The 144179-nt window shown below is 36.9% G+C and overlaps 5 protein-coding genes across 5 annotated transcripts in view; 1 reads left to right on the top strand and 4 right to left on the bottom strand.

Moving 5' to 3' along the window:
• Positions 1 to 3876, bottom strand: part of LOC100982553 (olfactory receptor 6P1) — a 10148-nt gene extending 6272 nt beyond the window's left edge. Inside the window, exon 1 of the mRNA XM_057300835.2 lies at positions 3558 to 3876. The gene's annotated coding sequence lies outside the window, so the exon portion shown is untranslated. The remainder of the gene's footprint in view (positions 1 to 3557) is intronic.
• An 8143-nt stretch (positions 3877 to 12019) lies between these two features.
• Positions 12020 to 13000, bottom strand: LOC100982221 (olfactory receptor 10X1). The gene has a single exon (XM_003820993.4). It carries the CDS (start codon positions 12998 to 13000, stop codon positions 12020 to 12022), a length of 981 nt encoding a protein of 326 aa, XP_003821041.4.
• Positions 13001 to 38378: 25378 nt separating this feature from the next.
• Positions 38379 to 45592, top strand: LOC100981887 (olfactory receptor 10Z1). The gene is made up of 2 exons (XM_057302373.2): positions 38379 to 38512; positions 39433 to 45592. Exon 2 carries the CDS (start codon positions 39546 to 39548, stop codon positions 40485 to 40487), a length of 942 nt encoding a protein of 313 aa, XP_057158356.1. The 5' UTR covers positions 38379 to 38512; positions 39433 to 39545; the 3' UTR covers positions 40488 to 45592.
• Positions 44135 to 119579, bottom strand: SPTA1 (spectrin alpha, erythrocytic 1). The gene is made up of 53 exons (XM_063598937.1): positions 119526 to 119579; positions 119361 to 119404; positions 117974 to 118213; positions 116237 to 116362; positions 114391 to 114531; positions 113449 to 113595; positions 111274 to 111407; positions 110566 to 110710; positions 109021 to 109175; positions 107429 to 107564; positions 107218 to 107319; positions 104946 to 105083; positions 104230 to 104340; positions 102591 to 102668; positions 102290 to 102445; positions 100744 to 100948; positions 99203 to 99384; positions 95281 to 95524; positions 93849 to 93971; positions 90366 to 90583; positions 89453 to 89545; positions 87513 to 87650; positions 86175 to 86326; positions 85368 to 85554; positions 84259 to 84360; positions 82749 to 82840; positions 81399 to 81543; positions 80429 to 80610; positions 78391 to 78490; positions 78085 to 78282; positions 77150 to 77293; positions 76220 to 76323; positions 75712 to 75874; positions 75309 to 75440; positions 72749 to 72886; positions 72461 to 72565; positions 70916 to 71124; positions 69648 to 69768; positions 68919 to 69040; positions 67554 to 67686; positions 60671 to 60769; positions 59891 to 60059; positions 59200 to 59276; positions 56035 to 56244; positions 53229 to 53525; positions 52280 to 52392; positions 51097 to 51114; positions 50595 to 50646; positions 48274 to 48461; positions 47313 to 47366; positions 46781 to 46927; positions 45873 to 46017; positions 44135 to 44480 (listed from the first exon to the last, which is right to left on the bottom strand). Exons 2-53 carry the CDS (start codon positions 119382 to 119384, stop codon positions 44355 to 44357), a joined length of 7260 nt encoding a protein of 2419 aa, XP_063455007.1. The 5' UTR covers positions 119385 to 119404; positions 119526 to 119579; the 3' UTR covers positions 44135 to 44354.
• A 13022-nt stretch (positions 119580 to 132601) lies between these two features.
• On the bottom strand, positions 132602 to 133579 carry LOC100981216 (olfactory receptor 6K2). The gene has a single exon (XM_008974469.4). It carries the CDS (start codon positions 133577 to 133579, stop codon positions 132602 to 132604), a length of 978 nt encoding a protein of 325 aa, XP_008972717.2.
• Positions 133580 to 144179: the final 10600 nt, after the last annotated feature.

Here is a 144179-nt window from a genome sequence, read left to right as displayed (position 1 = left end):
TATCCAGAATCTACAAAGAACTCAAACAAATTTACAAGAAAAAAACAAACAACCCCATCAACAAGTGGGCGAAGGATATGAACAGACACTTCTCAAAAGAAGACATTTATGCAGCCAAAAAACACATGAGGAAATGCTCACCATCACTGGCCATCAGAGAAATGCAAATCAAAACCACAATGAGATACCATCTCACACCAGTTAGAATGGCAATCATTAAAAAGTCAGGAAACAACAGGTGCTGGAGAGGATGTGGAGAAAGAGGAACACTTTTACACTGTTGGTGGGACTGTAAACTAGTTCAACCATTGTGGAAGACATTGTGGCGATTCCTCAGGGATCTAGAACTAGAAATACCGTTTGACCCAGCCATCCCATTACTGGGTATATACCCAAAGGACTATAAATCATGCTGCTATAAAGACACATGCACACGTATGTTTATTGCGGCATTATTCACAATAGCAAAGACTTGGAACCAACCCAAATGTCCAACAATGATAAACTGGATTAAGAAAATGTGGCACATATACACCATGGAATACTATGCAGCCACAAAAAAATGATGAGTTCATGTCCTTTGCAGGGACATGGATGAAGCTGGAAACCATCATTCGCAGGAAACTATCGCAAGGACAAAAAACCAAACACCGCATGTTCTCACTCATAGGTGGGAATTGAACAATGAGAACACATGGACACAGGAAGGGGAACATCACACTCTGGGGACTGTTGTGGGTTGGGGGGAGGGGGGAGGGATAGCATTGGGAGATATACCTAATGCTAGATGACGAGTTAGTGGGTGCAGCGCACCAGCATGGCACATGTATACATATGTAACTAACCTGCACATTGTGCACATGTACCCTAAAACTTAAAGTATAATAATAAATAAATAAATAAATAAATAAATAAAACCACACACACAAAAAAGAAATTTACTGACTGTTCACAAGTTTGTTGGAAGCCAATCCTGCTCTGTAGCCTACAGTGGCTTATATTGTCTGCTGATTCAAAGACAAGACTGCAAGTTGGTCCCCTTGTGCCCAGAGGTGCCCATACCCCACCTCCTGCCCACCCCTCAGACATATTATGTCATCATCTTCACGCGTTTCAAGCTCAATTGCTGAAAACTGAACCCTTTTTGCTATTTAACCTGGCCTGCTATTGCAGAGAACTTTCTTCTCCAACCAAGGCAACTTCAGCCCTTATTGTCCACCAGAAATGGTCTGTTCTTTTATTCTTTTCCTGCTCCCAGTCTGCCCTCCCTTTTTGAAGAGGCCCTCCTCGATAGACTACTTCTGAATCATAGTACTCAGATCCCCTCTGTAGCTCTGAGTATATCACGGCACTGTGCCCACTGAACTCTTCTTGTATTTGTTCTTTCTTTTTGTTTCTTACTTGCTTTAACTTCTAGGTGTGTCTTCTCCATCATCAGTCTGGGAGCCCTTCCTCCTCTATTAGTGCTACAAAATTTTTATATCAAGGGAGGATTCTACCATCAGGGCAGCAGAGTACAACTTAGCCTGCAATGTTAGCAGTCACACAGTGATGATCTCTTTAAACATACCCTTCTCATTTGGCAACTTAGATTCCAAGTAATAATTAATGGGGAACACCTTGAAGAATTCTCCTGTTGCATTTTCCCCCAGAACCAAGAACAGCTCTTTATGGGTTGGTCTTCTCAGGACTAGATGATATTGATGCTATTGTACAATTTATCTTTTATTTGCCTTTGAATGCTCCCCTTCAACATTACCCTCCCCTTTACTCCTGTTTTCCATTCCTCTCATTTATTCCTCCAGTCACAGCAGAGTTCTTCAAGACACCACTCTGTTATTTTACCTCTGGTCTTTTGCACATGAATGAACATAATAAACAACAGAGCCTCTGTGAGGACTTTGTCCAAAAGGCCCTTCACACTCACAGCTGCTATTATGACCATGACTCTATTAATAGATCTATGGGGTAGCTATGTACCTTCCTGGATTTGTCCTCCTTGGTAGCAGAGATCTCACTCATTGCTCTATTCTAGTGAAGTTCATTGCTTTGGCCATAATACATAACCAACGTATATTTATCAAATTAGTTAAGAAATAAATAAGGTCATACTTTAAGAACTTGGAAATTTAAAAGGTAGAATGTCATTTCAGGGGTGGAATGTCGAACCTGTTTTATTATTTGTGAAATAGTTCTGCTGCTGCCACTGCTGGTAATATTTGTCATTCCTACTTCACTAGATTATATCACATTAACAGAGACGATTACCTGAGAATTATTTGCCCATAATATGAAACAACTTATTATTGTAAAGCGCATTGGTGATGCCATAGCTCTGTGGGCCTGAAACCATGTAGATATCACTTGGATCTTCCAAATTAGCTATTCACACCAGCACATTTGCCTGGATTCCTGTTTAACCTCTACCTTTTAGATGTTACATAAGTGAAGGTTAGTAGTAGATTGCCTGGTGTTCAGTGGTGCTCTATGGGAAGCAACACAAGCCTTCATCTGGAGACACATTGGGCAGAGCCCTGTGCATAGGTATATCCCACTCCCAGAGAAAACTGCCTGTTTTGTTTTTCTTTGTTTCCCTTGACTTCCTCATTTATCATCACAAATTGAAGAATCTTAATGCACCTACCAAAAAACTGGTGAATTAACAACTGAGGACTGTCTGAAATTATTATAATTACTGTCTTCGTCTCTATCTATAAGGCATATAAAGAAGATATAATAATTATTCATTACTCTGTGCAGGGTAGTGAGTATTTTTCATATGCTAACTTAATTCTCACAACAGCCCAGTGAGTTTAAGCACCATTATTTCTATTTGTAAATGACACAGAAAGATGAGTGATTTTTTTCCTCAAGTTCATACATCTAGAAAATTGCAGAAGTGGAATAAACTTTGATAATCTCGCTATGTAGATATGGTGGGAAATTTAACCTCTATCCTGTACATCTTCCATGGAAATAAGTAAATGTCCATGGGTATAGCCAAGTGGACTCATTTACATAACAATAAAGGGTTTTTGTTTGTTTGTTTGTCTTCTCTGTGTATGGCAGTCAAATTCATTCAATAGTTGTGTTTTTTTTTTTTAATCTCATTCGAATTCGTAGATACAGACTTAATATGATAGGTATTTCTTTGGGTCTTGCCTTAGGGCAAGGGAAGTGCTACAGCCTAAACACACAAAGATTGGCTTCTGCCTCTCTTATCATGGCTTTCTGCTTTCTGGGTTCCCCTTTCCCACACATATTTTCCTGCCCTGACCAATGCCTTCACAAATCTCTAACATTTTACCTCATTGTCACTTAAAAAAAATCCCTCACCCTTGTGAACATTTCAGATGCATTTTTCAGGTGCTATCTCTAGAATCATAAACACATGAACAAAAGATTAAAATGACAGGGTACTCACTCTGAGATGTTCGAATGATTAAGCTTTTTCAAATTTTAAGCACATTGTATAGCTCGAGAAATTCAAGCAATTTTCAGGATTATAAGGAATTGAAAATCATAGGGAATGGATGAAGGATTTGAGGGTGTCTAACCTGAATAAGGACAAAATTTGTCACAGAAGTTCACCTACTTCTTTGCTTGCCTGTCTTCCACGTTCACACACATACCCTGCCTTTTGATATTTGTCAATAGGCTGATTAACTTTTGCCTCTGGGCAGGTATGGTTTGCCCTAGAAACTCTTCAATAAAGTTGATACTTCATGCTGGTCTCTAAGTTGTTTGTGGCATGGTAGGGCTGAGGTTTTGCAGATGGGGCCCTGAAGCAAACAGAGGCAGCAGTAGCAAGCCCTTATTACATTTCCCTTATTATATTCTCATCAGGGACATAGCCCCTTAGTATGCATTGTCATGGTGACCTACCTCTCCCCAAGAAGACTGTGTCCAAGTCGCCTCAGGGACCCTTTGTTCTAGGGCATAGGTGATACAATGAAAAAGCATTGTCCAGAGGGACACGGGTGTGCACTGAAGCGGAGTAACGTCCTCAGGTTCATTGCCTGAGTGTCATCCATGTAGTGCTTCCACAAACCCTATTTTCAGAAGTGCCTAAGAGGTGCCTAGATATAATGATAATTCAAAACTAAAATTCTGTTGAGGAAATAACACAATAAAGTAAGAGTTATGGACAAGTTAATTCTGATAGGTTATTTAGACTGTTACATTTTTTGAGAAGATGTTTATTTGTTAAACTCTGTTCACTGTTGCTTCTTATTACTTGTTTGTGCTTATGTATGAGGGAGAAATGCTTTATCTCTCTTCCGTAAGTCTACAAGCTCCGTGAGGAAAGCCTGTTTGCTGCTTGCCCTTCTTTACAACCCTTTGTAAATAAAACTTGGTGCATGGGGAAGATCTCAGGATAATTGGTGGGAAGATGTGTAGAGGAGTGCTTGTGAATTCCTGAGTCCTGCCTCAGATCTGAGTCTGTTTCTGAAAATAATGGGGTTTTCTTTCTCTTGCCACTCTGGTTTTCCTGACTGTCATTCATACCCAGGTTACTTCTTTGCTTCTTTTTCTTCTGAACTGTAGCAAATGGAGTAGGGTTCCTCGTGGGGTATGTGCTAAGCAGCCTGTCACCGAAAGTGTTCAAGCAGAGCCCAGACGACCTGTTTAGGATGCAATATTGGAGAGGAAGTGCCTCCAGTAAAAATGATGGCTCTCTTCTCTTGGCAATAATGATAATTTGTTGTTACGCAGAACAATAGAGTTGTAAGTAAACACTTTGCAAAAGATTAAATGATGCTATAAGGAGTTGGAGAAATGCAGTTATTGCGGAGATTTTAGCTCAAATGGTAAGGAGATGGTGACTTTCAGAAAACACAGAAGGCAGAACAACATGAGAAAGACAGGGATGAGTTCAGTCTTGACATATTAAGCTCAAGGGAAAGGCAGATATATGCAGCAATAAATCAGAAATATTGGCTTGGATCTTAAGTCTGTCTTCAGTTTATAAACTTGGGAGTCAGCATTAATAAATATGTAAAATCACACTTGATAAATGTAACCAGAGGAACAGAGTTGAGAACAAAAAGAAAGAGAAAGATGGAAAGGAAATGCTTGAGAAATGCAGACCAAAGAAGGAAAAAGACCAAAAATTGTCCAAGAAAGGAATTGTAAGAGTACAGTGTTTTCTGGAAGTTAAGGGGCTAGACAATTTCAGGAAGGTGAGGGTGGTGATAAAACAAGAAAAAAGTATTAAAATAAAAAAGAGGAAGCTGTTTTTACACTTTTTCCTATTGGTGCAAAAAAACACAATTGCCATTTACTGAACAATCACTGTATACTGGACATTTTGCTGAAAACTTTATACATATTTTATTTAATTATCTTAGCAATACAATGTAGCTATAATCTAAACTGCCAAGTTTAGAATGGTACAAAAATACAACTGCTTAAATAAGACAGAATTTATTTCTCTTTCATATAGCCCTACAGTGATGAGTGGTCCATAATTGTCCGGGCCTGTGGAACAGCTTGATTTCACAAGATTGTAAAAAGCACAGGCAGATGGTTGGTCCTCCCAGACTCAATAGAAGGCTTCTACTGGAAGTCCAAGGCACTGTTCTGTTTTTCCATGTCCTCGTCATCAGGAAAGCAGAAAGAGAGAAACTGATCTTCAGAGAGAGAGATACAGAAGTTTCACCCATCATTTCCACTTATATCTCATTGATTAAAAACTTGGTCACTTAATAGTCAAACCCGGCCACAAAGAAAGCTAATAAATGTAGTAACTAACTGGCCATCTGTGTACTCAGCTAAAATTCCAGAGAGTTCTATTACTAAGCTTGTAGCGAAAATATATATTATCACTGGCAGTTTCAGACACAAGAAATTATGATCCTGTTAAAGAGGTAAAAATGATGCTTAAAAAAAGTAAGTGATTATCATAGAATCACACACTTAGTATATGGCAAAGACAGAAATTAAACTCAAATCATATTGATTCTGAGTTTATTTTTAGATGACTGTGGATTCATATGCAATTATAAGAAATAATACAGAAAGATCTCACGTATCCTTTACCCAATTATCCTCGAGTAATATCTTACAAAACTATACTATGCTGTGACAGCTAGGATGTTGACATTATTACAGTGAAGGTACAGAACATGTCAATCACCACATGATTCCATTCTGTTGCTCTTTTATAGGCACATTAACTTTTCTCTCACTCACATTCTTAACCGTTAGCAGCTTGGCAACCACTAATCTACTTTCAATTTTGATAATTGCTTCATTTGAAGGATGCTATACACACACACACACACACACACACACACACACACATATCTCTGTGTATATATATATATGACAGAATCACAAACCTAGTACGTGACAGAGACAGAAATTAAACTGAAATGTAAATATTTATATATTTATAAATATAGTATGTGTTTACAAATATATATGTATATACATAGCTGTATGGATTTATAAATTTACATGTATACATTTATAAAGGTACATACATATATGTTTTAGTGCTCTTGTGAATTCTTCTCTTCAGTGATTATACTTTCAACTCTAGAGTTTTCATTTGGTTCTTATTTATATGTGTTTATAGTATGTACCTTTAATGATATTTTTCATTTGGTATAATTGTCTAGAGATTGATTTAGATTGTGTGTTTCTATCAACAGCTTGTCCCTTTTCATTGTTGAGTAATTTAAGTAGTTTCTTCTTGAAGAAAATTTTGGTGGTTTCCAGTTTGTGTGTGTGTGTGTGTGCGCGTGTATGTGTGTGTGACACAGTTTCACTCTTGTTGCCCAGGCTGGTGTGCAATGTTGTGATTCTGGATCACTGCAACCTCTGCCTCCTGGGTTCAAGTGATTCTCCTGCCTCAGCCTCCTGAGTAGCTGGGATTATAGGTGTGTGCCACCATGCCTGGCTAATTTTGTATTTTTAGTAGAGACAGTGTTTCACCATGCTGGTCAGGCTGGTCTCGAACGCCAGACCTCAGGTGATCCGCCTCCCTGGGCCCCCCAAAGTGCTGGGATTACAGGCTTGAGCCACCACGTCTGGCCTCCAGTTTTTGATTATTTTAAATGAAGACAATTTTAAAATCCCTGAGATTGAATTCTTAGTTAACAAGTTTTGTTTTGTTTTTTTGAACACTGAGTATGTTATCCCACTTTTTAGTCTTCATTGTTTCTGCTAAAAAGTCATCTGTTAAATTTATTGGGGCTGACTAGTAAATAATCAGCCATTTTTCATTTGATGCTTTCAAAATTTGCTCATTGTCTTTGACTTTCAGCATTTTTACTATGATGTGTCTTTTTGTGTACCTCTTTGCATTTATCCTATGTGAAATTTGTTGAGCTTCCTAGATGTGTAGCTTTATGTTTTTCAATAAATTTAGAAAGTATTCTGCCAGTATTTCCTCAAATATTTTTTTCTTCTCCTTTCTCTTTGCTCTTTCTTCCTGGTACTCTCATTACACCAGTTTTGATGTGTTTAATTGCATCCCAGACTTTTCTAACGCTCTATTTTTTTCACGTTTTTTTTTCTCGTTTTCCTTTGAGCTGCATAATCTTTATCATTCTAAATTCAAGTTCATTATTTTCTTTTCCTGTTAGTTCTAATTTATTGTTGAGTGCTCCTGTAAACTTTTCTCTTCAGTGGTTATACTTTCAATTCCAGAGCTTTAATTTGTTTTTTATTTATAATTTCTATCTCTCTGTTGGTATTCTGTATTCGATGTGATATTGTCATATATCTTCCTTTACTTCTTTAATCATGATTTTCTTTACATCTGTAAATATATTTACAATGGTTACTTTGAAGTCCATCTTTTAGATACGGCATCTAGTCACACTCTCACCAGCAGTTTTTGTTGTCTGATTTTCTTTTTTTTTCGTATGGGTCATATTTTTCTCTTTCTTTGCATAGTTTATAGTTTATATTGGAAACTGGAATTTTGCATAATATATTGTAGAAACTCTGGTTACTGGTCTTTCTCCCTTCTCTCCCCACTAGGTCTTTTTTCATTATTTGCTTGTTTACTTGTTCAGTTGCTGGCTGGATTATTTTAGTCTATCCTCCCCTATACTTCTGCTGTGTTAAGTCTTTGATGTTGCTTTTCAGAGGATACACATATGCCTAGTCACCCTAGGGTGACAATAATTTTGGCAGAGCTTATGTTGTCCCTTTTCCTGACTACATCCAGCTTTTAATCTAATAATTACCTGCTGATTGCTCCATTGTTTCCAAAATGCCCTAGAACATAAGTTTCTCTACTGAGTAATGCAATAAAATTCGGACTTCTTGGAAGGAATGATTACTGAGGTCAGTGTTTGCGATTTGTTATTACCCAAAGAGGGTTCCTCCTGGCTCTTTCTTTTTCCTGTTTAGAGGATGTATTACATGATATTCAGGTGGAACAGTCTGTTCTGGGGATGTTGGCCAACAATATAGGTAAATTCTATAGTGATCTTATGTGGGTACTGTATCTCCTGAGTGCTCCCATAAATCTGTATGAACCTTAACTCATATTGCATCATAATTTCTAAGCCTCCCCACTAGTAGAATGTAAGTTTTTTGAGAGAAAAAAATATATCTTGTATGTTCTTGTTTTCCTCATGGTTAGTGTAGCGTCTTGAACAGAATGAGTTATTCATATATATGGAAGAGACAAATGGACATTTTTTTCACAAAAAGCAATCTACATGTAGGTGCAGAACAGAAGTAATTTATCTCCTATTTTGATTCTTCATTAATGTCTTACTATATTGCTTATTGACAGGAGAGAATATTTTCATTTCTTCCCATTAAAGAAATTTCTTGGGTATAAAAATTTAGAAAACCATAATGAGAAATTGGGTCAGAGACAAAGTCTTGAATTATAATAATATCTTAGATTATAGAAGAAAGACATGATATAAAAAGGAGAAAAAGAGTTTCACATGTGTGCTGAAGTATGTAGCTATAGTTTATTCATTTTTATTACTGCATGCTGATACATACATGAATATGCCATAATTTTTCTATCTATTCTGTAGTATATTAGCTGAGTAATTTTTGGCTCTTGCCATTTTGCAAATATTGTGTCTAAGGACATCTATGTATGTCTTATGACACACACGTGCAGACTATTCTTTAGGGCATACGCATAGGAGTAGAAAAGTTTAACCACAGGGTATGAGAATCTCCAAAATAAATTTATAATATTAGACTGTTTTCTAAAATGACTAAACAAGTATACACTCTTATTAAGAGCACTGAAGGCTGGGTGTGGTGGCTCACGCCTGTAATCCCAGCACTTTGGGAGGCCAAGGTGGGTGGATCACCTGAGGTCAGGAGTTCGAGACCAGCCTGGCCAACACGGTGAAACCCCGTCTCTACTAAAAATACAAAAATTAGCCAGGCATGGTGGCAGATGCCTGTAATCCCAGTTACTTGGGAGGCTGAGGCAGGAGAATCGCTTGAACCTGGCAGGTGGAGGTTGCAGTGAGCCAAGATCGCACCATTGCACTCCAGCCTGGGTGACAGAGCAAGACTCATCTCAAAAAAAAAAAAAAAAAAAAAAAGGAACACTGAAGAGTTCTTGTTGCTTCATGTTTCTTTTTTGACACTCGTTAATGTAGCCTTTTAATTTTAGCCATTCAAGTGAGTATGTGGTAGTACCTCATTGGGGTTTTAATGTTCATTTTCATGCTTACTAATGAGACCAAGCACCTTTTAAGGTATTTATTGAACATTTGGATATTCTCCTTTATAAAGGATCTATTTGCATCTCTTAGAAATTTTTCTATTGTCTTTTAATTTATTTTTTGAGAATTTTATTTCTTTTAGAAATTATTTATACAGCCATATACCACATAATAATGTTTTGGTCAATGACAGACCACAAAGACAATGATGGTTTCACAAGAGTATAAAATGGTATTTCTACTGTACCTTTTCTATGCTTAGATACGTTTAGATACATAAACACTACTGTGTTAGGACTGCCTACAGTATTCAGTACAGTAACATACTGTACACATTTGTAGCCTAGGAACATTAGGCTATATCGTACAGTCTATGTGCATTGTAGGTTTTTGTAAGTACATTCTGTGATGTTTACACATTGACAAAATCACAAAGTGACACATTTCTCAGAATACATCCTTATTGTTAAGTGACGCATGACTGCATATACCAAATGAGGGCCTTTGCCAGTTACATGTTAGAGACTTTTTTATCTTTCTGTGCATTGCTTTGTTTAATCCTTACATTAGAAAATAAAATGTAAACACAGAAAATTATCTAAACAAATACATAGCTTAGTGAATCTTTCACGGGCAAAAACCTTTGCAGTTACTACCTAACCAAGGAAAAGAACTTTGCCCATCAGGAGTTTTTCATGTACCCCTCATCCTACCCAATCACAGACCCTCCTTCTAAAAGTAATTATGATCCTAAATTTCGTACTTATCAGTCTCTGAAATTTCTTTATAGCTATATGATTTGGCTTTCTTTTCCACTCTCTCAATAGCGTCTTTTTGATGAATAAAATGTCTCAATTTTGATTTAATCAGCCTTTTTCATTTTAGTTAAAAATTTTACATACAGTTTAAACAGTATTTTCTATCTCAAGTTGGTGAAGATATCTTTTCATTACCTTTTAAAAGTTTTATTGCTTCACTTTTCAAATTTAGTTTTCGATTTCCAGAAATTGATTTTTTTTTTCAGATTTTGTTTTTCCCATATGGATATGCTATTTCCTAGCACTAGTTATATTGAAAGTCTATCATTTTCTCACTGTACTGAAATGCTTTACTTGTCATAAAGCAAGTGCCCATATGGGCATGAGTCTTTGGGTATTTTCAGCTTCCATTTACTTACTTATTTCTGGCAACTAGCAATCCCCGCCACAGTCACTAAATCAGGCACAAGCAGGCTAATTGGTCCAAATTTAGGTTCAGGATCTTGAGTCTAGACTTGACATAACATCCTCTGCATCCATAATAAGGGAGTAAATAGTATTTATTTTTGAGACTTTTAGCTTCCCTAGATTGAATAACCAATTGTCGGGAGTGGAACCAAAGCAAAAGAAAATGCTTGCCACTAAGTAATGGCTGCAGATTGAAGGTAGCAGAGATTTTTGTCTGCACCTGTATCATGAAAATAATCCCAAAGAAAGAGTGTCATGGTCAGGGGTAAACTTAATCAGTTAATGTGCATAATAAATTTATCCATTATTTCATTTATTTCATAACATTCCCATAAGTAACAGAACTCAAAATTACATCAATACTCTTACATCTCTTATCAGAAATGATTTGTCTCATGGGAGGTGCATTTCAGTGCTTCATAACATTTGCCTAAAAAAACCTTAACTTTTACATCTATTATTATTATTATTATTATTATTATTATTATTGTTTGAGATGGAGTTTTGCTCTTGTCACCTGGGCTGGAGTGCAATGGCATGGTTTCTGCTCACTCTGCCTCCTGGGTTCAAGCTATTCTCCTGCCTCAGCCTCCCGAGTAGCTGGGATTACAGGCACCCACCACCATGCCCAGCTAATTTTTGTATTTTTAGTAGAGACGGGGTTTTACCATGTTGGCCAGGCCGGTCTCAAACCCCTGGCCTCAAGTGATCTGCCTACCTCGGCCTCCCAAAGTGCTGGGATTACAAGCCTGAGCCATGGTTGACATCTTTAGATATTTAAAACATCTCTCAGTGCAGTGGATTTATATGCTGTTTTTTCCTTCCACACTTTTTACTCAATTCATGAATACTGCAGGACACCCGGAAGTTGATTATCAGAATCTTTTATCTGCAGGGACATTCTTCTTCTGATACTGGATAGTAGAAGTGTTGGACAGCTTCTCTAACAAGCTAAGTGGATGCCTGTGGCTACTTAGTTCCCAGTCTGTGTCACTTGCTTCTTACATCCCAACCTCTGGAACAAGGCAAATGGTATAGGTTTCTCCAGGGGGTCACAGGATAAATGCCCCTATTGAATTCTGGGGACATTGAGCCCTTCTTCAAACAAGCAGCAACAACCCAAGATTATTTTTTCAAGGCAACTGTGTTTCCCATCATTCTTCTGAAAGCATTTTTCATGTCCTTATTCCTCAGGCTGAATATGATGGGGCTGAGGAAGGGGGTAATGACAGTATAAGGGACTGCTATGAGTGTGTCATCTCCTGAGGCTTCTGGCTTCAAATAAACAATAGATGCAAAACCAAAGTGGATTATAACCACTGTGAGGTGGGAGGCACAGGTGGAGAAGGCTTTCTGCTTGCCCTCAGCTGAAGGGATCCTGAGGACAGTAAAAATAATGAAGACATAAGTCAGGATGATGAGCAGAAGGGTACCCAGCAAACCAGACACTGAGATCAGTGTTACAATGAATTCTGTGTGGTTACTGTCTATACAAGACAGCCTAATAACTGCCCGCATATGGCAGAAGAAGTGTTTGACAAGGTTGGGTCTGCAGAAAGAGTCCCTGAATATCAGTGCAGTCTCTGTAAGAGAGATAAAGAAGCCTGCAGCGCAAGCAGAGGCCACAAGTTGTCCACATACAATGTTGGTCATAAGCAGTGGATATCTTAGAGGGTTACAGATGGCCAGGAAGCGGTCATATCCCATCAAAGTGAGAATGATACAGTTTGTGCCACCAAGTCCCAAGAAGAAGCACATCTGTAAGCTACAACCTATGACTGAAATGCTTCTGTCCTTGGCCAGTAGATCTTCCAGCATCTTGGGGACGATGGTCAGTGTATAGCAGGTCTCAGAGAAGGAGAGTGCAGTAAGGAAGAGATACATAGGGGTGTGGAGGGACCTGTCCACCCAAGTTAGACCCATGATGGTCAGATTACCTGCAAGGGTGAGAAGGTAGAGACAAAAGAAGACCACAAAAAGAAATGTCTGTACATGTGGGTACACAGAAAAGCCAACAAGAATGAATTCCTTCAGGATTGTCTGGTTGATCTTCATCGTTTGAATGCCTGAAATTTGAAAGAAACAACAATAAACATTCAACTCCATTATCTTTTGATACCATCAAAGGAAAATTGTGATGACTAAGATAAATCATCAGAATTACAATTACCAACCGCTTTTTCTTGTAGTTTAGCAAAACTATGTATATGTAGGTAATGTGTTTTTCTCATTTTTCATCCATTCATTTTTTTCTTTATTCAGCAGCTAATTAGTGATGACTTAGTATATGACATCACTATGTATATGACAAGAAGTCTTGCTCTGGCCTATTTTTAAAAGGATTTTATGAGCATGTGGTATAATATGGGAGGAAACACTCCAGTTGATGCTCAGATAAAGGAGGTTCAGATGCATTAGGTGAGCTTTATTTGGATGAGCTTCTGAACACAGAGAGAACTTTTAAGTGGCGAATAGAGTCAGGGTCCAACACAGAAACTTCCACACAATGTATGGTCTATAAATATTTACTGCGTAAATATTGAGAATTGATTTCCAAGTAATTTTAGGACAAAACTTGGACAATCACTTGCAATTGTTGGAGAAGCCCAAAGTCATTAACCCTTCTTGGAGAATATATTTAGGTCCTAGAATTTTAAAAGAAAGTTAAAAAAAATGTGTCATTATTTCTGCTCTGAGAAGAGGGAAAGAAGAAAGATAGGGTAGCCTAGGACTCTTAGGATTAATAGTAATTAATTAAATCTATGGATGGTTTTGATAAGCAGACTATACAAGCATAGTGCAGGTGGCAATTGAGATTGTGCCTATTTTGTTAATTCCCAGCTCAGCACTCAAAGAAAATAAGTGGCATTTAATAATTGTATAAATTTTTCAATAATGCTACATCTGATTTAATCTCATAGTCCTCTGATTTCTATAGCATGTTGTTAGTCCCTATATTTAACACATTGTTTCAGCCCTGTAGTATATTGAGCTACTGTTTTCCCTGCCCCATATGTCAACATATTTAATAACTAGCATTTGTGGGGTTTATATTTTTCCAAATTATTTCAAATGTTTATTGATTTTACTCTTCACAGCATAAATATAAAGTGAATGGGACGGTTGTGAAATGGGTAGGACAAGTGTGATTACTTATTTTAGAAATAAAATTATGTCTCGGAAGTGGCATATTTGTGACTAGAAGCAAAGAGTTTTGACTTGAATTGTATACTCTTTTCATTTATCAATGCTTAGTGCTTCAAGAAAGAGACCATAAGTCTTATATTTTTGTATTTTTCAGAGTAATAATATGGAGCACTTTAAGAAGGTAATAATTCCTGTTGAATGTTAGATGGATGGGTTAATCATCAAAAAGTACTTAGTATATAAATGATTTTTGTTTTCCTTTGTTATTCAGCACTGTATAGCATTTGATTTTTGAGCATGGAGGTTAACAGACTTTCCACTCTAATTAGGTTTTGTTTAGGCTAAGATTAAGCATTCTCATGGCAGAGTCTAACTTATCACTGAGAGTCAGAAGACACAGTAGAAAAATGGCCTGAATTATAAGTGGTTCCTAAAATAATCCACAACCCTTTGGACTCTACTTTAAAGGTCCCTTTGGTTCTTTGTCTTCTTAGACCTTACAAGATTCTTACTCTCTGACAGTCATACATGAATCACATGACTTAATCTTTTCTTATCTCCTATCAACTCTTCCTCCATTCTGTTTCCCTTTCACTCACTGTATCTACTCTTCTTAGTGAGCAGTCATTTCCCAATAAGAAGACCATTTTTCTGTTCTCTTACCTAAGGGAATATTATAGAGGACCATGTCTATTATAACCCGGGGCTTCCTCTTGAGGCCTTTTGGTGTGAGCCTCTTTAGTAACCACATTCAGTACGAGTATCTTTGGTTTCCAAATCTACTTGCAGATGATTGTTCCACTTTTCTCTATGATCAGCATTCTGCTACATTTTCAACTATTTCAGAGGCATCTTTTTCCTTCCAAAAGTATTAGGTTTCAATAGGTTCCTTCTGCTTATTCCTAAGCCACTGTAAAAAATTCCTCCTATCAGTAGAGCACTTCATACACCAATGCTCCCAAGCACTCTTGACCCTTCACAGTAACTCTGTAAGAAAGGAAATTATGTGAATTCTACAACTAAAGGACTAAATATAGCAAAGGGTAAATATGAAATAGATTAGCAAAACAATAAGTTATTTTAGTACTTGATGGCCTTGGTACAAAACCCAAGCTTTTTCTAACATACTACCAGAAAAAAAACAGTTTGATTTTACACGTGTTCTACCTCTTCCAACACAGCCCTGGGATTTGAAACAGGGACTAGGGGGCAGCGAGGGGGTTGGAGGAGGTGCTGTTTTTAAAGTCACCATTAAATTCATAAGCTTTTTGAAAATGCAAATAATCACCAATACAAATTCCAAGATAGGTCTTTTCTTATCTAGTCCTTACTTGACTGTGTGCTAAATATTTCCTTGGTGAATCATCAGCAGTAGAGTATAAATGTCAGAATCTCTACTTCTGGTATATTCTAAATGTGTGCGTGATTTTGTGTGTGTGTGTGTGTGTGTGTGTTGTGAGGATATTATGTCCCACCCTACCTCATCTATCTCTGAAGTTGTCCCTAAATCCACCTGTGTCAAATTTAATTTGGGTTATGAATCCACTGACATATATATATGTCAAATATGACATATATGTGACATATATATATACACACACACACACACACACACACACTCACACATACACACACACACTTTCCAAAGAGAAATGGTGATATGGAAAAGATATGTAATTTTATCCCAATGACCGTTTCTTTTTGTAGTGACAATTAGTTATGAGGAGAAGAGAGTAAAACCGTCTAAAATAGTTTCCTACCTTGTTTATTTTATCAGGCTCCAAAGCCAATTCACTGTCACGATTATATTCTTCCAAAAGATAATCTTCACAATATTGCTGGAAGCATACTTTTTTTCACCACTCAAAAGAGACTGAGATTGATTTAATATGAAAAACACTGGTGCTAGCTTAGTGACATTGGGAAAGCTGCTGTATCTTCTGGATTTGAGTTTCTCCAGATGGGAAGTAAGAAAAAAGGTCCTGAGTTTATGCAAGCTTCAATATTCTATGTCTTTAGAGTTCTGTGACATGAGTTGTGAGGTTAGGCCATACGTGATGTGATCAACCCCCACTGCCCACTAAATTACAATGGTTTAGAACCTTCCTTTCTACTGATTTAGAGATATAGTTTGATTATTATAAGTGCTTGAGATTCCTGAGCTCTAGAGGTTTGGTTTTGGTTAGGAGATCCTAAGGGATTCCTCTCTCTTTCATCAGAGAAAGCAGATAACTTCCTCACCCAACTTTGTAATTTGCTCTCATTAGTTACAGTGCTTTGTGTAACATGTGACTTGTAAAGCTCTTCTGGGAGTCTCTGGAGATTTTAAACTTGCAGAGTTTATATCCTGTCCATAAACAATGCTTTCTGCTACTTTATAAGTTTTGTTTTGGCAGGGAGGGTGAATAAAATTTGCAACCCTAATGCTTATTCGATTCATTCTTTCGCTGTCAAAAATGCTCACCTAGACCAGACTTTAGTCACACTCCTTTAAGCTCTCTTCTCAACTGGGCTTCAAATTATCCATCCTTGTTGAGTCTGTACCACCTAGTTGTAGCAAGAACCTTGCTAAGTCATTTTGGAGAGAATCCCTTACCCTCGATATTCAGTCACCTCAACATCTAATAAAATTCCTCATCCTCCACCATCCTCTGGGTAATATCTAATCATCCTGGCCTGTCTTCAGCAAGTGTCCTGTTACATCAGTTCAGTGAGAATTCCTCCTTACTCCTTATGTGGAGTCCTATTCACTGACTCCACTACCCATCCTTTGGCTATGGATCCCCAGTTTTCCACAGTGTATTCAAAATTGAGCCCAGTATTAAATGGACGTCTGTTTTTCTCTATTGCGATAGCTCCTGAATAAAATATATTTTGCTATCTTAACTACTGCGTAGTTCTGGATTTCATTGACACCACTCACCACAAATATACTCACTATTTCCCTTTCATCACTGACTCCCTTTCTGGGTACTTAAGAAAGATCTACAGTGTGTAAAAGACTGCTCCAAGCATTGCAGGAGAACTCAGAAAAATACAAGAAATGATATCTTCTTTCAAGAGGTTTATACTTCTTTGGAGGAAAGAAGGTTGTGCCCATGAAAAGTGTATTGGAGTAAGCAGCACTGTAGTAAGCTGAGAACTACAACAATGATTAGATGAGGTAAGATAAAAGCAACTGGACCAGGTTGTCAGAAAGACATATAGAGTAGGGGTGTTAGGAAAGACTTCTAAAAATAAGCAGCAAGTCAGTGGTGTTTGCTCATGCCTGTAATCCCAGTGACTCAGGAGGCTAAGACGGGGAGGATTGCCTTAGACCAGGAGTTTGATACAAGCCTGGATAACATAGTGAGATCCCGTCTCTAAAAATAAATAAAATAATAAATAAAATAGAGTTGAAATTCCGGTTTCCGTTGTACTATAGGTTGTACTATCTTGTAGCAGTTCAGTACAAAGATATAATTAGATGGGAAATAAGTACTTGAAAAGATACTCAGCCTTATCATTTATTAGACAATACAAATTAAAAACACAATATGATTCTACTACATAAGTGTTCAAATACTTAAAATTAAGAAAAAAAGATTGACCATACCAGTATTGGTGAGGATTTGAAAGAACTGTAACTCATACACTATTCTTAGAGATGTGTAAGTGATAAAATAGTCCGGAATTTTGAAAAATAATTTGTCAATCTCTTGAAAAGTTTAATCTATTCAGGTTCCCAGACAAGATGATGTATATTCACTATTTTTCTGTCCTTCTGTAAATACAACCAAATAACCTGGAAAGAATTCAATAAACCATCATAAGATGACTCTAAAAGGTGAAAAAGAAAGGAAGGTGGACTGACCACATACATCAGGACTTGAAGAACACCACAGTAAGCTCCCTAGGATTTATTTTATCTCTCATTTATTTTATGTTTCATCCCAGACTGGGATGTGGAAAGCCCTACAGCTCAAAACCTTGAACTGGCAACAGGCATAGACAAAAACAAAGAGAGGAAAGGTAAAATCCATTGTCTTTGGTCAAAGGAAAAGAAAAAGGAAGCCCAACAGAGGCTTCATAGGGAGACTCATAACCAATGGCAATGAGAACTCTAATCTGTTCATAGCTGCAATACCAAGAAAGCTTGAATCCTAATTCAATCTCCATCTTGCACCAGCTATTTAGACCTCATCTTCCCATAGCTGCATGGCCAGCAGTGCCTAGAAGAGCAATCTATCCTCTGCCTCGCACAAGCTGACAGTAGCAGGATGATCATTGCCAGAAAAACCTGGGAAGCTCAACTTGTCTCTTGGCCCAGTGTTGATAGGTGGTGAGCTCTTTGGCTCCAGAGTCTATGTCAACAAGGCCTGGGATGGTTTCCAGAACCTATGCGCTAAACCTAAATATGGAGACCTTACCATAATATTAAATATGCCAAGATTCAACTGAAAATCATCCCTGATACCAAGAACCAATAAAATCTCAATTAAGTGAGAAAAGACAACCATTTGATGCCAGTACCAAGTGAACCAGATAGTAGAATTGAAAATGATTTTAAAGTAGCCTCCATAAGATTGATTCAATAAGTAATTACAAATTGCCTTGAAACATTAAAAAAATAAAAATTATAAAAGCAATAACAAAATGGGATTACAGAAATGAAAAATATAATAAGTAATATCTCAAGTTATTTCAGATCTGCTTGGGAAGTTCCCTTTATATTGGGGACTGCTAAATATTTATTTACATATGGAGATAAATACCTATCTATCATATATTATATATATATTACTGTTTTAACTTAGCTCATTTAAAAAAATGTATTCAACACAATTTAAATGCAACAGTAATTTGTTGTTTTACATCTTCTGCTAAAATATATCTTATTTTTCTTTTTGAACATTTCTAATACACACACACACACACGTATATATATAATGTGTATATATCTTTGGTTGACTGCCTTATACTTTTACTTATACTTTTCAACATTTACTTATAGTTTTGAACATTTCTAATGCACACACACACATATATATATATATGTATATATATATGTATGTGTATACCTCTTTGGTTGACTGCCTTATACTTCTCTATAACAAAATGTTCATTGGTTGATTGTAAAATAAGTTTTTATTATACATTATATAAAAGAGAAAATGTTATTAAATGTGATAGTTAAAATTTTAAAGTACAATTATCCTTGAATAAAAACACTGCTTTAAAATTACTTCATATATCCATGACTAGCATTTATTTTTATAAAAACAAAACAGATCAGAATCAATTTCATTGCAAAATGTTTTATTTTTACAAATAGAAACACTGGAAATTCTCATTTACGGTAACATGAAGAAAGTCATTAAAGGAGCTTTAATGAATTTATTTTTTAATAGTAATGCTACTTGATTCTTTGAATTCCATCCAAGTTATATACTATTCATAGATTAATGATCTATCACTTAAAGTTCAATTCAATGATTTAATTAGAGGATAATTTTATCAGTTCCTTTTTCTATGTTCCCAAAATAATAAGGACTCTACTTGACCTGTACAAAAAGGTATTCACTGTTTTTCATTAACATTCAATTTTCTTTCAGTTTCTGAGTAATTCATCATAAGTTTTCCAGTTATTATCAAATGATTGTTAGGTATGATTGTTCAGCTCTTTCTTCTGAACACTTTGTTTAGTGTTTTATGTCCCAAAGTTTGGGAGAAATGAAAATACTATTGATTTCAGTCACCTTGGTTCATAGATATTTTGGTAAAATCCTTTTAGCCTACAATATGCTTTAGCTATTTTATACTCTTCTATTCACCCCATCTCCCACAGAGGTGTTTGTGGAGACCATGTAGGAACCTGGGATTTCCACCATCACTTGGAAGAAGCAAGGCACTCTGTGGTGTCAAAGACACTTACTGCAGAGCCAGGACTTTCACCACTTCCCAGAGGTAATAAAAATGAAGTAGAGGTTCCTCTTCAAAGGGACTTTTTTTCCCAGTCAAATTAAGAATAAATAGTAACCTCTCTGATAAGCAAAATTTACTCAAATACCTGTGCTAATATTCTTAAATATCTGCTAGCCATAATAAAGAAATCAATATACTTTGTGTTTTTAGATCCTACATTTTAGCCTAAGATATCTGCTCTGGCATGCCTAAACAGGTCCAAGTAAGCATTAGGTCATAGCCTGCTCCTCTTCCTTATTTGGAGGTGTTTTTGCCTTTCTCAGCATTCCATAAGTTACTTCCTCTATTCCTTTGTTCTCCTCTGCTTTCACCTCTTTTGGAAAGTTCTAAGTTGCTAGTCAGTCGGGACAAGGATAGAATGTGAGGTCTTGTTCCAGCTGATGGAAACTGGACACAACCGTAGGGTGGATGCATCAGGTTATAAATGACCCTGTCTCCTTTTTTCATGTGTGCTCTTGTGGAAAGGCTGCTAGCAAGTGGCACCCTTTCTGCAGAAAGTAAATTAGCCTTGCTGAGAGATCCTTTGTCTCAGTGTCAATTCTTGTGACACCGAATGCCCATTCCCAACATAATCCTCAGTGATGTCAGTGGAGGCTAAGGGAGCCCTAAAGGGGCACCCCTTCAGAATGGTCAAGGTAGGGTAAGCAAAAGAGAGTGGGGAGCTGGAAATCCTACCCAGCCCAGCAGTAAGGAGGATTCTCTTGCTGTCCCTGAAGTCGACAGAGGCTGAATGGAGAATCTGGACTTCCAGCCTAACTAGTAGTAAACGTCAGCACTCCCACTTTCCCCTGTTGGAGCAGTGTTAGAAGAAGCCAGGTAAAACAGAAGGTTTAGGCCAGGCGTGGTAGCTCACACCTGTAATCCCAGCACTTTGGCAGGCTGAGACAGGCGGATCATGAGGTCAGGAGATCGAGACCATCCTGGCTAACACGGTGAAACCTTGTCTCTACTAAAAATACAAAAAAAAAAAAAAAAAAATTAGCGAGGAATAGTGGCAGGCGCCTGTAGACCCAACTACTTGGGAAGCTGAGGCAGGAGAATGGCATGAACCCGGGAGGCAGAGGTTTCAGTGAGCTCAGATCTTGCCATTGCACTCCAGCCTGGGAGACTGAGTGAGACTGTCTCCAAAAAATACTAAAAACAACAACAACAAAAACCAGAAGGTTTAAATGAGATCCAAAGTGTCATAACAAGATAACTCAAATACCCAGGTTCCAACAGAAAATAACTCATCATGCTAAAAACCAAGAAAATTTCCATTTACTTTTTCTTTTGTTGTTGTTGAGCAAATACCAAACAGGATAAAACCAAATAATTCTATACGAAGATACATCATAGTCGAAATTCCAAAAGACTAAAGACAAAAGTATCTTGCAATTAGCAGAAAAAGTGACATTTTACCTACAGGGAAAAACATGTTTAGCAAAGAAGTGAACTTTTTTGGCAGTTGATGAGTGATATGTGTTTTCAGTATTCCATTAAAGCATGAGCCCTTAATGGAAAATTAAATTATCAGTTTAGCCAACAGCTCCAGCTTAATATCATTTAGTTGTATCAATATCAGATACAAACGGTCTAACTCTGACAATCATCTCATTTCAAGCTTTTAGCATCAAAAAGAATACAAACTCATAAATAAGACACATTGAGGTATAGTTATAATGCAGTTTACTTGCCTCAAAGAACTTATGTCTTTTTTAGGAACTAACATATATAGTATTTTATTTAACTTAAACACCAATTCACATGTTTACTTTTAATGGAAATAAGAGTTAGGTTTATGACAGTCATAAAAACAGAGTTGACTCATCCAAAAGTGAATATCACATTTCATTTTAAAAAGCATCATAAACCAAGGTAATTTTACAATGTATATTTTCTCTAAACTGCAAATATTTATTGATTCTCTCTTCAATGGAAAATTGTTTTCCTGGCTATTAAAAAGTCAAAAAATAACAGATGTTTGCAAAGTTGTGGAGAAAAGGGAATGCTTATACACTGTTGGTGGGAATGTAAATTGCTTCAGGCACTGTGAGAAGTAGCCTGGAGATTTCTCAAAGACCTAGAGGCAGAAATTTGACCCAGCAATATCATTCCTGGGCATATACCCAAAGAAATATAAATAATTCTACCATAAAGACACAAGCATATGTATGTTCATCACAGTACTATTCACACTAGGAAAGACATGGAGTCAATCCAGATGTTCATCAATGGTAGAGTGGATAAGGAAAATGTGGTACAGGTACACCATGGAATACTACACAGCCTTAAAAAAGAATGAGATCATGTCCTTTGCAGCAACATGGATGAAGCTGTAGGCCATTATACTGAGCAAATTAACATAGTAACAGAAAACCAAATACTGAATGTTCTCATTTGTAAGTGGGAGCTAAACATTGAATACACATAGACACAAAGAAGGAAAAAATAGACACCAGGGCCTACTTGAGGGTGAAAGGTGGCAGGAGGGTGAGGATTGGAAAATTATCAGGTATTATGTTGATTACCTAGGTTACAAAATTATCTGTACATCAAACCCCTGTGAAACGCAATTTACTCATGTAAAAAACTTGCACATATACCCCTTGAACCTAAAATAAAAGTTGGACTGTGAACAAACAACAGCAAAAAACCTAAAAAAATTAGCGACAAAACCACATGCTGACAAGGCTGTGAATACATAGAATCTCTCGTAAACTGCTGGTGAGAATGCAAAATAGTGCAGCTACTTTGGAAAAATAGTTTGTCAGTTCCTTTTTAAATGAAACATATACTTACCATACCACCTTATAATTACTTTGGGCTTTTCTCTCAGGGAGATAAAAATTTACATCTATACAAAGCCCTGTATTCAAATGTTAATAACAGCTTTATTTGTAATAGCCCAAAACTGGAAATTAAACGACGTCCCTCAATAGATGAATGGTAAAACAAACTGTAGTATATCTATATCATGGCATATTTCTCAGCATTAAAAGTGAATGAACTATTGATATTGATTTAGATGAGTCTCAAGTGTATTATGTTGAGGGAAAAAATTGTAAAAGGTCACATACTTTATGACTCTATTTATATACAATTCTGAAAATAGCAATTATAAAGAATGAAAACAAATTAGTGTTTGTCAGGCGTCATTAATGGTGAGGGTAGGTGGTGAATGTGGCTATAAAGAAGTAGCACAGGAGAGATGGAATACATCTTGATTTTGGTGAAGGTTAAATAAACCTACACATGCCATAAAATAACATAAAAATATACACATATTCCAACATCAATTTCCTGGTTTTGTTATTGTCTTATAATTATGAAAAATGTAACAATTGAAGTAAACTAAATTAAGATTTTAAAAAAAGAATCATTTTCCAAGAAGACCTTGTCAAGTTTTGTATCTGCAATTCACATCAAGAAGACAACATATTTTAAAACTGAGATATTATTTAATACAGTAGGATGCACAGATCATGAGTGTAGAGTGAGTGTTGACAAACACATGTGCATAGGAAATCAAATCTGAATGCAATATCCAGAACATTTTTATTACTCCAGAGAGGTCCCTCATGTTCCTTTCCAATCAAAATGCCAGGCAATCACTGAGCTGATTTCTGTAACCATTATAATATTTTCTTGTTCTGTAAACTCATACATGGAATCATACTGTGTATGTACTCTGTTGCTTCTCTCTTCTTTCACTCAACATGTTTTTCAGATTTATCCATGCCGTTGCATATTGATTCATTTTAATTGCTAGGTATTATTTCATTGTATGAATATTCCACAACCTATTTATTTACTTGCTTATGAACTTCGGGCTATTTCTAGTTTTTCATTATTATGAATTAAACACTAAAACTTATTTCTACAACCCGGTGGAAATATATATACTCATCTATGTTTAGCTAAATAGAAATGGGTATTTCTTATAAAGTAGTTATATAATTTCCTCTGCCTTTCTGCTCCTTGATGAGCAGTTTTTAATTTTCATAGTTTCATTTGTTAATTTTCTAAGTCTATGTGTTTTATGTTCTGGCTAAAAAATATTTTCCTACCCTACAATAATGAAAATATTCCCTTATGTTGTAGTGTAGCCACTCTATATTTTTGTTTCTTCATTTAGGCCTGTGCTCCATTTTGTATAACTTGTATATATAAAACAAATAGGAATTAGGGGATTGGTTTTGTTTTTCTTATACCAAAATGCAGTTATTTTAGTACCATCTGTTGGAAAGATTTTCCTTTCTTCATTTCATTGCACAGGCACATTTGTGGAAGTTAAATTGGGATATATGTATGAGTTTAGAATTAGCCTATGAATTTCTATAGCAAAGTTTGTTGGAATTTTGATTAAGACGGCATCAAATATATGGATAAGTTTGAGGGATTCATATGTTTACAATATCGAGTTTTAAAATAAATTAATATTGCATGTATCTCCATTTATTTGGGTTTAACTTAATTTTTACCCATTAATTTTATAGTTTTAATTATAGGATACTTTACCACTTTTGTTAAATTTAATTCTAATTGTCTTATATTTTTGATGCTACTAAAATTGACATTTTAAAATTTCATTTCTTATTTCTGTTACTAATATAGAAAATTGATTTGATCTGTCATCTATTTACCTATCAAGCTATCATAACCTGAGATCTTGCTAAATGAACTGATTAGTTCTAATAGCTATTTTTGTAGATGTAGTGATATTTTCTAGGTACTCAGTCACATCATCTGCAAATGAAGAAAGTTTAATTATTCCCTCCAAATAATTGTACCTTTTATATCTTTTTCTTGCATTAGTGCACTGGTTTGGGCTTTTAATAAGATATTGTACATAGTTGGCAAGAGTGGACATCTTAGGAGAAGGAGTTCAATATTTTGCAATGAAGTGTGATGTTAGCTTTATGTTTTTCATAGAAACAAAATATTTACCAAGAATAAATATTGATTTTTACAAATACATTTTTTCTCAAATATTGAAGTGAATGGATTAATGTTTCACTGTTTGTTCTGTTAGTGTAGTGAATTATATTAATGTATTTTCAAAAAGTAAATCAGTCCTGCACTCTTATAATAAATCCCCTTTGACATGGAATATTATCCTTTATATACATTGATGTAATATGTTTTCTATTATTTTGTTAGAAACATTTTTGAAGGTATTTTAATATATTATAGTGGTCTCTAATTTTGTTTTCTGATAATGTGCTTCTTGGGTTTCAGTTTTAGTGCTATTCTGGTTTCATAAAATGAGATATTAATGATTCTCTAACATTTTATTTCCTGAAAGAATTTGTGTAAGCTTGTTTTATCTTTTTTCTTAAATAATAAAACAACCTTGGAGTAGAGTTTTCATCCTGGGAAGTTTTATAGTTTAAAATCAATTGTTTAAACATATTTTTTATTTTTGGTAGGCTATGGTTTTAAGGGAATTTGTTAGAATCTAAGTTTTCTCATTTATTGACAGTAACTTGTTCCCAACATTTGTAGGACCGGAATTAATATTCTCTCCTTCATCACTGCTTTTGTAATTTCTTTCTTTTTATTCCTGATCAGTCTTCTTAGGGATTTATCAATTTCTCTAAGAACTGCAAAGAATCAAACTGTGATATTGCTGATTTTCTTTTTGCTCTTTTTTAATTGTTTACTTTTCATATACTTATTATTTTCTTCCTTCTCCTTATTTTTGGGTTAAATTTACTTTTTCTTTTACATTCTTAATTTTAAGCTTAGACTGTTATTTTATTACTATCTTCTTTACTAATATCAGAATTTAAAACCATCTCAGTATGATTCTATATCTAGAAAACACTAAAGACTCCACCAAAAGGCTACTAGAACAGATAAACAATTTTAGTGCTATTCCTACCAAACTACCACATCATTCTTCACAGAATTGGAAAAAAAGTATTCCAAAATTCATGTGGAACCAAAAAAAGATCACAAATAGTCAAAGCAATTTGAAGTAAAAAGATAAAGCTGGAGGCATTACAACACCAAACCTCAAACTATACTATAAAACTATAAGATTATAAGAATCTAGTAACCAAAGAATCATGGTGCTGGTATAAAAACAGACACACAGATGAATGGAACAGAAAAAAAACTCAGAAATAAAGCCTCACACCTACAACCATATGATCTTTGACAACACTAACAAAAACAAGCAACGGGGAAAGGACTCCCTGTTAAACAAATGGTGCTGGGATAACTAGCTAGCCATATGCAGAACATTGAAACTGGACTCTTACTTTTCACCACATATAAAAATCAACTAAAGATGAATTAAGGATTTAAAGGTGAGACCCAAACTATAAAAATCCTAGTAAAAAATCTAGGAAATAACCCTTGTGATATTGGCCTTGGCAAATAATTTTTGGCTAAGTCACCAAAAGCAATTTCAACGAAAACAAAAATGGACAAATGGGCCTAATTAAACTAGAGTTTCTGCACAGCCAAAAAATAAAATAAAATAAAAAACACTATAAATAGAGTACACAGATAACCTACTGAGACCTACTGCATGGGAGAAAATATTCACAAAGTATGCATCAGACAAAGGCCTACTATCTAAAAATCTATAAGGAACTTAAACAAGTCAATAAGCAGAAAACATATAATTGTATTAAAAATGAGCAAAGAACATGAACAGATACTTCTCAAAAGAAGACATACGATTTGCCAATTAACATATGAAAAAATGCTCAGCATCACTAATTATCCAAGAAATGCAAATCAAAACCATAATGAGATACCATCTCCCAAAAGTCAGAGTGGCTAGTATTAAAAATTCAAAAACCAGCAGATGCTGGTGAGGCTCAGAAGAATAGGTAATGTTTATATACTGTTGGTTGGAATGTAAATTAGTTCAGTCACTATGGAAAGCAGTTTAGAGATTTTTCAAAGAACCTAAAACAGAGCTACCATTCAATTCAGCAATCTTATTACTGGATATATACCCAAAGGAAAACAGATCATTATACCAAAAAGACACATGCACTCATATGTTCATCACTATGCTATTCACAATAGCAAAGACATGGAATTAACCTAGGTTCCCATCAATGGTGGATTGGCTAAAGAAACTGTGGCACATATGCACTATGCAATACCAAGCAGCCATAAAAAAGAACAAAATTATGTCCTTTGTAGGAACATGGATGGAACTAGAGGCCATAGCCCTAAGTGAATTAATGCAAGAACAGAAAGCCAAATCATGCATGTTCTCACTTACAAGTGGAGCTGAACATTGAGTACACATGGACATACACACGGGAACAATAGAAAACTGGGGACTATCAGAGGAAGAAGGAAATGATGGCAGCATGGGTTGAAAAACTACTTATTGGGTACTATACTCACTACCTGGGTGCAATACACCCATGTAACAAACTTGCACATATACCCCCTCTATCTAAAATAAAAGTTGAAATTAAAAAAAAATTTAAACTATAAATTTTCCCTTAAGCAATTTTTAGGTGCATTTCATAAACAAAACAATTTTTGTTTTAATTATCAAGGTGGAAATGTTTCCTTATTGAACTTGTGTATTACTTTTTGGCCATAAACTACATAAAAAAACAGAGAGAGAGAGAGAGTTATTATCCTGGCTTTCTTCATTTGCCCACCACTTGTACCAATTACTGCATCCAGAGACTTATGTACTCAGATTGGCCCAGTTAATATTAGGTGGCCCTCCTAGATTGAGACATGGGTTGAGAGAAAAGGATATTAAGCAATAAACATGGGGAATAGGGATGTTGTATATGAAATAAAATAGAGATAGTAAGAATGGAGTGAAAAGGTCCAGTTATCCCTCCCATAGGTAAAAACTATGAAACATGAACAAAAGCATTAGAAACAACGATTTGAAGTCATTAGAAAAAACAAAGGCAGTCATGAACTTGAGGAGCAGTTAATATTAAAATATTGCTATTTTATATTATCAGTGAGAACTGTAGGTTTAAAGCTCTATTGTTTAGGAACAGTCTCCAGCATACCCAATGCAACCCCCAAGAGGGCAGATTATAGAGTTTAAAGCAGACACAGAATTGAAAATTTAGAAGAGCCATTTTGTAAATGAGAGAACCAAAGAAGAGCTAAAATACCAAATCTGACTATTATCTCTGCAAAAGCCCTGACTTATCACGGGAAGCTCAGTGGAAGATAAAATACATAGACAAGGAAAAAGGAATATACTCTTGAAAGACTGAATGACTTTTGGTATTATTTGTGAGTTTGATAGTTTATAAGCATTGCCTGAGTGTATTCCTCTGGTACCATACAGATTTGAAGGCTGCAAGTGGACACCATATTGGCTTAAGTTGTTAGACAGCAGAATTCAGAAGTACTACAGATCTAGGAAAATACAGAGAGAAAGAGTCTCAAGATCTGAGGATAAATTCTGTGCAAATATTTGCTGCTAGCTAAACTATATGCAGATAGCTAAACTATACATTCAGTGGAGATAATCAGGAGGCCAGACTAGAAAAGAAAGATAAAAGAAGTAAAGCAGCATCTTGAAGCCAAACAACATGAAAAAATACATAAATTGCTGCAAGAAGTTGGTAATAAATATTTTGCATTGGTCCAGAAAAATGAACTGCCTGTTAGACACAAAAAGAGTAACTCCCCAAAAAATCAGATTTTAGAATTACTACAATTTCTTTTTAAAATGTTTGGTTTTCAACCAAAAATATTTACTAATACAAAAATTTTGTAAACTACTTATACACAAGAAAAAATGTAGCCTATAGAAATTGATTTCAAGTGAACTCACAATTTGCATTTTGCAGTATTCACATTCACGTTTTTGAGAAATATGCTCGAAGAATAAAAGGAAAATATGCCAATAAAGAGTAAACATGTAGATAATTATTAGAGCAGTGGAAATTATAAAAAGAAACCAATTGGATATCTGGAGCTTACAAGTCCAACAATAGCTGAACTGCAAAGTGTGTGAAATGGCCTCAACAACAGATTAGAGATAGTAGAAAAAAGAATAAGTGAATCTGAAGCAATTTCAATAGCAATTATCTGATCTGAAAAAATACAGAAGAGAAAATATAAATAAAATAAACAAATCAGACTTTTTTTTTTACAGGGTCTCACTCTGTTACCCAGGCCAAAGTGTGATCATAACTCACTGCATCCTTGACTTTCTGGGCTCAAGCAATCCTCCTGCCTAAGCCTTTCGAGTAGCTGGGACTACAGACATGTGCCACCATGCCCAGCTAATTTTTTGATTATTTGTAGAGACAGAGTTTCACTATGTTGTCAAAGCTGGTCTCAAATTTTTGGAATCAAGCATTCTCCTACCTCGGCTTCCCAAATTGATGGAATTACAGGTGTGAGCCACCATGCCCAGCCTCTTTCAGACTTTTGAGACAATATTAAATGATCCAACATATGTGTAATTGAAATCTCAGAAAAAGACAAAAAGAAAGAAGACTTCAAGATGGCTGACTAGAAGAATTTCATGCCTGTATCCTTCATTTAGAAGAACCAAAATAGCATGTAGACAGTCACACTGCACATGCATTATCCAAGAGGGAACACTGGAATTCAACAGAGAAGCAACAGGAAACATCAAAAGCAGAGAAACAAAAGGGAGAGTGGTAGTGTGCCTGGCCAAGTTCAACTAGGAGCCAGGAGTGACTTCCATCATGGGCAAAGGGTAAGTGAGAGACTTCTAGCAGCCCACATTTGTACAATGGAATCATACAAACCTGGCCACAAGAGAATTCCTTGATCCTCCCAACTCCTAAAATGAACACAGGGAGCTCCTGGGATACTGTGGGATGGAGCTGCTCCAGAAAGGGAACTCATGATGAGTCCCACATCCTGTCTGAGACATAATTGGCTACAGTAAAATGCGAGCTTCAAAACTAATCTTTGGCAGACTCCCATGCTTTCCTGGGCCCCAGAAATGCTGGGACTGAGGTATTTCAGAAATTCAAGCTATCACTTCTGGAATGGAATAATGAGCTGGGGGTACTCCCAACACTGGAGCCAAGAAGTGAACAAGGTGTGGGCTACAGCTGCCAGTGCCAGGAAGCAAGTGCTACCAGGACAGAGATGGGAATCTGAGTGGGGCACAAGTTGCCACTGAAACTTGGTCACTAGCTGGGTTGGGGCTCCTGTAGCAGGAGCAGGAGTGTAAGCTAGTCATGGGCTATCACCACTAAGCCTGGGAAGCAAGCCCTGTTGAGACAGGGGAATGAGAGGGACACTCTTTCCTGGCCTTGGCAGTGGTCACTGAGGATGGCCCAACCCTCTCCATTGGCAGGGCCTCAACATGGATGGTACTACCCCTCACTGAACACTCCACCTGGGGCCTGATGATTGCCCTTCCCAGCAGGCTAGTGCCTGCTCTCATCATTGGTGGGGCTGGAGCACTGGGTGACCAAACCTGGTTTTGCCCCCCACCTCAAGAGCACATCTCCTGAAGTCCTGGAAATTGACCAATCCAATCCACCATGTTGGACACCCGAGCACTCCTGGGTGCCCAAGTTTTAGTATAAACTTCTAGCTGTTACCCCCTGTATTAGTTCATTTTCATACTGCTATGAAGAAATACCCAAGTCTGAGTAATTCATAAAGAAAAGGGTTTAATGAACTCACAGTTCCACATGGCTGGGGAGGACTCACAATCATGGTGGAAGGTGAAGGAGGAGCAAAGTCACATCTTACATGGCAGCAGGCAAGAGAACATGTGCAGGGGAACCGCCCTGTATAAAAAACCATTAGATCTCATGAGACTTATTCACTATCATGGAAACAGCATGAGAATAAACTGTCTCCATGATTCAATTACCTCCTCCTGGGTCCCTCCCATGACACATGCGGATTATGAGAGCTACCATTCAAGATGAGATTTTGATGGGGACCCAGCAAAACCATATCACCACCTCAGATGGCACCTACCTGAAGGCCTGAAGACTGCCCCACCAAGCCCATCACATTCAGTGCCAACATCAACACATACCATACAAGACCCAGAGAATCATCAAACCACAGCTATTGCCGTCACTCACACCATGCCAGCTTCCCTGTGTCCTGAGAACCTCACCACTCACCTAGTCTACTACTGCCACTACTGAATCCAAATAAGTCACATGGAGGCCAAATAATTGGCTCGCCAGTAGCTGCTAACACAGGTGTCAGTATATACCACCCTGGTGCGTAAAGATAGGCACTCTCAGCCCACAGCTGCCACCACTGGGGCCTGACGACTAGCCCAACTGGCATCCTAGACTGCAGCACCATTTACCACAGCCTCCATTAATAATCACACCTTAATCCACCAAGGAAATCACAGATGCCACTAACCCTATTTGTAGGCAAAGAAATCATACAAAGACTACACTAATGCACACACCTAGATTCAAAGCCAAAGTACCCTACCCAGCCAACAACATAGATACATCTTCAAGAAAAAGTCCTCCCCTACAAAAGTAAATTCAAAAATTGAAAGAAGTGATGGTTATATCAGATGAGCAGATATAAATGTAAGACATAAAAAATATGAAAAATCAAGGAAATATAACACTTCTAAAGAAACATGTTAAATCTCAAGCAATAGATCTTAAATTTTAAAAAAAATTTAAAAATTTTTAAAAATTCAAAATTCAGGAAAAAGAATTAAAAATATTTATTTTAAAAAAGCTCAGTGAGACCAAGAAAATTGTGAACAACAATATAAAATCTACAAAAATAATAAAGGATGTAAATAAGAAATAGGTTGTTTAAAAATAAGCCAATTAGAAGCTCCAGAACTGAAGAATTCATTGAAGGAAATACAAAATACATTTGCAAATGTCGACAATAGACTAGATCAGGCAGAAGAAAGAACCTCAGAACTTGAAGACAGGTCTTTTAAAAATAATCCAGCCAGACAAAAATAAAGAAATAATAAAAAAATGAGCAAAGACTTTGTAACATTTGAGATAATATAGAGCAATCAAATATTCAAATTATCAGTGTCTTCTAAGGCAAAGAGGCAATAAAAGAATTCAAAAACCTATTTTAACAAATGATAGATAAAATATTTCCTACTTTAGCAAGATATGTAGACATTCAGATATAAAAGGCTCAGTGATCCCTAGCAAGATATAGTGGGAAAAGTGCTTCCCCATGGCACATTATAGTCATATTTTCTAAAGTCAAAGAAGAAAGGTGAATTCTAAAAATTGGAAGAGAAAAGCATCTAGTAATCTATAAAGGAAAAACCATTAGATAAAGAGTGGATTTCTCAGTAGAAACCTTATAGGCCAGAAAAGAATAGGATATTTTTGAAGTGTGGAAAGGAGAAAAAAAGCTAACAACAAATAATACTATGTCAAGCAAAATTATCTTTCATAAATGAAGATGAAATAAAGTCTTTCCCAGATAAGCCAATGCTGAGGAAAATAATTGCCATTGAACTGACCCTAAAAGAAATGCTCAAGGAAGTCCTAAACCTGGAAGCAAAAGAACATAATGGAAACACATGAAGGTATAAAACTCACTGGTAAAGTAATCACACATAAGATAAAGAGAAAAGACTCAAATGATACCACTACAGAAATCCACCAAATCACAAAGATAGTCAATATAGGAAAAAGAAAGCAACAAAGAATATAGAAAACAAACAGAAAACAACTAATGATATGAGAGCCTCACAATTACTAATAACCTTGAATGTAAATGGATTGAATTTTCTATTTAAAAATATAGAATGAATGAATGGATTAAAAAAAACATTATCAAACTATATGCTGCTTAGAAAAAAACTGGCCTTAAGGAAAAACTTAAGAATTTTTTTAAAAATAATGAAACAAATGAAAATGGAAGCACAACACACCAAAACCAGTGGGATACAGCAAAAGTAGTGCTAAGAAGGAATTTTATAGCAATAAATGCCTACATCAAAAAAAAAAAATAGAAACATAACTTAACAGTCTAACAACGCACCTCAAGAAACTTGAAAGGCAAGAACAATGCAAACTTAAATTTAGCAGACTAAAAGAAGGAATAAAGATCAGAGCAAAAGTAAATGAAATAGAGACTGAAAAATTACAAGGGTCAACAAAATGAAAAGTTAGTTTTCTATAGAGTCAAACAAAATTGATAAATCACTAGCTCAAATAATGAAGAAAAGGAGAGAAGGCTCAAACAAAATTGGACATTAAAAAGAAGACATTTCAACTGGTACGACAGAAATTCAAAAGATCATCACACACTATGCTGACATATAGGCTGACAAACTGGAAAACCTAAAGGAAATGGATAGATTCCTGGAAATATAGAACTTCCCAAGGTTGAGTCAGGAAGAAATAGAAAAACTGAACAGTCCAATATCAAGTAGGGAAGTTGAATCGGTTATAAAATGTCTCACCACAAAGATAAGCCCAGGAGCACATATATTCACAGGTATATTCTACTAAATGTACAAAGAACTAATACCAATTCTTCTGAAACTATTCTAAAAAAATTAAAGAGTATGAAATTTTTTTCTAACTCATCTATGAGGCCAGCATCACCTTGATATTACAACCAGATAAGGACACAACAACAACAGCACACCACAGGCCAATATCCTGATGAACACAAATGCATAAATCCTCAACAAAATACTAGCAAATGGAATCTTGGAGCTCATAAGAAATATATATATGATGATCAACATATTTATACTGGGCATGCAAGGATGGTTCATCATATGCAAATCAATAAACATGATACTTCACATTAATGGAATGAAGCATAAAAACCATATGATCATCTCAATAGATGTAGAAAAAGCATTTGCTAAAATTCAACATTGCTTTATGATAAAAACTTTCAACAAAGTAGGCATAGGAGCAACATATCTCAAAATAATAAAGGCTATATATGATAAACCCACAGCTAACATCATATGAATGAAGAAAATGTGAAAACCTTTGTTCTAAGATAGGAAACAAGGATGCCCACTTTCCCCAAAACTATTCAACATGATACTGGAAGTTTCAGCCAGAGAAATCAGGAAAGAGAAGGAAACCAAGGCATCCAAATTGGAAAAGAGGAAGTCAAATTGTCCCTCTCTGCTGTTGATATAATCTTATATATAGCAAAATCTAAAGACTCCAGCAAAAACTACTAGATTTGAATTCAGTAAAGTTGCAGGGTACAAAATCAATGTAGAAAATTCAGTAGCATTTCTATATATCAATAATTATCTAGCCGATACAGAAATCAAAAGGCAATAACCTTTATAATAGTTGCCCTCCTCCAAAAAATACAGAGGAATAAATATAACCAAGGAGGTAAAAGATCTCCACAAGGAAAACTATAAAACATTGATGAAAGAAATTGAAGATGACACAAACAAATGGAAAAATATCCAGTGCTCATGGATGGGAAGAAATAATAGCAAAGAACAAGAAAAAAAATACTAAAATTTATATAAAGCCCCAAACAAGCCTGAACAGCTAATGCAATTCAGGGCAAAAAGAACAAAGCTGGAGGCATCACATTACCTGACTTCAAAATGTATTACAAGGATATAGTACCCAATACAGCATGCTGTTGTAGAAAAATAGACACAAAAACCCATGGAATAGAATAGAAATTCCAGAAAGAAAGTCACATACTTAGAGCCAACTGATCTTCAACAAAGCCAATGAGAACTTACATTGAAGACAGGACATGTTCTTCAATTTATGGTGCTGGAAAAATTGGATAGCCACATGCAGAAGAATGAAATTAGACCCCTATTTCTCACCATAAACTCAAAATTGATTAAGGACTTAAACATAAGACCTTAAATGATAAAACATTAGAACAAAACCTAGAGAAATATTTCCTGGACATTGGTTTAGGCGAATAATTTATGACTAGGACATCAAAAGAACAGGTGACAACAACAACAAAAAAGTGGGACCACATTAAACTAAAAAGCTTCTGCACAGTAAAGGAAACAATCAACAAAGCAGAGAACAATCTTTTGAATGGGAGAAAATATTTGCAAAATATTTATCTTACAGAGAAATTATATCCAGAATATACAAGAAACTCAAACAACTCAGCAGGAAAAAAACACCCAAATAAACCCATTAAAAAGTGGGCAAAGAATATGAATAAACATTTTTCAAAAGAAGACATACAAATGGCTAACAAGTATATGAAAAAATGGTCAACACCAAAAATCATCAGATAAATGCAAATCAAAACCACAGTGAGATATCATCTTACTTCAGTCAGAATGGCTATCATTAAAAATAACATGTTGGTGAGGTTGTGGAGAAATTTTCACACATTTGCTAGTAGGGATGTAAACAAGTGCAGTCACTATGAAAACAGTATGGAGAGTTCTCAGCTATTTTATCCAGCTATCTCACTACTAGATATCTACATAAAGGAAAAGAAATGGCTATATCAAAGGGATAACTACTACACTCACATGTTTATTGTAGTACTATTTACAACAGCAAAGATATGCAATCAATCTAAGTGTGCATAGATGGATGAATGCATAAAAAACAAAAATGTGGTAGATATACACATTGAAATAATATTCAGGCATAAATGGATGAAATCATGCCATGTGCAGCAACATGGATGGAACCGGAGGTGATTATCTTAAGTAAAATAAACCAGACACACAAAAAGTAAATATTGCATGTTCTCACTTTCATGTGGGAGCTAAAAAATTTGATTCCATGGAAGTAGATAGTGGAAAGATAAATTAAAAATACTGGGAAGGGTCAGGATGAACGGTTGCATGAAGATAATTCTGTTAAATAGTGTTAGTCAGGGTTCTCTAGGGGGACAGGACTAATAGGATAGATGCATATATGAAAGGGAGTTTATTAAGAAGTATTGTCTCACACAATCATAAGGTGAAGACCCACAGTAGGTCATCTGCAAGCTGAGGAGCAAGGAAGCCAGTTCGAGTCCCAAAACCTCAAAAGTAGGGAAGCCGACAGTGCAGCTTTCAGTCTGTGGCTGAAGGCCTGAGAGCCCCTGGCAAACTAATGGTGCAGACCCAAGAGTCCAAAAGCTGGAGAACTTGGAGTCCGATGTTCGAGGTCAGAAAGCATCCAGCATGGGAGAAAGATGGAGGCCAGAAGACAGTCAGTCTAGTCATTCCACACCCCTCTGCCTTTATCCTAGCTATGCTGGCATCTGATTAGATTGTGCCCACCCACATTGAGGCTGGGTCTGCCTCTTCTAGTCTACTGCCTCAAATGTTAATCTCCTTTGGCAACTCCCTCATAGAGACACCCAGGAACAATACTTTGCATCCTTCAATCCAATCAAGTTGACACAATAATAACCATCACCCAGTGCCAATATACAATGAGATGGAGTAATGTTTGATATCAGAATAGGGTGACTATACTTAACAAAAATGTATTGTACTAAGGTGACAGAAGCCCTGGATACCCTGACTTGATTACTATGCATTATGTACATATAACATAATATCTCATGTACCCTATACATTTGTACAAACAAAAAAGAAAAAGATAAAGAAAAATATTGAAGAAATAACAGCTGAAAACTTCCCAAATTTGGTGGAAAATATTAATTCACTAGTTCAAGATATTCAAGAAGCCACAAGTAAGAGAAACACATAAGGTACATTCAAGTACATTTTAGTTAAATTTCTTATAGTAAAGAGAAAATATTAAAGCAACAAGAGAAAAATGACACATTATATGAGTGGAAAAATGATACAATTAATGGTAGCATTCTCAACAGAAACTTTTGAAGACAGAGACATTGAAAATGGCATAGAAAGATGAAAGAAAAAAACCCTGATGACTAGTAATTTTATATCCAGTAAAAATACATTTCACAAAGAAAGAAAAAGTGAAGATATTTTCAAATAAATAAAAATGGAGATAATGTATTGCTAGCAAAACTACACCATAAGAAATACTAAGAGAAATCCTTAAGGATGAAGGAACACAAAATCTGATTATACAAGAAAGATTGAAGAGCACTGAAAATGATAAACATTGGTTAAATATAAAAGATTTGCACAAACATAATTTTCTCTTAATTTCTTTATAATAGCATATGCCTGTTCAAAAATTATGACAACGTGTTAGTAGATTTACATAATTGGGTCTAAGACATTGCAAATTTTCTACATTTAACTGGAAATAATGCTAAGTTTAAGTAGATTATGTTAAAAATACATGCTGTAATTGCTAGATCAACAACTAAAACAATATTGCAAGAAAAATAGTTATAAAATCAATTGTTATTTTGTTCCAACATCTAACTCATCTTCCTAACCCCAAAGCAGGGTCCTGGGAATAGTATGGTAAACAAAAGAAAGGCTTCTTAAGTCTACTTACTACTGCATCACCAATTGACTGTGTTATCTTGGGTAAGTTATTTAATATTTTTCATGCCTCAGTGTTCTTATTGGAAAAATAGGAATAATAATAATACTCACATATTTTATTAAATTTATATAATGAAATTAGTCAATATCTGTTGAATACATGTTGCCAATTATCATTGTTGTTTCTATTAAATCAGTCAATGAGTGAAGATGTATATTGAAGGTGCAAATATTTACACCATTAAGTATATCAGAGAGACATGCATTTTAAGAGTGACAAGTCAGATTAACCTAGTTGTAGGTAGACTTTTGGGACATTTTAAGGTTTCAGAACAATCTGAAGGTGGAAAGTATATCACTTGTCTGGATGCAGATATTGCAGCATTGTTGAAACAAAGGAAGAGGATGAAAATAAGGTAAAGTTGCTTTTAAAATGATGCATCTGAGAAAAAAATGGAATAGACAAATGAGGATGCAGGAATAAATTGACCCTGAAAGAGATCAGAATTTTCTTCAGAATGACTTTGAAACCAGGCACATATCCAAAGTAGTTATATCAAGCTCTTGAGACAGCAGTGGGGAACAGCTGAATTCTTGTTTCATTTTTAAATTATAAATCTTATGGTATAAATTTATAAGCATAAGTCCTTAGTTCTGTAATTTTGGACCAGTTATTTAAAGTCTATTAGGCTCAGTTACACTTCTATAAAGTGTAACTATTAACACTATCTCACTAGGCTGCTGTAAATTTTAAAAGAGATTTATCTTGTGAAAAAAATTAGTGTAATACTTAGCACATGATACAATACTTATTATTTAAATCATGATGCTAGTATCTCTTGTTCACATTCCCCTTTTTGCTTTCCCCAAAAGGATATTCCCAACTAATGACAAAAAAACACAATTAGACGTGCTTCCTGAGACAGCACCCATTGGGACTAGAGAATCCTCTGAGAAAGAAGCTGTTTGGATGGAAGAAGGTATTATTTACCACCTGGAACTAGGGGTGTGGAAGAAGGTTTCTTTGTATCATTTGGAGACATCACACTGCTCAGAGTAGGAGATTTCAAGATGCATCTCAAGTCTTTCTCCTGTGGTCTATCCTGCTGGGAGGCAGTCTAGTGCATGGGAGCTAAAAGGCAGGACTTGCTTTGTGAGCCTCTTCAGGTCAGCGTGAGTCTGTTCAGGTGAGTGGAGAATCCTCCCTTGACTTATGCTTTGGTTTAGAGTAGAGTTTTTGGAGGCAGCAGTACCTGATTTTGGGCTGAGAGATGCATGCTGCACAACCTGCTTTGAGCCCTGATATTTTCTTCAGTGCTTAACATAGATTCACAGGTAAAAGAAGCCTGCCCTACTCTGCCCAAGGAATTTGGAAAGGGTAAAATGGCTTGGAAGAGGGGTTGTATAGATAAAGTGATTATCGTTGAACTAACTATTTCTTACTCCATATTCATATTAGTGTGTGTTCCATAGTCTCTAAAGAGAATCATCATTGTATGGGGAAAATAAGGATAGATTAAGACTCACCATACTTGTTTTCTAATACTGGTTCTGTGTGACTTCAAGAAAGTCACTTCACCTCTCTTGATCTTTGTTACCTGATCTATAAAACAAAATCCATCAAGATCAAGTTTCCCTACCTCCCCACAAAGTTCTAACAAGCAATATGGGTGTGTCCATATGTATATTCTTATGTGATAGTGTATGTATAAAGACAATATAAACGTATATGTGGTGTATCTTTATATGTGATGTGTGTATCTACGAATTTGCATGCTATCTATATACATATGTGTTTGTAATGTATGTGCCTGCCTGATATATTTGTGGATATGGCCATTAATAGCAAATGTATAATTTATAGTTTTGAATGTGTAAGATATGCATAATTATGTGTGAATGCTATAAAGCATATATACACCTGCATGTATGTAGTCATACATATGTTTGTGTGCAAGTATGTGCATATGAATGTCTGTGATTGTGCATCTGTGTATGTGTATATGTACATACAGTCATATGGGAATGGACCCATACATTTGTGTCTAATTTAACAAATACTTTTTTGAAGTTTGAGTAGAGTCTAAATCAGAGCTTCCTTTTTAAGTTACAACAGGAACAAGAGAAAAAGAATCCATATCATCCACCTTTTAAAGAAGTTAGGCATCTACTGGCAAGGTGGAAGAAATCAACAAATCTATCAGGGATATACCTCTCAGAATGGGGCAGACCAACGTAACCTCCTGGAGGGATTTTGTCTTCCTGGGCTTCTCCAGTTCTGGGGAGTTGCAGCTCCTTCTCTTTGCCTTGTTCCTCTCTCTGTATCTAGTCACTCTGACCAGCAATGTCTTCATTATCATAGCCATCAGGCTGGATAGCCATCTGCACACCCCCATGTACCTCTTCCTTTCCTTCCTATCCTTCTCTGAGACCTGCTACACTTTGGGCATCATCCCTAGAATGCTCTCTGGCCTGGCTTGGGGGGACCAGGCTATCTCCTATGTGGGCTGTGCTGCCCAGATGTTCTTTTCTGCCTCATGGGCCTGTACTAACTGCTTCCTTCTGGCTGCCATGGGCTTTGACAGATATGTGGCCATCTGTGCTCCACTGCACTATGCCAGCCGCATGAATCCTACCCTCTGTGCCCAGCTGGTCATTACTTCCTTCCTGACTGGATACCTTTTTGGACTGGGAATGACACTAGTTATTTTCCACCTCTCATTCTGCAGCTCCCATGAAATCCAGCACTTTTTCTGTGACACGCCACCTGTGCTGAGCCTAGCCTGTGGAGATACAGGCCCGAGTGAGCTGAGGATTTTTATCCTCAGTCTTTTGGTCCTCTTGGTCTCCTTCTTCTTCATCACCATCTCCTACGCCTACATCTTGGCAGCAATACTGAGGATCCCCTCTGCTGAGGGGCAGAAGAAGGCCTTCTCCACTTGTGCCTCGCACCTTACAGTGGTCATTATTCATTATGGCTGTGCTTCCTTCGTGTACCTGAGGCCCAAAGCCAGCTACTCTCTTGAGAGAGATCAGCTTATTGCCATGACCTATACTGTAGTGACCCCCCTCCTTAATCCCATTGTTTATAGTCTAAGGAATAGGGCTATACAGACAGCTCTGAGGAATGCTTTCAGAGGGAGATTGCTGGGTAAAGGATGAAGGTTACCCCAATAGGACACTTTCTTCTGTGTAGGCTGGGCATAGACCAAGAACCCAAGCCAAAGGGCCAGGTATTCAAGGCCTCAGGCCAAAGCTGTCCTACCCCCAATCTTCTGGGAAAGCCTTATCCTGCCTCTTGCCCTTCCCCCCGACTGCTTGGAATGCAGAGGCGGGGCTTCCTGCTCTGCTCACTGCGCACAACTCGAAATGAGCCCAAAATCTGAATTTTAACTTTCAGCCTCCTAGATGCCACCCCTAGTTACTGAAACCCATTAAGAATTAAAAATTTAATTAAGATAATCAAGAATTTTTTAATTGAGCTGAACAAAATGAGGGAAGTTTGGAGTGTTCAAGTTCAAGGCAGGGCTGGCAGGAGCCCATCAGGGATACTGTAGAGATTTCTAAAATCATTACATAATTAGACTATTTGACCTGTAATGTTCTTCCAAGATTTGAAACCTGGGGAATATCAGCTTGACAGGTTAGTTTAAAGCTTTGTTAAATGAACAGGTGGGTCATTTTTACTCCCACTGGGTGTCTTTCATCATTTTATGTTTTTATTTTTTTTAATTTCAACTATTATTTCATATACAGTGGGGCACATGTGCTTATACGTTCCTCATTGTGCTACTGACAGTAGCAAAAACATGGAATCATCTTTTTATATAGTTGTCCTCACTATCTCTGACTCTGTTACTTTGCCCTTTTTGTTTTGATTGATTTTCCAAGCTGGGTGGATTCTATTTCAGAAAATATATTTACTTCCTCTTTTTTTTTATAACTGTTAATGTTCTCTGGTAGCTTCAGAATCTTGAGTGTCAAAGACCCTTCTCATTTGGGTAGCTTACCAAATTGGATACTGTTCTTTTGAATCTATTGCAGAACTATCTATTCTGCCTATTCCACTTTCCACATATAATGTGGTTATATATAGCGGCAGACATTATTAGAGAAAGTGTAATGAACTCACAAGACCATCAGGCAAGAGTTTGAATCCAAACTCTTCAACTTACTAGCTGTGTGACTCTAGGTAAGTTATTTAACATTTTTTCAGCTTCCGAGTTCTTATCTTTAGAATGGTTGGTGACTAAACAGGATCATGCATACAAAGAATTTAGCACAACCCTTGGATCATAGCGATCGTCCAATAAATTCCAGTTGCTACTATTAAAATGTGTGAAGGAAAAAGATATTGGCTTTTAGTTTAGGTAGAGTTTACTCTAGGTGGAGGATCAGAGAAGACTTCATGTCTTAAATAGTATCTGAACTTGTTCCTAAAGGATGGGTGAGCTTTGAATGCACTGACTGGGGAGAAAGTACATTCTCAGAAGAGAGAATGTAATAGCCAAAGGCTTGATGGTAAGACAATATAGGCCTATTTTAGTGTGTGTGAGTTATTCAGAGGGGCTGGAAACAACTCACAAATGATGCCGAGAAGTTAGTTTGAGTCACGACTTACTTGTTGAAATAATTTGAATACCTTGCTTCAGACATGGTCCTTTTGTCTATAGGAGATAAGGCACAGTAAAACGTTGAACAGAGAGAGGCATCTGGGAAGGGATTCAGGAAGATTAATCCAGCAGCAAAGGGGATGATAGATTTCAGTAGAGAGAAACCAGAGGCAAGGAGATCAGCAAGAAACCCATGGATATCAGCTTAAAAAAAGGCAAAGAGGCTTGAATATGGATAGTGACATTCAGAGACTGAAGGAAATCACAAACATGAGATTTTGAGAAGGTAGAATTCATAGGATTTGGCAGTGAGATAGAAGTGGGGCATGGCTTGAGAGACAAGGAAAGACCTTAGGCCGAGAAGATATTTTTCAGACAGAAATCCATATTTTTTCATGCTTTCAGGAAAGAAATACATCCTCTAATTGGAATTTGATGAAAACTGAATTTGAGAGGAAGGAAGCTAGAGCTCAGAGAAGAGAACAGGATGAAGACAAGTAGATGAGTTAGTCAGATAGCCAAAAGGGCCTCATCAGGGGAGAAAGGCCATCTACTCTGAAGTTCTCAATATTGGAAGAAGTAATCCCTCATTGCACTGAGGCCATGTGAGCAAATTCATTTCACCAGTTCATTCAGTCTGCCCAGCATAACATTGACTAAATGCACAGTGACCAATGGTTAGTAAGGATGTTTCAAGTATTGCTAAGTAATACTTAAAGGTCTAACTTCCACATGTAATAGTCTTAAGTATGGAAGGGTATAAAATCACTTGGAGGGATTTTTCCAAATAGGTGTTTCTGGAATCTATCTCTATTTGTTTCTACCTTGAAACAATTGATTTGGGATAGGGACAACTTAATAGTCTTCAAAATCTCGTTTGGTGATTCAAATTTCCTCTCTTGATTAAGTATGTGACTACGTGCTTAAAAAGGGCAAACTCTTATTCCAGGTACACACATTTGACCCACTAAATGACTAATAATTTGATTTAGGCCTTGAAAATTTTTGGCAGGGTTAGCATTGGGGGAATGGAATCACATCCACCTTTGCTTGTGATTATTTTCAGCACAAATAGTTTTAGACTATCCATATGTGGTAAGTGTGATATTAAACAATGCTAATTTTCGATGGCCTATATCTTTTCTAACTGTACTATTTTTGGTAACTTATAATCAGACAATTTAGACATTTGTGAACATTAATTTTGAAAATACTTTCTGCTTGTTATATTCCATAGTATTTGACTATTTAAGAAAAGAATCACTAAAATACCTGTATGTTGTTAGTATCAATGATAACTTTTTAGCTTTAACCAACTTGTTTAAAAAAGGCTCCTATGACAGGATTTGTCCTGCACAGATTCGTTTCTGTGCAGAGGAAGGGACTGAGACTTAAGATGGTAATCAAGTGGCAACATGAATGGATTGGTAAGTGGGGACTATTTGTGCAGAATGCTAGCAGTTTTATACACAGCAATTAAGATAACTAAGAATTCTCACCAGCAAATGACACCATTACCTTTTATAAATCAAATCAGAATGTCGGCATGTAAACCTGTTCAGAATAAACCTGGTCTGAAAATTTTTGAAGATAGCATCACCTCTTCTTTTTTAAAAATTAATTCTTAATTTTATAAATAATTCTATTAACTGTTACTTTAACAGGATATTGAAGTATTATTTTTATTACATTAAAACTTAAGAGAAAATACGGGAGCTTGGAGGACAAGAGAAAGCCCTGCTATGCTGGAATTTTGTCATTCTGAGAGAAATAACATCTACAATAATTTTGAAGTATGGAAAAAAAAACAAGAAGAAAACAGGTGTTATGCTGATCTGTGTGTTGTTTCATTGTACAAACTAAAATATTCATGTTCCCCAGAAAATCAAATATCTTTATTTTCAAATTTAAATTTAAACACATTCCAAAGTTTAAAAAAATTGTTTGAAAATTGCCTTGGATTTTATTTATCTACTATACCATGGCCCTTCTTTACAGTAAAATTAGCTGCCCACTCTTATATGAGTACAGTTCCCAGAAATATAGAAGCTCAACATTTTACTTAACTTTGCCCCAAAAAAATTTTTAAAAAGAATTACTTTATTCCATAATCGAAATAAAGCAAAATGATAAAGTCATGCAAAACAGAACAAATAAAAATAGAAACTTTGACACCCCTCAGCAGTGACTAGTTGCATACAAAATAGCTTCCACTCCTCCAACTCTATTAACCTTTCTATCTCGCACCCTTGAGATTTTTTAAGATCCTACAATAAATGTAATATGCACACAAACACAAGCACACACACACACACACACGAGGCCATCTTTATCTTCCACATTTGCCTGTACTCTTTACCCCTCAGTAAATTTCCCACGACACTAAGATTTTCTACGATCCACGAGGAGCTGCTTATTAGTTGCCAAAGTAGGAATTGGTGAAGCCAACGTAGTCATAGCCAGAGAGATGGCTTCGACCCCGTGGGTCCATATATTGCTGCATATGTGTGGCACAGAATGACACTTGCTCTGGGGTAAGGGCCTGAAAAGTATAAAAAGAGAAAAATACAGTTATAGGGATTCAAAATAGCTGGTTCCTTGAGGCTTCCCATATTACGCCCTAAATGCAGGAGATGGAGAGTCTCTGGAAGACACGAGCCCTATTTCTATTACACACAATTTTTTTCTCATAAATTTATAATTTTTAATGAGTAACTTAACTTTTAATCTCAGCTCTTTCTTGAAAAAGAGAGCTTACTCACTTTGATTATTCTGTAAATCTCATTCCCTAAAGTTGTTTTATTAAATAGAAGGCATTATATGCCTAACAACATTAGTTGACCACTTGATCTATTTCATCTTCCTGGCTGCTTTGAGATGTGGGGACTAGCATGTTTTATGAGTAAGGTAAAATACTCAAGAAGGTAGAATAACTCACCAGTGGTTACACTGCCAGAAAGTGGCAGAGCTGGGACTTGAACCTATGATCCTCTTATGCCAAAGAGTTCCTCTATTCACTGTGCTGTTTGATTACCAAGTGGATCCCTAAAGACTCCAATAAGTTAGCGTGTGGGTGGGTGGCTCCAGATAGTGTCTGGAAGACCACATCATTTTTTTTTTGTAACAGCTTTGTCGAGGTATGATTGATAAAGAATTGCACCTTTAATGTGTACAGTTTTATTGGATGAGTTTGTGCAAAATGATACCATCATGTATGTGACCCTTTGTAATCTGGTTTCTGCTTAATTGTTTTCCCTTTCACTTCCTGTTACTATCTTCTTACTTTATGCTTTAGGTATTAGGAAAATCTGTTTTCTCAAGTTCCTTTGCACACACACTTGCCTTTGCCTGAAACACTTAGGCTTTCCTTTGATGACTTGATGAGTTCCTGCACGTCCTTCAACACTCACCCTGTGTTAATCATAGATGATACCTTCCCTGATGCAAGTATTTTAAGGAGAGGAATGAAGAAAGCTCTTGGAATCAGAGAGAAGAGAGATTACTTCTGGTTGTAATAAAATTCCCCACATCTTTGTTCCCATGACAGATGTGTTTGCTTCTGTTACAGTGTTTTTAACTTGTAAAGTTCTGTCTTCCCCACTACACCTGAATTTAGGGACTGTGTCTTACTAAAGTTTGCACTCCTCATGCCTGGAACATAGTAAGCATTCAATAAATGCTCTTTGAATTAATGAGAAAAAAAAAGAAATAGCCTTAAAAACTGAGTTGCAGATTTTGAATTGACTCTCACAGTACGTTTTTGAGTTGGGTCAAGACAAAATGAAGTGGTTACCAAAGCAAATGACATCTTGTGAAAAGGGAGGTCTGAAAAAAAAAAAGTGGGTGGGTTTTTTCAAGGTAGGCTACCGGGCCTGAGATGACCAAAATTCAAATTAGGATGACAGTGTAGTAGGGGAAGCAACCAGAATCGGACCTGCTTCATGTCTTCTTTGGTAATATATGACTTGCCCTCCGCCAGGGCTTGGAAGGCATTCTCTATTTCATCACTGGACTTGATGTTTTCTGACTCCTTGTCAATCAGGAAAGCAGTATAGTCCTCCAGTGAGACATAGCCCTTCCTGTGGGAGAAATGGATCAGGAGTTGAGCCTTCTCAAGGCAGAGAAGGAAGTCCCCTTTTTAATCCTATTCGGTGTCTCAGAAACAGAGGAAAGCCAGATTCTCCAAGTGCCTCTTCCAACTAAGCTTTCTGGGATGAGATGGGTTATGCTCTCCATTTTGGCTCCCCTTCATCACCCTCTTACAGCCAAACATTACTAAGCCAAATATTACTAAATATTACTAAGTTCCAGACTCTGTTTCAACATGGGTCATTCAGCCTGATTCTCAGTGAATTTTGAAATTTCCCATCAGCACCAGTCCTCAAATAATTTCTGGTCTTCTTTGGTTTTTAGTATTAGCAAGAATTATTCCCTAACAGTTACTTGATCTCTTGATGATTCTAACACACTCCCATAAGCTCATAACTACCCCAACCCCATGTGTTGGTCTCTGAATCACCTATGTCTCCTTAAAATCTCACATACATGAAGGGATTCTTCTCTCTAGTCTCATCCTCAAAAGTAGCTGAAATTCATAGATTGAACATAAATCATGAATTGGAGAAATTGTAAAGCTAGTCCTCGAGTTAAAATTAGCACCATTCACTGCTGAGCTAATCTTGAAAGGGCACCAAGAGCTGCCTAATTCATTTATGGTTACCTATTTCTTCCTATTTTCAGATGAGTTAATTTCATGTTTTATGGATCATTTTACTCTCTGTGCTTCTCCCTCCAAACCCCCATCCCTGCAGCGGTCTGACCCTTACTTAGTCTTGTTCCTACCTCCCTGGATCCACAGCATCCAGGAACTTCTCAAACTTGGGCTCATGTTCATCCTCCTCCACCATGGGCAAGTAGTAATTGAGTCCTCTCAGGCAGGACCGGAACTCTTTGTGAGTCAGGCGCCCTGTCAAATTCTCATCAAAGTGTCTAAAGAATAAAAAAAGAAAAAAAATTTATCAAGCTCAATAGAAAAACCAAGTGAGAACAGAAAGGAATATGTCTTATTGTGTCAGCTGAAGCTTTATTGACCTGTCATAAAACTATCAGAGGACTGAATAGAAAGCCTGTCTGTGTCATGTACATTTTTTTTAACCTAATGGATAGAGAGAAAAGCATAAAACATTGAGAATGAAGAAATGTATTTTTTGAAGTCTGAAAATCTCACAGAAAGCCATGACTGGAGCTAATGAGCATATCTAGATCTTCATTTAAGATTCCACCAAGACTCATAGAGTGAGAGAAACATTATTTGTAGACTCATTCTGAATAATCTGAAAAACAAAGAAGCAGTTAACTATGAAATTATACTCACTTATAGATTGTGCTAAACTCCTTTAGGGTCTCTTCACTCACACCTTTGGTGTCCCTGAAAGAAAAAAAAAACATGAATTTACCCTGTATATAAAACACAGGTTAGCAGAACACAAGCCACATGGAAGAGAGAGGAATTTTAATGGACAATTTGCTATTTGAGTCATCTAGTTCAAGAGTTGGCAAACTATAGTCCATGGGCCAAATCTAGGCTGCCACCTGCTTTTGTACAGTCCATGAGCCAAGAGTAGATTTTACATTTTCATATGGTTGAAGATAATCAAAAGAAAATTTTTCGAAACATGAAAATTACATAAAATTTAAATTTCAATGTCCATATATAAAGCTTTATTGGAACATGGCCATGGTCATTCACTTATCATAGCTGCTTTTTTCACTACAACAGCAGAATCAAGGAGTTACAGCAGAAAATATATGTGCCTTACAAGGTTAAATTATTTATTATCAGACCATTTACAGAAAAAGTTTGCCAATCCTAATCTAGATAAAAATGTTGCCAAAATGCTATTGAGACCTAGAGCTGCTTTGATATAGTCAATTTATCTAGAAAATGAGTTTCTGCCCTTCTGCTCTATTTGGCCACACTTTAAATGTTTCTTTTATTCTAGACATTATATTTTAGATAAAATTCTATGAAAGGGAATGGTTTCCTAAGAGATCACATAAGATGGTGAAAGAACTCTGAGAAATTGGGTATAAAAGTCAGTTGTTGTCTAAGTGGGTGATGAGTAGGCTCAGGTGGATGGAGAGCACTGTCTTTTATTTCATGATGGATTTCAGTATAAAGAGAAATAGTCATTCCATGGGGCAGTAAAGACCCAGAATATTGGTTCTCTGAAGCAACTCTTTTATCTGGTGCACCAAACTCTCGCCCTTAGTTAAGGTCCTAACACCTAACACCACCTGCACCCCTCCCTGCTCTGGCCACATGCCCTCAATACTTGGCCTGGATCTGTTGCTCCAGGTTGCGTTGCATCCGCAACCCAAGCTGGTAGAGCTGGTCCCACTGCTGAGCCAATCCAATGGTGCTGTATTTGATATCAAGGATCAGAGCGTCTTCCAAGTTGTCCCCCAGGTCCACAATCTTGGTTAGTTGACGCTTCATCGCCTGGATCTCCTTCTGTTTTCTCTGGAAAAATGACAGAGAAGAGAGACAATTAGTTGCCCAGGTTACCAGCTCAAAACCTAGAGGTGGAAGAGGAGATAACAGGCTGATTTTATTTTCAGGGATCTTCTTGTTCTCTGTGAAAAGATGAACTACTTGGGAAAACCACTTCACTTCTACAGTCCTCATTTATAAAATAATGGAAAGTTTAGGTGAATAAAACTTGTCATTCTGGTATTCTGTAATATATAAATCTAAGAGTTAGTAGTTATACACACACACACATACATCTATATCTATATATTCTATCTATCATCTTTCTATCATCTATCTATCTGTCTGTCTGTCTGTCTATCATCTGTCATCTATCAAGAGAGCCAATAAAGAAAAATAAAATTTCCAGAGTCCATGCATCATCATTGGCTCACAGTGATCTGCACTGGGACTTATCTGCAACACTGATTGTGGCTGATCTCTCAGGCTCACTTAAGCTCCACAGTGTTCACTCCTGGGCCGCTTTCATCAACTTTGGATGATGTTCATGGGCTGCTCCTGCCACGCAGACATGTTTTATGCCAAATTTCTGCATCTTGCCCATGCTTTCTCAGTGAGGGAATATTGCTCATAAGGGTAAGTGTGAATTTATTCTGATGATTGTGGAGTGCAGTGAAAAAAATGTGGGATATGACAAAGCTTGTAGCCCTTCAAAGGTCAAATTTGCCTGACATCTTTTTTTTAAGTTTCATTTATATATAATAGATGTACATACTTCAGGGTATACAAGACAATTTAATACATTCATATAATTTGTAAAGATCAAATCAGTATATGTTGGATGTCTATTACCTTAAATATTTGTCTTTTCTTTATGCTAGAAACATTCAAAGTATTTTCTTCTAGCTATTTTAAAATATACAAGATATTATTGTAAACTATGGTCACCCTACTGGTCTATCAATTACTAGTCTTATTTCTTCTATCAAACTGTATATTTATACCCAATAATCAACCTCTCTTCATTCCTCTATCTCCCCCTACCATTCCTATCTTCTAGTAATCTCCAATATACTCTCTATCTTCATGAGATCCATTTTATTTTGCTCCCACCTACGAGTGAGAACATGCAATATTTGTCTTACTGTGCTTGGCTTATTTCACTTAATATAATGACATTCATTTCCATCCATGTTACTGAAAATGTCAGAATTTCATTTTTTAATGGACAAATAATATTCCATTGTGTATACCATGATTTCTTTATCAGTTAATCCATTGATGAGCAGTTAGGTTGATTCCATATTTTGGCTACTGTGAAGTCTCCCTGTTATCGCCTGTCATAAACATGAGAGGGCAGATATTTCTTTGATATATTAATTTCCCTTCTTTTAGATATATACCCAGTAATGGGATTGCTGAATCATATGTTCTTTATCTTTTTAATTTTTTGAGGAATTTCCATACTGGTTTCCATAGTGGCTGTACTATTTCCACTTTCTCTACATCTTCACCAGCATCCATTATTCCTTGTTTTTTAATAAAAGCCACTTTAACTCAAGTGAGATGACAGTCAAAACTACCTGACATCGTATTCTCTAGTATTTCATTTTTTTGTTAGAAAAAAATTAAATGTAATCACTTAATTTTTTTCTCCTGCAAGAATAATAGTAAAAAAAAATGTTGAGAAACACTGTTCTAACCCATTACTTCGCTCAGTTGTCATGAGATGATTAGATTCAATTGTATCATCTTACTACGTCATATAATAACAGAAATTTGCCAGTGTTAGGCACTTTTACATTTGCTCCATTACTTCATCATCATGTTCTAAATCCTTTGTAGCCACAAAACGTGAAACCACCCACCCACTGTTCCCAAAGCCTCTCCCACTCTGGGCAGATCAGAGTCTCCCATGAAATTCTTTCTTCAGGGCAAACAGTGACTCTACAATGGGTACTAATTCTATTGTGTAGATGCAGAAATTGAAATTCAGAGATTTAAGTAGACTGAGGTTTATATTCATGATGTGATGGCCTATGGTTAAAATGGACTTCAGGTGATACATACCTAAAAGTATCACCTGGGCTTCCCTTAAGTGATTATTTTTACACTCCTTATAATTTTGGCAATATCTTCAGTTAATGAAAAGACAATACTTACTTTATTTGCTTCCAGCTGAGATTCCAGAGTTCCTGTTTCTTTGAGCAATGATCTAGTTAAGAACCGAAGGAAATCATTATGCATCACATCACAGGTCAATATTTCATACATGCATACCAACTTGAAGCTCCTCTGTTTCAACTTCTCCAAGGTTATGTGGCTTCCATGAAGCAAAATTTCACAGAGCCAAATTTTCACAACCTTGCCAGACTGATGAGAAGGGAAGACTTTCCCTAGTTCTTCTCTGACTAGGAGAAGGCTTTCACATACCCCTCTTAATTATTCTTCTTAAATACACACTTAAGCAATGTAGGCAAGATTCCATCTAGTGAAGTATAAGGGCAGAATGAAATATAATGAGCTTTTCCTTCTCACTCCACGTTTTTATTTACATACTACCAGATTACAATGGAATGAAGATGTCTCAGCACTAACTCTTTCTTAACAAATTCTTCCAGAATAATATAATAAAACAAACATGATGATAACATAAAATACTGACCCATCCAGAAAGTAAGCCCTGGACATGGAGGTCCGGAACAGGAATCACATGAGAGAAAAGGGAGATGATATGTTAAAATGGATTACTTTAAAGATCTCATTTCCTCAGATTTATGAAACATTTTAAATCTTTTGTTGCCACAAAACATGAATCTGTCCACCCACTGGTTCCCAAGGCCTCTCCCACCCTGAGAAGATCAGAGTCTCCCATAAAGCTCCTTGCTTCAGGACAAGGAGCACCAATGTCAAGGAATATGCTTGGTGTTGGACACACATTGCCAGGATGTGATGAAGTCACCAAGAAAAGAGGAAGAGAAGGGTGTTCTGTGTCTTCTCTGCCTTCTGTCAGATGGTTTAGACATGGTATAGGATTTCTTTTTGTTCATTTATCATTGTCAGTGAGTATGTAGAAAAGCATATATCATGAATTGTCTAAACCACCACATTAACCCTCAAAACACCACAGTTTTGACACACCTACTGGATACAACTTTGACCATGTATTCTAATATATTACATCTTCTAAGTCTCCTTTTTCTAGGTCATTTACCCCAGAAGATGTGACATATGTTATCTTCAGGTACAGAACAGTTTGCTATTAATAAGCACAATTAACATAAATTATCTCACTTGATTCTCATTAGAACTTTAGTAGGTACACAACAGAATAGCTTCATATGAGGTATTCATAGAAGATTCTGCTTCTGGTTATGCCAGTAAATATATATGTGACCTTGAGCAAGTAAATTTATCTACTTGAACTTTCCACACTTGGAAACAGAGCTAATAAGAGCTGCTCTGTATGCTTTTCAAGGTTGCTCCGACAGTTAAGTGAGGTAATGGATATGGAAGTACTCTGTAAAGTGCAATATGGCATGCGAACATAAGAAATTGTTATTATTTTGGACTGAAATTACAGGCAACAGAAAGAAAGGTGAGAGTATCAAGGAGAGAATACAGAAATGTACATAATAAGCAGGAGGATGAAATTGTCATTTCTTGGTTTTCCAAGAATTGATTCAGAAAACAGTCAACTCCAAATATAAAGCATAGGCAAGATATGGTGATTTTAGGGCAGAATACATGCTGTCAGAGTCTCTCCTCTTCCCTTCAAACATGTATTTCATCCCTATGGCAAATGGTGGTGGCATAGGGGTCATGGTTTGGGATGTAGCATAGCACACCTGGTTTCCAGGATCCATTGAAGGAAGGTACTGGCATTCTGTTCAAACTCCTGACACATCTCAAAGTTCTTGACCTGTCTTGCCTCTTCCTTTTGCAGCTCCTGCTCCCGTTCCTAAAACCCCAAATCACAGACAACGTGACTGACATTGAAGGCCTTTCTTTGCCATAAGAGAATTGGTCTGTAGGCTTAACTGCATATCTTTCCTCTCTTGAGTCTAACCTATCTTCCACAGGTATGTGCCTGTGTGCTCATATTTCATGCAGTCAACCTCTCTCACCTCTAAAATGTAAAGATAGCCTGTGTATTTCCCAAGAGTATTTGCAGGGTCCTCTAAGACCAAGTCCCGTAACAAGTAAGCTAGTAATAAAAGCAAACCTCCCCTGTTTATAATTTCTTTTGGGGAAATTTAATTTAAATGAACACAAAAGCAGCCTTAAAGGGCCTGCTACCCTTAGAAACAATAGTTACTATCTAAAACTGGTGACATTGTGGTTAGTTTTCCATTACACTTTTTTATGTTTCATAGTTTCAATAATGAACATTATTAACACAGACAAAAGTTAAAAATACATACGTAGCAAGGCACTTTTGGAGGTGTATATAAGAAAGAAAATGTCTTGAATGAGGGGGATATGTAGACAATGAATACATATAAAGCCTCATGAACTTTTCATAGCTCATCATTAGAACCATGTCTTGGGGCTTCTGTTTGCTTCTCAGAATCATTGTTCAATACTCAAAAACAGGAAACTGCCCAAATTATGGGGCATAGGGTATACCTATGATAAACATATTTTCCAGTTTTTCTTAGACAGTCATGTTTCATGACTTCTGTCCCAGTATAGTTATTAATAGTGTTCCTTTTATGTCAAAAGTCTATTTACTTGGATAATAAAGTGGTTATGTTCACTGTAATGAAAGGAAGTTTCTGCCATGTTCCAGGTTACCTCAATGATGTCAGATAGGTGCTTCCAGGTCCTTTCCAGCACCTCCACTGTTAACCAGGTATAAGGGCTGGAAGGCACACCTAAGGCCTTAATCTGCTGGTCTAGCTCCAGCAAACATTTAAAGTCTGCTTGAGCCCCAGCCAGGGAGGCCAAGAAGTCCTCATGGTCTTTCTGCAGCTGCCGAATTTCATTCAGGGAGACACAGTGCACAGGCTCTGACAAGTTTTCTTCCATCTTTTCACACCAGTTGTTCAAAGCTGAAGCCTTATGTGCAAATTCCACGAACAGGTCCTCAGCCTGCAGAAAGAAAAAAAAGACACTACCATCTTTCCTGATAAAGCCTCTCAGCAGAAGAGAAGATTGAGGATAAAAATAATGCCTGTCTTTAAATATCTGCAGGGCCACCAATCTAAAAGGGCAGAACTAAAACCGATAGGGACTGTGTACTTTGATGGTTGAACATGTGAGTTAGCGGTACGAGCCCTGGTTCTGGCATTTTCTCATTGTGTGAAATTGTTTAAGTCTTCCATCATTTACAAATGAGGGAGGTCGAATTATTTCTAAAATTATTTCAGTTTTAAAATTCCAAAAGTAGCAAAGGTAGTTTTCAATTATATGATTTCTTATTCTAAAGTCTATCCTCCAGTTCTACCCGGCAAGTAGTAAACATGAAAAAAAAAAAAAGGCATTGAATGAATGGATGAAATAATGATTGAATAAACAAACCAAGAAAATCTGTTATCTCCTTTATCTTATTATCCTACAAGCTTCTGTAGACCACACCCAGCTGACTTCTCTTTGACAAGGCTATGTCATTTTCCTACCTTCCTTTTAAACCTTGTTCAGGCCTCATTTTATGCCTGAAGCTTTTCAAACCACTGCTTAAACTTATTTTCTACCCTCTAACCTGTATCCTTAGCACAAATATATGTATCATTGTATTACTGTCTGGCATTATCCAAGTGCTCTGAATAGCTCTGAATTTTCTGTATTACTGAATGACAGAAAAAGCATGAATTTTTTCAAACAGCAAGTGATCAAATATACTTTTATACTTAAAATACATCACAGATTTTGGGTCAGCAGATAGTACTTCTAAAGAAGTTTGTCTTGAACAAACATAAAAATGAATTTTTCATTCCCAAATACAAGAATTAAACAGAAGAAAACTGGCCCAAATGGAGGGAGGATTTCAAAGGTATTAAACCGTTACATCTGACCCTGTACTCATTTCAGCAATCTATATGCCAAAATAGATCAATACAGAGAAAATTAACATGACCTCTACACAGAAAGGACATAGAAACCTATAAAGTATTTAATATCTTTTTCATAATGTTATAGATTGAGTGAATATTTTATAAATATCTTGTAATCAGAAAATAAACAAAACTCATTGCAGTTTGAAATTATTTTAAAAAGAAGATTAAAAATATGAAGGATCTTCCTATATAGAATGCACATATATGTGTAAAGTTGCCCACTTAATTGATTTAATTTTTCACCTAAGATTTATTTGATGTAGGCCCTATGTTTTTCAAAAGTGTGGAAATTAACTAAGACTCTGATTTGACTTTTACTCGTGTGTTATTTCCTAAATTCCCTAACTCCTTGACTTAATTTGTTACCAAGTACAATGATTCTTAGGGTCTAGGAGTGCTCAGTAATTCCACTGACCATTCTGATTTCCTTTTATTTATTTTTTGAGATGGAGTCTTGCTCTGTCGCTCAGGCTGGAGTACAGTGGCCGCGATCTGGGCTCACTGCAAGCTCCATCTCCCGGGATCACGCCGTTCTCCTGCCTCAGCCTCCTGAGTAGCTGGGACTACAGGTGCCCGCCACCACGCCCGGCTAATTTTTTGTATTTTTAGTAGAGACGGTGTTTCACCGTGTTAGCCAGGATGATCTTGATCTTCTGATCTAGTGATCCACCTGCCTTGCCCTCCCAAAGTGCTGGGATTATAGGCGTGAGCCACTGCACCTGGCCTCCTTCCATTATTGATATTTTTATGACCAACATCCAATGCCTTAGCAGCCAACATTTGAAGGAACATTTTGATTACATATTTATATGGAATTTTATATGGATGTAGTAATGTAATAATGTTACATTATTATATTAATCCACATTAATCATACATATTTATTATGTATTATTAATGTACATATATTTATGTACATATAATGTACATATAATTATGTATATTAATAATACATATTACATCCATACATATTTATATGGATGTAATAATGTGATAATATGGAATTATTACACTTTTAGATTCATTATCTTTTTTAATAGTGATAACAGAAAGGCAGAATAGAATGGTGATGCTACTCAATTTTCTAAATGGGGATATCAAGGTTTAGAGATATTAAGTGACTTTTACAAGGTCTTCAACCTAGGAAAGCTTGATATAAGGTGAGAACATGTTTTATGACAACTTGTCCAGTGCTCCTTTTATTTGGGTTAGGAAAAGTACAGGGACAACCTTGACTTTTGCCTGACAGTTTTAATTCTATCATACACAAAGACCTCCCATCCTCTTTTTCCATCCACCTCTTCCACTATGTTTGCCTGGCTTCCATCTCAAGTTAGTTATGCAACTAATCAATCAATCTAAAAAATTTTTTTAAAGCTTCTTTTCAATCTACTTTTTGCTCAGTAAGAATGTCTTCCCAACATCTTTCAATGCAATAAAAGGTTTTTGTATTATCCAAACTGAGTTTCCAATATCTGTTTCCAAATTTCATGGCTAATACACAGGTAACAGAGAACTGATCATGCCTCATAATTTTTTTAAACCTTCTGTAGAGGCAGCTGTTTCTCCAGCAATTTCTGTCTGTGGACTGCCGAGGCTTCCAGCAACTGTTCCCAGCGCTTCAGCAGAGCGGCATAACGCTCTTCAATGGCTTTAGACTGGTTGTGTTGAGCAGAAATCAGTTTGTCCTTCAGGTCAGTGATCTCGGGAAGTCTCTCTTGCTGGAAACTCTGCAGACTGGCATCCAGAGTGTCCTGAGAAAGATCAGGAGAGAGGCCATGAACAAGAAAATGGTGCAAGGGTCATTCACATCTGGGTTCCACCAGATTTTAATCATAGATAAGGCTAGGCAAGAATTAAGATGATGATTAAGAAAAAGGAAATATAACTTAGAGATGTAAGCAAACATTTGGGGCTGAAAGCTCCAGTTTACGTATATTTTACAATTAGATTTTATGTTAGGTATAAAATTAATTGATATGGTTTGGTTTGACTGTGTCCCCACCCAAATCTCAAGTTGAATTGTAGTTCCCATAGTCCCCATGTGTCGTGGGAGGGAGCCAGTGGGAGGTAACTGAATCATGTGGGCAGTTACTCTCATGCTGTTCTTGTGATAGTGAGTGAGTTCTCACAAGATATGATGGCTTTATAAGGGGCTTTTCCCCCTTTTGTGCAGCACTTCTTTCTGCTGCCTTATGAAGAAGGATGTGTTTGTTTCCCCTTCCGCCATGATTATAAGTTTCCTTAGGCCTCCCCAGCCATGCTAAAATATGTCAATTAAACCTCTATTCTTTATAAATTACCCAGTCTTGGGTATGTCTTTATTAGCAGTGTGAGAACAGACTAATACAGTACATTGGTACAGCAGAGACTGGAGTGCTACTATAAAGATACCTGAAAATGTGGAAGTGACTTTGGAACCAGGTAACAAGTAGGGGTTCCTAGGCTGGGCCCAGGGCTCCCTGATTTGTGTAGCCTAGTGACTTGGTGCTCTGCATTCAGCTGTTCTAGCTGTAGCCAAAAGGGGCCAAGGTGCAACTCAGATCACGGCTTCAGAGGGTGCAAGCCCCAAGACTTGGCAGCTTCCATGTGGCATTGAGCCTCCATGTACACAGAAGTCAAGAATTGAGGTTTGGGAGCTTTGTAGATTTCAGAGGATGTACGGAAACACCTACATGTCCAGGTAGAAGTCTACTGCAGGGGCAGAGTCCTCATGGAGAACCTCGGCTAGGGCAGCACTGAAGGGAAATGTGGGATTGGAACACCTGCCCCTGACAGAGTCCTCATTGGGGTACTGCCTAGTGTCCTCCAGACTCCAGAATGGTAGATCCACCAACAGCTTGCAACATGGATCTGGAAAAGCTGCAGACAATCAATGCCAGCCCATGAAAGCACCTAGGAGGGAGGCTGTACCCTGCAAAGCCACAGGGGTGGAGCTGCCCAAGGCCATGGGAGCCCACCCCTTGCATCAGTGTGCCCTGGATGTGGGACATGGAGTCAAAAGAGATCATTTTGGAACTTTAAGGTTTAATGACTGTCCTATTGGATTTCAGACTTGTATGAGGCCTGTAGCCCTTTGTTTTGGCCAATTTATCCCATTTGGAATTAGTATATTTACCCAAAGCCTGTACTCTCATTGTATTTAGGAAGTAACTAACTTGTTTTTGATTTTACAGACAATCTCATGGAGCTAAAGAGACATAACTTGGCATAATGGGTAACCGTCAGCCAGGATTTGAGGGGCTATAATAAGGAAACTGCAGAAAAGTAGTCAATATTGTATTTTCCCCTCAAAGCATTTTAGATGCCAAAACTGTATAGGGCACAAGTCTAGAAGCCAAGCAGAAATGGTAGCTAAAAATGTAAAATCCTAACTAGAATTTTCAGTAGTGACACAGTGCTGACTTCAGAACCCATCAGGTAGGAGCAGCCCTGGTTAAAGGGCTTCCATTGAAATGCCTGAAAGGCCACAGAGGCAAAGTGAAAAAGGTGAGTCTTCAAAGAAATTGAAATTTTGTCCTGGATCATTTCAATCCCTGAACAAAAAGTAGGGGCTGGATGGCAGAGGGTGTTATTATAGCTTTAAACCAAATTTCATGAGTTAATTATAATACTTTAAATATAAACAGACTCACTTTTTCCATAAAATTATCAAATTAGGTAAAGTAATACCCAACTATACAATATTTACAAAAGGCACATACAAATTATGGAGATAAAAATGTTTCAAAAAACCCTAAAAAGTGGAAATAGATATTTCTGCAGACACTAAAAAAATGTTGGTGCAGTATACTGGTATCTGAAAAAGTACACTTTAAATCAAGAAATGTAATTCAAGATAAAGAGGAACATTTTATAATTAAAAGTATCAGTCTGTCAAGATGATTTCACAATTTGAAATGTCAACACAACTTTTAGCCTATCCTCAAAATTTATAAAAATAATGAAGTATTTAAACAACATGATTAAAAATGAAAATCTGGTTGGTAATATAAACCACTGCAAAATACACATTCTTTTCAAATGTACATACAATATACAATAAAATAGACTGTTGCTGGATATAAATCAAGTTTCTGAAAAATATAGAATATATTTTTAAAATACAGTGGAATTAAACTAGATATAAATGTCAAAAAGATAATGAGAAAAGTCCCAAATATTTGAAATTAAATAATACACTACCAAATAATAAAAAGATAATAGAATAAACCAAATAAGAAATTTCAAAAAAAATTAACTGAATGATAAAAGAAATGACAAAATTTGCAAAATGCAGCTAAAGCTCTGTTTGGGAAAAATTATATATTTAAAATCGATATGTTAGAAAAGACGAAAGGCTAAAATTTTGATAATCTAATTGTACATCTCAAGAAATTAAAAGAAAACTTTAAAGTAATTCCAAATAAAGTAAAAAAAGATAATAATATAAAAAGCTTTTAATGGAATAGAATACACAAAAAAAAAACCCAGAGAAAAATTAAAAAGCTGAATGTTGGTTGTCTAAAAAAAAAATTGATGAAAACCCAGTAGCAAGATTCATGAGAGAGAGGGAAAAAATAATAATTAGGAAATTATTAATATTAAGAAGGGAAAATCTTACAGAGGCTACAGACAATAAAATCCCAAAATTCAGAAATAAATAATCATGGAGGATGAGCTTCTGTGTGAATCAGGTCTTGGGCTTACCTAACATCTATCAATCTCACCTGTTTTGCCAGGAGAGTGAGGAAGTCACCAAGGTCTGCACCATTGCCATTGGTCTTTAGGCTTGTTTCCTTATCAGCTGAAAGGCCAAAATAATTAAGAAGAGAAAGACATTTGGTCTTGTTTGAGTCCTGGGAAGCAGAAAAGGAATATTTACAACACACAACAAGAAAGCTTCTTGACTCTCAAAGTTGATGATTAATTGGAATATGTGAGCAGTGGGACCAATGGATCGTTTTTCTACCTAGGCAGGATAAAACTTAACGAAACAGAGCTAGGGTCATGAGAGCTTTTGAGTACTTCATAGAAAAAAAAAGAGAAATTGTAGATTAGATATGAATTGTAAGTAAATCTAACAAACATTTTAGATTGTTTCTTAGAACATTTTGCTATGGCTTTCCCTTTCTGAATGTCACACACAAAATCTCCAATTCCCCAAAAATGTGTTCTCTGGAGTTACGGTACATAATTACTGCATCATCATATCTATCTCTTTCTCACTTTGTGTGTGTGTGTTTATGTGTGTGTATGTGTGTGCAAATGTGAGTGTAATTCTGTCCAGAAAGGATAGGAATGGGTAGTGATGGAAACACCTCCTTTCATACAGTAAAAGTCCCAGAGACCATTCTACACATGGATGGGATTTATTAGGATTTCTCAAACCCAAGGGACCCTGAACCTGACACATCATACCTATCCAAGCCTCTACCACATCAGCCTTCCAGTTGAATTCCTGAAAGGCATAATCGTCTTCCAATTGCAACTTCCAAGCAGCTATTGCCTTGGCCAGAGAAGGGGTCTTTTCATTCAGAGCCTCTATCTTGGAAGAAATCTCTTTGTTCTGACTTTCCTCCTGCAACACCTGTGAGAAAGGGAGAGACAAATATATTTATAAATGTGCAGGGCTGGAAATGTGAATCCATTAGTACCAATAGAAAGCACTCATCTCTCCCATTTCAAATATATTACCAAGTGTGACTGTCTTAGTTTGTGTAAGTTTCTAGGAGGTAGGGAGTCATCTCTGTTTAATGGTCTTTATATAGCAGTTAGATCAATGAGGATTTATTAAAAACTACATTTAAAAAAAGAAATGATTCTCAAATTTAAAAGAGCTTTCAGTGTTGTTTTCCTCTTAGAGGCTTAGAAAGCAATTTCTTCAAATTCTTATAATATTCTATGGCCAAAGCTAGTGATAAGACTTTTATAAACACCATGTTCTGTACAGGACAAGATGTCAACAAAGGATTTAAGGAAAACTGAAATGTGTATGTATAAGAACTTAAAAAAGAATTACAGCAATTGAGTAGATAATTATTTGCTAACCACAACAACAAAAGGCAGTTTAGAAGAGATTGTTAAAGTTCTGCATATGATCTTAGCACTGCTCTCTGCATATGATCTTAGCATTTCTACATTTGGGCCAGTCCCTTTTGGAGAATGGAAGTTTGAGCTGGAATTCCTGAACTAGCTCACCTTATTTAGGATGTCTTCTCCTTGTGCACACACATTTTGTACTCGGGTCTCATGGACAGCAAAGTCATTTTCCAAAGCTTCATGCTTCATTAGCAAGCTCTGCATAAATGAGTCAGTGAGAATCAAGATATCCAAAGCTGGAAAATCTATATTCACTCATATTCAGACTCACTGATATATTATTCCCTAGGGTTGATTCAATGAAATTGGCAGACTAGGTGAATGCCCACTTTTTCTGGAACAACTATACTCAATTGCTTTCTCAAATTCTCACTTGTCACTGAGTGCAACTTACTGGAAAAAAGAGTCAAAGATATACAAGTGACACTCTTTCTAATTTATTATGTGACTAATCTTATTTTGATTTTGGAATGAGGGTTTTGACTGGGGTCGTATATAAAGATTCCTCCATGTTGAGATTTATCTAATTCAATGAAACAATGTGTCTAGCAGAAAAAAATTTAGTATCAAGAACATCCTAAACTAAGCCCTGATCCTAAAGAGAAGTTAAGGGGAACATGGAGCTGCCATTGACGATTACTCCAATAATTCTCTGACTGCTTTCTGGAAACATGATGTCTGTGTAGCTGGCAGAATGAAAAGAGAAGTGAGGCTGAAGCATGAAGAATGGTACTTTGTCTTCTGTTGTACCTTCCAGAGAAATATCTGTAGAAGCCCATAATCACCACCACCACGACCACCCACCACTGCCATTGCTCCCACTACTGCCTTCACCTCCCTCTTGTCATAAAAGCACTCTGTCAATTTTTTTCCTATACAACATAGTAACTCAGGTTAAAGGAAGAAACAGAATTTCTATGACTATTATACTTTTGCAAAATCCCTATTGAAAATAAAAGAACTTTCAGTTCATGGTGTTGAGGCACTAAAATAAGATGGTTACTCATTGTAAAACAAGATGGACTACATTATACATTATGACTGTATTACATTTTATTTTTTGAAGAAACGGTAAATGAATATTGGAAAGGTGATTGACTTTGTATGACTGAAAGCCTGAATGAATCATATTTTTATATATGTATACTGCATGAAATAAAGTATCTTTAACATCTTCACCTTCACCTTCTATTTTCAAATAATAAATTCAAAAATAAAAGAGGAAACATTAGAACTGTTGTCAAAGAAATAAAAGAGATCACAAGAAAAGATTACAACTAATTATATGCCAATAAACTAGAATATCTAGAGAAAATAGATAAATTCCTAGAAACGGACAACTTACAAAGACCAAATCATGAAGAAAGTCCAAACAGACCCATAACTACTGTGGAGACTGAATCAGAAATAAACCTCTCAACAAAGAAAATCCCAAGACCAGATGGCTTCACTGATGAATTAAATCAAACATTTAAATAATTAATACCAATTATTCTCAAACTTTCAAAAAATTTAAGAGGAGGGAACATTTCTAAACACCTTTGCAAAGTCAGCATTACCCTGATACCAAAGGCAGGCGATAATTCTCTCAATAGATAGATAGATACGTCTATCTATCAAGAGAGACAAAATATATCTCTATCTATCTATCTATCTATCTATCTATCTATCTATCTGAATATAGAGGGCCTAATATCCTTAATATCCTTATTGAATATAGATGCAAAACTCCTCAACAAAATACTAGCATATTGAATCCAGCAGCACATTAAAATGATTATATACCACAAGCAAGCAGAATTTATCCCTGTGATGCAAGGATGGTTCAACATATGCAGATCAATAAATGTGATACAACACATTGACACAAAAAAAGATAGAACTAAATCATCATCTCAATAGATTCTGAAAAAAAATGGACAGAATTCAGCACTCTTTCATGATAAAAACCATCAACAAACTAAGAACAGAAGGATATTACTTCAACGTGATAAAGTACATGTATGAAAAGCCCACAGCTAACATTATATTTAATGGTGAAACTAAAAGCTTTTCCTTTAAGTTTATGAACAAGGCAAAGATAATCGCTCTCACTATTTCTATTTAAGATAGTACTGGAAGTCCTAGTAAAAGGCATCTAAATAAGAAAGGAAGAAGTAAAATTTTCTTTGTTTGCAAGTGACATAATCTTAAATACAGAGAACTCTGAACACTCCATAAAAGACTGTTAGAACTAGTAAACCAATCAGCAAAGTTACAGAATAAAACTCAAAACATAAAAGTCGGTTTAGAAATTGTAAACAATAAACTATCTGAAAAAGAAATTAAGAAAATAATTCCTTTTACAATCACATCAAAAATAATAAAATATATAAAAGTAAATGTAACCAAGGAGGTGAAAAGCTCATACACTGAAAACTACAAAACATTGATAAAAGAAATTAAAGAAGCCACAAACAAATGGAAAAATATTCTGTGTTCATGGATTAGAAGATTTAATATTGTTAAAATGTGAATACTACCCAAAGTGATGTACAAAGTCAATGAAATCCCTATTAAAATCCCAATGACATTTTTTACAGAAATAGAAAAATCAATTCTAAAATTTATATGGAATCAGAAAAGACCACAAATAGTCAAATCAATCTTGACAAAGAAGAACAAAGCTGAAGGAATCACACTTCCTGATTTTAAAATACATTAAAAAGCTACAATAATTAAGAGTATGGTACTGGCATAAAAACAGACATAGATGAATGAAACAGAATAGAGAGTCCAGAAATAAACCCATGTATATGTAGTTAACTGGTCTTTGACAAGGGTGCCAAAAACATACAATGGAGAATAGACAGCTTCTTTAACAAATAGTGCTGGGAAAACTGCTTTTCACTTGCAGAATAATGAAATAAGACCCTTATGCCATACCCAAGAATCAACTCAAAATTGTTTAAAGACTTAAATGTAAGTCTTGAAACTATAGAACTCCTGAAAGAAAACGTAGGGTAAAATCTTCATGATACTGGTCTTGGCAATGATTACATAAATATGACACTAAAAGCACAGGCAACAAAAAGAAAAAATAAACAAATGGGAGTATATAAAGCTAAAACTTCTGCACAGCAAAGAAAACAATCAACAGAGTGAAAAGGCAGCCCACTGAATGAGAGTTAATACTTATAAATGATTTCCCTAACAAGGGGTTAATCTCTAAAATATATAAGGAACTAATATAACTCAATACTAAAAAGTAAATAAAAAATAAAAATAAAAGTAAAAAACCCCTAATAACTTGATTTAAAAATGGGCTAAAAACAAACATGAAAAAATATCCAATATCACTAATTATCAGGGACATGCAAATTAAAACCACAATGAGGTATCACCTTACTCCTGAAAGAATGACTATATTAAAAAGTCAAAAAATAATAGATATCGGTGTGGATGTGGTAAACGGGACACTCTTACACTGCCGGTGAAAATGTAAACTAGTACAACCACTATAAAAAACAGTATGGAGATTCCTTAAAGAACTACCATTCAGTTCAGCAATCCCACTACTGGGTGTCTATCCAAAGGAAAATAAGTCATTTATGAAAAAGACACACGCATACTTGTGTTTATAGCAGTACAATTTGCAATTGCAAAAATAACCAACCAACTTATTGCCCAATTAATGAGTACATAAAGAAAATGTGGTATATATATACATCATGGAATAGTACTCAGCCATGAAACAAAACAAAATAATGGCATTTGCAGCAACCTGGATGGAGTCGGGGGGCCACTCTAAGTGAAGTAACTCAGGAATGGAAAACCAAATGTCTTACGTTCTCACTTATAAATAGGAGCTAAGCTATGAGGATGAAAAGGCATTAAAATGATACAATGGACTTAGAGGACTTGAGGGAAATGGTGGGAAAGGGGTCAGGGATAAAAGACTACATATTGGATATAGTGCACACTGCTCGGGTGATAGGTGTACCAGAAATTTAGATATCACCGCTAAAGAACTTATCCATATAACCAAAACCACCTGTACCTAAAAAAGTATTGAAATAAATAAATTTTAAAATAATAAAAATGAGCTAAGAAATTTAATAGAAATTTCCCTAAAAAGGCATGCAAATGCCCCTCAGGTATATGAAAAGATGCTTCACATTATTAACCATTAGGAAAATGCAAATTAAACCATAATGAGATATCACTTCACACCTGTCAGGATGGCTATTAACAAAACATAAAAGGCCAGAGTTAGTGAAGATATGCAGAAATTGAAGCCCTTCCACATTATTAGTGGGAATGCAAAATGGCACAGCTGTTATGGAAAACAACATGAATATTCTTCAAAACATTTAAAATAAAACTACCTATCATCCAGCAATTCTATTTCTGGGTATTTATCCAAAAGGATAAGGAAATAATGATTTCAATAAGATATTAGCATCCATATGTTCATTGCAGCATTATTAACAATAGCCAAGATATGGACACAACCTAAATGTCCATCAACAGATGAATGAATGAAAAAAATGTGGTATATTCATTCAATAAAATACCATTTATTCTTAAAAAATAAGAAAGTTATGCAACATTTGACAACATAGATGAGCCTTGAGGACATTACACTAAGCAAAATAAGCCAGTTATAGAAAGATACATGCTACATGATTCCACCTATATGAGGTAGACAAATTTATAAAATCAAAGAGTGGAATGCTAATTACCAGAGGCTGAGAAAAAAATTGAAGTTTTACTAATCATAAGGCATAAATTACAGTCAAGCAAGATGAAAACGCTCAAGAGCATTTCTATACAGCCTACAACATTGTACCTATAGTCAACAATAATATGTTATACACGTATAAATGCATTAAGAGAGTAGATCTCATGTTCAGTGTTTTTGTCACAATAAAACAAATCAAAATGAACAAACTAAAAATTCAATTAGAAAATAGAGACATTTCACTGAGGAAAAATACAGATGTTAAATAAACACATGACAAAAAATGTAAAACATCATTACCCATTAAGGAAATGCACATATGAACTACAATGAGGTATCATTATATATCTATGTGAATGGCTAAAATAAAAGTAGTGACAACACAGAATGCTAGCAGGGATATAGGGAAACTGCATCATTTATGCATTGTTGTTAAGAGTGCAAAATGTTATAGCCATACAAACAGGAAAGCAATTTGGCTTTTTTTTTTTTTTTGGTCCAAAACTAAATAGGCAGTTACTATATGGTTCAGTGATTGGGGTCATGTACATTTATCCCAGAGAAATAGACTTATGTTTGCATTAAAATCTGTGCATGAATATTTATAGTGGCTTTTCTCATAGTCATCAAAAAGTGGAAACAGCCCAGACGCCCCTCAACAGGTGAGTGGTTCGACTGTGATATACTTATACCACGACACTGCTCAGAAATAAGAAGGAATGAACTATTGTTACACACAATAACCAGAATTAATCACCAGAGTATGGTGCTGAGTGAAAAGGTCAATCTTCAAAAGTTACATACTATATGATTTCATTTGTATAGCAGCGTGGAAATGACAAACTTATAGAAATGTAGAACAGATTAGTGGTTGCCACAGTTTGAAGAGGCAGGAAGAGGAGGTGGCTATAAAAAAGCAACAGCAGTGATCCTTGTGATGATGGTAGCCTTCTGAATCTTAACTGAATCTTGACAATGTCAATATCCCATTTATGATATACTGCTTTTCTGGATGTTTCCATTAGAGAAAACTTGGTAAAGGACATGAGATCTGTCTGTGTTATTTCTTATAACTGCATGTGAATCTATAATTCTCAAAATAAAAAGTTCCTTTTTAATGCCTGTAATCCCAGCACTTTGGGAGGCTGAGGTGGGTGGATCACGAGGTCAGGAGATCGAAACCATCCTTGCTAACATGGTGAAACCCCTTGTCTACTAAAAATACAAAAAAATTAGCCTGGCATGGTGGCAGGCGCCTGTAGTCCCAGCTACTCGGGAGGCTGAGGCAGGAGAATGGCATGAACCCGGGAGGCAGAACTTGCAGTGAGCCAAGATCACTCCACTGCACTCCAGGCTGGGAGACAGAGTGAGACTCTGTCTCGAAAAAAAAAAAAAGAAAAGAAAAAAGAAAAAGTTCTGTTTTAAAGAAAGGGAAGCCTTTGAGAGCACTTGATAGGAAGCCTTAAAATGCTTGAACATGTGCAGTGGGGTGCACATGCATGATCCAAAAGACTTACAAATAAGATGAGCTGATAATTTGAATTATATGCTGTATAGGTTTAAGTTATCTTTTGCAAGTCTAAGCCTTTCCTTATGTCATCATATTAAAGTGAATTAATTTCTACAAAGAGTTCTTGGTAAATTCCCAATTTTTAGGGTTACTAGGCACAGTTTCCAAACTCCTAATACATTATTGTTTTGTAATCACTCTCAAAAGCTGTGAAAATTTACATTAACTCAAGATCACACTGATTACTTGTTCATTTCTTTATAGAGAAACCGAATCCTGCATTTAAAATGATGTCTATAAATTGTGGAACTATTTTGTCCAGTAAGCCCTTCTTCCTAAAATTATATTTTGTTGAAACTGCAGCCAATGTCCAGACATAAGAAGATTTTTTTCCAAATCAATGTAACATGAAAATTTAAGGGAATCCTTTCAAAATCTATAATCTGCAAGGAATCTAACTTGTAAGGAAAGGTCTTTAACCATTATTTCTTTGACTCACAGACAGATCACAGATTATGGAATTAAGATTTGAGTCCTGCCTTCATGCCTGATTGGTTCCATAATCTTGGGCAAGTCACTTACATGCTTGGACTTTAATTTTTCATATTTAAAACTGTCAGGATTATTCGTATTTCCTTCATCTTCTTTCACCAGAAAAATGTCCTAATATTACAGGTAAAAACACTGACTACCCAAGAAAATAACCAAATTGAAGAGAAGAAAATTGATTCATTCTTCCTGTTCCTCACCTGAGTAGCAGCTAATGTATCTCCAGAATCTCCTCGGACAGCCAAAGCATTCTTTTCATTGATCCAAGCTTCCTCTTCCTCAGCATTCTGCATGAATTGCAAGTATTCTAGGGATTCTTCCAACTTAAGTCCTCTATAACAAGGTGGTAAGCCCCAGTGAGGATAAGAACAAACTGGTAAGCAGTGGGAGTACAGTGGGGTGGCACAATCTCATTCAGGCAGACCAGCTTATTCTCACAAGGCAGCCACAGTTGAAGTGGGCCTCAACACAATACAATACGTGCCTACTGCTCAGTGTTGAAGATCTGCTGTGAAATGGAGGAGACGCCTGCTCTAGAAGTTCATTTTGTGGCACCATCTACTGTCTTAAGAAACTTTGTTGGAGGGAGGAAACCCACCCTAACCAAAAAAAGGGAAATGATGACTTCAGTGTTGGAGAATATCAGCAGTGACACAATGTCTCTTTCTACTGTGAGCACTACCTTCTTTCGTATATGATGAAGACACCACAAAGTGCCAGAATCTCCCTTTTAGCCCCCCAGGAAAAATGGAACTACAGTCAGAAATTGTTATATTTGGCTATATGTGTGATATGGTTTGGCTCCGTTTCCCCACCCAAATCTCATCTTTAACTGTAATCCCTATGTATCAGGGGAGGGGCTGGTGGGAGGTGATTGGATCACGGGGGCAGATTTCCTCCTTGCTGTTTTCATGATAGTGAGTGAGTTCTTTCAAGATCTGGTGGTTTAAAAGTGTTCAGCACTCTCCCCGCCCCTGCCCGCTCCCTGCCTTGCTAAGATTTGCTTCTTTCTTTGCATTCTGCCATGACTGTAAGTTCCTGAGGCCTCCCAATTATGCTTCCTGTACAGCCTATGAAACTTTGAGTGAATTAAACTTCTTTTCTTCATAAATACCCAGTCTCAGGTAGTTCTTTATATCAATGTGAGAACGGACTGATACATTGTGTATGTGGTTCAAATTGGCTATATTGCTATAGGGAAAAATAATTCTTTGTCCTTACATTACTAAGGGCTGCATATAATATGAAAACTGGGAGATAAAGCAAAACAGATGGTGGCTAATAACCTGATATGAAGGATAACACATGTAGGAAAACAATAATAAAAGACAGCTGCATGTAAATGCAGAAGGAGAGGTAGATTTAGAACAGAGGCAGTGATCATCGTGTCTGGGGTACATGGAGGAAAGCTTTGTGGTAAACTTGTCATTTGAGAAGGGACTTAAGGAGATAGATAGGTAGTTGGGGATAGTAGACAATGCTGAGCAGGCACTTAAGTATCCTCCCAACACCTGCCCAATATCCAAAATCCAGGAAGGGAACTGGGCCTTCTGTACCCCACTCACCGGGCCTTGGCCAACTCTTTGAGCTTCTCCCAGTGTTCAACAAACTGAGCCAGCCGCAACTGGATCTCCTCTTGCCCCACAGCAGCCTTGTCTTTCAGCTTCTCTGCCATATCCAGCACATTCTGAAGGACAACCCCGATTCATGTTCCATTACCCCACAATCTCTCCCCATTTAGCCATAGTCCCTGAGCAAAGTATCTAGCCCATCCTACCCTCCAGATTATTTATAAACTCCATGGGACTTTGTGAGGGTCCTGAAAGTCCAGGGAGAATGATGAAAGCTGCAAGATGATTTTCTATGCTAAACTTTCCCAAGTATTTTGCAAATATATCAGTACTTGCACTAGTCTACTCTCCCTAATCTGCTTTCTCATCTATTCATGGTCACAGAGTGACCCTGCTGCCAAGTCAGACCCAGAGTTGCCTTCTTCCCAGATGGCTCAAGTACAGTTTTCCCAGATGTCCCAACCTGCATCCCAATTGTCGATCATTCCCCAGGAGTGTTAAGAGTGCTCCTTCCAGGGAAGAGCATGGGTTCTTGTTCAGAACTCTTCTACTTATAGGAGACTAAATGTGGAAGAGAAAAGAATATTTGTAAACTCTTTGACTAACTCTCTCTGACCTTGACATCCTATTTTCACATTTTGTAGCACCCTCTTATTTATCTGTAACACAAGGGGTTGCTATAGGATGATTTCTATATTTTCAGATCTGGTATTCTATTCCTACCTGGATGGCAGGCTCATGTGCCACCAGCTCCCCCTCTAGGCGTTTGTGCTTCTTCAGCAAGTTCTGAACGCCCTGAAGATCTCTCCCATAGTCCTGGGAGCTCACTCGTATCAACTTCTCCCTAAAATCACGGAAGAAAACAGAAAGTTTGGAGTCTAGACATCTAATGTCATCCTACAGCAATAGCTTTCTATGACTATGTCTGTGGCTGGTGGTGAGGCAGGTGGTTGTAAATTCTGTAATACCCTGGTGCCAATGACCAAAAATATAATTGGTGGAAGAGGCTTGCAGCAAAACTTCTGACTGAGCCAATACAAATTAAAGTAACATACTGATCTCCACCATAGGCACAACTGTAACAGCCTTTCCATTAGTCCCTTTGCTTGTCCACCTGTGTATCTTCTCTTTTTTGCTCAAGAATATACACTAATGTTTCCTATTTCAAAAAAATATGAAAATTATATATGACCTCCACAGGTTTTGTTACTTTCATTTATTAATGTCAATAATAAATTCAGCTAGAATGGGTATAAAGAGCTGATTTCATAGGAGTCATGGCAGTTGGGATGCTTCCAAGTGCAAAAGGTTTGAGCATCACCACGAAGTACAGTCGAAGACTACATGGACAAGATTATTCTATCTTATGGTCTTATCCAAAAAGGTTTTTAAAACATGTTATTTGTTGCCCTGTGCATGGTGCTTCCCTCTAATTTATTGATTACTCATAATAATCAAGCAGCTTTGTAGAAGAGAAGCGTGATGAGGCAGGTTAAATGGGAAGTAGGCAAAATAGTGTAATGTGCTAAGATTTTCCAAATCATATTTTACAACAAAAATGGAATGAGTAATGAAACCTTGGCAGATACTTTATAATATTCTCTATTGAGTGCCCAATTCAGTGTCATATAAGATATACTGGATATAGAATGACAAGGATCTGATCAGCTGTGTAAATGTCCAGGTGTCTCTGTGAGTATTGCATATTATTCTATGAACTATAGAGCAAATGCAGATGGCTTCTTAGTTTTGTTCCTGTCATGTATGTTAACTGCTCCTCACTTCCTCCACACCTGCCTTTCTCTGGCTTGCATCCAGTAAGGGAATTTGGGAAAAATAAAACCAATGTTAACCTTAAGCTGAGGCAAACATGAAGTAATGCTATCTTCAAGAAACAAGTACACATTTCATTTCAGCATAAATTGGAACAAGTTTGGTGGATTATCTACTCGCTTGGATTATCCACACATTTTTGAGCTGGTGACACATACTCTATCCAGGATTCCTCATCATCTAGATCCTGGAAGAACTGGAACAAGGCATAGGCCTCTTTCAATTTTTCATGGTGTGCAGCTGCCAATTCTTGGACATTCAGGAAACGCTTGTTGACATTATCTTTTTTCTCCATAATCTGATCAACGTTGAAAGTCCCGCTGGAGAGCAAATCTTCAGCCAATGTATTCAGGTCCTTGAGTGCATCCTAGAAAGTCTCGGGATACTCAGTGAATAGTATAGTATAGGCATTACTCAGATCCCACACTTTAACAACAGCTGGTCTGGCTCAAAGACTGGGCCAAATGGATTGCTTTTAAAGACATGGAGTTTGATTATGTGTTATACATGTTAGCATATGTTCAGGTTGGAGAAGGGCCATATGTGGGAGCGATAGAGGTAGCATGACTACATTACTCAAACTGTACATTTAGCCTGTGTCCTGTTTCTCCTTCTGATGTTTTCAGTATTTGCCTTCTCTCCCCAACTAAAAAAGAAAACCAGCAAGGTGCAGTGGCTCATGCCTGTAATCCCAGCACTTTGAGAGGCCAAGGTGGGTGGATCAAGAAGTCAGGAGTTCAAGACCACCATGGCCAACATGGTGAAACCCTGTCTGTACTAAAAACACAAAAATTAGCCGGGCATGCTGGCATGTGCCTGTAATCCCAGCTACTTGGGAGGCTGAGGCAGGAGAATTGCTTGAACTGGTACCAAAAAAAAAAAAAAAGAGGAAAATCTTGGCGGGCAATCATTCGTTCCCATACAAGACTGTCTTATACTGACTTTGACAGCCACAGATTGATTGATTTGACAGTACCAACTTTGGCAGCCACAGATTGATTGATTCAATATTCAGCAAGAACTACTCTATGGGCAACATTCTTAGCTGCCCATCGAGCACACCTATCTCTTCTGTGTCTACTCCTATTCTAACCCAGCCCCTTAGTGATGTCACAGGAAACATCACCAAGTCCCAAAGCCTTTGACTTCCTGCCTTTTCTGTGTGTATCTGTATTATCAAGTAAAATGATAATTATAAAATTCTTTAGTATAAAATTAACAACTGTCAGCATTTTTATCACTGCTCTCAGCACAAATTTTTGGTTGCTATTAGGATGCAACCAGAATCCTTGACAGGATTTCCAGAGTGTTTGTGTAGTTCATCTTCATTTCACATGCCCCCATCTGATTTTTTGTTTGTAATTCTATAAAGTAAACTTCCACTTTCTTTCAAATACCAGATCAAATATATAGCTTAAAGATAATTGGCTTATATGTATGCATCAGTAAAAGATAAAAAAGATAGTTTCCCGGGTCCACTTTCTGGAATCTTAAAGTCTATAGTTTAGGGATAATTGATTATCAGTGACAGTTTTAATGTCTTCACAGCCCGTTAATTTTACCTAATTAAAATGACTGCTGGTTGAGAACACTAAGAACAATTTTGCAAGGCTATGTTTTCAAATGGTCTCCTAACATGGGAGGGAGAAGAGCCAGAAATATTTCTATTCTGCCCAGAGGAGAGGGATGCCAACACTACTTACCTCTCGAGCCAACATCTCTGTCTCCAATAGCTGATGCTTCTTGAGTAGGTTTCCTGCTGAAGCCAAGTCCCTGGCCTGATCTTTCATGGCCAGCAATGTCTCTGCCTGGAAATAGAGAAATAAGCAATAAAGCTGCCAGGTGAAACTGCCTTTAAGGAGAATAAGATCAGCAGCTATGTCCCCAAATTTTTCCCAGGAAAGTTCAAGGAAATTGCCCATGCATAAATTCATTTGTCTGACAAGTATGTATTAAACTCTTGTGTCTCTACTGTTTCTGGGTGCAATTACCTCTGAGAGCCAGAACTCAAAGTCCCGGATGCTTGTGTTGAACCTCTGCTGACGACTGGCCTCATTGAGCTTCTGCCCTTTGTCATTTGTTCTCTCAAGCAGATGATCCCAATGTTCCTTCAGCCGTTCCAGTTGCTCCTAACCCAAGGACAGTGAGGAGTCATTACAATCTTTAGGATCCCGGGCCCTGTGACTACTTGAAAGAATAATGTAGGAAGGTTGTGAAGGCAGCAACTAGCCAAAATTTGCTGATACTTGAATATCATACATTTCAAACCAGTTATACTTAATCTGGGAAAACAATAGGAGTTGTTGGACAAAAGAGAAAGTTTAAAAAAAGGGTCCTGTGTTGAGTAAAGAGACTGACATACAAATGTCAAAAAACTATTGGCAGAAGGGATAGAAAATGTACAACAAGCATGATAAGAGTTTGGAATTAAGCCTGAAGCTTTCTTAGGGTTCCAGGTACTGAGTATGATGGGAGTGATAAGGTCTGGGCATCACTCCTTTTCTCCTTCTTTGTGCAACAATCAGAGGGAAGACTGTTTTTCTGTGATATGTTCACAGAACATATTTTATATTTCTACTCATGGAACATTAAAGTCTCAGGATACAAAATCAATGTGCAAAAATCACAAGCATTCTTATACACCAATAACAGACAAACAAAGAGCCAAATCTTGAGTGAACTCCCATTCACAATTGCTTCAAAGAGAATAAAATACCTAGGAATCCAACTTACAAGGGATGTGAAGGACCTCTTCAAGGAGAACTACAAACCACTGCTCAATGAAATAAAAGAGGATACAAACAAATGGAAGAATATTCCATGCTCATGGGTAGGAAGAATCAATATCGTGAAAATGGCCATACTGCCCAAGGTAATTTATAGATTCAAGGCCATCCCCATCAAGCTACCAATGACTTTCTTCACAGAATTGGAAAAAACTACTTTAAAGTTCATATGGAACCAAAAAAGAGCCCACATTGCCAAGTCAATCCTAAGGCAAAAGAACAAAGCTGGAGGCATCACGCTACCTGACTTCAAACTATACTACAAGGCTACGGTAACCAAAACAGCATGGTACTGGTACCAAAACAGAGATATAGACCAATGGAACAGAACAGAGCCCTCAGAAATAATTCTGCTTATCTACAACCATCTGATCTTTGACAAACCTGACAAAAACAAGCAATGGGGAAAGGATTCCCTATTTAATAAATGGTGCTGGGAAAACTGGCTAGCCATATGTAGAAAGCTGAAACTGGATCCTTTCCTTAAACCTTATACAAAAATTAATTCAAGATGGATTAAAGACTTAAACGTTAGACCTAAAACCATAAAAACCCTAGAAGAAAACCTAGGCAATACCATTCAGGACACAGGCATGGGCAAGGACTTCATGTCTAAAACACAAAAAGCAATGGCAACAAAAGCCAAAATTGACAAATGGGATCTAATTAAACTAAAGAGCTTCTGCACAGAAAAAGAAACTACCATCAGAGTGAAGAGGCAACCTACAGAATGGGAGAAAATTTTTGCAATCCACTCATCTGACAAAGGGCTAATATCCAGAATCTACAAAGAACTCAAACAAATTTACAAGAAAAAAACAAACAACCCCATCAACAAGTAGGCGAAGGATATGAATAGACACTTCTCAAAAGAAGACATTTATGCAGCCAAAAGACACATGAAAAAATGCTCATCATCACTGGCCATCAGAGAAATGCAAATCAAAACCACAATGAGATACCATCTCACACCAGTTAGAATGGTGATCATTAAAAAGTCAGGAAACAACAGGTGCTGGAGAGGATGTGGAGAAATGGGAACACTTTTACACTGCTGGTGGGACTGTAAACTGGTTCAACCATTGTGGAAGACAGTGTGGCAATTCCTCAGGGATCCAGAACTAGAAATACCATTTGACCCAGCCTTCCCATTTCTGGGTATATACCCAAAGGATTATAAATCATGCTGCTATAAAGACACATGCACACATATGTTTATTGCGGCACTATTCACAATAGCAAAGATTTGGAACCAACCCAAATGTCCAACAATGCTAGACTGGATTAAGAAAACGTGGCACATATACACCATGGAATACTATACAGCCATAAAAAAGGATGAGTTCATGTCCTTTGTAGGGACATGGATGAAGCTGGAAACCATCATTCTCAGCAAAGTATCACAAGGACAAAAAACCAAACACCACATGCTTTCACTCATAGGTGGTAATTGAACAATGAGAACACATGGACACAGGAATAGGAACATCACACACCAGGGACTGTTGTGGGGTGGGGGGAGGAGGGAGGGATAGCATTAGGAGATATACCTAATGCTAAATGACAAGTTAATGGGTGCAGCACACCAACATGGCACATGTATACATATGTAACAAACCTGCACATTGTACACATGTACCCTAAAACTTAAAGTATAATAATAATAAAATTTAAAAAATAAAATACAATAAATTAAAAAAAAAAGAAAGAGTAAATGATTCCTCTTCATGTGACTTTGTAGCCCAAAACTCATCCTGAGCTTTACCTTCATGGCCTCTTCATTGCCATCACAAGCGCTACGCTCAATCAGGGAGTTCCCCAGGTTGATGACGTCATGCACCTGCTTAGATCGGCCATCGACTTCATTTGCAAAGGTCTGGTGTTTCAGGTATTTCCTCTGAAGGGAAAATGAAACAGAAATTATATTATCTTTTTATTTATGGTGACAAGATAAGGTAAATTGTATTTAAAAGGAAGGGCTAATATTTCTATCATAACTGAGGTGACGGTGACTTCTGAAGAACCTGCTCCACATCAGACTCTGAAGTCTCTGAGAGCAGGCATGGTAGCCTCAACAGTCAGAAAGTGTTAAAGTATCAAGGTTGATGACTATCCAACCAACAAGCTCGGAATGGTGAAATTTTCCAAGATTCCTATTTTGAACTTGCCTGAATGTTAGTGGGGTCTTTGTAGGATTCATCACAGGCTGTGGGCAGCATCTCACTGATCCATTCTTCCAGCTCCTCAAGGTTTTGGTAGAATTGTTTTAGGTCGGCATAGTCTCCAAGCTTTGTCCGCTCATCAATCAGTTGTGCTTTGAGAGCCTTCCACCTAGAGGATGGAGCCAGATCACTCTATGCCCTCCTCCACCCTTCCCATGCTCTGATGCCATATCCATAAATCTTCCCATTTGCCAACATGCCTCTTTTCTTCTCACATAGTCTTATTATTTTCATTATAAAATGCAGTGCTAAAGCCAGTTAATTTCTAAGGTATCTTTCATCTTTCATGTCTTTCCTTCTATAAATCTAAGTCAGAAAGTCTGCATAGGTGTCAAGATAGTTTTAGTCACCTAGAAATGACAGGAAGTCGGAGTATTCCCCCATCTCAATGCTAGCAAAGAGGTCAGTTTGCTACATCTTCCTGTAGCACATAAAACAATCACTCAGGCCTGACCTGTCTAGTACACGTTGCAGCCGAGTAGCAATCTCTTCTTTGGCATAGTGTTCATCAGCAATGAGGCTCTCAGCAAAATGTTCTAGGTCAGTGATCTTCCCTTCCTAAATAAAGGAAAAGGAAAGAGCCCAGATGCCTGGAGATTAGGCCCTTGGTGCAATCCCAGACTCCCTCCTAGAAAAGAATGAAGGTATCCTTTGTGGATTCAGAAGATATACTCAGGGTCAAACAATATATGCCTTACAGGGAGGTAGGTTTCAACTTAATAGGAGGAGAAACATCTAATAATGGGTACTTGTGTGGTACAGAGTTCCCTAAAGAACAGACACTTCTCATGACCATTGTAGAGGGTGAATCCTGTATTGAGTGAGATGATGAAATGACTATTTCGTCAATCCTAAAAGTCAGAGTTTAGAATGCTGGATTTAAAGTAAGAGAGTCCGCTTGCTGCCTGTGACTTGGGTGAAAGAATGTCAAGTGTCAGGCTGCCCTGCCTGCCTCAGTTTTTCTGTAAGAAGCAAACAAGAATCAGGGCTGGGCACGGTGGCTCACTCCTATAATCTCAGCACTTTGGGAGGGCGAGGTAGGTAGATCACTTGAGGTCAGGAGTTTGAGACCAGCCTGGCTAACATGGTGAAACCCTGTTTCTGCTAAAAGTACAAAAATTAGCTGGGCATGGTGGTGGGTGTCTGTAATCCCAGCTACTCAGGAGGCTGAGGTAGGAGAATCACTTGAGCCCGGGAGGCAGAGGTTGCAGTCAGCCAAGATCATACCACTGCACTCCAGCCTGGGTGACAGAATGAGACTCCATCTCAAAAAAAAAAAAAGTAAATCAAAATGTTTATAAATTATAAAACCAGACAAATGTGTAGGATTTCTGTTATTATTACTATGGATTATTATTTTAATTCCATTACTAGTCATTATTACCTGGGCAGTGATTGCTTTGTCCAAATCTTCCCGTTTCTTCATCAAGGCCTCCAGACTGTCTAAGGAACCTTTGTCATCTGACCTCAGGGAATTCTCACGTGCCACCATCCAGCTCTCAACTTGATCACAGTTCCCCTGGAACATCTATGAGGAATTAAATGAGAGGGGTATGGTATAGTCCAGGTGGTGTGGAGGAAATGATGTTACACCTCTTTCATGATAGTGACACAAAGGGTTTTGCAAGGAGTACTTACCATCTTCCAAGAAACACTCATGTGACAAATCTTAGCTGTACTGGAACTTTTCCTCTTTTCCAAACATACACTTTATGTTTCTGTATATGCTACCTCCAATTCCTGGGGTGCTATTTCCTACTTCTTAAACCTTGTTAATACTGGCTGGTCATTTCCTTAAGACTTTGTGAAACGTTATCCTTCAGGGTAGGCTGTGACACAACCACTTACTTCCCCCAAAAGCTTTAATCACTTCTTGTTTTTTAGCCTCAAAGCACTCGTACATTTTGGTTTATTAATAATCATCTCACTGTACTAGTAAAATTTATCTATATGTCTAATTTCACTATTTAAGAAATGGGAAACTATCTTACTAATCTTTGTGGCACTCCGAGCCTCCACAGAGTAGAGTCTCAACAAAAATCAGCCAATCAATTCCTCAGTCAATCAACAAATGATAATCAACCCACCTCATGCTCAGGACAGATCACCATCTTGTTTGGCTCTTCTAACAGGAAAGAGCAGAGAATATGACAATGATCCGTATACAAAGCATAGTACAATGCTAGGTAATTAAGAGATGAGCCCCCTTTGTGTTTATAATGTGGAAAGTCTAGTGAACGGAGCCTGTAATGACCATATGAAATTGCATAGGAGAAACAGACTACTGAACCTGCTTAACAATTGGGAAATTTGCTGTACCTGCAACTCCAGGCACTGGTCTAGGATCTTCTTGCGTTGTTCCCAAGCCTTCTCCAAATCATCTCTCTCTAGCTTGACAGCTTGAAGCTTTTTTTCAATTTCAGGGCTAGCATGGTGCCCACTGTCGATAAGTTCTGCACTGAAGTCCTCTAAGGCCTGGAAGGTGGGAGCCTTTGCCTCCATGTCAGCATGGTGCTCCTGTGGGAAAAAGGGGGAAGAAATCAGTGAGGCCAACTCCATTGGAAATTTTAAAATTAGTAGAGGTTTCAGGTCAAGTGATCAGTGGCTGTGACTTTGTAGTTTTACCTGATGTCTCTCCAGCAAGATCTCTATGCCAGTTAAGTCTTCGGCCAGCTCCTGTGATGATACCATGCCACCAATGTTACTGATCCAGTTCTGCAGATCCCTAGATAAACAGACACATTGGAATTGACAAGAAAACCTTGCAACTTGCTACAGTGCTGTTTGTCCTACAGTTTTCCATTCTCTAGAAAACATTTCCAGAATAACATTTTTTATCTGGCTTTATATGCTTTACAGATCTTACGTTTGCTGTTTTTATTATATCACCTAATGATAAAAGTCCCTTGTATTTGAAAGCCTCTTCACTTTTATTATCTTTTTCAATTCTTGAAGTAATCCTGCAGAGATTCTGGGAATTTTTTGTTTTCATTATGGAGATAAAGAAGTCAGCTTAGAAAAGATCATTAATTTGCCAATGTGATATAACTAAAAGCAGACATCTTCAATAAAACCTAGACCTCTGGAATCCTGGACTGTTATATATTTCATTACTTCTGTTGGTTACTGTTCCTTTTAAGTGGTTTCTAGGGTTTGAAGATACATCTTATTACAGAGTCTCAAAGAAAACATGTCTTTCCTCTTACTTTTATTCTCAAGTGAATCTAGCACATATTTTGGCCAACATACATGTACACACACAGGCCTCCACACTGTTGATTAAATCAAGGTCTATTTCCCTACTCTTTTAGTAGTCAGGAAGTTAGACAAGCAAAACTAAGGTCTATCTTCTTAAAAGGCAAATTTTAACCATGCATTAACTTTAAAGCATATATGGTGGATAAATTAAGCATCTCATAAAGAATGTCATTACTCTTGTTTGCTCAATAGGAACCCTTAGCTCTAGGAAAGAGAGGTCTCTTCTTTTGTAAATTTATTTATTGAAGCAACTAAGTTTTATTGGGTGCTTACTAAGTACCAAACATTGTGAAAAAGGCATATCTGTGCCTTCTAGGAACTCATACTTTAGGTTAAGAATGGATAAAAACAAAACAAAACAAAACACAAACAAAAAACAGAGCATAGGCACTAATAGCAATTAAAAACAAAACTGAAAGCAAAAGTATCATATGGGGTAAAATAAGATATTAATGTTGCTCAGGGGTGGGAACACTACTCTGAAATACTGAGGAGTACAGCTTCATAAAGGGAAGGAAGCACCATTGGAATGGGTGTGGGTGCTATTTATTTAAACTGTGTCAAAAACTATAGCTTTCCAGTGCTGAACTGGGGAGGGGATTTCCAAGAGGAACTACAGTCATTTGCCAAAATTTGCCTCCTTTTTTCTTGAGAAGCATTGCATTGAGAGCTACGACTTCCTGGACCCTCAACTCTAATGCTCCTCTCAGCTGACTGATGCGATAGAGCCAAACGTGGGAACTGTTCCACAAAGTATATGTTTGAGAGGTGAATTTTGGATTGTGATAATGTCTAGACTTTAGTAAGATATTCACAGTTCTCTGGAATTTGGTCCCAATATTATTGTTAAGTTTATCTCTTACTACTTCTCCTTACCATCCCCTCCCCAAACATGTTCTTATGCTTATTCTTTTCTCATGATTATGTCTTTTTTTGCACAGTTCAGTCTACATGAATTGTTTTCTCTTCTGTTAAAAGTTTGACTGATAAGGTGTAATAAAATGTTACTTTATCTACAGTGCATCATCTATTCTACCCAACTCTGAATTCCCACTGCTGTTTGTCACAATGTGTGTTTTGGGCCTCATTATGTTCTACCATAGTTATTTGTATTCAACAGAATACTGAATACAGTAGAAGACTGAATACTACTGTCTCTTCAGTAGAACAAAAAAGCTTCTACATTATAGAAGCTTACTTAATTGGCCTACATGGCTTCATATTCTTTCAAACTTTGTATTTTATTGCTTCTAGTTTCAAACCTGAAATTTTTTATGCCTTGCAAGAGGTGAGACTTAAACGTAGTGATGCCCTCCAAAACCAGCAGTGAACAGCATCTGTACCCAGACTGCTCCCAGACAGTCTACTTAGAGGCCAGACACGGAAATTACCCACCCCACTCTACCTGGCCTTGCTGAGGAACAGGTAGAATTTCTGGGCCTCATTTAGGCTCTCCTTACGATCCTTTGTACGCCCCTGCAGGTCTTCCCAGGCCTCATTCAGCTCCATTTTCTGTCTCTGCAGGTCCTCAGTGGCATCTGGATGGGACTCACTGAGCCGCTCTGCTGTCTCCCCCAGTATGGTCACCTGGGGAGGTACAATAGCTCTGATAATCAGCCTAGAGACACACCTGAATCTTAGCAAAAGGAGAATCCTGAGTCCCAGTATTCAGCTCCTCAAATAGATATCAGTGATGTACAAGTATGTCATAATACTTTACAAAATAATATCAACCTTTTAGTCCACATAACTCCCTAAGGTAGTTACAATTGGCATTACCATACTTCTTTTTAAAAATAAGAGAGTTGTGGGGAAGAGTGGTTAAGTGACTCTGCTGGTTAGTGGCAACCTCAATTAGGAAACCCAAGGGTCTTGATTCTTCATGTGAGGAGCTTCTTTTTGCTCTGCATGATAATGCCAAGCCTCTGAGTATATCTGACAAGCTCCAGAGTACACTTTTGGGTTGAAACAGAGTTAAACAACTCATTCAATTCCTTGCTAAGAAAAACATGCACCATACTCAGATATTGGCCTGATCATCCTGGGTATGGACATTTGCTATTTCTCCTGGGCTACTGGCCTCCACCTAGCTGCCACAAGATCTGGTCACTTGTAACCCACCAAAGAGGCAAGGGGATATAGGGTGCTCACTCAGACAGCAGGAGTTTAACAAGTTTTTTCCCCATGTTAATGGTCATGGGGCATATCCTTTTCATGGTCTTGCCTTAGGGACAGTGTACAAGAATAAATATGGCACAGGACAGAGAGAAATATAAGAATAAAAGACTGAAAAAGAGAACCAAAGAAGAGGGCATTGGTACACGGCTAAATATAAAGTGGAAAGTGTTGGAAAAGCTTTGAAGGACTTGTCTCACCTTATCTCCCAGGGGTACGAGGTCCCTTTCAAAGCCCTCATGCCGTCGCTGAAGAGCCTGAACACTGAACAGATCTGAGCCAGGGTCTGCAGCACTGAGGTCCTGGCATTTCTTCTCAATCTGCTCCTTCGTGTCATCTGCTTCTCTGGTATACAAGACAGTAGAGAGTTCAAAAGTAAGGATATGTACCAGAGGCAGGCTAGTGGGGATCACAAGAAAGTTATCATCACTACCACTCACCACCCTCCCACCCACCCCCCAACCCCAACCAATTATCATCATTGTTTTTTATGTGCTAGAAACTTAGGCTCATTTAATCTTCACAACTCCAAGAAGCATAGTTACTATTACTATTCCCATTAAATAGATCAGAAAACTGAGGACTAAAGAGGATAAGTATTTTCTTAAGATTATACCACTGCTGAATGGTGGAGCCTAAGCTTGAACCAGGCCATCTGACAGCAGTTACATGCTTAACCATCATATTTCCATAGCTTTCTATCTTAAGCATTCTACACACACAGACCTGTCTGAGTCTGTTTTTCCTTCCCTGCATCATCAAAAATACATTTATACACAATGAAGGTGTTTGGTTTCTGTTTTGTTTGTTTACTTTTTTGTATGTGTCTTTGTGTTTCTTAGTTTGAAAATCAAACAAGAAAAATGTTGAATGAGCTGCTAGTCAATGTGATGTCTGTTGCCCTCTACTGTCAGCAGCTTCTAGTTCAGAAATGTAATTACTTAAACCTCCTGTTTCAACTTCAAGTTTCTTTCTTTCTGTTTTGATTTTAAAGATAAGGGTCTCACTCTGTTGCAATAGGCTGGAGTGCAATGGCGTGATCAAGGCTCACTGTAGCCTCAGCCTCCTGGCTCAAGTGATCCTCCCAGCTCAACCTCCCAAGTAGTTGGGACCATAGGCCTGTGCCACCATACTGGGCTAATTTTTCATTTTTTATTTTTTTGTGGAGACAATGTCTTGCTTTGTTGCCCAGGTTGGTCTACAACTCTCGGCCTAAAGCAATCCTTCTGCCTCGGCCACCAAAAGTGCTGGGATTACAGCTGTGAGCCACTGCCCTCAGCCTAAGTTTTATTCATTTTCATGGAAACATATATAGACTACTAATTATGTTCCAAGGCCCAAGCCTAGGCTTTAGAAAATTGAAGCTAGTTGTCTGGGAGTATCCTGCTTGTGAAGTGAGAATTATACTACTAAAAAACCTAATTTTCTATTGGCACATTGTCTCCATCTCAGGAAAAAAGATTATACTATCGTTCCACCATAGTAATAGACTTAGAAGTTTAGTGAGTGGGTTTTAAAGCAGCACTGCTTTTCAGAGTTATAATTATTACCTGTGAAACACTTCAACAGCATGGGCACTGCCCAGCAGCTGCCGCTGTTCATCTGCAAGCCTCTGCAAAGAACCCCAGCGGGCATTCAATTCCTAAAAGAGGCAAAAACATCAGACTTGAGACAGAGAACTAACTCACATGGCTCAGTGGCGTCTGAAGACCAGACAAGATTTAAACCATAGTTGTTTTTACGTTATTTTCTTCAGAAATTGCATAGCTTTGCTTCTTTCTTGGACAGCTTGAGCTTGGGCCTCATTTTTGCCAGTGCAGCAGAGAAAGTGATTTCTTCCCAAACTGATGCTAAAGGGTGAAACCATCAACTCTGGAGCAGTAAATAAGTGCTTGCTATTACAAAGACTGCACTGTAAACTCCAAAAAATGAGTGGAAAGTGTTGCCTTGGTAGTTAGAAGTGATCACATTTCTCTAAGACAAACAATCCTGTATTCTGAATTGAATAAACCAGGTAGCCTTTTAAAGGCCTACTTTCTACAGAGGGTAAGTACATTGTTCCCCTTCGTATTTCTTCACCTTCTTATCCCATAACAACCACTACAAAAACAGGCAGAAAACTCATCCTCACTGATTATGGCATTCCAGAGAACTAGACTGAACATTTACTAATGTTCATTAGATCTTTTATGGAATCATAGATCCAGATCTGAATCAGGTCAAAAATGACCTCTCCTCTATCTCTACTGACCTATATTCTCCTTCTTCAGCACGTTGATCAGAACCTGTGTCTTCCAGTAAACTTTCTTGATCAACCTCTTCCCACTATCATAGCTTCTTTATCTGCATTGTCTTTGCATTCATGTAATTGAGAATTTCTTGTGTGTGTGACAGTGAAAGAGAGGTGAGTACGTGTTGTAATTTAAGAATTTTAGGTCAGTTCAAATGTATATATTCCAAAATTGCAATTCAAATTCAATTATATTATTGGGTGGACATGTAAGGAAAAACTTTACATTTAATTTGGTGTAGCCTGGTACAGAAGATTAAGAGGAGGTTTGGATATTGTAATTTGGATATTGTGCTATCCAATATTTGCTTTCAGATATAGAAACTGAGGTTTTTAGAAATGGAGAGACTTGTCTGAGGACACACAGTCAGACAAGAATACAGCTATGACGTAAATCTAATTTACCTAATGTCCAGTGTAATATTATCTAAACCTCCTAATCCTGCCTTTTAAAGCTACATCTTAATTTCTGCTACCAATACTTTTGTCTCCTTTCCCACCCCATCCATGAAATGACATATGTGAGGGCATGGAGGACACTCAATATATGTTAACAAATGTGCCTGCTTTAATTAAGTTAATTTAGACAACAAAAATATGGCGACTATTTGGGCTATTGTCTTTGGCCTTTCCTGTAGCTAATTCCATACTGCTGTTACCTTCTGCATGTTCTAGTGGATCTGCAGAATATAAAGTTCCATGTTGAAGTGAAATGAGGGCTCCCAAAGCCCAACCTGGTAGTGAGGAGTAATGGAGGGGGCATTAGTTACCTGCCGGATTTGAGCTCCTTCTGGTGTTAGAAGTCCTTCAAACAGTAGATCATCAGCTACCTTGTTGATATCCCTTAGCCGAGGCTCATTGGTATTCAAATCCTGAATGGGAAAATTCATCCAAAGAAGTGTAAATTCATCCAAAGCAGTGTAAATCCCCTCATCAAGAATCTACCATACTTACCTGTCCATCTCTGCCCCTACATCACCGTAATACACACTAAGCTCCTCTCCTCCAATCCACCACTGAGAAGAGTATCCTTAAAGATCTTGACACCTAGTGGCTGTCCAAAACTTGTCAAGATAACTATTATGTATCTGCAGTATGAAGCATAGCCATTTTTCTAGATTTCTTAAAATCTCCTCTGGATTAAATCATACCATTAGAGGGATTGATACCTGAGCTGTGTGACATCCTTTTCTACCAGTACAAACTCCAGCTTTAAAGATTTCTTTAATTGAGTTATTATCTGCCTATATTATGAGATATTGTAAGAAACAGCTCTAGGGAGTGCTCTCTCTCTCTCTCTCTCTCTCTCTCTCTCTGTGTGTGTGTGTGTATGTGTTAAATCCCATGTGGAAGATATCAAAAGAAAAAGAAAGAAAAGAAGGAATGTACACTCACTGCTAGTTAAGATAATGGAAAAAAATCTAAGGGAAGAAAGAATGTTGAAAGGGTTTTAGGTAGGCAAAAAATTAGAAATTGTTTGTCAAGTCAGGTTCTTCCTTCTTCCACCCCAAACTCTGCCCCATAATTAAACTTTACACATGGTACAACAATACCTTATCCCAATCTGGGCACTGGAAACAAAGTATAGTATAGGGCAAGTTGTGAAGAATTCAGGAAGACCAGCACTCCGGGGAGGATTTTGGAGTGGCAGGCACTGAAGGCTGCAGTTAGGGTAACTAGTTTTTTCTGCATTTCCCTTCCAATTATTAGCAACTACAATACCTAGAGGGAGATCTCAGCCACAGAGTTGCCAATAGCTTTGGGGAGAATATTTAACAAGTGTGAAATAAATTAAAAGATCATGTAGGATATGCTGAGGGATAAAAGGAAACAATGGCAACCTTCAAAAAGGTGTCTGGAGAAGGTTCCTCTTTCTCACCTTTTGGAACTCATCAAACTTTTTCTGCAGCTCCCAAACATCATCTAGTTCCACTCCAGTGTTTTCTGCCTTTTTCTCTTGAATCCATTCCAGCATGTCTCCTGCCTCATAGGCCAATAAAAATTCATTATAACGTTGCAATAGACGACGCCTGCGTTCTTCTGCCCGATCCAAGAGGGAGCGGTATCTGGATGGAGAATTGGGAAAAGTGGAATAAAAGAAGGAGAAAATACAGAAGAGTAGAGGCTGAGTGACAAACATAGAGAAAGAAGGAACGAAAATGAAAGGGGAAACAAATCAAAAGCAAAAGAACAGTAGAAGAGAGGAGGAAATAAACATAGAAGGAAAACAGCCTTGGGGGCAAAAAGATAAACACATAGGATTGCATTTAAAAATAGTAAAAATGCCAGTGACCCAATAGTTTGACTGGCAACATTCCTTTCCCATTTCATAAAAGTGACAATTTTACATGGTAACTGACAATTGGATATGAAAAGCCTGGCATAGTAAACAAAGTTCATATAGATGTCAGGAGACTTTAATAACCTTGAAAGAATGTGGGGCAGGGAATCAGAAGAGCTCTGTGAAGTGTCTGACCTCAGGAAATTGATGGAATGATTCTGGGGTTGCCTTTCCTCAAAAAGAAACCGAAACATTTAAAAGATTCTAGGTTTACTTTCGATTCTTAAAATCTTCAAATTTTCTGTGGCATCTCAAATCTAACAGATGCAGGGTCATGAGAAGAAATGCCTTTGGCCAAAAATGTCTGGCCAAATACTGTTCAGTTCTCCAGGCTCCAGAACTTACTGGTTCTCAATCTGCTCCTGGCGCTGGGTGATGTTGCCTGGCTCTTCTCGTCGCCGCTGTGGGAGCATCGGGAACTCATCGTGGGCCAGTCTTCTGACATAGACAGCTGGGACAATGCCCTGATGATCAGCAGCTTCCACCTTCCACCAGTCCTGAAGGGAGAGCAGATCCCCACTCCTTCATTAATTCTTGGAAAAGCAACAAACGGGAAAGACTTCAACACTAAGTCTCTTGGCCCAGGCACAGGTTAATGGCAAAGATAAGCTAACCATGTCTAATGAGTGGCACATAATTTTCATATATGACCAAGAAATGAAATGAAGAATTGCATAGACAAGCCCCTGAAATCAAGTAATCTGATACTTAATGTTAGACCCTTAACTTTGGAGAGATTTTCAAACACCCAAGACAGCTCTTTTAATGATGGGGCACTTTGTTCATGAGGAATTTACAAAAAACACATGGAGCCAGGCTCTAGCTGGATTTCTTGGCAGTGGAGCGTCTGTGTAAGAGGATATTGCACAAAAATGTATTCTCTTCTATTCTTCTTGCAGAGGTCTGAAAAATGTGAATTGCTCTGACATTCATATACCTGAGTGTTATTTTATTTTTTATTTTTGAACTGTTGCCACATCTACCAAAACTCTGAGGTTAACTTCCTCAAAAAATAATGAAGAGGCCTAGACAAAGAAAAAATGGACTGGCACACATTATTTGATAATGAAACATCTGCCGCTCCAAACATTTACTTGTCTTTGGAATAACTATAGCCCAAACTATTTTCTTTTCTTCTTAAGAATTTTTGTAGATTAATTAGGTATCAGAGTATAAAAAATTACTTCAGTTTTTATGAAAAATATATTTAACAATCTCAACCAATATTTTATCACTGTTCTCCCAGGCACAAGATCTAAAGAAAATCAAGTTGACAAAAGACTCATCTTTTAGTAGGCTCCTTCTAACCCCAGACATTGTTATTTTATCACTAGAAATACTGGCACAGAAGAGGAACAAGCAAAGAGGAAGAAAGAAAGAGATAGCTTAGCCCTTTAAATATATTATAGAATTTCCACTCATACTTTCTGTATCTTTGGGCTAATTATATAACTTCAATTCTTTGTGACTTTAACTGCAACATTGGGATTATAATTCCAAAAGATATGTGTAGGATCCTGCAAAATATCTACAGGAAAAATACTACTTAATCAGTTATAGTTATTCAAGAAATAAAATAATAAAATAAATGTTAGATGGTAAAAATATGAATATCTGGCAGGATTGGGAGAGATGGTTCTGAAAGAGCCACTTTTTGATGGAAAGATTAGAAGGAAAAGTCACCTTATTGATGGAACTGAGCAGCGTTAAGACATCACCTTTCTTCATGGTGACTTCTCGGGGGCTGCGGGCCTGGAAGTCATATAAAGCCATGACCCTTTGTTCTCCAGCCGCTCCCTCCACTGGTGCAGCCTGTTGTTGCTGAATAAAAACAGGAAGCAGGTGTCAGTCACGCACTGGAAATATCTCCCTGTACAGCTTACCAGGGGTGAGTAGTCCTTTAGGCTTCCCAGGAGAAAAGAGCCTCTGGCTGGAACCTCTTACGTGGCTGCAGAGATTAAAGTATGTGGTCTTCAGAGAGACTGCTCCATTCTGACACTTATCGGGGACAGGCAGGTTGGGAACTATAAACCCAAAGCAAGGAAGCAAATACATAATTTGTCAGAAACGTATTAAATGCTCTAAGCCATCAGTTCTTAAAATGGGAGGAGTACATTTTAAGAAGTGTACTCCCTTAAGAAGGTGCAAAAGGATTATACACATCAACATTTCAAAAAATTGTTTGAGAAAGTGAAAAGACCCACTCTCTGTCATCACCTTTCCCTGTACCTCCAGTGATAATTCTTCCCACTCCTTCTGGCCTTTAAGTTACTATGTCAGGAGCTCCGGACCTTCTATTTGAGATATGAGTGATCAATAGCACAGGAAAGGCCACAGAATTTTAAAAACTGAGAACATTAACAATATCTTGTGTCTCAGTTTAGTAAGCAGCCTGCATTCTAAGGTAGAATTTTCTCTGATTTTTACTTTCTGCCAATTTCATGTCTCTGAGAAATCAAGCAAAACATAACCCCTCTTCCTAAGGAATGACCCACCCCTTCCTCAGGTTGGAGTTGAATATGCACCTCCACCGACAGAGCCCTCTAATTTCATCTCCTTTAGGTAACATGTTTCCTCATACCACACAATATATAAATCCTTCTGTTCTTGTTTAGGCACCCACTGTGCAGAGCCTGGTGAAGGCACAGTATAGGAGGTCTGTAAATATACACTGATTTGACAGACTGAGTCTAAGTCTTTTGTTTACTCTGAATGTGTGGATTAACAACCTCTCATTAGAAAGAATTCCTTGAAGGTAAGAAGTGTATCTCTTTTTTTCTACCACTACATACAGTAGACATTGTTATAACATTTATTTGATTCCAGTTCAATTAATCTTCATGACACCCAGTTTTGCCCTGTACCTGAGCCATTCTCATATTCTCAACCAATTGCATCTTCCATTCTCACATTCTTAACCAATTGCATTTTCCACAAAACTTGATTGTTTTGTGCCTCAGTGCATTTGCTCTCACGGTTTATTGACTAGAAAAACCCTTATCCTCTTTCTCTGCACAGTAAACTACCCATCTGTCTTTCCTTAATAATTCAGATCAGGTGGTTTCCCTTAGCTTACAAAATTTTTCCTATTTTCCAGTACTGTTATTTCAAGAGAACACAAGAGGCCTTTCTTTGAGACTCTTTGTCCTGTTTATACATCTATTATATGCACTTACTGTTAAACATCTGGCCTCCTAATAGACTGTAATTTTCCTGCAAATCAGGATTTTTTATTCATACTTACATATAGTAGACATTTAATAAGTTTTGGCATTAAAAATTAAGAAACAAAAGAAGGGAGTAAAGAAGAAAGATAAGAAGGAGAGATATAAATGAAGAAAAGTAAGAAAGAAAGAAGGGTAGAAATATAAAAGGAAGGAAAGAGGAAAGCCAAAAATACATCAATGAAGACATGATACCATTTATCAAAAACCTCTTTTGGACAAAGTCTCCTTTGGACTAAATTGTGGATGCTACAGTTCCTGCATACAAGGGTCATAGAACTTAGTGTTTTCTTTGTCATTGTTTTTGGGGTTGTAGAAAGTAAAAAATCAGCAATAAAGACAATTTCTTTTTCTTTGTGGTGGGAAGTGTGAATCTTGTCATCGCTAAGTTAGTCTTACCTGGCAGGCGTTTGCCTGATTCCGTAGAGCTTTCATACTGTCTCCAAATGAATTGAGATCTAATAGAAAGGCCTCATGCTTCTTTAGAAGAGCCTGCATTTATTGATGGAAGATCATCAGAATGAATATAGGAGGAACACTATTATTTCAACTACTATTATTTTGGGTTATGCTATTTGTCTTAAATCCTGGTAAAAGCTACTTTCCATCTATTATAAAGTTATTTTTAACCCTAAATTTGCAAGCATGAAGGAAATAGGAGTTAATAAATTATAATTTCAATATGTTTACTAAAATCAAAATTAATTCAAACTTGCAAAAGTATTTTTATCAACACAGATTATAGCTGAAAAGAGGATGCTGTTGATACTGTTACTTTATAGGATAAACATTAGTGTAACTTAAAATATGCATACCAATAATTTCTAGTGCCAGAGGTTTGTGAAATACTATACCAGCTTCCTATGGGACAATGTGCAAAACAAATACATGGATAAAAAGTGTGATTATAACCTTTGTGGTTCTTCTTGCCCCAACATATCTGTCCAATTTTATTTTAATCAAGTAATTAAGGTGTCTCTATCTTAAAACCATGATTAATTTATAAATGCTCGAGGTTACTCTGGAAAGTTTAGGATGGGATTATGACTATGACTCTGATCACACTTTTTTGATTTAGATAATCTCTAAAGAATATATGAATCTCCATGGGATGAGAAAAATGTAGCATATCTTTTGGGATTCCTGTCAACTCTGAGGGAGTCTCAGCAGATGAAGGCCAAAGGCGACCACTCTGGAAACCCCAAATAATCTGGCAGAATCTGGAGCTGTCCGACAAGCTAAGCAAACCCTAAATTGATAATTTGGTTGCCTTTGTTGAGGATTCACAATGTTAAACCCACCCCCACCTTACCCCAGCTGCTTCTTCATCAGCCCCATAGTTAGTATTATCTACAATAGGCTCCTTCTCTCTGATCCATGTTTCTGCTTCATGCAGGTCAGCCAGGTACTGCTGGAACTGGACATTGGCTTCAAGATTATTTTGTCGCCTAGCAGCTCGAGCACGGAGAGACTCCATATTCTGGTTCAAACTCTTGACCCTAGAGGCCACATCTTCTGCAGCAAAGTGTCCTATGGAGTAATTATAGAAAAGGTGAGTATGATCCTCATGAGTGTTTAACATACTCTAATCCTTTTGGTACCTTGGAAAAGAGAAAGGAAGTGATAAAAATGGTATGTTATTTAGTCGACGTTATATTTTTCTTGAGTTACCTGGTAATTGAAATATCCTAAGTGAGATTAAGTAACAAAAGGTACTAATGGGAGATATGCATGTGGTGGTGAATGGGTTGGTATTGTTTGACAAATACAGACTTGAAAACAGAATACTAATGTGTGCGTGACTGAGAGTTCCAAAATCATGTCTTCTTTAGATGAAGCAGAAAAATCAGCTGATTTCCATTTCTTCCCATAAAGGAGTTATTACTATGAGAGTTGCTCTTCCACCCTGAACAGCTAGAAAACAGGAAAAGCTGTAAGATAAAATGATTTTCAGATAATGGAGAGAGGACTGTGATCCCTGAGAGAAGGGAAATAAATGAGATATGTTCTATAATTGCCAAGCTTATGCCTCGGGAGGTTTCTGGGCTGTAGGCCTGGGGAGCTAACGCAGATAGAACCACCAGTCACACTGAATTGAGGACACAGAGATCAACATTTGGGAAAGACAAGAGAACTAGAACTTGTGAGGTTGAGTGTCAAAGAGAAGAGTGTTACAGAGAGATAGACCTTTTCAGAGAAGTTCCCTAGAGTATTTGTCTGACTACTCATATGCACACATGTATAAGGAAATCCTGGAGGGTGAGAAAAGAGTGACTTAAAAGCAGTGGACAAACAACTTCTAGGCCTCAATTAAGAATGAAAATAGTTAACATTCCACCCATCAAAGTGGAAAAATATTGTAATACATGAGATAGGGTCCTCAGAAGAGTAACATATCTCAATATTACTTTCATCTCTAAATCAGTCCCCGAATAAACCCTGCCCCAGGAGTACCATAACAAAACAGATCCAAGGAGCTCAACAATCACCAAGCTGAAGAAACAAGGAAAACTCCATCAAGTTATAGCATAATGAAATTGTTTAATACCAGTGATAAAGAGAAAAGCTTTAAAACAGTTAGAGGGGGAAAAAAAGACATATTACATACAGAGGAGCAAAGATCATGAAGACAGCAGACTTCTTATCAGAAGCTTGCAAAGTCAGAAGACAAGGCAGCACATCTTTAAAATACTGGAAGAAAGAAGTTGTCAACCGAGAATTTTATATGTAGTGAAAATATATTTCAAAAAGGAAGGTAGAATGAAGACCTTTAGATGAACAAAAGTCTAGAGAATTTATGGATAGAAGACCTGCAATATAAGGAATGTTAGATGAAGTTCTTCAAGCAGAAGAAAAATAATACAAATGAAAATATTAACCTAAAGAAAGAAATGAAGAATACTGGAAATGGGAACTATGAGGATGAATTTTTTTCTCATTTAATAATCTCATTCAAAACCGGTTGACTACCAAAGCAAAGATAATGATGTTGAATTATAGGGTTTATAACATGTAAAAATTTAAAATATGTGACACCAATAGCACAAGGGTGAAAACAAATGGAAGTATCAATTTAAGAATCTTATATTAAACATGAAATGCATAATATTATTTGAAATTAGACTATGATAGATTTAAAAATCTATATTTTAACTCCTGGAATAGTGGCTCTCAAATTTGTGCTTTTGGGATCCCTTTACAATTTTAAAAATTATTAAGAATGCAAAATATCTTTTGCTTATATAGTTAGACTGATTAATAGTTCCCATATAAGAAATCAAAACAAGAAGCTTTGAAAGAAAAGAATGTACAAGTATATACTCCATTAGACAGAACAGTGACATCATCACCCATCTCTAGGCTCTGGGAAACTCCATTCTATGCTTATAAAAGAATAAGTCTGTAAAAGAAAACAATAGTCTTAGCATTATTATGAAAATATTTTAACTTTGTGAATCCACTAGGAGTGTGTCAGAGACCCTAAAAGGACTCCAAATCACACTGGCAAAATCACTGTGCTATAATAAACATACACACACAAACACAAAACAGCAATTGTAGCTAATAGGCCAATTTGAAGATAAGATGGAATCACAATAAATACAAAATTGATCTAAAGGAGACGTAAAGTGATAGATAAAAAGAAAAAATATAGCAACTTGCCAGATTTAAAATAAACCATATTGATGATTGCACTAAGTGTAAATTGTCTAAATATCACAATTAAAAAAGAAAAATTACCAGATTGAATAGAATAAAAACAAGGCCTGACTATATGCTATTTATAAGAATCCCACTTTAAATATAAGAAACAGAGTGCAAGCAAAAAGATGGAGAAATATGCACTATGCAAAAACTAATCAAAAGATAGCTCATGTGGCTTTTATTAAAGTTTACTAAAGGCTTCAGAACAAAGAATTTCACCAGGGATAAAGATTGATATTTCATAATGTGAAGATTTAACTTCATCAAAAAGACAGAACAATACTAAATGTATATGCATATAATAACAGAGCTTCAAAATATACAAAACAAAAATTGATAGAACTGAAAAGAGAAGAAGACAAAATCTACAAGTATAGTTGAAGATTTAAAAAACGGGCGAATTTCTACAGTTGTTGGTTTGAATCACTCAGTTGGGATCTGAAGTTTTGCTCAGCAAACTGAATTTTAACCTATACTTTTGAAAACTAGATACTGGTTGGCATCAACTGATTCTTCAAACAACAGAGGGAAAATCCCAGTGTAATCTGCACTGCTTACACCATACATGGCTTATGATGTTCAAAACTGAACATCATACTTAAGCATCAGGAATTTCTGAATTGGATGAAAAGAATGAACAGAGGTATTGAAACTATATGAAGTGAGAAGCTAAATAAATGGAACAGTTTACTATAAAAATAGTTCAACACTGCATAACTAAGATCTGCCTTCACAGATCTGGAAGCTCCCATATGGAAAAGAGACCTGATTTAATTCATAGGGCTTTGTAAATTAGATTCTGAATTCTGGAACTTCTGCGGAGAAGCATATTAATGATTAGGATAAAGATATTTTACTTTAATAATTTTTGTTTTACAAACAAATAGTGGTTCACAGGATTGGAATATTCCTGTTATTGAAATATACAAACAAAACCATATGCCCATTTGTCAGAAATGCCAAAAGAGCATTAAGTGGGAAAATGAGTCAGATATTTTTAAATTCCCTTGAAACCCTAAGATAGTACAAACTTCTTCCCAGAGGTCTGGCCTGGTGATGCTTTGTCCAACTGAATCTCAATCATACACACCTTCCTCTACCATCTTGTTTCCCCTTTCTGTTATCTCTTGAATGCGTGGTTCATGGCTGGCAATGTTCTCCAGGATGACTCTGTGCCTATTCAGAAGCTTTTTGGAAGCAATCAGGTCCTTTCCTGCAGAGGAAAGGAATTTCAAAGTTTCGGAGTATGGAAATTTCAAAGTATCCTGGTGTATGGAAGTAGCATACCTCACTTTTTTAGAACTCTTGGACCCACAGGTTCTTCCCTTTGAAGTTCTAACCATTGAGTAAGATCCTTTAAATTTATATCATCTGTCTGAATTCACTCTACTTATCTTTGTTCTTCCCCTGGCCTCTTTTTATTAATAAATTTCAATTCACTGTTATACATGAGATAATGAAAACATCACTATTTTTGTTGAAAGATAGGTACGAAGGCAAGTAACTTCTTAGTTCAAATGTCCAATATTATGCACACAACTCTCTTTCAGCATATTGTGATGTACAAGGAAGGAACTTCTACTTGCTAATTTCTATGGACTTCAGAAAGTTTTTAAATCTTCTATGCCCAATTTTTCTCATCATGAAAAAGGCACAGTGTAACCGGTTTGAAGATCTATTTGTAATCATTAGAAATAACTTACAAAAAGTGCCTCATTGATTGAATAGCATTAACAAGCAAACAATAAATACTGCTTACTGTGAATTTCCTTCATCTTCTAAGATCCCGAAATCCTGCTGTCTGCTTTATCCTCCCTGTATCCTAACCATGCTTTATCTCTTTTCCCTCTAAACTTTCTTTCTTACTACTTCCCATTCAAAATATACTCTCTAGAAACTTTTTATGCCTTTCCAATAAGCCTCAGGCTTTTATCTTCCAGGAAGTTTTCCCAGACTAACCCTTTCATTGTCCTCATTGTCCAGTCTTTCATAGATGTTTCCAAAATATGCATACTAAGTTGCACTGTATTTGTGTACACCTTTTTCTCTGCCTCAGTATAAGTGTACTGGCTTTGACACTGGTGAACTAGCAGCTTCTGAAGGAAAGGACAATATGTGCTTTATCTGCTACTTCACCCTTGCTATTGTCAGAAGAAAAATCTCATATAATTTATAAGAAGGGGCCAGCTACAACCTAAACACAAACACTTAGTATCTCAGACATTAACCATGACTGTTCAAAGACCTTAACAGTTTTAGAGCAAGCAACAAAATGCTGAGCACTCTAGCTCTTCCCAGGGGCCCTAAATTCATGGCATTGCTCATGTCCAGTTTTAGGAGGTGTAATTTTTTAGTATAATTTTTAAAAATTTTTTTATGAAGGGCTGGACAAATTTTCATGAGTGTGAGAAGAAACAGCTAAGAGCAAGCTTTCTAGACTCCAACTACAGTACCCCAGATCTCCCTTAATCCATAGATCTTGGTCCTTTCCTAATGGCTCAGCCTGCTCAGGCTGTACTAACCAAGGTAGGTGGAAGTAGCTGAGGGTTCAGTCTCTTGGATCCAGGCCTCCTCATCCTCTGTGTCTCTACAAATTAGCTGCAGATGGAGACGGTCTAAGAGATTCTTCTTTCGGGTGGCCAGTGGCTCTTTCAGAGCTTCAAATCGGCATACCAACGACTCCTGCCTTGCCCTTATATCCTTAGAATCAGGATGGCCTATTTCTTCAAAATATGCAGCCAGGTCTGTAAGGGTATCCACCTGATCCTAAGGGAGAAATAGAATGAATGCCAAGAAATCCCATCATTTAGTAGGAAGTAATAGGAGTTTGTCATGGTGGAAACGGGGTCATGGGAAAATCAGTTCCCATATGCACTGTGTTCTGATCTCTAATTAAATCAGTGAAATGGAGTTAGAGGGGTTGCTACACTGGGGACCACCACATCAGGTGAGGGCTATTCACACGAAAGTAGTTCTCAAAACATATTTTAGAAACATCAAAATATTTATAGAATGCTTCAAGGAAATCAGAAAAATTAGAACTGCACAGTTTGATTGTTTAAGAGTATTGATAAACTGGGCCCCAAGGAAAAAACTGGAAGTGTTTTTCTATCTCAGTTCACCTTCTGTATTCTTTCTCTTTAAAATGAGCTATAACTGCAAATAAATGGAAACTTCTCAGGCTTAAGTTTGTTGCATAGCAGAAACAATACCTATGAGATGAAACGTGATGTTATAAAAAATTGTCAGAAGCTCAGAAAGATAAATTTAACGGAGTGCCTTGCCACCAGCTAGTTGTCCTCCTTTGAGCCATATCTGAGAAAGGAGGGACACAGAAACAGGATTTTGAAGGCTATTCCTAGAAATCAAATTTTAGTCATATACCTATAAGGTGAAATAGATACAATAGGTACACTACATATTTATTAGTGAGGTAAACTATACCTGGCCTGGCAGACACAGTACCCAGGATTTTTATTTGCTTGTTTTTCTCGTTTGTTAATTGGGTATAAGAGTGGCACATAAGCAAGTGAGAGGTAGCATTAGGACAAATATCTAATGCGTGCAGGGCTTAAAACCTAGATGACAGGTTGATGGGTGCAGCAAACTACCATGGCATATGTATGCCTATGTAACAAACCTGCACATTCTGCACATGTATCCCAGAACTTACAGTATAATAATAAAAAAGAAGTTCTTCAAGATACAGAGAAACATCTGGCAGTTTGTTTTATTTTTGCTATTTTGCCATTCAGTGCTCAATCTATAAAGGATTTTATCTATGGCTCCTCAATTTGGAAAAAAGTTTAAAAATATGGACTATCAGTAACTTCTTAAAGCACATACTCACTTCTCCATAAAAAATTAGAGGCCTTACACTTTTACTCTGTGGGTAGGAGTGTAAATTAGTTCAACCATTGTGGAAGACAGTTTGGTGATTCCTCAAGGATCTAGAACCAGACATATCATTTGACCCAGCAATCCCATTACGGGGTATATACCCAAAGGATTATAAATCATTCTACTATAAAGACACATGCACATGTATGTTTACTGTAGCACTATTTACAATAGCAAAGACTTAAAAGCAGCTCAGATGCCCATCTATGATAGATTGGATAAAGAAAATGTGGCACATATACAATATAGAATACTATGCAGCCATAAAAAAGAATGAGTTCATGTCCTTTGCAGGGACATGGATGAAGCTGGAAGCCATCATTCTCAGCAGACTAACACAGGAATGGAAAATCAAACACCGCATGTTCTCACTCATAAGTAGGAGTTGAACAATGAGAACCCATGGACACAGGGAGGGGAACATCACACACCAGGGCCTGTCAAGGACTTAAATACCCACTGCAGGCAGGGCTTAAAATCTAGATGACAGGTTGATAGGTGCAGCAAACCACCATGGTACATGTATACTTATGTAACAAACCTGCACTTTTTGCACATGTATCCCAGAACTTAAAGTAAAATAAATTAAAACCAAAAATCAGATAACTTATAAGGAAATAAAACTAAAATCCCTCAGTAGACAACTATTCTCATTTCTTAAGACATTTTTGTAAATCAGAACATAATGGAAGGATTTTCAAACATAATCATTATCATCATCACTATAGATCCGCTGTACTCTTTGAAAACCTCTAATGTAGTGCAGGATGCACCAGGCGAGGGAGAGAGGATATCTGGCTCATATACTTGGCTGCCAGACCATTGCCATTTGATCTTGGGAAAAGTTCTGTCACCTGTTTTGATCTTAGTTTCTTAAACTATATAATGAAAACTTTGGGCTAGAAGATATTGAAGATCTTTTTCAACTTTAACATTCTATATCTAAAATTTCCTTTGCAAGTATCATTTCTTTGCCTCTACCCACATTAGGAGTTCCAATTCCTGGTGACCAGCCACCCTAACTTTCCCAAATGGTGTCACACACTCCTATTTCTCAAGCTCTTACACATAAAGTTTATCTTCTTCAAGACGTCCTTTTTTGTTTGCTTTTAAACAACAAAAAAAATTAAACAAATTATACCCTTCCATCCTTTGAAACTCTGCTCTCCGGGTAGATTTCAAAGCTATATTTGTATGATTTTTCCTACTCCAGTCTTTTACCTTACTTAAAGCCCCAGAGAGCCATCTCTAAAGGTATACAAATGACTTTTTTCCTGTTTTCTGTAGATTCTTCTGTTTTTTTCCATTTAACTCGAGTGACCATAGAGTAGGCATCATGAAAGTGTATTTTTAAAAGGCAGATTAGTGGGATCTTCTAGGGAATGGTGGAATCATTTTTAAATACAAGCTAGGATTCCTGGGATGAGAAATTGAATTGGCTGGAAGTGGATTTCCATTGAAATCTCCCAAACCTCACATAGAATATCCACAACCTAGGAACTTTTGGAATAAATTCATTTTAAATAGGAGTCTGTTATGATGTTGGAGAAAATATCTCTGAAACTAGAAACCTTGACATCAGTTCATTATTCTGGCTCTGTTGTTAATTTTCGCTGTCACATTGGGAAAGTCACTTTACTTCTATTGGTTTCAATTTTCCTTATTTTAAAAAAATGTAGGATTTAAAATATTTTTAAGCTTTGAATCACAGAATACCTGAACAGGAAAAGACAACTTTATCCCAACCCCTTATTTTATAGGTGAGGATAGTGAAGATACGGAGATGCAGAAAGTGAAATGACCTATCAAAGATCACATAACTAGTAAGCCACAAGGATGTATATACAACCCAGATTTCTAGATTGAGAGAAGAGTTTATGTTTAGAAAAGTCAATAAAGCCTTACACTAACCATGAGGTTCTGACCAAAGACACTGAGCACCCAGCACCCCTGGCTAGATTGGAGAAGATTTTGGGAAAAGGCAGTTGGTTTACTAAAAATTTCGAATTTTTACCTTTGGTTCTTTGCTCTTTTGCTCTCTGAATAATAATAATTACTTATTAAGTAATAATTACTTATTACTTAATAATCAGTGTGCTCAGAGCATATACACCCATTGCTTATTATTACTTATTAAGTACTTAATAAGTACTTATTACTTATTAATTACTTAATAAGTAATTATTACTTATTAATTACTTAATAAGTAATTATTACTTATTAATTACTTAATAAGTACTTATTACTTATTAATTACTTAATAAGTAATTATTACTTATTAATTACTTAATAAGTAATAATAAGCAATGGGTAATTAATAAGTAATAATTACTTATTAAATAATTAATAAGTAATAATTACTTATTTGTAATTAATAAGAAATAATTACTTATTCGTAATTAATAAGTAATTATTACTTATTCGTAATTAATAAGTAATAATTACTTATACGTAATTAATAAGTAATAATTACTTATTAATAAAGAGTGTGCTCAGAGCATATACACCCATTGCTTATGGCTGGCCAAAGAGCTAACAACAAACCTGACGAGCAGCCACAGCCGACTCCAGGAGGCCGTGTTTCCTGAGTCGATTCTGTACATCGGCCAGGCCTTTCCCATAATCCTCAGAGGTGACTTGCCACTCAACATCCTCCAGCCAGCGCTGCAAATCTTCTGCATTATTTTCAAATTGCAGCTGCTGGTTGGCCTCATGCAACTGGGTCCCTGGGAGAAGACATAAGGTAGAAGACATTAGGTACCGTAACTATTCCTCTTTACACTATAATATACCTTCCTCCAATTGAAGGATCAATATAGTATTTTAATATTGCAAAGAGGGAAATATAACTGTCTCACATGTCTCACAAAAAGTCATCTTAAATTTGTAGAATTCTGATAATATTTGTTTCTGAATATAGTAATGTTCTCAAAGCAAAAATAAATAAGAAGTTATATTGCCTGATAAGATATAGTTCTGCTGTGTCAGATTTTAACCATCTTGGGTGTTTCCTTATGTGATTTTTACTCTCTATCCAGACCTCTTTTTCAAGGAAATTCAAATCCAAACACTCTATTTTCTAGGAGAAGCATAATGAGGTTGGTTCAGTTTGAAATTTGTAAGTTTCTTTTTATAAAATTATTTCACTGAACTTTGCTTTCCCCCCTTAGTGCCTGTCTTTCATCACCAACTGTTCCCCACAATTTTATCTTCCAGAAAGTGTCTTCATTCACATTCTGCTCAGATCGATTCTGTACTATTATCTTATTGCAATTATTTGCATTATTTCTGCAAAGGAATTGCTGTGTCTCCTGATGGTGAACAGTAGCAGTGATATATTGTCATACCAAGTTTGATTTTGTTTTTCTAAACCAAAAATAAGGATGGTATCCAAAAAAAATCAGTATGACATATTTATTCTGTAATCAAGGAAAAGTTATGTTTATAGATGATGTTTATAACAAGGGGCACATGAATAGAAAACTCATAATTTGTGTTAATTACTAAAAATTGATTAATTTTCCAAAGTAAAGGGTAAAATATAAGTGAAGACTCTCCAAGAAGACATGTGAGATTGTTTTAAGAGCTTATAGCAAGCCTAAACACTTTCAAATAGGTTTAAAAAGATCAACAAGTCATCAGTCTCTGTAAGAATAAAATGTAGGAAAATCACGTGTGACATCAACAATCTTTTAATGTCTAATGAGTCATAATATCTTGTCTAGCTTATAGAACCAAAATATGTAAAACTCATGGTTCAAAAATACTTGTTCAAGGGAAAGAAAAACAACAAAGTAGGAAAAAAGTGAGGAAAACAAAAGCAATTTCAGCTCACCTGCCACTGCCAAAAAAATTTTTTTTGAAAATCCTACACACTTGAAGGAAACATAAAATTGTGTTAATATATAGTGTTATAAATTCAGGTTGGATTTTTAAAATTTTACCAATAAAAGAAAGACACATGGAAGCAAATGAGTAGTATGCCTTCTCATAGAGGCCACCAGATAAATTTACAGTGGTAAAGATAAATGTAGTAGATTTCAGAATTTAGAAAATGACCTTTCACCAAAACCTCTGCTTTTTACCTTTCTGTTCTGTAGCCTCCATCAACTCCTTCCAGAGGCTGGCAACTTCACTCAGACGAGTGGTCACATTGTCAGAGGCATAGTGACCACCCTCAATCATCTCTTGGCCAGTTTTCTGTATGTTTTCCAGCAGGGTCTTATTAACTTCCAACTCCTTTTCAAAGACTTGCTGCTTTTGAACCCTACTCTTCAAGTTCTGTATGTCCTGAGATAAGATGAAAAAAGAAAACATTACTTGAAGAATGAGGGACAGAAATTTTGAGAATAAGAGGTTACTTCTCACTATAAATCTAACGAACGATGCTAACAAGAAGATAAAAGGGGGAACTTTCCCAGTCCAACGTTTGAGAAATTCATGCAATGAATCCCTCTTTCTACATGTGGCAGACATGGCAAACTAAGCTGGCAATTTTTTTTGCTGGACTTAGACATGGCTTGAAGATCATTTTGAATATGACACCCCATTCAAGTACTAACAATCAGAGCTGTGATGAAAGGTGAAAATTGTCTTCCATTCCTCACCGCATACATGAACCTTCCATCCATTTGACCCATATAGAGATCTGTTTATTAAACATATACTGGAGCCATAATTCATCTAGTGAATGCAAACACATATGAACAAGCTTCACAAAATGAAATGCAAGGATAAGATGTTCATAGCTCTGTCAAGATATAAGAACAAAACGATCAGAAGTATACATTTAAGATTAAATAATATCAGGAAAATAAATACTTTCAATAGATACTGGCCTAGAAATCAAAAGCCTAATTCTTGTCCTGATGGTAAATGTGAAGGTTTGTAAACATACAAGTGTGTAGATAATAGTTTATATTATATAACATTTTTGAGTGCAATATATGTGTTAGTACAACCCTAAGGAAGAGGAATCTATGGCACAGAGATAATTCAGGAATTTCCATAAACAAACTAAAGCAAAAATTCGAGCCCAGGTTTACCTGCTCCAGAGTTCATGCTTCTAACTTTTTGTTAAACCACCTTCTAAATAACTGGATAACTTTGGGCAACTCACTTCCCAACTTAGATCCTGGTTTCTTTAACTATAAAATAAGGGGCTGTTCTCTTCCAGCTACAAAATTTTATAAGTTGATATTATACCAAATATTTAGGTTACTTTTTGAGTTCCTAGTAGTTTTCACAAACTTTAAATGTATTGGTGGGATTAGACACAACATTTTCCTACTATAGGGATGCAGAGGGGAGCAGAAAAGGTGAGAAAAGGTCAATAAGCAGCTCAATAAGGAACATTCCCTACCTTCCCCCATTTGGCTAAGAATCACCAGAAATTGTGCCAGAGGAAAGAGGTGAAGAACATCAGAATATAGGAAAACCAAAATCTAGATCCTTGATATTTAACTGTATAAGTAGACTTCAGGGAGTCATTGCCCTTTTCTGAGCCTCTGTTTTGTCATCTGTAAAATGAGGATCACCAGCTGAACGCTAAAGTTCATTTTACTCCAAGACTGTACTTCCAATGAAAGGAACTCCTGATAACTACATCCAGCTCCTGAAAACTCTGCCTACCTTGTAATCTTCATCATCTGCCAACTTTTTCTTCTTGTTGATCCAGTTCTTTAGGTCATCTGAGTCCTGATACAGTTTTTGCAGAAGCAATGACTCCTTCAGCAATCTACTTCTAGTGGCAGCCTTTGCACGTAGGGCATCCCGCCGGGCTAACAGCTGCAAAAACCATGAGTAAACTTACCGTCAGCACAACCAAATATGAACACGTGAGATTCGCTGACCACCCTGGTCACCATGCCCACCAAAACTCTTCTTGATTCTAGTGCGTAGGCACACAGAAGCTCTAGGCCCTTGGACATACCCCGTCACGGATAGCCCTGATGTTCTCTGAATCATAATGGTCATCACCAATCAATTTGGTTGCAGTCTTGTCTACAGTCTGAAAAAATAAAAATAAAAATGAATGCTATTCCCTCAGTGACCACTGAGTAATAGTTTACACAGTTTGGGTAGCTGTTTAAAGATGAAGCACAGCAATGTGGGAGGAGAAGTTTGAAGGCCAGCAGATGTAAGTCCTTATTCAGGTTTCTGTTATAAATTGTATTTCAAAATATATACCTCAGGGCATGTCAATTACATTCTCAGTACCACAATATTTTTTAAATACAGGTTACAGTAAATGAATGCAGATGTCGCTATGAGATGATTGATTTATTCTTGTCTTCAAGAGGAAGCACTACCAATGATATAACCATGTCCATGGCCAGCCTGTCCATCCATCTATCTATCCATGTATTCATCTCTCAAATATCTCTCTATCTCTATCTCATCTCTACCTCTATCTCTATCTCCTTCTATCTCTAGCTCTAGCTATATCTCTATCTCTATCTCCAGTTACATAGGAGAAGAGTCAGAAATTGTAGAGGTAAGTTTTCACCCTTGTTTAACCAGAAATCCCCCAAATTACTAGAGCTCAGAATTAATTGATTGGAATAAGAAAATGATCTAAAATAAATGATAACACTTTATAAACAATAAATTATTTTACACTGTTAGCTTTGACCAATGAGATTCAACAGAAAGGACACACATATCAATTAATGAGGGACTTGATATTAATTGGACTTCCACCTCTTCACCATATTGATTTAAGATTAACAGAGAAGACTAGGAATTTGCCTGCTATTTTTGTTGTTGCTGCTGCTGGTGGTGGAGGTAGTGGTATGTATGTGTATGTGGCAAAGGTGGTGTTAAAGTCAGCGTCATCCTAGGAACAGCCAGAGACATACAATGTATTGGACCCATGAAGTCTTCCTTTCACTTCTCTGAGTCCTGCCTTTACATTCACCAGCTTTCTGGGACATTGTAACTTAAGGCTCACAGGAAAACTCTGTAGTCATATTTGATGAAAAACAGAGATAAAGATATACTATAAAGGAAAAATATGCTGTAAAGGAAAACAGTAGACAGCACTTAGATATCTAGATGTTACCAAGGAAGAGAAAATTATATTAAGATATTGCTAGAGAGGAAGAAATGAAAAAAAAATAAAATTTCTAAGTAATGATTCTATACTGAATAAGAATTCAATAATTTCTATTTACTCTGAAGAAAATATAAAACAAAATCATACACTTCATCAGAAAAAAAAAAACATGGCCTACCATCTAGAAAAACTTTCCAAATATGCTTTGTAGAACAAGAATTGTGTGATAAAAATTGGTATGAGTATTTTTCTGGCTATTTTCACTTTTTTTATAAAGATTAGTATTAAGTTTTGGCTTTCTCACTATATAAACATTTTATGTTTATAAAATTAAAGAGTTTGAAAAACACACAAAAAAACACACCAACAATGAAAGAAGAGATGCAACTTGATTATGGATAATCCTCAGGCTATGTCTCGTAGTTACAGGAGCAATGCTGTCTGGGGACCGGTATTGTGTAAAATTATGTATACAGAGAGGGAGCCAATGCCCAAACTAGGGCCCATTTCTTACTGTGATCTTCTCTTCCTGGGCAGTAAATGCTTCCTCAAAGTCTTCATGCTTCTGAAGAAGGGCTTCTGCACTGCCCAGTGAGTTTCCCAGATCCTCGTTTTCCAGGAAGGCCTGTAGAAGACAGAAAGACACACCTAAGCTGTGTCTGACCGGTAAGAAACATTCCTCTTGGCATATCTCTGAGACAAGGACTAAGGCAGGAGGGAACAAGGTGGGAATTAGCACACATTATGATAATGGGTAGAAACTAACTTTAAACAGCAGGAGTTTCAGGCCTCCTTCCTGATACTCTCACACAATTTTCTCACCTATGTTTCTGGGTCTGTCCACATGGAATTCCTCAACCAGTCTAGACATCATTCTGAGCTCTCAAAACTGCCTCAAGTGGCCTACTCACCTCCACTCTGATGTACCCTGCCTGACTCATCAGTTTTCTCTTCCTGACCCTTTACCAATTTGATATTTATTTTGCCTTATTTCAATTGTAGTTAAAGCCTCTCTGCTATGTATTTAAGTATATATGCTTTTGTTGATGAGGGAATTGTAGGAGCCTTATAGAAAGGGCCCATCTTTTCTTTTTCTTGTGGATCACCCTTTAGTTTCCAAGACAAGCTCTGACTCACAGGAGTGGTTGTGAGGGAACTCATGGTAGTCATGGTGGCAAATGAAGGGTGAGAGAAATTACTTCTAGAGATGGTATGGACCCCTCCCGTTACCTCTTGTCTACTCATCCAACTGTCCACTTGCTCACTGTCTCTGTAGAAGAGATGAAAGTCCAAGCACTGCTCATACTGATGATGACGCTTGTTCCACAGTTCCAGCAGGGCAGTCCAGTTGTTGTCAAGTATTTCCATCTTTGGAAAGAAGGAGATAATGTATATGGAAGATAATTAATTTGTTTTATTCTATATTTATTGAGCATATAATAAATGCAAAGCCATTTAAGGATACAAAAATAAACAGCAAATGGGCTTTTAAGATTCCAACATTTAAGCAAATGATTGTACTATAGGAAGAATGGGATAAATTCCATATATGTATAAGGAAATGAAAAAGACTAATTCTAATTAAGAGAGCCAGGAAGTAGAAGTATGGGAAAGCATGGAAAATCTCATACCAAACAGAGATTTAAAAGGTAGGGAATGGGTATCAGGACTTAATGCCATAAGCAAATGAACTGCAAATAATTGTTAGATAATGTAATGTGAGCTAGAGAAAACTGCAGTGTCTAAAAACGTGTAGACAGTCAATGAAATCCAAGTTCATAGAGCACATAAAACATCACACTGAGAAGTTTGCATTTATTCCCAAAACAAATAAAAACCGTCAGAGAAAGAGAGAAGAGACATTCCCAAACACATGAAAAAGCCTTTGTTTCTGGTCAAGCGTATGCCCAAGAATTTCCAGCTTGTTACACCTGCAACTGTATTATCTCCATCAAAAAAGCAGAATAGGGCCAGGTGAGGTGATTCATGCCTGTAATACCAGCACTTTGGGGGGCCAAGGTGGGTGAATCACTTGAGGTCAGGAGTTCAAAACCAGCCTGGCCAACATGGTGAAACCCGGTTTCTACAAAAAAAAAAAAAAAAGTAAAATAAAATAAATATACAAAAATTAGCCAGATGTGGTGGTGTGCACCTCTAGTCCCAGCTATTCAGGAGGCTGAGGCAGGAGAATCACTGGAACTCGGGAGGCAGAGGCTGCAGTGAATTGAGATTGGCCACTGCACTCCAGCCTGGGCGACAGAGTGATACTCTGTCAGCAACAACAAAAAAGCAGAATAAACTATCAGAATCCCAGGATAACTGTTAAGTTTTTAAGGACTTTGAGTTCTGCTTTATCTTTGACAGAGCCTTGTCACACACAAAAAAACAAAAAAACAAAAAAAAAAACTATATTATAATGTCCCCACAGAGTTCTGGGAGAATTCAAAACTCGGTTATCTCAACCTCATCCACTGCACAGTGCTAGAGGCTGTGCTTGGCATCTAGTGAGATGCAAAGAGGCATGCGGATCTTACTGTAACTATCATTCCAAGGTGTGCCTAGACTCTGCCACTGGTGCAATATCTCTGTGGATCAAGGTGCAGAGGTGAAGCCCTATGATGTAGGAGGTTAGGATGATGGTAAAACTGATTTCTTCATTCAGTGGAATGCTGGGTGTTTAAGATTGTCCTGTTATTTAATGCAAATTTGAAAATCACAGATGCAGGAATGTCAGCTTAATTTGAGATTGTATAGAGGAAAGAAGAACATGCACAGATGTCAACCATGTCAGATGCTGTACTAGGCACTGTGGGGAACCCAGAGATGAATAAGGTGCAGTCCTCCTGGAGTTTACAGTCTAGAGATGAGCATGGGAAGGTCACGAAACTGGGCATACGTCAGGAGGCAAAATGGAATGGAGGTTTCAAATTAGGTAGAAGTCAGAGGGTTGATGAAATAAAGGCTCAGAGATGAGGAAGCACACATCATGTCTTGAAAATTTCAAGTGACTCAGTTTAGCAAAACAGTAGAGTTAACTCCCCATATCTGTAGGTTCCACACCTGTAGATTTAACCAACCATGGGTATAAAATATTTTTTAAAAATTCCATCTGTACTGAACATGTACAGACTTTTTGCTTATTCCCTAAATAATACGGTATAACAATTATTTACATAGCATTTACATTGTATGAAGTATTATAAGTAATCTGAAGATAATTTAAAGTGTACAGGAGAATGTACATGCATCGTATGAAAATATTATGCCGTTTCTTGAGCATCTGCAGATTTTGGCACCTGAGGGAGGTCCTGGAACCAATGCCCCATGGATAATAAGTGATAACTGTATATGAAAGGAAGCAGCGTAAAAGTTTGATTCATATTATTAATACGTTTAAATGACTTCTATTCTTTTCCCATTTAGAGATTATCATATTATTGTGAGATTATGTAATGACTACATATATAATTGGAATTTGACAAACTCTGTTAAACTAGATTACCTTTTCCTGAACTTCATCGGAGGCTTCATGATTGGCATTCAGGAGGTCTTGACCAGTCTCACGAGCAGATTGAAATCGGTCATCGTAAGAGTCAATCTCATGCTGTGGCCACAAAACAAAGTGTCTCAAAATGCAGCAAGAAACCTGGCATTTCTGGCATTCAGCCAAATAACCTGCCCCCTCCTCCTACTGGGGAGCCTTTCTTCTTTACCTTATGCTGCTGATGCCTGTCCAGCAGAACTTCTCCACCAGCCACATCTGTTGGCAGCTCATCAGCATTGATCGCAGCAGTCTTCTCGTTCATCCAGCCTGAGAGTTCATCAAAGTCAGATGAGAATCGATGGTACCTGTGGGAAAAGTGAGGTAAAAGACAGGAAGGAGAAACCAGATATGAAAGGACATTGAACAAAGATTTAGGTTTGGGATGATGTAAGATGTGTGAGATGCTCCTTACTCTAACCCTAGGTTCCCTTTTTCCTGATTATTTCCTGTTATTTACAGTCAGAGATTTGGTGCAGGTTGTAAGTCCTTCACCCCAGGTTTTATATTTCTAGGGTACGTGTGTTGCTGTGGGATGTGACCCATGAGCATTACACCTCCACCACCTCAAGGTCACACCTACCCTAGAGGTACTTAAAATGGAGTAAGGTGCTCACAATGCAACCAATAAACATGTTGTTATATAAATAAGAATCACCTTGTGGGAAGGAAGAACTAGAATTAGCGTTAGGATTCCTCATCTATCTAGCTCATCTTTAACCCGTTAATAAGAAACAAGAGCTGCAAAACAGTTTCCTATTTTAAAAAGTTAAATGCTCATCTTTTGTTTTGAAATCACAACCATATGACAAGCACTGTCCTCTGGTTATTTAAGGACTAACCATAAGAATTAATACTGAAATGATGCCTGATTATTAGGGGTTTTTGTAAGCTTGGAATCCACATTCAGGAAATAATACTGAAGTTATTTTGATGCTCTTCAGCTTGTATTGCATGTCTTTCAGTTCCTTATCTAGAGTCACAATTTTGAAATGTTTCTTCAGTTGCTTTTCCAGCTTTTTGAGCCACTTCATAGCATCCCACAATAATACAAGCAGGGGAAGATGGAAATTTGCAGATGAGTGGAGGTGTGATACTGATCACAGGAGTCTCCCTTTATTTGTGGGAGATACATTTCAATATGCCCAGCAGGTGCCAGAAACTGCAGATAGTACCAAACACTATATACACTATGTTTTTTTCTTATACCTATATGCCTATAATAGAGTTTGATCTATAAATTAGGTACAGCAAGAGATTAATAACAATAACTAATGATAAAATAGAACAATTAAATAAAATAAGAATTATTTAACATAAGCACTGTGATACTAAGACAGTCAATCCATAACTTAGACTGCTACTAAGTGACTAATGAGTGAGTAGATATACAGCAAGGATATGCTGGACAAAGGAATGATTCATCTTCCAGTGGGACAAAGTGGACCAGGCAGAAATTTTATCATGCCTCTTAGAATAACAAGCAATTTAAAACTTATAAGTTATTTATTACTGGAATTTTCCATTTAACATTTTCAAACTGTGGTTGACTGCTGGTAACTGAAACCACAGATAAGGGGGTGCTACTATATTATATCAGTCACAAAGGACTTCCTTTGGCAACTTAAATCTTTTGTCTCTACTGAGCAGGCAGGAGAGCTGATTCTCTCGTTATTTGACTCCCTTTACTCTTATTTCTTCTCTTGCTATTACATCTGGGCCCTGTAGAGATAGGTAGAGCAATAAAGGGGAGGGATTTCCCACCAATAAGTAGCCTGCAGTTTTTCATATCTGCTGGTGGCCAGGGCACGAATATGCTCCCAGTTGGTGACCAGATCTTCTTTCATCTCCTGGATCTGAGGTGCATCTGAAGGATGGGAAAGTGTCAGCTTCTCTGCTTTAGCACATAACTCCTTCACCTTTGGGATGAAAAAGAAACCTAGTAGGAAATCCAAGTACTCTGACTCCCCCTGGCAAAGCTTTGTGGGAGAGGTATAAAAAATCATATGAATAATAATAATTTAGAAATAGACATATGAATAGATTTCTATTAATATACTAATGTACTATATTGATAATTACAATTCACTAAGTACTTTTCAGTCTCTCATTATGCTAAGTACTTTACATGAATGTTCTCATTTTATATTATTCATTTAATAATACCATGAGGTAGCAATTACTCTTATTTTTCTTTTATGCGAAAACTGAGAGATTAAGTATTTTATTTGCTTAAGATCATTCAGCTAGAAAATGTCGGGAGCAAGGTTCCAAACTAACTTTTTCCTTCTCCACCCCTCTATAACATTTCCCTAAATATTACTGTGGGAGGCAGAAAGACATTTCTGTCCACAAGGCCAAGAAAATTTCAGTAACGCTGGATAATTTTCAGCACAACCTCTGAGGAGCAGGGTTACTAGGGCAAAATGTGGATATGGGTAGGTTTTCACATGTTATTAGCCCTTTCATTATACTCAACTATAATCAGATGATGTCTAGGGATTGGAATTTCAATACCATTATTTGTCAAATTATGGGTTTTATTATTCATTATTACGGAAAAAACCAAAAACAACAACAACAAAAAGGAAGAATGAAAGAAAAAGTAGAATGGTGGAAGTTTGCAGAAACTGGACACAGGGATAGGCCTAAAATTAAATTACAGCAAATGTGGATCTTTCTGTGGGCTGACTCCCCTGTGCACTCTCAGTAGTAATTGGTTTACGTTCTGGCTACATTTGTGAGGGGAAGAAGTAAAGGATGGAAATCATTTAAGAAAATAGGCTTGTTCTAAGTTCTAGTGTGCCTGAGGTTTTCCAGGTTTTAAAAGGAAACCTAAAGGTAGGTTTAGCATTAAGTGTCTTGAAGTTTATTTTAAAAGGAGAAGACAATGTTTTTCTGATCTACTGAGTACAAAAAGAATCAGGATTCAGCTGCAACAGAACAAAATGTGGTTAGATGAAAGGGTAGAGTCTGGCCACGGTGTATTTTACTCAGTGAGATTAGGAATCAACCTTGAAGGTGTATTTGTTTTGTTTTTAAATTGTGAAATAAGTTAGGAAAACACAAGAGAATATAAAACATATGTGTATATTTAAATAAAAATAATTCAAATGAAACTAAGGTATATCCAGTATCCACGTACGAGTTATGAACTAGAATGAAGAAGCGTATTCAAGTGCACACAATTTCTTCTTCATTGAAAACAGTGAACTTATTGTGCTCTCTGGAGGCATGGTAACAGGCAAGATAATCAACAATTGCCTCTTCTAGCTCAACAGGCTAGCCATTTCTCTAACAGCGCCTTACCTTGTCACTCATGACTGCAAGATTTCTCTCAAGTCCCTTGTGACTGTGAAATAGTCCTTCAGAGGCAACAAGGTCTTTGCCATAGTCCTCGGAGGTGAGTACAGGTTCCTTCTCCTTGATCCACTGGATGGCTTCAGTCACATCCCTGCAGACATTAACGAGAGCTCCAACCAAAGAAGACAGCAGGCATTACAGGGCAAACGGTCCAACAGAACTCACAGCAAGGACCATCCTAGTTGACCCAGGAGCAATTATCCTTTCTTCCTACATACTAGCAAAAAGTAATATAAAATGTTCTTACTTAATGGTTATTTCTATTGAGATGTTAAGGTCCTGGGCTTCTTGACAGCTGAGCCTCTAGAGATATGTTCCATATCTGGGTCAGCTCTTTACGAATGCTTTTCTTCTTCCTAACTCCACCTTCCATTTAATTATTAACCTGCTTCCCTTCCGTCTGCAGCGCTTCCATTCCTAAATTACCGCTACTTTTTTAGTTATTTTGATCTCCAATCTCTACATCCTTGGCCATAGAGTAGGTTACAGATTTCTTTACCTTCTCCTTTGCTGTCCCAAAGGCAAGTACATGATCCACTTTTGTTTGAAGGGTTGACCACTAATTGCTAACAGAAGTAGAAAGAGCCTAATACAAAGACACGGTTTTTATAAAGCACTTCAAAGTTTTCTGTAAAGCAGTGGCCAGATCCATACCTTTTGAATCGTTGTAAGTCTGCAGCATTGGACAGAGCTTTCTGTCTCTGGAGAGCCAAACCACGAAGGCGCTCCCAGGCAGCATTCACCTCATTTTGCTTAGACTGAATTAAGGGTAGGTCAGGATGGTTTTCCTGTTGAAGGAAAACAACACTGGAGTTATACAGAGAAGAGATTATATTTAAAAAATTATTCAAACACTTTTCATTTTACATTAGTTCATACTTTTACAGAAGTGAAAACTGACCACTGTAGCCAGACACTGAACTTCATCATAGCCCTCCTCCCTAGCTCCAACTTGATGTACACTACCAAAACCTAGAAAAACAACCTGCCAGATGTTGCATCTGTGCCCACAGCAGTGGACTAGCCTATTAGCACAGGTTGCCCAGCCCTGATGTTATTTTTAGAGCTCCACCTTGTCAATGCTTGAGATCTCCTTGAAATCCTGGAAACCAAGGAAAAGAAGAGGAAATTCCTTTTATGAAATATGACTTAATTTTCTCAAAGACTAGTGCTGTGGGTCTTAACTTTTTTGTGGTCCTCACACCTTTGAGAATCCAATAAAAGCTATTTTTCTCTTCCCAGAATTATAGACACGTGCTTTCACGTATGATTTTGAATAAAATTTCAGACATTTTTGCAAACCATCCAAAGTAGTGAGATCTGTGAATACTAGATTAAGCTGGAAGCATCAGTCTATTTTGATACTTTGCAATTTTGAGGCATTCCCATATGCCTAAGTCTCCTTACTCTTCCTGTCCCTGTTTCTCTCCATTTTCATTCCCATTCCCAAGTCTCTCCAGACAGAATTTTCTACATTCTCCTTCTCAAGTACATGGTTCTTTCTATTACAGCAGTGTAGGCCCCACTCGAGAGCACAGAATATAACCTAGCTGTGTTGGATTTATTCTTTCTATGATAGATTGGAAAAAATGGCATGCTATTTTGCTGCTCATCCCTTCAAAAGGTAGAGTATGTTTCCTCAAGTCTTGGATCTTGGATGGTCTTTAACTTGCTTACTGATGAAAAGTAGCAGAAGTAATTTTCTATGAGTTCCAGCACCTAGGCCTCAAGAAAACTTTCATTTTCTATTCTCACACTCTTGTAACACTGGTATGTAAGAAGCATGGTCTACTGCATGATGAGAGGTCACCCAGAGATCTCCTCAATCCTCCCAAATCATCCTCACCAGGGCCCCAGACATGGGATTGAGGCCACCTTAGATCCTTCACCCCAGCTGAGCCACCTGATCACTTCAGACACATAAAAATGCCAGGTAAGATCAGGAAAACAGCCCAGCAGAGCAGCTCAATCATCTGACTCACAGAGTCATTAACAAGTAAGACGTTAAGTTTCTTGATTAGTTAGACAGTAATAGATAAATGAAAAACTTCCACAGCAAGAGAAAAGTGATGGAGGTAGAAAATTTAGAAACTACTGGAAATATGGCCTGAAAGAAAAATAGGACAACATAGGTTATTTTTCCTACTCCAGCACTCATTCATTCTGAAGTCTTTTTATTAAGTCAGGAAAATCATTCTCACTATAGAGCTGCAATCATAATGAAACTATAAATGGAAAAGCAAAATATAGCCAACTGTTGGAGTTTATTTATTTTATATCTATATACTTACGTATACATGTAAACTTATATATATACACATCACAAACTTAAGTATTTTCTTAAGTAAATAGAAGTAAAACTGCTTCCTTTCCTTCCTCAATCCTCCGAAATAATCTTTTATAATGATATTACATATGCATATATATGTATAAATAATGATAGCTCAACATTATTTTATATGCTCTGCTACTTTATTTTTGTGTTTTTTCATGAAGAAAGAGTGCCCCATTAACATGAGTAATCAGTGTACTGCATGGTACAGGAGCTACTATAAATGGCAATAGCTTCACTGCCTATTGTGTATTTAATTTCTCCAAACACACAAAAACACACTCTCTCTTTCTCTCTCAACCCTCCATTTCAATAGACTTGTAAGGGGTGGGTCCAGAGGGGAGAGGAAACTGCTCAGAATATGTTACTCCAGGGACATGCCAACCTCTGTTTTCTCACAATGCCCCATCTCCTTCATATCCATCTACTAATGGCCAGAAGTTATTCTTAAAGATCAGAACCCTTTGCACGGAGTGAATATTTTGCTCCCACCTCACCTCAGCACACTCATTGGCATATTGGTTCACTTCAACAACTCTCCCTTCTTTAGCTACCAGCTCCACTTGGAAGTCTTCAAATTTCTTATGCAGAACTTCGGTGCGCTCCCAGTCTTCACCTAGCTCCACTGATGTCGCTATAGCCTCCTGTAGACACATAAGTTTATTGAGTTGCCAGCAAACATTTAGGAGTTTCTGTAGGTCAAAAACTCAAAACTCCTGCTTGCATTCCCAGGATAACTCAAATGGAGATACTGGGGGAGACTGGGAGAAGCTCTCCTGGGAAAGGCCAGCAGCAGAAGTATATTTGTTAAGGTAGCACCTTGGCACAAAGGAAAGTGCTCTTTCGGGCAGTTCTTTATCAAGTTTGTGGCATTACTGGCAAGAGATCCTGAAAGTACCCTTTTGTGTTTTGAAACATGAGGGATAAATTCATCCTGTTTCTACTCAATTCAACATACTCAGTATCTATGAAAGTATTTTGTTAGGCATTTGCTTATCTAAATCTTTAGTCCTATTAAATTGTTCCTTAAGTATTTAGAAAAATAAAACCCTCCATCTTTATAGGCACTGAGACACAAAGGATTAGAGAAAGAGCTGTCAATACTCTCAGCCAGACCCCAGAGTAAGAGCAAAAACATAGGAGAAGGAGTTAAAAATCATGGAAGTGGAAGAGGGATGAGCCTAATTATCTTTCAATGCATGGTCTTTGTGTAAGTCTTGCCTTTTTCGTATTCAGATCCATATGTTAAGACTTACTTCCATACAATGTTAACCTCCAGATACCCCTAAATTTTGGCCCCAATTTCCTCTTGTTCCAGAGAACAAAGGCCAGGAACAGACATCCTGATTTCCTTGTGAGTAGTCTCCGGTAATTTGCTATGGGGTACCTGGGACAGAGGAGTGGGAGGCCCTCTGTGATTGCTGTTTTAAGTTCGATACCTTGTCTCCAATCCATTCTAAGATGTCAGCACACTCCTGTACATACTGCTGGAACTTCAGGGCCCGCAGCAACAGGGCACCCTTCTCCAGGGTCAGCTCTAACAGCAGGTCCCACAGGCGGCGTAGCTCCTCTATGTGGGCCTTTAGGAAAGAGGGGCAGAACCACTTAGCCACAGACACTGGGAGCAGGGAAACACTCAGAGACTTGTGCAGAAAGAGACCTGGATAAAAATTCTTCTCTCAGTTACTCATGCATTAGTTGCTCAACAAATATTTAAAAGAGGAAATAGGATAGATATATGGAAATAGCTAATAAGCCAAGCCAAATGTGATCTTATGTAAGAGAACAATTTGTAAAAATGCTTTGCAGTTTTAAAGGATGGAATAATTACAAACAATAAGATGGGAAGGAGGAAGAAAGCATGGAAAAGTGTTCATTTGAACTGAGCCTTACAGAGCAGAAAGATTTTTGACAGGTCAATAATAAGTGTAGCATGTTCTAAGAAGAGCAAACAGCAATAGCAAAGGCGTAGGAGAAACTTAGCATGAATTGTCTGCCAGAAAGTGTGAGAGCTATAATTTTTATAAGTTATAAGGAAATCATTGGCACCAAAACAATAACAGTGTTTTGGGACTATACAGTTTGAGACTCTACAGAGGGCTTTGAATGCCAGATTAACTCAGAACATTATGTATTACCTGTCTTATATAACTGAAATTGCCACCTATGTCATATCTTCAAGAATCTTATATTTTTCAACTACTCCATTGCTCTGGGTAGCATGTGGACCACATATGTCTTTAAACCCTGCAATGGTACCATTTGCTATCGCCCCAGTGATTCTGACAGAAATGAAGATATTTCAAACATTTCTCAAATATTATAATTAATGTAGATGCTGGTTACATGCAAAACTGTGCATAATACAAAAGTTAGTTATACTTTATACAAATAAACAAGTTTTGAAATTTTCCTTTTATGGATTCTTCTTTAAAATAAGATTCTATTCTGTCTAAAATCTGTGTTCCTTGACCATATTTTGAGGACAGAATGGGCTAGAATTTTTATGCTATCTATAGAAAGGCCAGACCCAGTTTTAAGATATATAATGCAAATTTGTTTTGACAATTTAAAAAATACATAAACAGTAAAAAGGTCACTCACACACAAAAAAACTGAATTGACAATATTAGCACAAACATTTGAAAGAGTTCGTATATTAAGTCCAAAAATAGCTGTTACATTAATAATAGGTTACAGAGTATGAATGCTTATTGAAATAGTGATGATCTTCAGTTCTAGATGTTCAGAGAAAATTTTCTGAATACATGACATTTAGGAGTTTTTAGAAGTAATAAGAAGGGACAGTTTGGAGAGGTGCAATAGTAGTCATAGGGTATGGTGTATGAAAAGAAAGAGGCATCATAGACAAAGGAAAAATATTTTGGAAAACAGTCAAATGAGAGAGCATTCCTTGTTTGGAGAAGTTAAGAGACAAGGACATTGAGGGTAGAGGAAATAATTAGAAAGAACATTGGAAAAAAACTAATTGATCTGGATAATGTGGAACAGGTTTAAGTGGGCTTGATCTTGAGCCAAATTATCCTGCACTGTTGTAGGAGGAATTTTATGCCATTTAATGACAGCTTTAATATTACAGCTCTCTTCACCCCAAGAAACACAAAGATATCCCATCATTTTTTCTGCCTCAACCCCCGGGAAAGATAAGAGGCAGGAGTCCCGGGTACAAGCCAGCCACCTCAAGGTTTATATCTCATATAATCAATTAAAACCCTGATAACATAATCAATAATTGGAAACTTCTTCAAGGGCCCATACATATACCTTCGTTTCTTCGTGGGCAGAATGACCCATAGTAAATCGTTCTTCCCTTGTTTTTTCCAGTTCAGACATGAGTCTTGATTTTGTTTGCACCTCTGCTTCAAGGGATTGATGCTTCTGATATTTCCCCTAAAGTTTAGAAATCAGAGTTTTTGGCTAATGAAGCACAGTCTTCATGGGAAATGTTCACTCTATGTAGAGCCACCAAACACAGGTTCTCAAAGGGTCCCAGACTCAGTTAGAGGCCATAAAGAGTATTTTCCTGTCCCCACTGGCTTTAGGAAGTTTTCAGTAAATACTGTCCTGAGCTATGCTGAGCCTTATGATCTATGCCGAGCCTTATTTTAAAGGCTCAATAGACTGCCGTAGGAATAAAGGAGTGTAACACACAGTGTCCTTCCTCATCAGAAAAGAGGAATAACTGATTTTTTTTGGAAGTAGAGCACAATAAGAAAGATGATAGTTATAATAATGGTTTTTTTTAAAAAATTGAGAGGTTTTTTTTTGCATGCTGTGCCTGTTCTTGTAATCTATAAATTGATCCATTCAATATAGCACATTATTTTTCTCTTGTTCTAGGTGTTTCCTGTCCAACATCAATTGCTTCTGATTATGACAACACCACATGCTATAATTTTAGGTGAACAGAAAGGGGTAGGTGCTTTCACCAAATTTCTTCTACTGAAACCTCTCTTTTGAAGTTAAGAGCCATGAATAGCAATTTAGGGGGAAAAAAAAAACTCTGGTTAACTCATCTTTCTGAGAAGAGTAGAGAACAGATATCACATGCTATAATTTTAGGTGATCAGAAACGGGTAGGAGCTTTCACCAAACTTCTACTGAAACCTCTCATTAGAACTTGAGACCCATGAATAACATTTTAGGAAAAACTTAAGAGCCATGAATAGCAATTGAGTTAACCAGGTTAACTAAATTGGATTTTAGTTAACCTGGGTAACTCTTATCTTTCTGAGAAGAGTGGAGAACAGTTGCTTCAGAAGCATTGATGACTCTTCACCCTATTTCCCTTCTTAATGTCCCAAAATATCAAAAATCACATGATTTGTCAGAAATTTCTTGAATTTGCAGTTGCTGTTTTGCCTGTAGATCAATTTCAGATGAGTATTGTAACCATCAAATTCTATATAGAATAAATCTCCTTTGCAAATAACACCCCAATGTTTATGAAGTTGAAGACATGGACTATTTAGAGGCAGAATTACTGTTTCTAACAGACAGTCTAATTTTTCCATTACATCAGTCCCACTACAGTTAACCAGATATACACTTACATTACCATAATATTTGTGCTGGATCTGAAAAAAAATTGATGTAATTTTTTACTTTTGGCATTGATGAATGCTTCACCATGAAAATACGTAAAGTATCCTATGCCCTTATCAATAAGCAATATCCTTGGTTAATGATTTAAAAATGTATATTCTGAATGGAAGTTCATTGTAAGAAACAGTTCTGTGCTTTCAATAACTGAAAAACTGCCGCTTTTTGTTTGATTCTTATTTTCTCAGTCTCACCTCTCCAACTTCATAAGGGAAAATGCACTTTTAGATTTTCTATTAATTTATTTCTTTAACTTCCCACTCCACTGACTTATTTTTGTTTCTAAATGGAATCTAATTGTACCCACACATACCCATTAACATTAACATAAAGAAAAACCTATTTCCTTCTCTAGAGATCTTAGGGTCTGCTCTGAGGCAATCAAGAGAACTGAGTGACCTGTATATTAGTTGGGTCTTCATAGCTCTTATCGGTTAAAATATTGACTTTCTCCATGATCCACTTCCCCAGATCATCTGCATCTCGCTTGAAAACTTGTAAGTGATAGGAATCCTCAAGCTTCTGACCCCTCTCAGCGACCCGCTCCTTGAAACTTTGATACCGAGTCAACACTTCCTGACGCCTCTCCTGGATCTCTTCTGCTGTTTCCAAAACCTTTGGCCCACTGCTCTCCACAACCTGCAAGTTAAAAAGATGCTGTTAATTGCTAGTTCTCAAATATTTAACGTGTTGCCCCGCTTATATGTGTCAAGGTGTTTACTCATGTTGGACCTATATTCAGATATCCTGAAGTCTGTAGGGACTATTGTCAGAAGAGCTGTAGTATATTTACGTAATTTTTAACCAGACATAGCTACTGTTTAGGTTAAAGATTCTTGATTATCCAGAAGAGTCTCCTCACTTTTTACATAAATTTGTGCTAGCATTTAAGTTCTATAGATAGAATTATATTGAACTGATCATGGAGCAAGTTTAAATTAGCAAAATCACATAATTTCAGATAGATAAAAAGAAATATAATGTTATTGCTTTCAAGGGCTAAAAAGGTGTTGAGAAGTGCTTATTATTTTTAACTTTATTTAATAAATAATTAAGAATGGCTTGCAATTAGTTTAGTTAATGATATATGCAACAGTTTGAAAATTTTGTTTTCTTCATACTTAAAAATAAATCTCATATATTTACTCTTTACTTGCTTTACTCACAAACACTATAAATCAAAAGTTCAGCTATCTTCTGCCCAATTATCACAAATTTCAAATTATTAGCATGTCTGCAATTGATTTTTGAAATATAAAACCTTTTACTCTAAAACAATATATAAGTATCCTTTTCCCAGAGAGGGAGCCAACCTGTTTGTGACAATATCCAGCAAAATCACCGTAGGGTTCACCTTCATTCATTTGGATATGGATACCATTTTCCCTAGCTTACCTCAGCCAAAATGTTTAATATAGAGTTTAAATTTTAATCTCCCATTATTCCTCCTAAGTATAATTGCTACTCTGTGAATTGCCATTACTGGCATGGCTATAGAATTAGATCATTCCGTGGAGACTCACGTTGTTACTAGGTGTTATTTTGCTTCAAACTCCCTACTTATTCTCTCTGGGAACCGACTTAAGCCATTACTGGGTCTTGGTGCTGCACAGACATAAGCTCAAGGTTATTGTTCACAAAAAATAGTTAAAATTAAAATTATCTACTTGTTAAAAGCCAAAATAATTTTTAATATTCCTGGGAAAGATAGTATAGAAAGTTTAAAGGAAACATCTTTCCTAATAATATTAGTGACAAATTGCATGGAAGAGAAATATGTACTCACGGTTTCCTTTGGAAATTGCTCCATTTTTCCTAAAGGTTTAGAACCTGGCAAGATAAAATGTGTCAGAGAGAGAGAGAGAGAGAGAGAAATAATTCAAATGGAACTGTCCAGTCGAATTCAAATAGAAATATAGAAACGTTAAGTATGTGGGGGGAAAAAAAAAACCTCTTTCTTGGTCCTAGAATCCCATCAGCCATACACAATCGACATTATCTTTAGAAGACATACTCAGCTGAGGCAACTGCTAAGTTTTACAGATACTGGGTGACTCAGCAGTTTTGGGAGGCTCTGGCTTTCAAAGTTACTCAATAAGACTTAAAAAATGAAAGTAAGGTTTTTGGATGAAAACTTAGAAAAAAAACCCATATATTTCTAGGAAATATAGCTCAACAACTTCATCCAACTCAACTGCAGATTTTTCACAGTCTTTAAGTCAATGAATTATCCTGGCTTTTTCTAGAGAGTCTTTCACAAAATAAGATTTTATTCCTAACCTCGACAATTTGGTCTTTAAAAATCTGATTTAGTTGTACTCTTAATCATTTAAATGGAAGGAACAAAAAAAGTTATATGATGTGTTCATTAATATTTTGTAAAACAAAAATTAGGATACCTTATTTGACAAACCAATGATGTCACAAAAAAGTTGAAAATATGGCTGACTTCTGATATATATGGTATAAATCATCCTACTGTATGTATTAATTTTAATGGAGGACAAAAGGAGGTAGACTTTTTCCATAGGCATAGTTATTTTAGACTAACTTACAAAAATGAAACAAACAAGCAAAAAGAAAATAGTGGGATGCTCTTAGACCTTTCTACAAGCCAGTGGGGCTATCCATGACAAACTTCATTCCAGTGTAAATGCAGCTTGAATAATCTAACTTCCATGATCTACAAGAGAAGATTTTGATTCTACATTTGTGGTTTCCCCTGTTCTTGGATCTCACATAGAAAAACTGAGAGTCCTTTACATTCTCTTCTTGAAAGTCTGGATTACTTTACTTTTCCATATAGTTTCATTATATTCAAGTCAAATTTAGTAGTGAAGGCAGGAACATAATTTTAGAGACTGCACTATAACACATGCACTGAGGAACATTTGTCTGAAGTTGGGATAAGGAGAGGAAATTATTTTAAGAGAAAAGAACCAATGTCTATGAAATATTTATATATTAACATGATCAATTTACATTAATTTCTAATCTTTAAAAATTCTGTGAGGCAGGTATTATCATACCCATCTTTATATGAGAAAACAGTCCCTAAAAAACAAAGTTTCATTCTATGGTGATTTGGTTTGAAAGTATTTAAATAGTCAAATCCATATCAATATGACTATCATGGCACTCTGCTCCTTATTTTTTTAGTCAATCTTCTCTTAGTCCATCAACATTATTTGTTCAGTTTCCCTGTTCCAGAATCATCTTAGCAAGAATGCCAAACATGTGATAACCTTGTGACCAAAGAAATAGTATGGCCTGTTGTGAATAGTGCCACAATATACATATGTGTGCATGTGTTTTTATAGTAGAATGATTTATAATCCTTTGGGTATATACCCAGTAATGGGATTGCTGGGTCAAATGGTATTTATGGTTCTAGATCCTTGAGGAATTGCCACACTGTCTTCCACAATGGTTGAACTAACTTACACTCCCACCAACTGTGTAAAAGCATTCCTATTTCTCCACATTGTCTCCAGCATCTGCTGTTTCCTGACTTTTTAATGATCGCCATTCTAACTGGCATGAGATGGTATCTCATTGTGGTTTTGATTTGCATTTCTCTAATGACCAGTTATGATGAGCTTTTTTTCATATGTTTGCTGGCTGCATAAATATCTTCTTTTGAGATGTGTCTATTCATATCCTTTGCTCACTTTTTGATGGGGTCATTTGTTTTTTTCCTGTAAATTTGTTTAAGTTCCTTGTAGATTCTGGATATTAGCTCTTTGGAACCAACCTGAATGCCTATCAATGAAAGACTGGATAAAGAAAATGTGGTACCTATACACCATGGAATACTATGCAGCCATAAAAAAGGATGAGTTCATGTCCTTTGCAGGGATATGGATGAAGCTGAAAACCATCATTCTCCACAAACTATCATAAGGACAGAAAACCAAACACCACATGTTTTCACTCATAAGTGGGAGTTGAACAATGAGAACACATGGACACAGAGAGGGAAACATCACAACCTGAAGCCTGTTGCAGGGGTGGTGGGCTAGGGGAGGGATAGCATTAGGAGAAATACCTAATGTAGATGACGGGTTGATGGGTGCAGCAAACCACCATGGCATGTGTATACCTACGTAACAAACCTGCATGTTCTTCATATGTGTCCTAGAACTAAAGTATAATCATCACAATAAAAAGAAAGTAAAAATGCTTACTAATTCTATAATGTTTATCTTAAAAAAAAAAAGAAATAGCATGGCCCAATCAGCAGAACTGATCATAAGGAAATAAAAGTGTCTTTTCAACATATGTGTTGGAAAAACTGCATATTCATATAAAAAAATGAAATTGGACCCTTATGTTACGTACAAAAATCAACTCAAATGGGATTAAAGACTTAAATTACAACCTGAAACTGTAAAACTCCCGGAAAAAAAAACACAAGGAAAAAGCTTTATGACTTTTATCATATATAATAAGAATTATATATTTAGTATTTTATACAGTTTTAAAAGGATGGAGATAATTTGGAGGGCTGTTGTATCTGGCCATGGTTATCACCTCAGGGAGGGTTTGTACTTTACATAGTAGTTTAATCAGCACTGAACAGCTTGCCTCAGCCGCTGCTCAGGCATCAGAGCAAAGTGATCTGTTTGGTCTTGCCAAGTACTTCTTGGATACGGTACCAGAAACAAATGCAACAAAAGCAAAAATAGACAAATTGGACTTCATCAAACTAAACATCTTCTGCACAACAAAGAAAACAATAAACAATAAAAAAAAAGTTCTCTTATGGAATGGAAGAAAATATTTTCATACATCTAACAAGAGGTTAAAATCCAAAATATACAAGGAGCTTCTTCAAATCTATAACAAAAACGAAAATTAGAAAATGAGCAAAGGACTTGAACAGATGATTTTCCAAAGAAAACATACAATTGGCTAACAGGTATAAGAAAACGTGCTCAACATCACTAATTATCAGGGAAATGCAAATCAAAGTGATACTGAGATATTATCTCATATCTGTTAGGATGGCTACTCTCAAAGGAATAGAAAAATAAGTATTGCTGAAAATATGAAGAAGTTGGAACAATTGTACACTGTTGATAGAAATGTAAAATGGTGCAGCCACTGTGGAAAACAGTGTAGCATTGCCTAAAAATGAAAAATAGACCTATCATACAACCTAGCAGTCCCACTTCTGGGTATACAGCCAAAAGAATTAAAATCAGGATTGTAAGGAGGTATTTGCACTTTTGCACTTTTATGTTTATCGCAGCACTATTAACGAAAGTCAAGAAATGGAAACAATTGAAATGTCTATGACTGATGAAAGTGGCATGTACATACAATTGAAATAATTCAGTCATAATAACAAATGGAATCCTGTCACATATGACAACATGAGTGAACCTTGATGAAATTATGCTAAGTGAAATAAGCCAGTCACAGAAGGACAAATACTGCATGATACTACTTATATGAAGTATATAAAATAGTCCAACTCATAGAAACAGAGTAAATAGTGCTTGTCAGAGGCTGAGGGAAGGAAAAATAGGTATTAAGTAGGTATGAAGTTTTATCCATGAAAGATGATTGAATTCTAGAGCTGTGCTGTACAACACATCGTATAAGTGTTAACAATACAGTATTGTACACTTCAAAATGTGTTAAGAGGATAGATCTCATGTTAAGTTTCTCATCACATTAGAAAAAAAGTGTATAAGAATCATAGTGTTTTTTGTTTGTTTGTTTGGTTGGTTGGTTGGTTTTTTTTTTTTTTTTGAGATGGAGTCTCGCTCTTTGCCCAGGCTGGAGTTCAGTGGCACAATCCCACTTCACCGCAATCTCCGCCTCTCAGGTTCAAGTGATCCTCCTGACTCAGCCCCCCTAGTAGCTGGGATTACAGGCATGCACCACCATATCCGGCTAATTTTGTATTTTTAGTAGAGACAGGGTTTCATCATGTTGGCCAGGCTGGTTTCAAACTCCTGACCTCAGGTGATCCACCTGCCTCGGCCTCCCAAAGTGCTGGAATTACAGGAGTGAGCCACCGCACCTGGCCAGAATCATAGTCTTTAGAGCAAAACTGCAATATGGAAGTACACAGGAGACATTCAGGGGAAAGTTTTGACACATAAAAACTGGTGAGTTCCTTGAGTTTTCCGTCATTGTAGACAGCAGAGATTCATGTAAAGTTTGCTCTGACAGTACTCTGGCTGCTGCTCTGGCATTTAGTGACTTAAAATTCAGTCCCATCCTGCACTCAAAGTCCCTTGAAACTAACATTGATTCTCCAGTCTCTAAGCATTGTTTATGATTATTAGTCCACATAACAAGGCATGTTGCTGAGATAGAAGAAAGGGCATGATGAAAAAGTCTTATACCTTGGTGGTTTAACACTTGGACCTCTGACTTTCTTCTTCTACTTCTACAATCTCCCAATAATATTCATTGGCTCTGATCACATAGAGACCCTTATTTAAAAGGACTCAGAAAAAAAAATGGATGGCAAATACCATGGAAGTATAAAAGGAAGTGCAATCTATAAAACTGCATGCCCCAAATGCCCATCAATGATAGACTGGATAAAGAAAACGTGGCACATATATACCATGGAATACTATACAGCCATAAAAAAGAATGAGTTCATGTCCTTTGCAGGGACGTGGATGAAGCTAGGAATCATCATCCTTAGCAAACTAAAAGAAACAGAAAACCAAACACTGCATGTTCTCACTCACAAGTAGGAGTTGAACAAAGAGAACACATGGACACAGGAAGGGAAACATCACACACTGGGGCCAGTCATGGGGTGAGGGGCAAGGGGAGGGAGTGCATTAGGACAAATACCTAATGCACGCGGGGCTTAAAACCTAGATGATGGGTTGATAGGTGCAGCAAACCACCGTGGCACATGTATTCCTATGTAACAAACCTGCATGTTCCGCTCATGTATCCCATAACTTAAAGTAAAATAAATAAAATAAAATGAATAAAAACTGCATGCTATGCTATATACATTGGTGCTGAGAGTTTACAGGAGACTCTAGGGTTTGTTACAGACAGATTATTTAAAGAAAAATTGGAAAAGAGTTCTATTTTTTATTAGAGAATTATGAACTTGAGTAATAAGTAAATTTTCAAATAAAGTTAAGGGGTAAATAATCTTAGAGGACCTGAAGTGAAGTTAAAATGAATACAGTTATCTGCAAAAACAAACAGACAAACAAAAAAAACTTTATTTTTTGAATTGTATTATCTAAATGCTCTGGCCCATTTAGAAGTCAAAAATTAGAGAGATTTTAAAATGAGAATTATATATTTAGATATATTTTACACCACTTTACAAGGGCAGGAATAATTTGGAGGGCTGCTGTATTTGGCCATGGTTATCACCTCTGGGAGGGTCTGTACTTTACATGACAGTTTAATCAGCACTGAACAGCTTGCCTCAGCCTCTGTTTAGGCATCAGAGCAAAGTGATCTGTTTGATCTTCTCCTAGACTCAGAAACTTTAAGAGATGCTTTATATCCAAAAATTCTAAAGTCTTCTTAACTGGAATCAATAAAATCCATACCTATTTTCTGTGGATCTTTTGGAGTTCAGCTTTTTCTGCTGATTACCAATAAAGACAAATATTTTAACTTAAATGTAAAACTATTTTTTCTCATAAAATTTGTATTATTTTAAATTTTTACTTTGTGTTTCTCCAGAAATAGTTTTTATTTTAAAATTCCTCCAATTTTGACTTATAAATGAGTTAGAACAGTAGATAATGTCATTCAAAAAATTTTACAAGGCCTTTTGCAGTTTACTGTAGCCACCTTCATTTATCACTTTAGGTCTTCTAAGGTTATTTGTCCCTTGACTCTTTGCTTACAGAACTGCAAACTTGAGCAATGTATAAGTTATCAGATGTATATATTGCTCATTTATAATTCTCTAATCAATGAAATAGAACTCTTTTCTTTTCCTATCTTGATCATCTCTCACTTTCTTATTTATTTTATTATCTTTCTGTTGACTTATTTGGTTTTACTGCTTTGAGTAAGAAAAACCCTAAAACCATGGTTTTCTTTAATGCAATTAACTATGTAATTGAAATTGGAAGACAGCTTAGGCCAACAGAACATACACTGATTTAAATTCTGGTTCTAGCATTTAATGATCAGATGATTATTGGAAATTTACTTAAAATATATTAAGCATATAATAAGTACAGTAATGACTAATCCCTATTCCAGAAAATCATTATATGGCTCAATTTAGGTGGCAGACTAAAAAGCATTTGCATGTAAGTCTACATAGTAAAATAATTATTATTGTAAACTGATTTGAATAATGTCAACCACATATATTTAAGCCTTTAAATTTATATATTTCATTCCGAATCATTCAATTTTGAAAACCAGAATGTAAAGGACAGGGATTTGATATGGGATAATTTCTCATAAAGCTAAGTACTTATCTCTTAAAGAATAATTTTGCAACGTATCATTAGCATATCTTGCATAAAATTGCTTCATGCTCCTGTCCACTAATAATTATCTCTGATTACAGCAACCCCGAAGGGAATTATCTAAGCCTAAATTTTCAGAAGCTTTACAAAACCAGCATACTTGGTGACGTGGTCCCACTCAGGGAAATAAACTTAAAAAGAGCTCAATGGAAGAATATAATTTCTCATTTGAATAGAGGCAAGTAGGAAATAAAGCCAAGTGTGGAACTAAATGTATCATTGCCTTCAAAGCCATGACTAAACTATGAAGTTTAATTACTATGTTTATGGTACTAGAGTCTCAAGATATTAATGAAAGCCCCATTTAACATCTAGGTTTATGTCAGTCATACAAATCTAAGTGGATTACCTGTTGTATAGCTTCATTTTACCATTAAAAATGGTCTCTATGGGCCACATGCTGTGACTCACGCCTGTAATCCCAGCACTTTGGGAGGCTGAAGTAGGTGGATGACTTAAGGTCAGGAGTTCAAGACTAGCCTGGGCAATATGGTGAAACCTCGTCTCTACTAAAACAAAACAAAACAAAACAAAACCAACAAGCAAAACAAAAATTAGCCGGGCGTGGTGGCGAATACCTGTAATCCCAGTTACTCAAGAGACTGAGGCATGAGGTTCACTTGAACCCAGGGAGGCTGAGGTTGCAGTGAACAGAGATTGTGCCACTGCACTTTGGTCTGAGGGACAGGGCAAGATTCTGTCTTAATGAAAAAAAATTGTCTCTAAGTGAAAATATACTCTGCATCTTATCTTTACACATTCTCTCCCCTATCCCTGCCATTTTCTGTTGAATATGAAAATAGTCTGAGTTTCCTTTTCTATAATGTATAGCTTCAAGAGATAAAGGCTGCCTCTAATTATTCATTTACTCATTCAGCAAACTATTATAGAGAGTTTCTATGGGCAAAGCATTCTGTTAAGCTTGGGAATGTGGAGATAAACACAGTAAGATACCTTCTTTCAAGTAGCATACAAATTAGAAAAACATAAGATATATAAACTGTGACATAAGAAAGTATAAAAATCATGCCAAATAGAGGGTCCAAACAGTGTGTTATAGAAACAAAGAAATGTGTGTTTACTGCTCTATGAATAGGCTGGAGAAGACCTCAGGGGAGAGACAATATTTTATGACTCTCACTGAATTCAAAAAGTAATAAACCAAGGACCTGTGTACAGTTTTATCTTACTTTCTTTGAATTCTATGGTTAATCAACCTCTGAGGACATTTACTAAGTCCACAGAGATAATAAGAACGACTAAACATCATTTACTACCTGTACACCAAAAAAGGAAGCACAGCAGCAACAAACACACTGAACGTATTAATGTAAATATTTGCATAAATATTCTTTGATAATTAAGAGGTGTGTATTTGGTCTTATTTGACATGATGTGTGCATATCATTGATTGGTGCATGTGTTTTTTTTGTTGCTTCCTTTATCTCTTTATTCCTCAGACTACAGATAATTGTGTCAGTGACAGCACTGCAAACATTAGGCTGATGGTTGTGTCCCAGAAAAAGGAGTACTTGGCAGAGAAGAGCAGGTACATCAGGGCTACACTTCCAAAAAAGATTAAGAAAATAGCAAGGTGGAAAGCATAGGTAGAAAATGCCTTTTGGCATCCATCAGCAGAGCAGTTTCTTACGATCACTGCAATAATCTGGACGTAAGCCAAAGTCACAAGCATTATAGCTGTGATGATCTCCATGGCATGTACAATGTCCACAACCTTGATTAATACAACTGGGCCAGTGTCCACACATGCTAGATTCAGGATAGGATCAAGGTCACAGAAAATATTCTGTATTTGATTTGGACCACAAAATGGCAGTGTGGATATCCAAGCAATCTCAGGGAGCAGAGTGAAGAAGCCACAGATGCAACAACCTAGAATCACCTGAGTGTAGAGCTAAGGTGTCATGACTGTGGGGTAGCAAAGGTGATTACAGATGGCCAGGTATCTGTCCATAGCCATGGTGGTGAGCAAGCAAACCTCAGTGATGCCGAGGGAGTGAAAGAAATACATCTGCAAGAGGCAACCATCCAGGGAGGTGGTCTTCTGCTCACTGGCTAGGTTGAAGAACATCTTGGGGATGGTGATGGTGGTATACCAGATCTCTAGGAAGGAGAGGACACTGATGAAGAAATACAAGGAGCTGTGCAGGCAGAAATCCAGTTTGATGGCAAAGAACACCATAAGACTACCAATGATGGTGAATAGGTAAATGAGGAGCAGAAGGATAAAAAACAAAAGCCAGCCGGGCGTGGTGGCTCATGCCTATAATCCCAGCACTTTGGGAGGCTGAGGCGGGTGGATCACCTGAGGTCAGGAGTTCGAGACCAATCTGGCCAACATGGTGAAACCCTATCTCTAGTAAAATTACAAAAATTAGCTGGGCATGGTGGCAGTCGCCTGTAATCCCAGCTAGTCAGGAGCCTGAGGCAGGAGAATCACTTGAACCCGGGAGGTGGAGGTTGCAGTGAGCTGAGATCGTGCCATTGCACTCCAGCCTGGGTGACAGAGTGAGACTCTGTCTCAAAAAAAGAAAAGAAAAGAAAAGAAAAGAAATCTAGGCGTGTATGAGCTTAGACTCTCCCTGGGTGGGTCTAGTGTGGCTGCTGTTGGGGATCGGGGTGAGGTTCCCAAGTCAATGGAGTTGTGTACCTAGGAGGATTACGGCTGCCTCTGCTGAGTTATGCAGGTTGTCAGGAAAGTGGGAGAAAGCTAGAGAACATATATGAAAAGAAATCTAGAGAACATATATGAGAATAGATAATAAGGATATGGAAAAATAGTGGAAGGAACATAAAGTTGGATCAAGTTAAATTTATTGATATGGGCTCACTAAGCAGAGATTTTGAATTTAATGTTCCAGCTCAGGGAGTAGGAAAGGGCTGTAATAGGTTGGTTGGTTGGTTGGTTGGTTGATTGGTTGGTTGATTGGTTGGTTGATTGATTGGTTGAAAGATGGCTCAAAAGATGACCCACCAAAAGCAGAGGAAATGCTTTAAATTGGACTGTTATTCCATAGATTCCACAGTGAAGGGAAGGAAGAGTATGTCTGGTACACAGGAGATTCTTTAGCATGGCCTTTAGTATTTCCGTGCCCTGTGATTAAGGACAATAAAAAATTACAACACCACAATCCAGAAAGGACTACTAATGACCAAGATCCTTGAGGAATTAATGTTCGGGTCACCATATCAGTTAAGGAACTATGACCAATAGATGTGCTTGATGAAGGCAAAGTGAATACAGAATGACTAGTAGAAGAAGGTAGTTATAAATACTAGCTATGATAACATGACTAGTTATAAAAATGGAAACTATAACTATAATTGCCAGGAGTGTTTCCTCCTTATTTTGTTGTGAACATGTTTATATATACTCACACACATATATATACACACATTAGCAAATGTGTTTTCTTTCCTCTCTTATTTTTATTATATAACATAAGACACATTGCTTTATATCAATATTTAATAATTGTTAATTCTACATCATAGTATTTAAGTTATGAGATATTAAGAAAAAAGTAAACATCACTCAAGGATTTACCGCCTCTTCTGATCCTTTGAAACCCTAAATAGAACAAAAAGGTAAAGGAAGGGCAAATTTGTTTTTGTTTTGAGATGGGATATTCATCTCCTTCTGCCTTTGGACACTGGGTGCTCCTGATTCTCAGGCCTTTGGATTTGGACCTGGGTTTATACTATGAGTTTCCCTGGTTTTCAGGCCTTCAGACTCAGGTTAAATTATGTCACAAGTTTTCCTGATTCTCTAGCTTATAGGCAGCAGATCATGAAGTCTGTGGTCTCCATAAGCATATGAGCCAATATTTATAATACATTTTTATAGATAAATAGATAAATATCCTATTGGTTTGGAGTCTCCAAAGAATGTTAGATAATACATCTCTCTATTTCCTCAAGAATATAGCTAGAATATTTAAAAATGTAGCATGGTAGTTAAGAGAAAAGCTTTTGAACAAGCAGAGACCTGGGTTCAAATTATAACTCAGCTTCTTACTAAATGTGTATCCTTGGACAAAAGCTTAAGCCCTATAAGCTATAGTTTCCTCCCTCTTAAAGCAGTACTGATATTAATACCTATTGCAAAGAATTTCTATAAAGTAATGTATGTGTATGTACACACACACACGTGTGTATGACAATGTCTTAAAAGTGAAGAGTGCCCAATAAGTGGAAAATTGCATTAATATTATTATCAATAAATATAATTACAATTGTGAATATACTAGGTATATTAGTCAGGGTTCTCTAAAGGGACAGAACTAATAGGATAGATGTATTACTAAAGCGTATTGACACACTATCACAAGGTGGGGTACCACAATTGGCCATCTGCAAGCTGAAGAGCAAGGAAACCAGTCCGAGTCCCAAAGCTGAAGAGAAACTTGGAGTCTGGTGTTCAAGAACCATAGAGCGTGGGAGAAAGGTGTAGTCCCGAAAACTAAACCAGTTTAGTCTTTCCACGTTCTTCTGCTAGCTTTTATTCTGACTGCACTGGCAGCTGATTAGATTGTGCCCACCCAGATTGAGGGTGGATCTGCCTTTCCCGGTCCACTGACTCAAATGTTAATCTCCTTTGGCAACACCCTCACAGACACACCCAGGAACAATACTTTGTATCTTTCAATCCAATCAAGTTGACACTCAATATTAAACATCACATATGGTATTTTATTATTACTAGTAAAAATTTGATTAATAAATGCAGTGCAATGTTAGGTAAAATAAATATACTTAAAATTAACAGGGAATAAGTTAGCAGTTTCTGTCCTCTCCAGGCCAGAAGGCATATATTTCCTTAATCCTGTGTATTCACTAAGAGCACATTTACAAGGTAACAGGAACATCAACACACGATGAACTTTTTTCTCTGTTTTATTTTCTCTTGTTTTTCCCACAGCTTGGAATTTTTTTTATTACATGCATGCACACACACACACACAGAACTAGTAAAATTACTTTATGTTCATAATTTGAAATGAAGGTATGTTTAATCACAGCAGTTTTTAAGGCAGGCTAATAAAGCAATCAGATTTAAGTTGTAAGAACAGCTCAGTTTGCAGTGGGGAAAGAAGCTTGAAGTTGAGAAAGTATGGATGTAAGGTAGGTAGTGTTAGCTATATTACTTTTTAGGGATATTGATAATATTTAGGAAAGGATTATTTATTGAAAAACTTAAAAGTAGAGAGGACAGAGAAAAAATGGTGTGACCCTTTCACATAATGGAGCTTTATGTAGATCAGCTCTGTAAAAATATTGCACTTACAACAGCATCAATTAGTCAATAAATTGGAAAAATAATGACATTTTTCATGTCACTTGAAGAATATTAAAAATACATGACTTAAACTCAGTGATACTTCTTGCATTTCTTTTTCCCTCTGTCTTCTTGTTCTTCAGCCAAGTATCCCCTAAAGCCTTTCTTTTACCCAGACCCCCTGCACCCACAATCAACAGGTTTTCTCTGATTTTTCTTCTCTTCTGTATCCCAGACTTTTATTTGATAGCATTAACCCTTTTTATAAGATCTCTCCTTAACTTGTCTTTCCATTTTATTTTAAAATATCATAAGATTTAGGAGTAAAAGTAATGAAAGGATTGTGGCACAAAAGTGGGGAAATCACAGTGACAGCTATAGGATTTGTGTTGGCAGGCTAGAGAAGGGTAAAAATTTATTAACATTTGCACAGTAATAAGCTTTATCCTATCCCAGCTGAATCATGAGCCCTGGAGAAAAATCGCTTTTTATAAAGCATGTATGACATGAAGACTCAGCAAGAGAAAGAAGCGTCAATGAGGTAGGATAAAAAAGAGTTTGGAATCCTAAAAGCCAAAGAAGAGAGCTTGAAAGAGTTGTTGCCTAACACAATTGATCGATTGTCTAAAACAATCAGAATGCAGCATGGTGGTATGTTGGTTTATTCATTCAACAGATCATTTTTATGTTTATTACTTAATATGTACAATGCATTTGATCACAGTGAATGCAACATCTAGGTTTTTTATTTATCATGAAAAAACTGATTATTTAATGAGTTACTTAATTAAATTGCTTATTGATCAATACTTGGATACTCAATTTAAAAATTTGAGTCATTCTTCAACTACAGAAGCTAGAGGCACCATGGATAAAACTTAGTCTTATGAAGGACACTTTTTAAATTACCATGTCTTACAGACAAATATTTTAATTGCTTTAAAATTAAAGTAAATGTTTATGCAGAACATTTCAACAAAATGAATTTACTTTGAATAACTTGAGTGGCAGAAAATGTAATTAATAAAGTCCGATTGAAAAATATGTCTAACTGAGTAAAGATTAAATAGAAGTTATTGACGTTAGCTATTACTGAATTTGTTTCCTTTTGTTTGGTTTGGTTTGGTTTGGTGAGCTTTGGGAGACCAGTTTGAATAGAAGGTTGATAGGAAAAGACAGATTGCTGAGAGCTGAAGGTGAAGAGGAACCAGCAACTATACAGAATCTCAACTAAAATATCTTACTTGAGGTCCCTGGTCTTATGGAAAAAAATATTTTAGCTTGACCTATGTGCTTTTTTATAGCTTCTTTTATTTCTTTATTCCTCAGGCTATAGATAATGGGGTTGAAGAAGGGAGACAAAACTGCAAAGGCCAGAGCAATGGCTATATCCCAGAACAAAGAGTAGGTGGCAGAGAAGCGTAGGTACATGAGAGCCACACTGCCAAAGAAGAGCGAAAAGACAATGAAGTGAGAGACACACGTGGAAAATGCTTTGTGGCAGCCTCCAGCTGAACGAATACGTAGAATTATAGCCACAATACCAACGTAGGACATGAAGATGAGCATCACAGCTGTAATAATCTCCACTGCATGAATGACATCCACTACCTGAATCATGACGATGGCTCGTGTGTCTGTGCAGGCCAGACGCAGCACTGGGAGGAAGTCACAGAAGATATGCTCAAGGTGATTCGAACCACAAAATGGCAGTGTAGAGATCCAGGCAATCTCAGGAAGGGGTGTGATAAAGCCACAAACACAGCAACTCAAAGTCAGTTGGGTACATAGCTTGGGGGTCATGATAGAGGGATAATGAAGAGGGCTGCATATGGCCAGGTAGCGGTCAAAGGCCATAACTGTCAAGAGACACACCTCACTGATGCCGGTGGAATGGAAGAAATACATCTGCAGGAGACAACCATTGAAGGAAATGCTCCTCCTCTCACTAAGCAGGCTAGACAGCATCTTTGGGATTGTGGCTGTGGTATACAAAATCTCCAGGAAAGAAAGAGCACTGATAAAAGTATACATGGGAGTGTGGAGGTGAGTATTCAACTGGACCACTGTGATGATGACCAGGTTTCCAACAACAATGAAAGCATAGATGAAGAGCAGTGGAACAAAGCAGACAACAGACTTAACCCAGGAATAAGGGAAAGCGGAGAAGATAAACTCCTGAACGGTGGTTCGATTGGGGATCTCCATCTCCAAGTTGGAAGTGAGAGTTTCAATTTCCAGTGCACTCAAGCCTTCTAGGAGGCATCTACTATTGGATAAAGGAATACACTTACAAGAAGCCAGCATCTGAATAGAGCCCTGTAATGGGGATAGAGACGAAGACAAGGAAGAAGGACATGGTCCATATTCTATAGTTGCTTACGACTTAAGTTGTAGTGTGGAAAAAATCCAGTCAGAAAGCACAGTCAATATTTTGGATGTGAGATTCTCAAATATTAACATGCATCAGAATCACCTGGAGGGCTTGTTAAAACTCATATTGCTGGTCCTCATACTGAGAGTTCGTTCCTAATCTGTAGTTCTGAGGTAGGACCCAAGAATTTTCATTTCTAACAAATTTTCAGGCAATGGTGGTCCTGCTGGTCAGGGGACTATATTTTAAAACAACTTTGTTTAGGCGAATATAGAATTAGACAGGGCATTGAAGGAATAATAAATAATTAAGAGGATGTTCTTTTCAATATTTAAATCTTATTTATTCCCTAATAATCTCCCCACACTGTTCCATATATTTTTTTTTCAAGCTCCCAATTTATTGGATTCTTGGCATATGATTTGATTGGCATATTTTTATAATAAAGACAAAACCATTACTGGTGAATTCTTTCAACCTCTTTCTCTAATAACTCTTCCTCTCTTCATATGTATATTCTTAACCATAATTCAGAGAATATTTGGAGAAGAAAAGCCATATAAATAATCATAAGTTATTTTACCTTGTTTTATAAGATAGTCTATTCTATCTCCTTCCTTTCCTTCTCTTCTACGTCTTCTTGGTAAGGAGATCTTAAAGGGGTTTTGTACCAGAAGCCTTTGGTCAAATGAAGTAACTTATGAAAACTAACTATATTAATAAATAAATGCTTAATATAGTTGTACACTTGCTCTGGTACAATTGAATGGTGGTAGTTAGAAGGAAGGGCAGAGCTGCAGTGCCCTGTAGAATACAATTTAAACTACACACATTATAGGAAATTGTCCTATTAATTTATTCTCTTTTCAGAATGTTTTGTTTTACTTTATTTGTCTCTTCTGCAATCAAACATGCACATTTCTCCTTATCTTGGAGAAAATACTGTTTCTATTCAGGTTATTTCCCTCCTTTGTAACAACTGCATTATTTTTCCAATGTGTAAAAGGTATTTATTCTATTCATTCTTCTTTGAATCTCTGAATAATGTATCCACCCTCAACTTCCCATATCTCTTTTCTTAAGGTATACTAGCGACTTTCTCATTGAAATTTAATGGCCTCCCTCTGTCTTCATTGCCACTAACTTCCAAAGGTCAATTGCCCGATGTTTGAAACTCTCCTTTCTTTGCCTATTTGACACCACACTATCCTGGTTTTCCTCACTGATTATTCAATTTTTTATATCCCAAGTGTAAACATAACCGCAAATTCTGTGATAATTTTCTCTTTTCTCTATATTTCCTTTCACACAGAAGAATCTATTGTTTCAAGATCTTATTTATTCAAGATTATTTATCAGCTCGTATTGGCCTTCTATTCTCGGTGGTTATTATGACTCCAGAATTCCTTGTTTTTGATATCTCTCACGACCTCCACATTTTCCTTTTTTTTTTTTTTTTTTTTTTTTTTCTGAGTCGGAGTCTCACTCATCACTCAGGCTGGAGTGCAGTGGCGCAATCTCGGCTCACTGCAAGCTCTGCCTCCCGGGTTCACGCCATTCTCCTGCCTCAGCCTCCCGAGTAGCTGAGACTACAGGCGCCCACCACCACGCCTGGCTAATTTTTTGTATTTTTAGTAGAGACGGGGTTTCACTGTGTTAGCCAGGATGGTCTCGATCTCCTAACCTCGTGATCCACCCGCCTTGGCCTCCCAAAGTGCTGGGATTACAGGCGTGAGCCACCGCGCCTGGCCGTGACCTCCACATTTTCTTCAGACTCTCTTACTTAGAAACCTCACCTTGACCCAAACGTACATCCTCACCTATTATGGGCTGTTAAATTGTGTCCCCTGAAAATTTGTAGGTTGAGTTTCTAACCCCCAGTTCCTCGGAATGTGGTTGTACTTGGACATACAGTATTTAAAGAGGTAACAAAGTTCAAATGAGGAAATTAGGGTGGCCCTTAATTCAATAGGGTCAGTGTCCTTACAAGAAGAGGAAACCGGCTGGGCGCGGTGTCTCACGCCTGTAATCCCAGCACTTTGGGAGGCTGAGGCGGGTGGATCACGAGGTCAGCAGATCGAGACCATCCTGGCTAAAACAGTGAAACCCCGTCTCTACTAAAAATACAAAAACAAAATTAGTCAGGCGTGGTGGCGGGCACCTGTAGTCCCAGCTACTCGGGAGGCTAAGGCGGGAGAATGACGTGAACCCGGGAGCTGGAGGTTGCAGTGAACCGAGATTGTGCCACTGCACTCCAGCCTGGGCAACAGAGTGAGACTCTGTCTCAAAATAATAATAATAATAATAATAATAATAATAATAATAATAATAACAATAATAATAATAATAAAGAGGGAATTTAGACACAGTTTCAGAGGGAGAACCATATGAAGATTCAGTAAGAAAACAATTCTCTAGAATTGTGAGAAATTAAATTTCTGTTGTTTAAACCATTCAGTGTGTAGTACTTCTTATGGCAACCCTAGCAAACAAATATAACACCCTTACCCTCAGCACTAAACCAGTTTCTCTTGCTGACTTTTTAAATTTTTGTCCACCTAGATAACAACTTTACTCATTTTATGTCTATTATTCCTTACACTCTCAAACCAAATTAATCATCAAGGTATGCACAATGTATTTATTTTTTACTATATCACTAATATCTTTTATTTCCACTCTTTTTACCCTAATTGGATGCCTAGTCATAACGTATACACTATTGCAATGAGTTTCCAGAAGTTTCTGCATCCAGTCTTACTTTTGGCTACCCAAGCCTCCATTCTCTGAAGGTCATCTTTGTGAAGCTAGTTTCCTCTTGTGACTCTCCTCTCATATCTATACTTAAGTATCATTTTCTCATCATTTTCTTCATCCAAATTGTCTCTTCTTTAAAAGTGAAACAACCTCATATCCTCTAGGGTAACTCTTTCCTAATCACCGAATCAGGAAATAATAAATTCCCTTTATTGTCTGGCATTAATAATAGTCTTGCTTTTTTTTTTATATTTATTATACTTTAAGTTTTAGGGTACATGTGCACATTGTGCAGGTTAGTTACATATGTATACATGTGCCATGCTGGTGCGCTGCACCCACTAACTCGTCATCTAGCATTAGGTATATCTCCCAATGCTATCCCTCCCCCCTACCCCCACCCCACCACAGACCCCAGAGTGTGATATTCCCCTTCCTGTGTCCATGTGTTCTCATTGTTCAATTCCCACCTATGAGTGAGAATATGCGGTGTTTGGTTTTTTGTTCTTGCGATAGTTTACTGAGAATGATGGTCTCTAATTTCATCCATGTCCCTACAAAGGACATGAACTCATCATTTTTTATGGCTGCATAGTATTCCATGGTGTATATGTGCCACATTTTCTTAATCCAATCTATCATTGTTGGACATTTGGGTTGGTTCCAAGTCTTTGCTATTGTGAATAATGCCGCAATAAACATACGTGTGCATGTGTCTTTATAGCAGCATGATTTATAGTCTTGCTTTCTATATGCTTTAAGAAATGGAAATTTATTGAACAATGAGATCACATGGACACAGGAAGGGGAACATCACACTCTGGGGACTGTGGTGGGGAGGGGGGAGGGGGGAGGGATAGCATTGGGAGATATACCTAATGCTAGATGACGAGTTAGTGGGTGCAGCGCACCAGCATGGCACATGTATACATATGTAACTAACCTGCACAATGTGCACATGTACCCTAAAACTTAAAGTATAATAAAAAATAAAAATTAAAAAAAAAAGAAATGGAAATTTATTAATAACTTCATATTTATATTAGCTATACATGCATTTGTTAATTGGTTATATGACTAAGTCCCATCAAACTCCTATTTTTTTACACACAAAAGTTAGCATCACCTTCCTTTAATATGGTCCTAAAATTTATTTATTGTTATTTTGTGCAGAAAACAGAGAGACCTTGTCTCCTGTTGCTATTGAAACTTGCAAATTATCTATCCAGTTTAGCAAAACTGTTATTTCAAACATGTAACATACATTTTTCTGGTCTCTGAACATTCCTAAAAGGAATCTCTCCCTGCTCTCCTTTCCCCTCCAATTTCTGAATTTCTGCTTCCATGTTTCCTAAGTTCTGCATGTGTCTTTTCTAGTTTTAACAAGTGTGTGTGTGTGTGTGTGTGTGCGCACGTGTGCGCATATATAGAGAGAGATGATGTGTGTATTACATATATATATACTCCTATAAAAATATTTTTAAGTGCTCTTGAGTTTTTACATACTCATCTGATTTTTCCATAAGTCTTAATGTCTCTAAAAGTAGTCACCACATCTAACTATGGCCCTCAGGACAGGGTTTTACAAGTTGAATTGGGCTATGAGTTCAAGAAGGTGTCTTCTGAACAGACCCAGACCTAATTCCCTAATCTTTTGAAGAGATGCAATTATGACAAAGAAATAATCAGTAAGATTTAAACCAAAAAGAAACACATTGAACTTTACCTATTGAACACTCTATCTACATGCAAAATTGAGTAATAGTAAGTCTAGTGCAAATGTCAATGACATTAAATGACCAACAGATAACTGGAAATCTCACCTGATTGCTGCAACATTTATTCCTGAAATATATCAGAAGTTAATCACAATACTTATTTGTGGTTTTAAAGATATCCTTTGAGCTTTGACCCTATTTGAATCCCACCCCTTACCTAGGATATTTAGTAACTGAAATCTTTACACTTTGTATTAACTTGCACTATAATACTCTTTCCTAAGTACTCCTCGCTCAAAACCTTCCCAACAGCTATTCTGAATATCTATAGGCATATTTGGATATCTGTTTTTACACAGTTGTGTTATTCTTCCTCTATCTTATTCCCCAAAATGAGTTAATTCACTGACCTTGCTGCTGTTGGGTTCTGGAGTTAAAATAAACATGGATGAAGACTATCTTTTCTACTTTGATAAGGGGTATATAGAGCTACTAAGACAAACTTTCTTGCTCTTCTGCCATGTTTCTACCCTGAGTCCCTCAAGATGAATTTCCTTTATTCAGTGATATATAGATCTGACTCTTTCTGTAGAATTCTTCTCTCCCTCTTTCCCTCTCCTCTCTGTCTTTGTCTCCTTCTATCTCTCTTTCCCTCTGTATGTGTGTATGTGGGTATGTTTTCCTAAGCATAACTAGAATAAGAAGATAGACTCTCTTGGGAATTCTACACAGATGACTCAAGATTTAAGAAGGAAAACAACTATCCCTATAATGGCTCCAGTTAGGTAAAGCAGTTTAGGCTGGTAATTAGGGAAACCCTACTACTGCCAGGAAACTCCAATTCACAGAGTTGTAGGCATCGGAATAAATGTTCTTTTTCAAAACTTCTTTTTTCTGTGGCACCTTTTGTTGGACTGAATTTTTAATGAATCAAAATGCTAAAATCCAAGACCCAGGTTTGAGGGATGTTCGTACAATAGAGGGAAGGAGATAATGAAAGGAGGGAGTTAGACTCACATCCTGTTTGTTTCCAGGCCATTTTCCCCACCTTAGAAAAAACAATTGGTCTTCCACGTGTTCCATCTGCTAGTTCCTATTGAAATTTGGGGCCAATATTTTATCTAATAATGTTGATTTTCCCTTGTTTTACTTTCTTTATGCACAGAGGTCAGAGACATTTCTAGGCAGAGAAATGACAGGCAGGGAAGTCTCCCAAGGCTAAAGCAAATTAACAGCATCGTGTGCTAGTCCCAGCAAAATTGTTTCCACTTTCCTTCATTTATTCATGAAAACTTTGAGAATAAAAAGATTAATGTGATATGATTCCCTTTCTAACAAAATCAATAAGTACTATAGAATAAAGAAATGCTGACAAATTTGCATTTTGCAAAATGTTAATCTCCCAAGTAGATATCAAAACAAAGTGCTGGAAGGGGGCAATTAATTCTCCCTCATGAATTCAGAGGAGGCTTGACCAAAAATAACTACATCTGAAAGAACATAGCTTGCTAAGATACCTGACTTGGAAATGGTGAGATGAAGATCCAATTTCAGCTCTGTTCAACTCCCAAAGAACACACTCTTATGTAGGTAAGGATCAGAAGCATGAAAAACAGAAGGACTGCCTGCAGGTACTGGTGTCAGTAGGGTGTGTGCTCCCTTCCTATGCTCTGCAGAGCTGTCTCTGCATAGGTGCTGTCTTAGGAAATCAGGATCTGACAGACAGATCTTACCTTTCATTTTAGGAACCAAGGTCCCTGTTTCCTTTTCCAGCTCTTCTCTTCTCTTTCTATTAGCTTTTAACACTGTTAAGAGGTTTCTTATATAAAATCCACAAAGTCGAGGTCCTAAAGTGCTGGATTTGTTCACTTTTAATCAAAAATATCTGTTATTAAAACCAAACAAAAGCACACACAATTATGTTCAGGAATACAACTCTTCCTATGCTTTCCTCCTGTTAGTTTTTTTCATGTGTGTTTTGGATGGGAAAGGGAAAAGTAAATGGGTAAATTTCTGTGAATTTTCAGACTTCAGATGAGGAGGGTGATATCAACATAATGAAGACAGCAATGCAATGAATTAACCAAGAAGGTTTGGCAGTCCACAGGTGATATGGATAACAAGAGTTGAAGATCAAAGACCAGTGGTTACAGATACCTTCAGAAAACATTATTTGTTGACTGAAAGAAAACTAGGCAAACTAGGTTGTTATACAGATGACCTTAATAATAAAAGAACATTTATTAAACCCTTACTATGGGTCTGGAACTCCATGTACTACTTAAACTCATTTAAGAACTATGATTATGCCAATTTTACAAATGAGAATAGTGTGGTATAGAGAGGTTAAGAATCCTTCCTAGGGTCACACAACTGGTAAGCGTTAGAATTAGAGTTCTGCTCTAGAAGTTTAATGTCAGAGCGTCTGCTATACTTTACTGTCCTTGTCTCTGTTATTTGGACTGTGTCTTTTTTGACAGAAAAGTGGCTACTGGGCTAAAACTGTTGCTTTAGCTCTGTGCTCCGAGTCATAGAGAATGTTTCAAGAAAACCTACTCTCTGTCCCATGAGGGAGAAATGATTAACTACTTTCTTTTACCTGAAGAATGGTAATAAGAAGTATCTTACTTTTTCTGGAATTTTAATAGCATTGGATAAAAAAAGAATAAAATATGGGGTGCTCAGTAATCTGGAAAATAGTGGAGTGGTCCTATGAAAGTAGGCAAATGTGGAGACTCTTGTAGGCCTTACAGTCCTTTCATTGTAATTGTTAACATTGTTTAAAATATGTCTCTGGAAGAAACTTGACATGAATTTAACTTATAGGTTATAAAGATAATAGCATAGACTGTTCTTATTCATTAAAAGGGCTTTTCACATCTGTGAGTAAAACACTTGAAAATAGTTTTACATGTTTTTTATAATCTACTTTATCATTGTCTGATATATTAATCTCATGTAAGCACATGGCTATTTAATAGAATAGAATTTTGCAGGGGGCTGTCCAAAGTGCTAATCTCATTCTAGCTTTTAGGGAAGATACAGTAATAAAAGATGCAATTGCACGTTGAAAGTCTTAAAATGGTTTTACAGTGAAGGATGTAGGTGTTTTAAAACCTAGGAGTAATGACATTTATTTAGTTAGCTACCTATTCCTGAATATAAGTGTGCTTGAATAGACTTTTCATCATATTTTTAAGGTTCACATAACTAATTTATAAGAGTTATATTTTTTGTATAAATTCAAATCACATATATTAATTATTTGACAAAATCATTTAAATTGAATTGCTTCATTTTTTGAGTATCCTTATTGACATATAGATTTTATAAGCTTATTTTTAATTGAAACATCTATGTTTCAATTGTTATTTATTATTTTATGTTTTGCTCCAGAATTTTTTTTTTAATTTTATTATTATTATACTTTAAGTTTTAGGTTACATATGCACAATGTGCAGGTTTGTTACATATGTATACATGTGCCATGTTGTTGTGCTGCACCCATTAACTCGTCATTTAGCATTAGGTATATCTCCTAATGCTATCCCCCCCCGCCCCCCACCCCACAACAGTCCCCGGTGTGTGATGTTCCCCTTCCTGTGTCCATGTGTTCTCATTTTTCAATTCCTACCTATGAGTCAGAACATGCGGTGTTTGGTTTTTTGTCCTTGTGATAGTTTGCTGAGAATGATGGTTTCCAGTTTCATCCATGTCCCTGTTTATAGCAGCACTATTCACAATAGCAAAGACTTGGAACCTTTGCCCACTTTTTGATGGGGTTGTTTGTTTTTTTCTTGTACATTTGTTTGAGTTCATTGTAGATTCTGGATATTAGCCCTTTGTCAGATGAGTAGGTTGCGAAAATTTTCTCCCATTTTGTAGGTTGCCTGTTCACTCTGATGGTAGTTTCTTTTGCTGTGCAGAAGCTCTTTAGTTTAATTAGACCCCATTTGTCAATTTTGGCTTTTGTTGCCATTGCTTTCAGTGTTTTAGACATGAAGTCCTTGCCCATGCCTATGTCCTGAATGGTAATGCCTAGGTTTTCTTCTAGGGTTTTTATGGTTTTAGGTCTAAGGTTTAAGTCTTTAATCCATCTTGAATTGATTTTTGTATAAGGTGTAAGGAAGGGATCCAGTTTCAGCTTTCTCCATATGGCTAGCCAGTTTTCCCAGCTCCATTTATTAAATAGGGAATCCTTTCCCCATTGCTTGTTTTTCTCAGCTTTGTCGAAGGACATGAACAGACACTTCTCAAAAGAAGATATTTATGCAGCCAAAAAACACATGAAAAAATGCTCACATCACTGGCCATCAGAGAAATGCAAATCAAAACCATAATGAGATACCATCTCACACCAGTTAGAATGGCAATCATTAAAAAGTCAGGAAACAACAGGTGCTGGAGAGGATGTGGAGAAATAGGAACACTTTTACACTGTTGGTGGGACTGTAAACTAGTTCAACCATTGTGGAAGTCAGTGTGACGATTCCTCAGGGATCTAGAGCTAGAAATACCATTTGACCCAGCCATCCCATTACTGGGTATATACCCAAAGGACTATAAATCATGCTGCTATAAAGACACATGCACACGTATGTTTATTGTGGCATTATTCACAACAGCAAAGACTTGGAACCAACCCAAATGTCCAACAATGATAGACTGGATTAAGAAAATGTGGCACATATACACCATGGAATACTACGTAGCCATAAAAAATGATGAGTTCACGTCCTTTGTAGGGACATGGTTGAAAATGGAAATCATCATTCTCAGTAAACTATTGCAAGGACAAAAAACCAAACACCGCATATTCTCACTCATAGGTGGGAATTGAACAATGAGAACACATGGACACAGGAAGGGGAACATCACACTCTGGGGACTGTTGTGGGGTAGGGGGAGAGGGGAGGGATAGCATTGGGAGATATACCTAATGCTAGATGACGAGTTAGTGGGTGCAGCGAACCAGCATGGCACATGTATACATATGTAACTAACCTGCACATTGTGCACATGTACCCTAAAACTTAAAGTATAATAATAAATTAATTAATTTTAAAAAAAAGACTTGGAACCAACCTAAATTCTCCAGAATGTTTTTAATGTAATCATCCTTTGAGCCCTCAAGACAGTACATTCTCTTCTTAAATTTATCCTGCCCCATGATATGGAGTAAGCTCTTTTTCAAGAAGTTCCAGTTTCCTTATTAAAAATAACTATTAGTAACTCAAATGAACATGTTAGGGAAATAAATGGCATTTTTTTTCTCCCTTGAGTATTATTTCATATGATAATAGACAGCTAGAAATTTATTTTTCTAAACTTGTTTCACGTTGACAACTTCAACTGGATGCTAACATTGTTTTTCAACATACAATTGTTTAGTAATTCTGTAATTAAACTATAGTTTACACTTATATCAGTTAGGCATGCTCTTAGCTTATTCAATTCCTAATTTAAAAAACTATTCTCCTGGACTTTTCCTTATGGTTACAAAGTTAATCTCTAAGTTTCAGGCATCACTTCCACATTCAAGGCAAAATGTTGTGTGATTGGGAGGCAAACAGCAAAAGCTATCCCGAAAACCCTAGTAGATTTCTGCCTGTAACACAATGGGAAGAACTCATTTACAAAGGTGGACAAAGAGTAATTGGTTTGAATATGGTTTTTGGAATAGACAGTTGAGCCAGTTTTTAGATTTGGAATTTAAAGATCTGTACAATTTTAAGTATTAAATTTGTTTTATGAGACTTTATAAGGAAACATTAGTTTTTACTATAGTAACACATTTAGTTGAAAATATATGATTACATTGAATTCTGTTATTGTTATATATTACAAAATCAGATAGTGGTAACCTTCAAGTTGTTTATAAAAGCATGTATAGGAAATGTATATAATTTCAGCCATTTTAGATTTATTTAAAAAGTTCAATATTTTACTAAATTATGTG

The sequence above is a fragment of the Pan paniscus genome, chromosome 1 (genome assembly GCF_029289425.2).
Source record: "Pan paniscus chromosome 1, NHGRI_mPanPan1-v2.0_pri, whole genome shotgun sequence".
Classification (NCBI taxonomy): domain Eukaryota; kingdom Metazoa; phylum Chordata; class Mammalia; order Primates; family Hominidae; genus Pan; species Pan paniscus.
Note: the sequence above shows the minus strand (reverse complement) of the source record. Positions and strands in the feature narration are given on the sequence as shown.

Excerpts from the sequence above, each read along its gene's own strand:
- LOC100981887 (XM_057302373.2), top strand. The coding sequence starts at position 39,546 with ATGGGGCAGACCAACGTAACCTCCTGGAGGGATTTTGTCTTCCTGGGC.
- LOC100981216 (XM_008974469.4), bottom strand. The coding sequence starts at position 133,579 with ATGGAGATCCCCAATCGAACCACCGTTCAGGAGTTTATCTTCTCCGCT.
- SPTA1 (XM_063598937.1), bottom strand. The coding sequence starts at position 119,384 with ATGGAGCAATTTCCAAAGGAAACC. Across the intron at positions 116,363-117,973 it reads AAGACCCAACTAATATACAG|GGGAAATATCAGAAGCATCA; the intron begins GTCACTCAGTTC and ends TCTAAACTTTAG. Across the intron at positions 107,320-107,428 it reads ACAGGCATCAGCAGCATAAG|CATGAGATTGACTCTTACGA; the intron begins GTAAAGAAGAAA and ends TTGTGGCCACAG.
- LOC100982221 (XM_003820993.4), bottom strand. The coding sequence starts at position 13,000 with ATGGAGTTGAATGTTTATTGTTGTTTCTTTCAAATTTCAGGCATTCAA.